The 111270-nt window shown below is 45.6% G+C and overlaps 3 protein-coding genes and 1 pseudogene across 9 annotated transcripts; 3 read left to right on the forward strand and 1 right to left on the reverse strand.

The window, feature by feature from the left end:
* Window positions 1-3438: 3438 nt before the first annotated feature.
* On the reverse strand, window positions 3439-30941 carry LOC144324870 (transmembrane 4 L6 family member 1-like). Its single transcript, XM_077927002.1, has 6 exons — window positions 30495-30941; window positions 21831-22013; window positions 13657-13722; window positions 9148-9293; window positions 7700-7880; window positions 3439-5315 (listed from the first exon to the last, which is right to left on the reverse strand). Exons 1-6 carry the CDS (start codon window positions 30495-30497, stop codon window positions 5295-5297), a joined length of 600 nt encoding a protein of 199 aa, XP_077783128.1. The 5' UTR covers window positions 30498-30941; the 3' UTR covers window positions 3439-5294.
* A 9815-nt stretch (window positions 30942-40756) lies between these two features.
* On the forward strand, window positions 40757-79882 carry HEPHL1 (hephaestin like 1). 6 transcript variants are annotated; one of them, XM_028726071.2, is made up of 20 exons: window positions 40757-40988; window positions 46211-46455; window positions 47744-47956; window positions 49934-50113; window positions 51860-52114; window positions 55403-55571; window positions 56850-56989; window positions 57215-57346; window positions 58691-58902; window positions 61249-61399; window positions 64376-64588; window positions 66421-66634; window positions 67529-67668; window positions 69490-69624; window positions 70598-70704; window positions 71145-71367; window positions 74937-75076; window positions 76096-76255; window positions 76665-76736; window positions 78056-79882. In XM_028726071.2, exons 1-20 carry the CDS (start codon window positions 40819-40821, stop codon window positions 78256-78258), a joined length of 3474 nt encoding a protein of 1157 aa, XP_028581904.2. In that variant the 5' UTR covers window positions 40757-40818; the 3' UTR covers window positions 78259-79882. The 6 variants fall into 6 exon arrangements, with proteins under 6 accessions (XP_028581904.2, XP_028581906.2, XP_028581908.2 ...); XM_028726070.2 differs by having other exon boundaries at window positions 40758-40988; window positions 78053-79882; XM_028726073.2 differs by lacking the exon at window positions 47744-47956 and having other exon boundaries at window positions 78053-79882.
* LOC144327464 (ubiquinol-cytochrome c reductase complex assembly factor 5 pseudogene) lies at window positions 58958-59908 on the forward strand (annotated as a pseudogene).
* Window positions 79883-86879: 6997 nt separating the features above from the next.
* On the forward strand, window positions 86880-106601 carry PANX1 (pannexin 1). Of its 2 annotated transcripts, XM_028726079.2 has the most exons (6): window positions 87060-87172; window positions 94169-94248; window positions 97925-98064; window positions 100420-100634; window positions 101487-102157; window positions 103656-106601. In XM_028726079.2, the coding sequence occupies exons 3-6, from the start codon at window positions 97933-97935 to the stop codon at window positions 103745-103747; spliced, it is 1110 nt and encodes a 369-aa protein (XP_028581912.2). In that variant the 5' UTR covers window positions 87060-87172; window positions 94169-94248; window positions 97925-97932; the 3' UTR covers window positions 103748-106601. The 2 variants fall into 2 exon arrangements, with proteins under 2 accessions (XP_028581911.2, XP_028581912.2); XM_028726078.2 differs by lacking the exon at window positions 94169-94248 and having other exon boundaries at window positions 86880-87172.
* Window positions 106602-111270: the final 4669 nt, after the last annotated feature.

The following is a 111270-nucleotide window of genomic DNA, read 5'->3' on the forward strand; positions in this document are numbered from 1 at the left end:
ATAACTGGAAGAAAAAACTTTGAAATATAAATAAATAACCTTGGGAAACAAGTGCTTTAAAATAAATCTGCTGCAAAAAAAACTTCTAGACCTAAGACTCAGATGCAGTAGTTCAGTGGTAGAATACTCCCTTTGCATTCCAAAGTTCTCATGTATCATCTCCAGCATCTCCCCGTTAACGCTGGGAAAGACCACGGACACAAAAGCGCACACACAAACATGAAAACTCTGACTTTCCCCTTCTGAATCTTGGCATTTTCCTGGGCCACTTAACCACCCAGCCACATTTATGGACCCTGCCTAGATAGCAGGTTAGTTCCTTTTAAAAACTGGCAATCCTGTGTCATGACAAAGCCCATCTATAACATCATGATGCCCCACACCATGAGTCATTAGAATTGTAAGTTGGAAGGGACTCCAAAGATCTTATAATCCAACTCCTTGCAATGTAGGAATCTCAGCTAAAGCATCCATGACAGAGGGCCACCCAACCTCTGCTTAGAAACCTCCAAGGAAGGAGAATCCACAACCTCCTTGGTTTTTGGGAAATGGGTACTTACCGGTAGCGGTGAACAGTCCAAGGCAAAACCCCATTTTCCTGTTTCCCACCATGGCCACTTCACTGGGCTTCCTGCTTTTCAGCTTCTTGGCTTTCCAGGAAGCCCATATTCCAGTTGCTAAAGTAACAACATAAAAGGCAACTAGGGCCACCAAGCCGCTTGTGCTCAAAGCCATCTTCTCCAGCTATCAGGAGCTGTGAGTTTCTGGCAGTAGAGCCAAGTTCAAGCAGCAAAACGCCTGTGTCTTGTCGGACGAACCTTCCACAAACTCTTCCACTGGCCAACTGTTGCTATCTGAAAGACTAAATTGGGGTGTGCGCAAAGTGGGAGCAGAGCAGTTTATGACGTTGGAGTAGGACCCCGCCTATCTCTCTCTCAACAGACTAAACAATCTCTGCTTGCGTGTCCTTAAATACCAGGAAAAAATGAGAGATTAATGGAACAAACAAAAAAGATCCAGCATTGGCATTGTGGGTCTTTGAGCAGTGGTTCTTAAAGGGCGTTGCAGATCACACTGGATGGCAAGCATGGCAGGAAGATTCAAGGACAATCGAAGAAACTTTTGAACATGTCAGTGTACAGCACAGAATACTATCAAGTTCAGAAATGAGAAATGTTTCTTTGAGTTGATGAGGAGATGTGAGTGTCTCAGAATAGACCTAACATACCGTATTTTTCCGTTTATAAGATGCCCCCATGTATAAGACACCCCTCTTTTTGGGGACTCCAAATTGAGAAAATGGAGGGAGATTGCCCAGACTTGTTGAGCTTTTTTTGGGGGGTGCTGCTGAAAACTGCTCACCTGCAGGACCGCCACAGCCAATCGCACGCACATCGATGAAGCCACCAATCTTCAGCACACAAGCAGAAAGCAAGCGCCAATTGCCCGCCCTATTGCCGCAGCAGCCAATAGCCTGCAGAACTTGCCGCACCGGCCAATCACCTGAAAATACACCGCTGGCAATCTCCTGCTCGCGGCAGCCACCAAACGCCCGTCCCACCTCTCCACTACCCGTGTATAAGACGACTCAAAATTTTTAGCATAATTTTAAAATAAAATAACCTCGTTTTGTACACAGAAAAATACGGTAAATGAGATTACCCGGCAATATCAAGCTCATTGAGTTTGTAGGCATACTTAAGGTACATTTTACGCAAGAGGCTGGTTTGCAATTATATTTTGGGAATGATCCATGTCCTTGTGCAGCTGCATTGTGCTATACTTTCTGGATGCCCCATTATAAAGTAGTTGTGTTCTGTGTTAGTTGTGGCGGCAAGGTGGCAGCACAGGGGTTACAGCGGGGGCAGGGAGGGGGCCTGAATCTGTGGGCAGTGGCGGGGAGGGGGGATGCTTTGCTTACAGTTTTGCTTATGCAGAAGGTCCCAGGTTCAGCTCCTGTCTGAAGCCCTGGAGATCCACTGCCAATGATTGTGCGAAATACTGAGATATGGTGATCTAACTTGGTGCAAGGCAGCATCCTACATTCCATTTTAGAGCTCATTTCTCCTTGCGTACACTTCGTTGCAAACCATTTCTCCAATATGATGCATTTTAATGTTACTTTCAACATTATGTTTTGATGCACGCTTTCTAATTTTTGTTGTTGTTTAGTTTAGTCGTGTCCGACTCTTCGTGACCCCCTGGACCAGAGTACGCCAGGCACTCCTGTCTTCCATTGCCTCCCGTAGTTTGGTCAAACTCATGCTGGTAGCTTTGAGAACACTGTCCAATCCAACCATCTCGTCCTCTGTCGTCCCCTTCTCCTTGTGCCTTCTATCTTTCCCAACATCAGGGTCTTTTCCAGGGAGTCTTCTCTTCTCATGAGGTGGCCAAAGTATTGGAGCCTCAGCTTCAGGATCTGTCCTTCCAGTGAGCACTCAGGGCTGATTTCCTTAAGGATGGATAGGTTAGATCTTCTTGAAGTCCATGGGACTCTCAAGAGTCTCCTCCAGCACCATTTGTTCCTTTTAATACAACTCTGTTTCTCTCTCTTTTTATTGGAGAGCTGCACTGCAGAATTCAGAGACATGTGGATTTTGTTGCATTCCTGTTTGTATCTTGTTTTGGGAAGTACAAATCAGGTAGGTTCGTGAACTGAACTGAATTTCTTCCTTGTTGCTAGGAAGAGTGGATACAAATTAATAAAGGACATTTAAACTTAGAAGGAACGTGCTTTGGAATGGGGGGGAACATACAAGAGAAAGAAAGGGAGAGGGAGAGCTCAGAGCTCAAGCATTAGGGTGGCCTTGTGCAAGTCAATGTCTTTCAGCTAGGGAACTGGAATTTGATCTAGTTCACATTGAACTATTACATAAATGTGAACTTATGTAATTCACACTTGCCTAATTCACAAAACAAGATGCAAACCAAAACATGCTCATCCTTTGCAGTTAGCACTTTTCCGAATTTTGCAATGCAGTTCTCCAACCAAGGAATGTGTATGCAAATGTATGTACTAGGGCAAAGTGTATATTAGTGAAAACAAGGTACAAAAATGCATTGCAAAAAATGTGCACGTTGGGCAAAACTGCATAAAAATGTCCCAATTCACACTAAAATGATGAATCTTACCGAAGTCTTTAAAAAGGAAGAATTTGCAAATTGATGTGGAAACATGAAGAAGTGAATTAGAGATTGGAAAAATGAAATCACCAATCTCTACTCTTAGCCTAACCTACTTTGCCACTGTTTAGGAATTTAAAATTCAAGGCGTTCATCTCCTTTGAGGAAGAATGTAGTTGTCCTGCAGCAAATGGATATGAAGCAAAATGTGGTTTTCAAGATTGGATACGTGTGCAAGCCTGCCTGAGCGGACTCTGCCATGCAGCCTCCTTTAGCCAGTCGTTCTTCCAGCTAATAAAAGAAGCATGCCTCAAATAATAATACAACAACATTTAATATTTACAGGCAAGACATGATACAGACGGAAGCCCAGATAAGAAACAAGACTGGTTTAAATGCACACGTCTCTAAAACAAGGTAAATTGTAAGGGTTCAGAATATACACCATTTGTTTGTCCATTCTAGACACCATAAACATCTATCTCTGGCTCTCTCTTTCCTGGGATTAATCTCAGGCACCTAAGAACATAAGAACCTCTACTGTCAACTGAAGCATCCTGATCTCACAGTAGCCAACCAGAAGAGGCATACTGATTCTGACTGTAATGTAAAACACATTGTGTGTGTGTGTGTGTGTGTGTGTGTGTGTGTGTGTGTGTGTGAGAGAGAGAGAGAGAGAGAGAGAGAGAGAGAGAAGGAGGAGGAGGAGGAGGAGGAGGAGAAGGAACAGGGCAAGATTTTTGTTTGCATGGTTAGTACACAAAAACTAGCTCATTTATAATAATAGCTGTAGAATCTGCATGTGGGACAGAAGATTAAATATTGCTGGGGCACTTTGGCTTCTCTTTGTATTGCACCCAGCAGTGTAAGGGGCCTTTTATTCATGTTGCTATTCCACATGGCGCAGGAGCATGTCTGGATCAAACAGCATAATTTATTTGCTAAAAGCCAATGGGTGTAACCAGGATTTATGTTGGGGGGGCAGGACACCCACCTGTCCTTTGCTTGATCGCAAAAGGGAGATGGAATAAATGAAACACAAGAACATAAGGATAGGCTAGGGTTACCAGACGTCCCCGGTTCCCGGGGACAGTCCCTGGATTTGCAAATCTGTCCCCGGACAAATTCCATCCCCGGAATGTCTCCAGATTTGCAAATCTATCCCTGGGAAATGTAGCAGCGGCAGCCTCAGTAGTCCGGAGCCAGCCTGGTAGCGCAGTTGGCTCTGGCTGGCTCCGGGCTGCTGCTGCCGCTGCTGAAGGGGAACCGGGGACGTCCAGCGGTACAGATCTCTTGCCCCCTTCCCCCTTTGTTTTGACTGATGGGGGAAGCTCGGGAGTTGCGGGTGGGCAGCCGTTGCCCAGGAGGGGTGCAAGGCGTGCAGTTTCTCTGCCGGGCAAGGTGCAAAGCCCTTCCTTCGCACCCTGTGAAACATAAATGCGCAGTTTTTTAAAAACTGGGCAATGGCGTGCCGCTCGGCCATGACTCCTGAGTCTCCCTCGAACTCCTGCCCCCTTCCTCCCTTTGTTTTGACAGATCAGGGGAGGCTTGGGAGCCGGGGGCAGGCAGCCATCGCCCAGTTTTTTAAAAACTCTACGGATTTATGTTTCACAGGGTACGAAAGAAGGGCTTTGCACCTTTATACAATATGCATGACTGCTTGGGCCCAGGGTCTTTTGCCTCACCGTCCCCACTACTGACTCCCTGTTGCTACTCAGCTTTAAAAAAAAGTGTCCCCAGATTCATTGAAAAAAATCTGGTAACCATAGGATAGGCTGCAGGATCAGGCCAGTGGTCCATCTAGTATAATCTCAGAAAAGTCCTAAATAAATTACACACAACCTTTCCCCCTACCTATGTAGTGTTTACCTTTATATATAAAAAAGAACGTTTTGGGATTCTTTCTGTGGTTATAAGAATCCGCTGTGTTTCTGGTTCCTATAAATCTGAGGTGGGGAACCTGTGACTCTCCAGATATTCCCAGGTTACATGCAACTCGCATGATTCCTGACCATTGGCCATGCTGGCTGAAGCTGATGGGAGTTGGGAGTCCAGCAATATCTGGAGGGCCCCAGGCTCCCCACCACAGCTATAAATATACAACACACACTATCCTGACTTTACACATGTTGGCTGTTGGTTGGTTGTCTTTCGTCTTCTTCGTAGGCCGGTCATATTCCTGCAATATCCGTCTGCAAGCAAGCAAAAGAAGGGAGGATGAGTTCTCTTAACAAAATAAGTCAAGATCGCAGTCAGAGAGCATAGTTCCATTTTAATTTTTCAGAATTTAATTTAAATGTCTGCTGTAATAATAACAACAAAACTCTTCACTTGGCCCCAGATAGGGAGGAGACATATCTGACCTTAACTGGAAAGGAGTTCCATGAACTTGGGCCTGCAATACAGAACACACGGTTCTGGTGGATACAGGTTGTGCACCCAAGCTATGGGGAACCACCATATTAGGGTTGCCATATGCCCGGAAATTCCTGGACATAGCTAGGATTCGGCCGTCAGAAGCAGGGTCCGGACGGAAAGCGCTGAAATGTCCTGGAAAATCTGGAAGTATGGCAACACATGTTGGAAGCTTTGGGCGAATTTCCTTTAAAAAAACTATTTCAAAATTCACTTTTTGAAATATGGCAACCCCACGTTGTGGATCGAGGGCCCGACCCCCGCTATGTGAAATAAACACACAAGCACACGTGATATAAGGTTAATGGGCAAGAAAAGGCCACAACTTTATTGATTACAGCAGTGAAAAGGTATTGGCTTAGGCATTGGATGACTATAGGAGGTGGGTTTATTCAACAGTAGGTGGAGCCTGTTGATGCCAATCCAACTATAGGCTCACCCCTGATGTCACCGAGGGTCGTGCCATGGCCTCCCGCCAAGCAGGCATCGGACGGAATACACGACCGCCAGATTCCCTTAACGGAATAACCCACAGTAGATAGCATAGGCGATGGCCACACCTAGCCCTTGACACACATGAATCCAATGCCTAACCTACCCACCAATACCACAAAAGTTGTGAAGATTGCTACGAGGTAGGCGAAAAAACCAAAAAGCCTAATGCCAAATGGAAAAATTCCTACCAGGCCCCCCAGACAACCGGGGCGACCAACCTAAGGTCCATAGCAAGGCCAAAAACCTAGACCCTGAGCTAAATGGGAGTGGAGGGTGGGTGACTCGCTGCGGGACGGCGACGACTGAGGAGGAGGTGGAGCTGGCCCTGCAGCATTAAGCTGCTAAACATGCCCCCGGAGACACCTGGTTGGCTGCCTCCGGTGGGCGTGGGCACCAGCCAGGTGAGGAGGGGCGGGGGCTAAGGCCCCCGGCCAGGAGGCGGAGCTCGGGCTCCCACCCACAACCACTCCCCTCTCTTCCAGGGAGGAGAGTCTCTATATAACAGCAGGCCAGGTCAGGCCAATGGTCCATCTAAATCTAGCATCCTGTTCTTACAGTGGTCAGGTACCAGTGGGAAGCATGCAAGCAGGATTCGAGCACAACTCCTGGCAGATAAACATCTATATATTACACTCCAGGTAGCCAAATTTGTGCCGGCAGCAAGTTTTCCTTTTATTCCCTGTCGTCCATTGTAAAGGCCTTTGGCTATATACAATAAAAGTGACTGGATTCGAGCCCAATAGCACAATCTTCTCCTGTGGTTTTCAGCAACTGGTATTCAGAAGCATTGCTGCCTCCCACCATGCCAATTTTATCATTGTACAGTAGGCCATTTTACACACACACACACACACACACACACACACACACACACACACACACACCTGTCTTCCAGCCAGTCAGCCAAGAGGGATTATCACTGTTCAAAGACACATTCCAGTCAGGAGGGCCTAGAGCACGGATGAGGAGGGGCAGGCCTGGAGAGAGGTTGGGAAGAGTCCTAAGACCTAAGAGAGAGGCCTGAGGGCCACAGTTGACCTAGAGGCCTGAGATTCCCCCAAATAGGAACACAGTCGTACCTCATGTTACGTTTGCTTCAGGTTGCGTGTTTTCAAATTGCGTCCCGTGGTGACCCGGAAGTACCGGAAAGGGTTACTTCTGGGTTTCGCCACTCGCGCATGCGCAGACGTGCAAAATGACAACATGCACATGCGCAGAAGAGGCGAATCACGACCCGCGCGTGCGCAGACACAGGTTGTGTTCTTTTCATGTTGCGAACGGGCCTCCGGAACGGATCCTGTTTGCAACCAGAGGTACCACTGTACAACCTACCTACATTGAATACAAATGGGCAACTGTAGCAGTAGCCATGCAAAGGTGGGCCAAAGGTTCCCAATATCTGATCTGAGTGGAAAGCAAACGTTTCACAGCTAAAACCCAAATACAAAATGGCCGACCAGTTTCGTTCCTTCATAAACCAGTTCATTCTCTCAAATGTAGCTCATGGTTTTCTAGACCTCATTCGCACAACTGTTTTTATAAGGAATATATTCTATGCCCCGTAATGCTTGCGTTGCCTTTTCTTCTATCTTCCCCCGTTCTGCTACACTTTATTGGAGGCGGGAAGATCTGAAGTGCGCATCCCAATTGTCTCTCGTGCACTCACCTTTCTTTCCCTCAAGCCACGTATGAACCCGATGAGACTGTTGACCACTTGGATGAGGCAGAGGATGGCTTCAGCCAGGCCGATTGCCAGCAGGAGGGAAAACAACACAATGTTCCAAAGGATGATATTTTCGGGTTTTTTGCAGATGCTCCAGGTTGTCTGGTTAAACAAATAATTGTCCCTACAAAGGGAGAGGTCAAAACTGAGTTTTGCTACAAACTTTCAGCTGAGAAATACTTCCTTCATCAGACTTAAAGGCTGCATTCAGGAATCATAGTAAACAATGGTTTATCATAACAGGAATAAGTCTAGCCTCCATCGGGTCCACAGACTCCTTCCTCTTCCCTGGTTCAGCTGGGAAGAGGAGTTCAGAAACTTTTCCTTCCCTTTTTAATTAACCACACCTTGCAACATCATCTGAACCCAAGAAACTATAGTTGATCTTAACTATGACTTGTCTGAAATGAACCAAATTCCTAGTGTAGCATTAATTTCCTAACAGTCTTAGTTCATTTTAAGGCATGGCTCATGGGGAACTCGGTATAAAGTGTTACAGGATTTTAATCTATATATAAAGCAATTGTTTATTGATGGGTTGTGACTATGATCACTTTGTGAGGCAATTGGCCTAAAAGGGACCCCTGACCGTTAGGTCCAGTCGTGGCCGACTCTGGGGTTGCGGCGCTCATCTCACTTTATTGGCCGAGGGAGCCAGTGTACAGCTTCTGGGTCATGTGGCCAGCATGACTAAGCTGCTTCTGGTGAACCAGAGCAGCGCACGTAAATGCCGTTTACCTTCCCACCTATTTATCTAATTGCACTTTGATGTGCTTTTGAACTGCTAGGTTGGCAGGAGCTGGGACCGAGCAACGGGAGCTCACCCCGTCGCGGGGATTCGAACTGCCGACCTTCTGATCGGCAAGCCCTAGGCTCTGTGGTTTAAGCCACGGCGCCACCTGCATCCCAAAGGCTTAGGCTCTCATATTCCATGGCTTAGGCTCTCATATTCCCCTTCACTCCTGAAGCACACTAGTTTTCTCTCTTCCTCTTCTGGTTTCCAAGAAACCTCCACAGTTTCTTGTTGCATCCAAAGACAGCAAACTATAGTGACCATAAGATTGCCTCCAAGTTGAAAACGCACCTCCAAAGCACGGTTTCCAGCTCTTGCTTTGAGGCCCTTTATAATCATCTGCAGCTTACATGGTTGTCCTCATATTGGGGGGAAGGGAGGGTAGGCTGTGCTTCCTGGCTCTGCCCTCTCCATCAAGCGTGTTGTGCCCCCCCCAACAGACCCCTTGCTACAGCAAATGGGAAAGTGGACAGAAGAGTGGGAGAGGGGGAAACTGGGCAACCCGGCAGCTATGTCCTTGCTGCCGCGGTATATACCATTTTTTTGAACAAACTTTGCAGTGGTGATGTTGATGGTAGAGGGGCTCCATTTTACTCACACTAAGCTGTCATTCCTGAAAGGGTAGATGTATACTTCGTCTCCAATATCACAGAGAGGACCGCTAATTAACCCCAAGGATGAGATGATCACACAGTACAGTCCACCGAGAGCTCCAAGCACAGCAAAGACGAGAGAGAGGACCATCTGCAAGGCAATAGACACGTTAGCATCAAAGCCGTTTGGAACTCCAAAAGGTGTATGTAATATCGACCTGACCTGCCTGTTCACCTGAACCTAGATAGGCCCGTGGAACCAGCAACTACAGGTACTTCCAGACAGTTGCAATTCTCAGGTGGGATTCCATCCCACATTTTCAAATTCAGTTTTGCACAATTATACTTGACTGAGAGACCTTGCTCAATGAAGCAGCTTCCCCAAAAGTTGGGCGGGCGATAAGGAAAGTTATGAGAAAACACTGTGAGGTAAAATTTGCTGTGACATAACACAGTCATTTAACCTGTCTGCAAGCGGATAACGAGAGCAAACGCTCGTCAACTAACCAACGTCGTCCCATCTCACTGCAAACAAATCAGGACAGATGCTTAATAAACAGGTTTTCTGGAGGAACCCTCCGGGCAACTTTGAGGCACACAGCAAAGAAGCCATGATGGATCAAAGATAGATTCAATATGCAACTCTGAATCATCTCTGAGTGAACTGATTGCAGTTTTGTGCTAGGCGGCAGCCTCCTACGTGAGACCTTGGCATTCTGAAGGATGAGATTAGAGGGAAGCATTGTGCTATCACCAGAACAAGACGTCTCCAACATGAAGAACAGCGAGGAAGCAAAACAAAAGCGAAACCATAACACGTTTAGAAAAACAGGCCTTGGAGAGAGTCAAATGATCAAAAGTGCCTGCACAAAGAACCACTGGTGAAGAAAGGCCCTTGCGTATGCTATCCCTCCTCCCAGACTGTGGTAAATCAGACTATGAACACAAGTAATGAAATTTATGCAAAATATAGAGAAGTCCAAACCCTGGCCCAGTTCCGGATCAATATGAAAAAGCGTACACTGATAATCTGATCTCACACCAATAGTCTTTTCTTCGACTTCATTTTAACCCACAGGCAAATGTACTCATTCTGTGTGCCCAGTTTTGTTTTTATCTTTTAATTTTTGTCTGCTGTTATAAGTGTTCTGTGTTTCATATGCGGTACAAACCGAAATTAAAAAACCATATACCGTATTTTTCGCTCTATAACACGCACCAGACCATAACACGCACATAGTTTTTAGAGGAGGAAAACAAGAAAAAAAATATTCTAAATGAAACAGTGGATGTATGATTTTTGTGGTTCATGCTGTGGCCACAGACATGTGATCTGACAGTGAGTTTGGAGTAGCCCAATGCAAAAATCCTGAGGATCCATGTGGATCCATGCTTTGTAACCACGTTTTTGCACCACTGCGACCCTAGGCAACAGTGGGTGCGTGATTTTTTTGGTGCAGGCTGTAGCCATGGACATGCTATGTTATCTGATGGTGAATTTGGGGTGACCCAATGCAAAGATCCTGTGGATCCATGCTTATAAAAGTCCCTATTAAGGATAAAACAGACAGGATATACGAAGTATGATTTCTTTTTTATTTACGGTATTTCTTTTTTGGCCACCTCTGTCACTGCAACCTTTGCTCTGTGCTTGCACACTTTTGGGCAATAGGGCATGTAACACACTTTTTTTCATCTGCCAAGATGTAGAAAATCAATTTTAATGTCCCTATATAAAATGCCTAGTGAAGCAGAAGGGTATTACATCAGCCACTGTATTAAGGCTAAACGTTTGAAGAACAGCTCTCTATGGGGGGGGGACTAAATTCCATTTTCAATCAATTGTTATTGTGGCAGCAATTATCAGTGTATAGCGCACAATGAGGAAATGAACTTTAAAAAATATATATAAAAAACATTCTCACGTTATACTTCTTCAAAGAAGAGTATTAGGCTTTTAATGAAGGGGAGAGGAGAGATGAAGAAGAAGAAGAAGAAGAGTTTGGATTTGATATCCCGCCTTTCACTCCCTTTAAGGAGTCTCAAAGCGGCTAACATTCTCCTTTCCCTTCCTCCCCCACATAATCCTCCTGGCTCAGGAGATTCTGATTTACCTGCCGCGTTAGAAAGTATAGATTAAGATATTTGATATACAGCATATAAATCCAGAGATTTCCATGTCTCACTCTGCAATCCAGCCTGCTGTTACTTACGAGCAGGGAAGCAGGGTTTCTCTTCCAAACAAGCATACTGTCTCCCTCCAGCAGTACATTGCTTGGAGAAGCTGTAATTTGGAGGGGGCCTGGGGGCAGGGCTCTCTGCTTTTGGAAAAGAAATGAGAAACCTACCATTGTAAAGCAAAAGTCCCCTCCACCCCACCCAAGCCAGCCCTCTCTCTCTCTCTCTCCCACTTGCGTGTTTTTCAGCTGCCTGCGAGTCCCTAGAGCACGAGGAGGAGGTGGTGGGCTGGAGCCTGCACGGAAGGACTCGATCATTTCCTTAACCCTCTGCTTGCCAGGAGGGCAGGGGATTCCCTGCTCTTTGTTGAGTTTGAGCAAACGCAGCAACAGAAGCGGGTGGGCAGTAAGACCCTGAGGCAGAATGCAGGAAAGCAACAGCTTCCGCCTTCCCTCCGCCCGCCCGCCACCCGATCTTATTTTTGCCTTATTTTTGCCTATTTTGCCCCTTAGCTCCGGAGAGTCAGCTCCAGGGACCACACATTCGCTCAATAACATGCACAGACATTTCACCTTACTTTTTAGGAGAAAAAATCTGCGTGTTATAGAGCGAAATTTACGGTATGTACAGTCACACCTCGGCTTGAAGTTGCTTCAGGTTGTGCGTTTTCGGGTTGCGCTCCACGGCGACCCGGAAGTAACGGAATGCGTTACTTCTGGGTTTCGCCGCTCGTGCATGCGCAGACGGTCAAAATGATGTCATGCGCATGCGCAGAAGCGGCGAATCGCGACCCACACACATGCAGACGCGGGTTGCATTCTGCTCTGGATGTGAACGGGGCTCCGGAATGGATCCCGTTCGTATCCAGAGGTACCACTGTATATGGTGTTTGTGTGTGTGTAATTTTTGTACAGATGATCCGCAGGCAACTTTTCTTGTTTTTTGTTGCCTGCTGCTTATATATCATCTTTCTGTACTCTCGCGGACCCTCCATGTGTCCCGATTTTCCAGGGACAGTCCTAGAATTACAAAAGCCATACCAGATTCTGATTGGATCCTAGAATGCCCCTATTTCCCTTGCCAGCGCTGCTGCCGTCGCCAGGCTCAAGGAGGAAAACGAGCTGGCCCTTGTCCCAAGCAACAGCAACAGCAAGGAAACATCCCATAACCTCTCCGTGGCTGCTGCTGCTGGCCTCCTGCCTTGGGCAGCTCAAAGCAGCTGCTGGAGAGCAGGCAAGGAGGAGAAGCTGCTGCTGTCATTTAGCAGCTCCGAGGGGCAGTCACAGGAAATGGGCATAGCCAAGGGGGGGCTGGGGGAGCAGCTGCCCCCCTAGATCAAGTTAAACAATAGAAATACTTAACTAACTGACCAATCACGTTGGCTGTGCCCCCCCCCATAACAGAAGTCCTGTTCCCCCCCTCCTTAACAAAAATTCTGGCTACACCCATGGGCAGAGGGCAGGGCCGCTCTGGGTGGGGGGGGGAAGGGGAGCAGAGCGCAAGGATTATTATTTTTTAATAAAAAGAATTGTGTGTCCAGGTCTAATCTTCTCCCTTTCTAAAACTTATTTATTGGTGTGCGTTTTTATTTTTGTAAATACAGTGGACGCTCGGGTTGCGAACGTGATCCATGCGGGAAGCACGTTTGCAACCCATAGCGTCCGCAACCTGCAGCGCCGCGTCTGCGCATGCACAGGTTGCGATTTGGCGCTTCTGTGCATGTGCAAAGCGCGATTTAGCGCTTCTACACATGTGCAAGTGCCGAAACCCGGAAGTAGCCTGTTCCGGTACTTCCAGGTTTGGCTCAGTGCACAACCCGAAATCTCGCAACCTGAAGCGTCTGAAACCCGATGTATGACTGTATACCAAATAATTTAAAGGGGGGGTAAGGGGTTTTCTCAGGATGGGGGGGGGGCATGTGCTGGTGGGGAGGCACTCATCCTTCTCCTGATAGGAAAATCTCTTGGCTGGCTGGAGGAAGTAAGGAGGAGACTATATTAACTGTGCCACTTACTGCAACTGATCGCTTTGTCAATATAGCTGTTAGTTTGTGCCATTATAAGTATTGCTTTGCTTTAAGTTCCTCGGTTTTCTTTAAATTTCATAGGTGATTTTTCTTTAAATTTCATTATTCTCTCTAGATTCTGTATTACTCACCCAGCGTTTGAAGAAGTAGAGAAGAATATTAAGGGGAAGGGAATTCAAAACAACCCAGCGAGGACCGACTGTTCTCATTGACCATGGAATGCTGACTAAGAGATGATGTGGAGAAACTGGGGCAAAGGGGAAACAGAAAGGGGCATTTCTCTCCCCCCAATTTACAAGGCTTTGCTTACCCCACATCTGTTAGCGCAGCATTTGGCTTCACCCGCACCCAATATCATAAACGCTGGCAAGAAAACCTGGAGGAAAAGGAAAGCACACATTAAATGGTGGTGGGAGAAAGCAGTAGTTGTTATTACCCAAACAAACAATGCCACTACCGAACTTCAGGAGGGGGGGGTTGCGGGCTCACGACCCCGCCCAAACTCCCGCGGGGCTGGCCCCAGCCTCGCGGGAGCCAGGGATTCCCTCAATTTGCATCCCCACGCACCGCCAGCCAATGGGCTGGCGGCGGGGGCGGGCCGTCTAGTGGCCACTTAAGGTCGGGGCAGCCCTTGGCTCGCCCCTTTTCTCCGCTTACCCGACGCGGTTTCCCACCCACCCGCCCTTTAGGTTCGCCCTTGACTTTGCTATGGGTTTCGGCTGGTCGCCGCAAGGGGCCTGGTAGGAGTTTTTCCATTTGGCTAATTGGCTGGAATTTGAAGCCACTTGGTTTTTTCGCCTACCTCGTAGCAAAACGTCACAACTCCTGGGTTTTGGCGGTAGGCATTGGCCGGGGTATTGTCATGCAAATGAGATCGGGGGGGAGGAACGCCATCACCTCCCCCAAGGCTTGGAGGGTAGTTCGTTAAAGGACTCCGAGGGGCGTCGCCTCGTCCGAAACCTACGGAGGCTAGGGCCTAAAGCGCGCCTCCGAGCGGTAACCCCTCGGGGAGCGCCTAGGGATATGCATCTCGGGTGGCTCCCCCTGTTGGTGCTTAACCCTCACCGGTTAGACCGGTTAGTCTGGTAGGGCCAATGCCTAAAGCCAATACCACTCTTGCCTGTAATCAATAAAGTTGTGGCCATTTTCGCCCATTAACCTAAAATTCTGGTGTCCTGTGTCTTCATTTATTCCATCTGTGGAGGGGGAGGGAATAGCCACGCAAAGGCTTTTGCCAAGACAAAATTGTATTCAGTGTTGAGGGCAGCTGACATGCTTGAGAAATGAGAAATCAAGCTGAAGGCAAGCGATAGAATTCTAAACAGGAGTGCCGGACGGGGTCTGATAGTTATTCTTCTTGTCTGCAAATAGACATTTTTGTAGTGGTAAGGATGGGACAGAAGGCTGATCGCCGAAGAATGGATGCTTTTGAATTATGGTGCTGGAGGAGACTCTTGAGAGTCCCATGGACTGCAAGAAGATCAAACCTATCCATTCTGAAGGAAATCAGCCCTGAGTGCTCACTGGAAGGACAGATCCTGAAGCTGAGGCTCCAATACTTTGGCCACCTCATGAGAAGAGAAGACTCCCTGGAAAAGACCCTGATGTTGGGAAAGATGGAAGGCACAAGGAGAAGGGGACGACAGAGAACGAGATGTATTCTAGATGTATTCAAGTCTCCAGGGCCAGATGAACTGCATCCAAGAGTATTAAAAGAACTGGCAGATGTGATTTCAGAACCACTGGCAGTCATCTTTGAGAATTCCTGGAGAACAGGCGAAGTCCCGGCAGACTGGAGGAGGGCAAATGTTGTCCCTATTTTCAAAAAGGGGAAAAGAGAGGACCCAAATAATTACCGCCCAGTCAGTCTGACATCAATACCAGGGAAGATTCTGGAGCAGATAATTAAGCAAACAGTCTGTGAGCACCTAGAAAGGAATGCTGTGATCACCAATAGTCAGCATGGATTTCTGAAAAATAAGTCATGTCAGACTAACCTGATCTCATTTTTTGACAGAATTACAAGCCTGGTAGATGAAGGGAATGCAGTGGATGTAGTCTACCTTGATTTCAGCAAGGCATTTGACAAGGTGCCCCATGATATTCTTGTAAAGAAGCTGGTAAAATGCGGTCTTGACTATGCTACCACTCAGTGGATTTGTAACTGGCTGACTGACCGAACCCAAAGGGTGCTCATCAATGGTTCCTCTTCATCCTGGAGAAGAGTGACTAGTGGGGTGCCACAGGGTTCTGTCTTGGGCCCGGTCTTATTCAACATCTTTATCAACGACTTGGATGATGGACTCAAGGGCATCCTGATCAAATTTGCAGATGACACCAAACTGGGAGGGGTGGCTAACACCCCAGAGGACAGGATCACACTTCAAAACGACCTTGACAGATTAGAGAACTGGGCCAAAACAAACAAGATGAATTTTAACAGGGAGAAATGTAAAGTATTGCACTTGGGCAAAAAAAATGAGAGGCACAAATACAAGATGGGTGACACCTGGCTTGAGAGCAGTACATGTGAAAAGGATCTAGGAGTCTTGGTTGACCACAAACTTGACATGAGCCAACAGTGTGACGCGGCAGCTAAAAAAGCCAATGCAATTCTGGGCCTCATCAATAGGAGTATAGCATCTAGATCAAGGGAAGTAATAGTGCCACTGTATTCTGCTCTGGTCAGACCTCACCTGGAGTACTGTGTCCAGTTCTGGGCACCACAGTTCAAGAAAGACACTGACAAACTGGAACGTGTCCAGAGGAGGGCAACCAAAATGGTCAAAGGCCTGGAAACGATGCCTTATGAGGAACGGCTAAGGGAGCTGGACATGTTTAGCCTGGAGAAGAGGAGGTTAAGGGGTGATATGATAGCCATGTTCAAATATATAAAAGGATGTCACATAGAGGAGGGAGAAAGGTTGTTTTCTGCTGCTCCAGAGAAGCGGACACGGAGCAATGGATCCAAACTACAAGAAAGAAGATTCCACCTAAACATTAGGAAGAACTTCCTGACAGTAAGAGCTGTTCGACAGTGGAATTTGCTGCCAAGGAGTGTGGTGGAGTCTCCTTCTTTGGAGGTCTTTAAGCAGAGGCTTGACAACCATATGTCAGGAGTGCTCTGATGGTGTTTCCTGCTTGGCAGGGGGTTGGACTCGATGGCCCTTGTGGTCTATTCCAACTCTATGATTCTATGATTCTATGATTCTATGAGATGGTTGGACAGTGTTCTCGAAGCTACCAGCATGAGTTTGACCAAACTGCGGGAGGCAGTGGAAGACAGGAGTGCCTGGCATGCTCTGGTCCATGGGGTCATGAAGAGTTGGACATGACTAAACGACTAAACAACAACAACAACAACAAAGGATGGGACAAGAACAGCCCTGAAGGATTTCAGAGTGGTTTCGCTTGAATGCGGGAAAGATCTTCTGTGGAAGGTGTCTATTGGGTAGTGCCTATAACATCATAACTACACTTCCCTGCCCCAATTTCCAGAGCGGTTTTGTAACAATTTATCACAGGACACTTCCACATATGCAGCAGTTTATTGTAGCTGTGGTGCTGTTTGTGCATGCAAGTTCACATAAAAATGGTGCCACCCCTTAATTCAGATTTACTACTGTATTTACATGAATTCTAATGTGCCATTGAATCTAACACACACCTCAGATTTTCAAAACCTTGAAACCAAAAAAGTATTCGCCGGCAGATGTAAATGCGCCATCAAATCTACTGCACATCCTAATTTTTGCGACGTCGCTTGGCCAAAAAGAGGTGTGTGTTACTTTCAAGTAAATATGGTATTTTGTTGGTTGTTTCTTTCTCCTCACCAGAAGAGCTTCTGCAGGTGTAAATCTGGATTAAATAGGGAAATGATATCATTTCGCTGAGGGTGACGTCCTGTAGACATAGCACAAAACTTGTAGGCATGAACAGCACAGAGCCCATAATAAATTGTCATTTGGGGGGTGAGGAGGGTTAACTGGAAACTGAATACATCAATGAGTAGAGTTATGTGCACCACTTTGATTTGCTAATACACACACACAAACACCACCTTTTCTTCCAAGGAGCTCGAGGTGGTCCTGATGGTTCTCTATCTCCCCATTTCATCCACACAACAATCCTGTGAGGTAAGTTAGGCTAAGAATTATTGACTGGCCCAAGGTCACCCAATGAGCTTTTATAAGGCTGAGTGAGGATTTAAACCCTGGTCTCCCAGGTCATAGCCCAACACTCTAACCATAACACCACATCAAGTCTAGGCCAGACACTCCATTTCAGAACACCTGAGACTTTAAGGATATTGCTGAAGTTTCTTATCTCGGTTGCAGAAGGGAACTGGTGGCGGAAAATGGAAGTTCAGCAACCCACTGGTGCTCCCCCTCTCATTTCTTGCGACACCCAAAGCCAACTAATTCCTGGAGGCCCTTCTGCACAATCTGCACATTTGCTTTTTATTTTATCTAGCCTCATTCCAAGGACAATTGTGTGCCATAGAGGACATGGTGTATTTGTTCTCTCACTCTCTCTATCTTTTGCAGCTAAAGTGGAACTTTGCCAGAAGGCTGGCATAATGGAGAGATGTTCTCGGTTGTTCAGTTAGCACAGCCCAGAATGGTGCCCTCTGGTTCAACTTCCTAATTGACCCAGGAATTTTAAGCACTTCTTAATATTGATTACGTGAGTCACTTTTCCTCACACAACCCTCCCCCCGTAAAAAAACCTTCCATCTGCTTAAGGGACATTTTTATAGCCTCCAACAACAACCATTTGTATGCCTTCCCATCAGATTTCAATGAGATAAAGAGCTACAGAACTTTTATAAGACATCTGAAGGCAGCGCTGTACAGTATTGGGAGGTTTTTAATGTTTGATGTTATCTTATGTTTTTATGTGTGTTGAAAGCCGCCCAGAGTGGCTGGGGTAACCCAGCCAGATGGGCAGTGTATATTATTATTATTATTATTATTATTATTATTATTATTATTATTCCCTCCAACTAACAGTTGTTGCCATTTTAAGAGTTTAAATCCACTAACCAGTTGCTTTTGAGCCATTCGTTGACGGATTTGTTTAAATCAATATGTGCTTTGCCCCAAATGATAAGTTAACCTCACATCAAATTTTCAAAAAGGCTATCGTACAATGCAAGATGGGGAAGCAATCTTCAATATTTTGGCTTTCATTACAGTAAGACACCAGCACCAAAAGAGCTATAAACACAGTGAGGGGAAAGTAGCCCTGAAAAATAAGCAATGGTGCCTTAACAGACAGATACTCTTCTGGATTTGAATCAAGCTTTTCTGGATGTAGCGTGTTCAGTGACCATTTCGTTTTCATTCTAGTGATGAATGGAGAGTAAAGCCCTTGTTTCTGGAATCATGAGGAAGGTAAACGTTTTAAAAGGCTCCCCAGGGAAGCAGCAGTAAAACACCAGCCGTTATTTAACAACCGATGGTGTCCAAAATGCAAACAGTACAACGGTGGTTGCAGGAATGAACAACCCGCCAACGGTCAGCGCATATGTCATTTCACGGGGAAACATAAACTTTAATTGCAGCAGTCTGCATTAAGGGTCAATATCTACTCTCAAAGTGCTGTTGTCGGTATTTGGAAGATCGATGGGAGCGCCTCCCCCTTCGCTGTTCTTCATGCGCATGTCTGACGCCAACCAATCTGACCTGAGGCTATTTCTATTTAAATGTTTCCCAAGAAGTTATATTCTGACTGAGAACACAAACCGCACTGCCTCTCTGCTCATGCCTTCCCTTGATGATGACATTTGGGTGCTTCTTTTAAAAAGCAACGCATCATAAATCAGCTGTTTTCCCTGAAGGGGGCTGGTTGTGGCCTCCCATATGTCTCTTATCTCATACCCTGCAACATTCCTCACATGAAAATAGGGGCATTTCTCACTCCCCACCCCAATTGCCCCTCCTCAACCCCCCATTTTTGTCACACCACCCACACCCAGAACATTTCCTATTAGAAATAGGGTGATTGGCACACAGGCCCTCCGCTGTCCTAAGATAACCTCTTATTTCCAGTTTTATTTTAATTTTTGGTAGATTTACCAAAAAAACAATAACCACAAACCGATAAATAAATTTTAGAAAGGGGCAAGATTAGATGCAAACGCACAAAGCTTCTTCTTCTTCTTTTAATGAAGATTCCTTATTGCTCCGCACCGCTCCCTCTTTCTTCCCGTCCAGGGCATAGCTGTCAACGTTTCCTGTTTTTTAAGGGAAATTCCCTTATTCCGAATAGGATTCCTCGCAAGAAAAGGGAAAAGTTGACAGCTACGGTCAGCAGGGGGCTGGTCCACTGTCCCTCAGACCTTGTGGGGGGCCGGACTATTTTTTTTGGGGGGGGGGGGAATGAACAAATTCCTATGCCCCACAAATAACCCAGAGATGCATTTTAAATAAAAGGACACATTCTACTCATGTAAAAACATGCTGATTCCCGGACCGTCCGAGGGCCGGATTTAGAAGGCGATTGGGCCGGATCCGGACACCGGGCCTTAGTTTGCCTACTCATGCCTTAGAGCCAGTTCATCACATGGGGCGGCTGGGTCTCGGCAGACTGTCCTCTTCCTCCCTGCTTCTCTCATAGCCTCAGCCTCGGTTTCATAGCCTCCTTCCTGCTTCTAACTCAGTTCACAAACCCACAACTCTGGCCTTTGTCCTTCTAACGGTCTTCTAACGGCCAGCGAGAAGTGAGGGGCAGATGGGGGCTCATCAATCTGGGAAGGTTCCCCTCTAGGAGAATGGAAATTCTGAACCTAAACCTCCGCTGCCTTGCGGGATATCTTCGGGAGATGAAAAGGCTAAGGAGTAAACCCTACACAAATTCGGAGTGGAGTCCCTAAGATGGTTGGATGGTGTCCTGTATGCCTCCTTCTGGCAACTCCTACAGCCAAGCTGGTGCCAAATGTATTGCTCTGCTTTCCTTTGGACCACATCAGTGAGGCCAAGAGGGTGGTCTTGACATCAGTCCAGACCTCCATACACACTGCCCAGGCTTGAGCCCCAGGAGCTCACTTCAGTGCTGCTAACGCAGCAGTTTGACTTCACCCCCGGAGGCGCACTCTATTGTCTCTCAAGACTGACAGAAGCCAACAAACAACCTAAGTATTTCTTCTAGAAACGAAAGGGGTGTGTGTGTATTCTTTTATTAATCATCATCATGGCTAGTAGCCATTCTTATCCTCCATTAATTTGTTTAACCCACTTTTGAAACCATTCAAGTTGGTGGTCATCGTTAAGGTAAAGGTAAAGGGACCCCTGACCATTAGGTCCAGTCGCAGATGACTTTGGGATTGTGGCACTCATCTCGCTTTATTGGCCAAGGGAGCCGGCATACAGCTTCCGGGTCATGTGGCCAGCATGACTAAGCCGCTTCTGGTGGACCAGAGCAGCGCATGGAAACGCCGTTTAACTTCCCACCGGAGCGGTACCTATTTATCTACTTGCACTTTGAGGTGCTTTTGAACTGCTAGGTTAGCAGGAGCAGGGACCGAGCAACGGGAGCTCACCCCGTCGCGGGGATTCGAACCGCCAACCTTCTAATCAGCAAGCCCTAGGCTCTGTGGTTTAACCCACAGCGCCACCCGCGTCTGGTCATCATTACATCTTGCATAAAGTATAAAATCAATATCGATTTCTGGGACAATAACATCCACGCAGCCATGGTCACATACATAAATAGACTTTTCTGCTCCCTTGGGATTTCAGCACCTAGAATTCCTAAAAGGAAGTCTTTGGGTTTGTTTGTTTGTTTTTAGAAAAGGTTATTTTAACATTTTTTTCAACTCATTATATATCATTTCCCAAAATTCTTTTACCACCTTACATTTCCATCACATATGATAAAAGGTGCCTTCTGTTTCCTTATATTTCCAACATACATTCAACTCCGTTTTATGTTATCAGCCCAGAGATGAAAAGAAGATAAAGTCCCTACCTGAGAAGAATGGCGGATCAAGTTGATGGATTATGCCAAAAAGGCTAAAATGACCGAAGGAATCAGAAATCAGGAAGACCAAAATTTTAATATAGAATGGGGAAAATTTGTAACTTATCGTAAAGACCATTGTAAACAGTTAAAACCATTAATAGGTTTGGAATATCACTTGTAGTTTAATGGTGAATTTTGGATACAATGGAGAGGTAAAAGATTCGGATTATCATAAAAGATTCAGGAGGAAATGATTAACAATAGGACCAACAAATGGGAGGAGATTCCTTGGAATCTTATTTTTATGTTGTATGTTGGATATGTGACTGCAAAAAATTAATCTGAAAAACCAAATAAATAATTGTTATCTATCATCTCTCTCTCTCTATTTCTCTCTTTATATATATAAATCAATATTGTTTTCTAGTTCAGATCTGCCCTGCGTTAGGTTCCCTTTAGGTTCGTTTCACATAAAGCTGAAAACATGAATAAGAGAAACAGTGCAAGCTTTTTCCTTACCAATATTCCAGCTCCAAGAATACCGTGGAAGAACCAGACCAGGTCCGTGATCCTGCGTGGTTCCAACACTTCTCCGTTAGGGAAGTAGAGGAGGAGATTGGAGACGATAGCGCAGACAGCCAGAGGCAGGAGGGCAATCCCAATGCATTTGGAGCATTTTCCAGCGCACATCCTGTATCTCTTCTTAGGAAGGACATGGGGAACGAAAAGAGAAGGCTGAGTAGATGCATTGCATAAAAGTGGATCCCTATAAAATGAAGAATGGGGCTTCCGCTGCCTTTGATCCAGAAGCTGCAGTTAGTGCAGAATGCTGCACCGCGGTTGCTGACAGGAGTGAGGCGCTGTCAACATATAACACCTCTGCTCAGAGATCTGCCAATTTGCTGCCAGGTCATTTTCAAGGTGTTAGTACAAACATCCCCAACCTTCGGCCCTCCAGGTGTTTTGGACTACAATTCCCATCATCCCTGACCACTGGTCCTGTTAGCTAGGGATCATGGGAGTTGTAGGCCAAAACATCTGGAGGACCACAGGTTGGGGGTGCCTGTGTTAGTATATAACAGCTTGGGAACCTATATATGCCTGCAAAGCTGCTTTGCTCTGCAGAACTGGAAGTTGCAAGTCCATCTTTTAGTGTGGCGGCACACAAACTTTGGAACTCCCTGCCTATTGACCTCAGGCAGGCAGCTTTGCTAAAAAAAACCTTCTAAGCCTACCCAGCACTGGCGGAGGAAGAGGAGTGCAGGGGAAGTGCAGTGCCCCCGGCAGCGTGATCCCCAGGGTGCCATCGTGGCTGCCCCCCACACGCTGGGAGCCCCACCCCTGCAGGCAGTGTGCCCCGTCCCCAGGACACGCTCCAGCCCCGCCTCCACCTGCTCTCTGCCTCCAGTGCCGGAGCATGAAGCTCCACTGCTGCTACTCAGACATGCAGAATGTTGACATGAATTTTAATCTGGCATTTAGCTTACTGGTGGTTTTATGTGGTTTTATGTTTTCAATGTTTTGAATGTTTTAAGTCGTTCTTAACTTTTTCTTTTACTGACAATCTTACTGTTTTATCCTTTTTTTAAACTGCTTTTTACAATCAAGCATTAGATAAATCATGTGGAAATCAGGAAATAAAACAGGGTGCCTTTTGATTGTGGGAGAGGACCATTTGTGGCATTTAAGTGAGACGCTTTCTGATAAACAGCTGTCTTATTTTGAATCAGACCACTGATCCATCTAGCTCAATAATATCTAGGCCAGTTATGGGTCCTTATGGTAAAGGTAAAAAAAGTAAAGGAGCCCTGGATGGTTAAGTCCAGTCAAAGGCGACTATGGGGTTCTGGTGCTCATTTCGCTTTCAGGCTGAGGGAGCTGGCATTTGTCCACAGACAGCTTTCCGGGTCATGTGGCCAGCATGCCTGAACTGCTTCTGGCACAACGGGACACCATGATGGAAGCCAGAGCGCACGGAAACGCCGTTTACCTTCCCACCCCAGCGGTACCTATTTATCTACTTGCACTGGCGTGCTTTCGAGCTGCTAGGTTGGCAGGAGCTAGGTTGGCAGGAGCTATTCACAGGCCAGAACAGAACTGAACTGAAGGGTTCAGCCAGCCTGCTTATATAGAGCTCCACTACAACGCAACAGTAACCAGTTTCTGTAACTATCCAATCACTGAACGTCACTTTCAATCCCTTATTTGCATATGTGGACCTGAGTGAAATCTATCTACAGAATCCCCCTGCTGGCCCAGGGTGAGAACTTCAGTACATAACACCTGCAATGTCTCTCTCTCTCATGTTTTTCCCCCCATGTAACATTTTTACAAATCAACTGCATTTGTTGAGACATTAGGAAGAAAAGGGGGAAAGAGGGGGAGGGGGAAAAGATGGGTGGGGGTGGCGATGTTTCTAATTTACTTACTATATGTAGGGTTTGGTGTCAGCGTTTCTTGTGCAGGTTCTCTGCTGTTCACTTGTGTTCCTTTGGTGGTGAGAGAGGTGGGGGTTAGCCTAGGGTGTGGTTATCCATTTGTGGTTGGCTGTGGTGGTCTTTGTTTTTGTGTGTGAGTGGGGTGGGTGGGTGTTTTGGATCAGGTTAGCCATATTGATTTCTATGCTGTTGGTGGATTTTTGTTGTTGTCTTGTTGGGCTGTGTATGTGATAAAGGGGAGCCATACCGGGATGAAGGCGTCTTCTTCTATTTGTCCCTGTGTCAGTTTCAGTTTATTGGTTAATTTTTCTAATAGGGCTGTTTCCCATGCTATTTGGTACCATTGGTCCATGCTTACTCCTGACAGGTCTCTCCAGTATGTTCTGAGCCAAAGGAAGCCAAGCCCAGTTAGTACTGTCCTGGAACTTCTTCCCATTTGGGGAGGATGGGAAACATAGCAATATGTACATAATCTAATATTTCAGAAAGAAGTTGGGGGGGGGGAACGGACCCAGTAGCAGCAAGAAAATCCTATAGCACCATCTCTTGGCATAGGCATTCCTCGCATCATTGCAATATCTTCTAACGTGCAGGAGACTTAAAAACAAGCAAGCAAGCAAGCAAGCAAACAAACAAACAAACAAACAAACAAACAGGAAAGGCTGCAGAAAATAGGCATTATGGAGTTCACATGTATACCACTAAAAGCAGCAGCCTGTGTTTTCGCCTCCCCGTCCTCATCATTTCTAAATTGGGGTGGAAGAGAAATCAGATACTGTTTGCATTTAAACCTAGCTAATTGGCTCTAGAAATGGAGGCAGTGAGAGATTTTACTTTCTTGGGCTCCATGATCACTGCAGATGGTGACAGCAGCCATGAAATTAAAAGACGCCTGCTTCTTGGGAGAAAAGCAATGACAAACCTAGACAGCATCTTAAAAAGCAGATACATCGCCTTGCCAACAAAGGTCCGTGTAGTTAAAGCTATGGTTTTCCCAGTAGTGATGTATGGAAGTGAGAGCTGGAGCATAAAGAAGGCTGGTCGCCGAAGAATTGATGCTTTTGAATTATGGTGCTGGAGGAGACTCTTGAGAGTCCCATGGACTGCAAGAAGATCAAACCTCTCCATTCTGAAGGAAATCGGCCCTGAGTGCTCACTGGAAGGACAGATCCTAAGCTGAGGCTCCAATACTTTGGCCACCTCATGAGAAGAGAAGACTCCCTGGAAAAGACCCTGATGTTGGGAAAGATGGAGGGCACAAGGAGAAGGGGACGACAGAGGACGAGATGGTTGGACAGTGTTCTCGAAGCTACCAGCATGAGTTTGACCAAACTGCGGGAGGCAGTGGAAGACAGGAGTGCCTGGCGTTCTCTGGTCCATGGGGTCACGAAGAGTTGGACACGACTAAATGACTAAACAACAACAACAAATTGGCTCTTTCTGAAACAGCATGTGAATCGAAATTCAGCTCTCCTTTGAAATTTGCACTTCTCCAAATTCTGCAATGCAGTTCTCCAACCAAGTATATATGCCTAAAAAATCACGTTATTGAAAACAGCATGCAAAAATGTATTATAGTAGGGAAAATCACCTTGCAAAAATGCGTATGTTAGGCAAACGTACACATGGGAAATGGGTATATTAGGAGAAATTTGCACCAAAAACCTTATGTATTTCCTTGAAGTTTTTTGTTTTTTAATGCAAACTGATATTCAAATGTGGAGAACTGAATTTAAGATTGGGGAAATGAGAGACTGAGAAACCAAACTTGACAGATTATCTCATTCCAACAACCATTGAATCATCAGATTGTAGATTACAATATTACTATGCTCAGCCTGCTTTTCCTAGCTTCTCTGAGCAGTGTGAAGTTCTGGGGATGCAGTATTTGCCCTGGCTTAATAACCTTCGGGAGGAAAATATGGAAGGTTAAGGTGTTATATGTAATAAAGGTAAAGGTAAAAGTACCCCTGCCCGTACGGGCCAGTCTTGACAGACTCTGGGGTTGTGCGCCCATCTCACTCAAGAGGCCGGGGGCCAGCGCTGTCCGGAGACACTTCCGGGTCATGTGGCCAGCGTGACAAAGCTGCATCTGGCTCCCCAGAGCCGCACACGGAAACGCCGTTTACCTTCCCGCCAGTAAGCGGTCCCTATTTATCTACTTGCACCCGGGGGTGCTTCCGAACTGCTAGGTTGGCAGGCGCTGGGACCGAGCAGCGGGAGCGCACCCCGCTGCGGGGATTCGAACCGCCGACCTTTCGATCGGCAAGCCCTAGGCGCTGAGGCTTTAACCCACAGCGCCACCCGCGTCCCGCTTGTTATATGTAATATCTGAGTTCATTTACAGATATACAGGAGGAGGCACAGCTTATTCAGGTTTCCTGAGCTGGCTGGGGCTGATGGCAGTAGTAATTCATCAGGGCTGGGGGACAGACTCACAATGCTGTTAGCTCAATCTCAGCTCTCTGTCTCTTGGTTCCAGCCTTTTTTCTGTGTTCCACTCCAAACAAATTAAATAAGACATTTCCACATCCTTAGCTGGGTTAGGGAAGGGAAGAGATCTGCTTTTGCTCTGATTAGAAGACATAAGGAAGGTGTCTAACAATCAGCTCCATTTATTTTTTAAAAATTGCCTGTGTCACATAGATAGATGATGGAGTTTGACCTTTGGAGCAATAAGAAACAAACCAATGTTTTCTTCAGATTGCAAGAAAAAAAGGATTCGGACTTCAAGCAAAAATGCAAAGATATTGTCCAAGCAATAACAAGTTTGAGCATCTTCTTAATATAAACCAGACTGATAACAGATGGACAAGTTGGGAACTCCACCAATCCTAGCTAGCCTCATTAGGAATCTGGCAAGCCCAAATCCTGACCCACCTGTAAGCCAAAATTGACATTAGGCAGATCTTCTCTTTAAGGAGATCTTTTGGATTCCTCCTGAAATATGAGGGCGAGGACAGCATCAAACCTTACCTTATTTATCGTACAGGAAGGCAAATGTATCCCAAACTGTAAAATCTCCAGCTGGGAATGGGGTGAGGAATCTATCTTTCTGATGGCTTCAGATTTTATACTTCCCCCTCATTCTCCATAGCAGCCTTAGGAAGGCAAATAAACCCTCTGGAGGTAGAACTTCCATTAACCAAATATGTGAAACCCACACCAAAGAACAAGGAAATACCCCAAACAGCTTCCATTTGGCAGGCACCGAGGCCATGTGTCACTCTGCATTATGGATTTTTTTCCAGGGACTGTTCCATTGGTCAATGGGCACCTTGAAGTCACATTGACTTTCTGCAGCTCTTTGAAAGCCTCCACCCGTCACCATCATTATGTCTGAAATGCTTTGCAACATAACAGTTTAGGGAAACAAAACAAGAGGAAGTCATCTGTCAAATAAAGGGGTGAGGGGGGGACCCACAATAAACACTGTGGGAGGCTCTGTCAGTATTTTGCAGGGGGCGGGAATCTAATGCACACCATAACTTTAAAGGGACCCCTGACCATTAGGTCCAGTCGTGGCCGACTCTGGGGTTGCGGCGCTAATCTCGCTTTATTGGCCGAGGGAGCCGGCGTACAGCTTCTAGGTCAAGTGGCCAGCATGACTAAGCCGCTTCTGGCGAACCACAGCAGCACACGGAAACGCCGATTACCTTCCCGCCGGAGCTGTACCTATTTATTTACTTGCACTTGGACGTGCTTTCGAACTGCTAGGTTGGCAGGAGCAGGGACTGAGGAACAGGAGCTCACCCTGTCGCGGGGATTCAAACCGCCGACCTTCTGATCGGCAAGTCCTAGGCTCTGTGGTTTAACCCACAGTGCCACCCGCGTCCCACCATAACTTTAGGTTTGTGCATTTAAAGTCGATAAAGACTCTGTTGCCCTAATCCAAGAAATCAACTCCCCCCCCCAATGGACTTTTTGTGGTTTGGGAAGTGATGGGTTAAAGGCATTGGAAAATATGGGACGAACATACGATTAATGCGAAGACACATAAACAACCAGGAAGCAAATCAGCAGAAATGCTCGATAAAGGCCAGATACAATCTAACTAACTACGTGTAAGCGTTGTGCAAGCAAATCAGAATGAATATTCAATGGATGTCTGGATGAATCTTGCACAGTAAAGTCCTTGAGTGCTTGGGAGCTATGGCCATTGGAGAAGGAACCAAAACGGTGCTGGCCACACTCCCAACGTCCGCATGCTCAGTGTTAGTATAAAAAGGACCTGTAATGCGCACACTGTTATAGCTACATGGGGCTCTACCGCATGATCAGCAATCCTGAGCTTCTGATCATGTGCAGGAGACGTTCCTTTCGTGCTTCCACTGAATTTGTGGCTGTTGGGAGGTGTGGCCATTAGGCGTGGTCCCATTTCTTTGTCCACACCTCCCCTCTGGCCCCATTTGAGGGACCTGTTGTTGTGGGTAGCCTCTTCTTCCTCTTGGGGGCAACATGCTGGTGGTGGGTGGGGCCAGAGGTGAAAGTGGGTGGAGCAATGGCTGTAAGCCTTGCAGTAGGGTAGTTTCCAATGAATGAACACAGCACATAGCTAACTCTTTACAGTGGTACCTCAGGTTACAGACACTTCAGGTTACAGACTCCACTAACCCAGAAATAGGACCTCAGGTTAAGAACTTTGCTTCAGGATGAGAACAGAAATCGTGCTCCGGCGGCACGGCGGCAGCAGGAGGCCCCATTAGCTAAAGTGGTGCTTCAGCTTAAGAACAGTTTCGGGTTAAGAACGGACCTCCAGAACAAATTAAGTTCTTAACCTGAGGTACCACTGTATTGTCAAAAACAACACTGTTGCTTCTATAGCTCTGGTTGCCTACGCACACCTGTCTAGGTTCTAAGCAGCTATTTCAAGGTTGGCACTCTATAGAGCAACTGCAGCAGCAGGAGACCTCTGCTCCCTCCACCAGTTTATATACATTTCCGTGACAGGCTGCACACACACACCCAGAGACTACGCCTGCGTGGAAGCGTCCTCTGCTCTGCCCTTTTCAACCCCCTCCTGGTTCTGGGAGGCAGTGGGGCAGGAAAGGCTGGGGAAGCACCTGGTCCTTTACTTGCCTGCCTCTTCCTCCTCTTCTTCCGACACATCCTGTGCTCCACCCTCCAGCTCTGAAGCTTCCCCTGCCTCCGACTCGTGCCTCCTGGCCAGTACGGTTCCCTACAAATCGCTGCCCCCCTTTCCCGCTTCAGACTCCATCCAGCTAAGCAAGAGTCTTTATCTCACAGTTCAAGGGCACATTCTTGCCAGGGAGAAACACTCCGTTGCAGAGGGTGAAGCAATGCCAGGAGAGGTTGTGTGGCCTGGGGAGAGTCACAAGCATGAGATGGAGAGGTCTGGAGAGCTGCGTTTGGCCCCCAAGTCTGAGCTTTCTCACTGTGCTGGGCCTGGGGGTTAACCTGAGCAACACGGTCCAGGTCTGGTCCCAAATCCAAGGATCCCACGAGGAGTCAGTCCAACAGGGCCAAGGCAGGAAACCAGGCTAGGTCAAGCACAGGGTAACAGGCAGATTCCAACAAGCAGCAATCTTGCTCCCACAACCTGAGGTGGGGTCCGACAGCCAGTTATCTTTGTCGGGGTAACGGCTGGTCCTGATCCCCCGGTGACTCACCTCCCTGTTTTGCCCAAAGGCAAGCACTCCTCCTGCGAGTACTCAGGTCTCTCCTTCTCTCAGACCTTAGTCTCTGCAGCTCGGGAGATTTCAGTGGGTTACTAGACCCAGAGGCCGCCTCAGACTCTCATGACCCAACTGGTAGTGGAGCAGCTGGACGTGATTGTCCAGCAGAAGGCAACAAGGTCATCCCCACATCTGGAGCCAAGGCAGACTCAGGCCCCTGACTCGGCTCAGCTGGTGCTTGTTGCAGGGGAACCTGTGCAGTCTGGGGCTCTTCAGAATAAGGCCCCAGACTCGGTTCAGATGCCGCCTGAGGCAGAGGATCCAGTGCGGATGGAGACTCCTCCGGTTCCGGTTCCGAGCCCAAGTCCCAGGCCATCACACCCACCCTTGCCCTATATAAACCTGACACCTCCTGCCTCGAGTCCTCCACACACTTTAAGAGGGGGGAAAGGAGGTGACTTGGATGTGTTAATAAGTGATCACAGCTCAAACTTTGGTTCAGAAAAGGTTATCACCTCAACTGCTGCGTCCTGCTATTCCGGAACCAACACATCTAGTAAAAGCCAGTTTTCCGTTTCAGAGCTGTGCAAATTTGTTCCTCTGCCATCAGCGCCAAAGTCTGGGAGCCCAGATACGCATTGATTGTCCGATTTGTGTAATCACAGCAGAAAACGCATGCGGGGCACCATCTAGTGAGATGGCCCTTTGTGCAAACTGCATTGAAAAGATCTGGATTGCTGCCGGAACCTGATGCTCATGCATTGAACCCATTCTTTTCAGTGCTGTTTTTAATGTTTGTTGTTTTACAGCATTCTGTTTTTAATCTGTTGGGAGCCACCCAGAGTGGCTGGAGAAACCCAGCCGGATTTGCAGGATATAATATATATTATTATTATTATTATTATTATTATTATTATTATTATTATTACACAGAAGGAACGTTCTGATGGCTTGTGCCTTAGGAATCTGATACGATGTGCAACTTCACTGCAGGTTCTTTGAAGTTAGTCTACCATTACACATTCATTTATATCTCTGGTGCCTAAAGGCTGCCTAAAAGATCAGCTTCAGCAGACATTCACTTACCTTAATGTGCCAATCAAACTTACCATGAACTTCGTTACGAGGCTGAACTTCGAAACAACGCACCCTTGAGAAGACCCTGTGCAAATGCTAGCCCGTTGTCAAATCTCTTCAAACTTTCTGGAGTTAGAGCGTTGTTGCTGTAGCCGAGCAAGCAAGCAAATGGTTCCTTCTATCACACTATTTGGGAACACACACAAAAAATACCCTAAAATTTGGCTGCGAGATATCCGGTACTCTGTGTTTATGTTTGCGTGTGTCACCATGCATGATTGATTTTTAAGGCAATGAAAGCATTGCTCTGTTCCACTGATCAATGGCTCCTGGTTATATTGATCAACGCTGCCTTACTTCTGTGCATTTGTCTTTTGTTAAAAAACAAACGTCGGAGCTCTCTTGTTGTTGCACAGCTCAGATCATGGGAAAGGGAATGTAAACAGGCACAACCGTGCTGCTTTTTATTGTTATGATTATTTCCATTGATTTATTAATCAGCTTCTAAACCACTGTCTCAAGGCAGTGGACACATTTGGGAATTAAAAACAATGTAGACCAGACCGTGTGTGTGTGTGTGTGTGTGTGTGTACACATACATCTAAGCTGTAAGGTCACAGACTTCTCTGTGTAATCAGGGACTCTACTGTTTGCAGTAGAGTCAAAGATCATATAAATATAAGCCTATGCACATAGCTGTTACATGCAGACAGAAAATATTTCACAAGCTCTCTTGAATACACATAGGTTGAGAGCAGATGTGCATTCCTCCCTCTCTTATTATCCCTGCCTCAGAACAGAAGAAGTACCTCTGCTTCAAAAATTGTGATATTGCCTCTGTCACTCACATTTCTCTCTGTGCCATTGGGTTTTGATTTCTGCAGACATAATCTGCCACCCCAACAGCCTTATTTTTTGTTTGATACCCAGTTGTTTAGCCCTCGCTGGTTACAGAACCTCAACAGCTGGAAGGGACTCAGGGCACCACCAGACCCTCCCAGTGCCCCTATTTTCAAGGGACATCCCTGATTTAGAGAAGCCGTCCTGGTTTCTGATTTGATCCCAGAATGTCCCGCTTTTCCTTAGGACGTCCCTATTTTCATTGGAGAAATGTTGGAGGGTGTGGAGTTATCCGACCCCCCCCCCCCGAGCCATCTGAGGCAATCCTGTACGGTGGTAACTCAGATTAAGAACTTAATTTGTTCTGGAGGTCTGTTCTTAACCTGAAACTGTTCTTAACCTGAGGTACTACTTTAGGTAATGGGGCCTCCTGCTGCTGCCGCGCCGCCAGAGCACTTTTTCTGTTCTCATCCTGAAGCAAAGTTCTTAACCCGAGGTACTATTTCTGAGTTAGTGGAGTCTGTAACCTGAAACGCCTGTAACCTGAAGCGTCTGTAACCCAAGGTACCACTGTAGAGGGAAGTTGTTTGATGTTTTATTATGTTTTTATATATGTTGGAAGCCACCCAGAGTGGCTGGGGCAACCCAGTAAGATGTGCGGGTTATAAATAGTAAAATTATCATTGTGGAATGGGACGCCCCTATTTTCATTGGATAAAAGTTGGAGGATATGTATCCAGCAGGCTGACCTCTTATACCTGCAAATAATATAATAGATTAAATTCAAAATGTACAGTAAATATGAACGATACAATAAACAAACTTAAAGGTGTGGCAGTACCTGATGGGCATATATAATTATTTTATAAAGGTAAGGGGACCCCTGACCATTAGGTCCAGTCTCGGACAACTCTGGGGTTGTGGCACTCATCTTCTTTTATTGGCTGAGGGAGCCGGCATACAGCTTCCGGGTCATGTGGCCAGCATGACTAAGCCGCTTCTGGCGAACCAGAGCAGTGCACGGAAACGCCGTTTACCTTCCCGCTGGAGCAGTACCTATTTGTCTACTTGCACTTTGATGTGCTTTCAAACTGCTAGGTTGGCAGGAGCAGGGGGGAGCTCACCCCGTCACGGGGATTCAAACCGCCGACTTCTGATCGGCAACCCCTAGGCTCTGTGGTTTAACCCACAGCGCCACCCGTCTCCCTAATTATTTTATAGATGAACTTAAATCTTGGATTGGGGTAAGTACAGAAGGCATAGTGCTTAACGAGTCTAATCACTGTCTTGTTTTCGTTAGAGGGCCAGTGGGAGCACAAAGTTCTGTTTTGACATCTGGAAGCCTATTCAGGTCTGTGCAACGCCCTCCTCCTGAGTCCCAGAGAACCAGATATCTTCTGATTGTTTTTACTGTTTACAAATTCCAAATAGCTATACCTCCCGGTCTTAATCGCTACGTTCGGCTTTTGCCAGTAACAATTAACTGTGCAATTACAGACCTTTACCAGCGTTAATGAGATCAGAGCAGGCAGCTGTCTGCTTCTCTTCCCTACCTGCAATAGACGCCGTTGCAAAATCGAACAAAGTAAAACGGATGCCTCTAAAGCCATGGATTTTGTTAGCTGTTGCAAAGTCAGTCACGGATATAGTGCAGGGGGAAAGCTAAAAAAAATTACTGATGGCAAAGTGTTTAGGAACATTAGAAGATATCTTATGCTGAGACAAACCATTGGGCATAAGGACACCCTGCGGAATCAGGCCAGTTTCCCAGCATTCTGTTTTCCCAGTGGCCAAGCAGACACTGTGTGAAACTCAAACTCTCTCTTTCTCTTGGGGAGAAAGGGACAGAACTACAGTGGTACCTCAGGTTACAGACGCTTCAGGTTACAGACGCTTCAGGTTACAGACTCCGCTAACCCATAAATAGTACCTAGGGTTAAGAACTTTGCTTCAGGATGAGAACAGAAATCGCGCGGCAGCAGCGGAAGGCCCCATTAGCTAAAGTGGTACCTCAGGTTAAGAACAGTTTCAGGTTAAGAACGGACCTCCGGAACGAATTAAGTTCTTAACCTGAGGTACCACTGTACCTAAATTGTATAGAAACCTATTCATGTATGCGACTACAGTGGCAAGAATGTTACTGGCCCCAAAATGGAAAGAAGACGAAGTCTCAGCAAGGGAAGAATGGATACAAAAACTTATGGAATATGCAGAAATGGCGAGACAATATACCATTGTCTATATTTAGAGCCTGATTTCCTTCTTTTTCAGAAAGCTTTTTTTAATTAAAGCTTGCAGAACAAAGAAAAAATATGCAAAAGTTAACATCAAGTGGCAAGCATTTTTAAAACATAAAAACCGAAGGAGATAAAATAAAGGAAAAAGAAGAAAAGGAAAAGGAAACACTTCTTATTCTTTGTCTATCAGCCACACACACACATATATGCAAAACACTTAGAGTCATAGAATTATAGAGTTGGAAAGGGCCAGAAGGGTCATCTAGTCCAACCCCCCACAATGCAGGAATCTTTTGCCCAAAGTGAGGCCTGAACTCACAACCCTGAGATTAAGAATCTCGTGTTCTACTGTCTCAGCTATTTGTATTTGTTTAAAAAGCAATAAAATTGTTTTTTGGTTTTTTTAAAGAAACTGGCTCACAGCAAAAACAAAGGGCTAGAACACCAAAACGCATATTTTTAAAAAATATAATGTTATGGCCTCAAGAGAACAATCTGAAAAGGAATCCTATTTATGTACGAATGAATGAATGAATGAATGAATGAGCATTGCTCCAGAAAAGGCATAGGCAAACTCAGCCCTCCAGATGTTTTTGGGACTACAATTCCCATCATCCCTGACCACTGGTCCTGTTAGCTAGGGATCATGGGAGTTGTAGTCCCAAAAACATCTGGAGGGCCGAGTTTGCCTATGCCTGTTCCAGAATAACATCCAACTCTTCTACTATTCATAAACCAACCTTTTTTTCTGTCTTCAAACACAGATAATTTCCAAAATGAGTCTTTAAGTTGGTTGCGTTAATATTTGACATGGAGGCCGAGATCACTCTTAGTCCCACTAAAACCTGTAAATTCCACATTGCCAATTAGTGCTCAAATTCCACCCTTCCTTTCTGTGCATCCTTAGCAAAGTTAAGGGTAATAACCTGTTACTGCCCCATCTTTAGGGAGAGCCGATTGACTGGTTTGTGTTTGTTAAATCAACTCTCAAGAATGATATAATTACTAGAGGTACGAAGTGTCTCAGAATCCTTTAATGAAAGGGCTTGATAATATTGGAGAGAGAGACTATTAACCATTATGTCAGTCTTGTTGAGGTTGCCGGGCACTTAAAAAGAACAGGTTCGTGCACTTCCAATATTAACAGCCATTAATGTGCTGTTATTATTAAAAAGTTGCATCACATCAAACTCCCATAAATTGCTTCTCCCAAACCCACCAATGCATGGCGTACTGGCTATAAACCAGTTCAGAGTTAGATGTGCATGGGTACATTGGCGTTAATTAGGTTTAAATATCCTTAAGTCTGAGCTGTATTTATTTATTGCAGATTAGTAGTTGTTTCCTTCATCGAATAAGCCTTGGGCTGCACTCATGGCTCTTCCCCATGCTTGTATCCTCACCAGAACCCTTTGAGGTAGGTTAAGGAGACAGAAAGTGAGTAGCCCAACACAATCCAATGAACTTCATGGCTGAATTAGAGTTTGAACCTGATGCTTGCTGCTCCAACACTCTTTGGGGTCAGAGACCAGGCTGAGGAGTACTGCTCTGATGAGGAATGGTGGGAGCCTCATGTGGCGATCACACGGGGTCCCCAGACGTTTCACCATCTATTGATCCCTTTTAAGAGCAAGCGTTAGAATGCTCTCTTTGCTCAAGCACAGTTTGGAAACCACTAGCAAGTGACAACTGAGGCCATTTCTGTCCATCAGAGGGAGCCTTAACTCTAGCAGAGTCAGCAAAACGTAATAGGATTAGAAAATGGGTTTGTACGTGCAGGTTAGCTCATTCCCGTTTTTATATGTAGTTTTCTGATGCCTTATTTGTTCAGAATGGGACGCGGGTGGCGCTGTGGGTAAAAGCCTCAGTGCCTAGGGCTTGCTGATTGAAAGGTCGGCGGTTCGAATCCCCGCGGCGGGGTGCGCTCCCGTTGCTCGGTCCCAGCGCCTGCCAACCTAGCAGTTCGAAAGCACCCCCAGGTGCAAGTAGATAAATAGGGACCGCTTACTAGCGGGAAGGTAAACGGTGTTTCCGTGTGCGGCTCTGGCTCGCCAGATGCAGCTTTGTCACGCTGGCCACGTGACCCGGAAGTGTCTCCGGACAGCGCTGGCCCCCGGCCTCTTGAGTGAGATGGTCGCACAACCCTAGAGTCTGTCAAGACTGGCCTGTACGGGCAGGGGTACCTTTACCTTTTTATTTGTTCAGAAAGCAATGACAAGCACAGTTCAGCTGTGGGGTATGAGCGTGTGGAAGAACAGGGAAGAGTAAGACTGAATACAACCCTTTGCTCCCACTTCTGAACAGCTGATTGGAAGGTGTGTCCCTCCCCCACAAAAAAGCGAGTACAGTGGTACCTCTGGTTACATACGCTTCAGGTTACATATGCTTCAGGTTACAGACTCTGCTAACCCAGAAATAGTACCTCAGTACCTCAAGAAATTTGCTTCAGGATGAGAACAGAAATCGTGGTCCGGCGGCGCAGCGGCAGCTGTATACATTGTAGTCCCACCAGCCAAGGAATCACACACTTTATTTTTTTAATGTGATTTCATGACCAGCTAGGGATACACACATGGCGTTGTGGTCTAAACCACTGAGCCTCTTGTGTTTGCCGATCAGAAGGTCGGCGGTTTGAATCTCTGTGACGGGGTGAGCTCCCATTACTCTGTCCCAGCTCCCGCCAACCTAGCAGTTCGAAAGCACGTTAGTGCAAGTAGATACTGCTGTGGCTTGAAGGTAAATGACATTTCCATGCACTCTTGTTTCTGTCACGGTGTTCCGTTGTTCCAGAAGCTGTTTAGTCATGCTGGCCACATGACCCAGAAAGCTGTCTGTGGACAAACACTGGCTCCCTTGGCCTGAAAGTGAGATGAGCACCACAACTCCATAGTCGCCTTTGACTGGACATAACCGTCCAGGAGTCCTTTACTTTTATCTTTTACCCCTGTGGAAGCCTGCTCCCTCATGCTATCCGGATCAATATATATAACAAAATCTGTGGTTCTATGATTCAATAAAGACGGGATATAATCTAACCACCACATAAGCAAATCAGGACGAATGCTCAATGACCGGGTCATCTGCTGGGCTCGATTGTGTTAGGCGGATAAAAGCTGACTTGCATCCGCTCAGCCTAAGAAGCCTGATTTCATTTTATTTTTTGATGTTCATTTTCATTTGTATGCCTTTTGATCAGATACGTCACTTGGAGACCATTTTGGAGTCAAGGGACTCACAAATGAAATAAACAAAAAAACACAATGTGTTCGTTTTTAATGAGAGAATTGCTCCTGTTTTCTCACTCCCAACTTCCACAGGATGGTAGCTCTGCAGAGCTTTTAATTTAGCATTCCCAGTTCTTCCACTTCACACTGCTGCTCCAGACAGTGTACATTGTGACTTCAGAGTCATTTGTTTAGCCCTGACTGAACAAGCTACGAGTGGGAAAAAGTTGTAGTCATTCAGTGGAACAAGGTAAGCCAAAACACTGGAACTTATGAAGATGACTTTCAGGAAGTCAAACTTGTGTGGTGTTTTTTCTCCCCTTGGTGGAAAATTACTTAGTCTGGCACTTGCCTATAAATAAACATGGCTAAAGGAATTGGTGTCGCTATTTGACAACTGGAATTCATTTAATTTGAAGATCTTATTTACAGTTATGGTTACTATTTTACTTACTCTATTTGAATTTTTGGTTTTTTATTTACATTTGCTTTCTATATCCTATGGTATTATGAAAAACTTTAATAAAAACCTTACCAGAAATTACAGTTACTAATTGTTAATTATTGTCACTGCACCACCAGGGGCGTCCAGAGCCGTGGTTGCCATGCCTTGTGCATGGCCCTGGCGCTGAAATATGTGGGTGCCTGGCCCCTTCATGGGGAATTTTGTTGGTGCTTGAGCACCCAGGGCCCTAGTGAGCCGGCACCCATGTAAGCAAGCAAGCAAAACAAAACAAAATGGAAACCACAAGCAAGAGAAACAAAATGACTCCAAGCTAAGTGCGTCTCTGCCTGCAAGCCGCTTATAAGGTTCATCTTCACAATAATAGAGTCAATAAAAGGGGGGGAGGAGGAGACAGCAACATTTGAATATCAGCAAATGCTGTCACATATTTATTTCAGTTACGAGAGGAGGCCTGAGGGATGAAGTCAAAGGCTTAACGAACGGGAGTAGTCGTAGATATGCAGAAGGTTGCGGGTTCAATCCTCAGCGTGCACAGGTAGGATTGGGAATGGTCTGCATCTGGAACCCTGGAGAGTTGTTGCCGATCAGAGTAGGCTGTACTGAGCTGTAAAGGTAAAGGGACCCCTGACCATTAGGTCCAGTCGTGGCCGACTCTGGGGTTGCGGCGCTCATCTCGCTTTATCGGCCGAGGGAGCCGGCATACAGCTCCCTCGGCCAACATATTTGGAGTTCCCCCAAATGTGCTGATACCTGCCTGGAGTGCTGCAATAAGCATTATTTGAGTTTTGCCTCTGGATAATTGACGTTAATGAATATATGCAAAGGCCTTGTGAGACAACAAGTACCAATTAGGTTAAGTAAAGGGAAAAGAAAATGTAAGACTGGGGAAATGGGCTGAATTAGCTGGAGGTTTTTTGCTAGAGTAGCACTGATGCCACTCACGAAGAGTATAGTGTGAGGTAGGAGATCGTATTAGCATTCATTTTCACCACCAGCAAATTATTTGATAGGGGACCTTCGCTGGAGTCAGAGGAAAATTTTTATACATACATCATGTTGTATAATTTATATTAGAGTAGATTGTTGCATATGGGACGCAGGTGGTGCTGTGGGTTAAACCACTGTGCCGCTTGGGCTTGCCGATCGAAAGGTCAGCGGTTCGAATCCCTGCGGCGGGGTGAGCTCCGGTTGCTCGGTCCCTGCTCCTGCCAACCTAGCAGTTCAAAAGCACGTCAAAGTGCAAGTAGATAAATAGGTAGCGCTCTGGCGGGAAGGTAAACGGCGTTTCCGTGCACTGCTCTGGTTCACCAGAAACGGTTTTGTCATGCTGGCCACATGACCCGGAAAAGCTGTCTGCGGACAAACGCCGGCTCCTCGGCCTGTAGACCGAGATGAGCGCCGCAACCCCAGAGTCGTCCGTGACTGGACCTAACGGTCAGGGGTTCCTTTACCTTTACTAGATTGTTGCATACAAGCCCACACACCCCTCTAGTAATGCATGCTGCCTTGAGGTTCTTTTTTGAAGGGTGGGATAAAAATGGAATGAATAGGTAAAATGACTTGAAATGTACGTACAGACTCATGTATGAAGGCTATCATAGAATCCTAGAGTTGGAAGGGACACTGAAGATCATCTAGTCCAGGCATGTCCAACAGGTTGATTGCATTCTACCAGTCGATCGTGGGGCAACCCTGGTTGATCCTGGTTGATTGTGTGTTCCTGATTGATCGCCCCCCCCCAAAAAAGCTGAACAACTTTTGTTATGTACTGAAGTTCTCACCCTGGCCACCAGGGGTATTGTGTACAGTGGTACTTCAGGTTAAGAACTTAATTCGTTCTGCAGGTCCGTTCTTAACCTGAAACTGTTCTTAACCTCAGGTACCACTTTAGCTAATGGGGCCTCCCGCTGCCATGCAATTTCTGTTCTTATCCTGAAGCAAAGTTCTTAACCCTTTCTGGGTTAGTTAGTGGAGTCTGTAATCTGAATCGTCTGTAACACGAGTTACCACTGTATATAGTTTTCACTCAGGTCCAAGGAAGTTAATTTAGGCAGGAAACCCTGGGTTGTTGTTGTTAATAACTTTGGTCAATCCAATGGGCAGATCACTGCCAGTTTTTTTTTTTTTTATAGTGGGAGTAGATCACAGTCTCTTGGGAGTTGGACATGCCTGACTAGTCCAACCCTCTGCAATGCAGGAATATGCAGCTAGCTGAAGCTGCAACCTTGGTGTTATCAGCACCACGCTCTAACCAACCAAGCTATCCAACCGACTGATTAACAGCACAAGAAGAAGGGGACGACAGAGGACGAGATGGTTGGACAATGTTCTCAAAGCTACAAACATGAGTCTGACCAAACTGCGGGAGGCAGTGGAAGACAGGAGTGCCTGGCGTGCTCTGGTCCATGGGGTCACGAAGAGTCGGACATGACTAAACGACTAAACAACAACAACAGTCGCAATGACTATGTTCTGCAGATGTTGCTAGACTACAACTCCCATCAGCCCCAGGCAGCGCATGTTGTCCAACAACCTCTGGAAGACGCATGGTCCATGAAGTCTGGCTTACTACAACTGGGTCAGACTGCCTAGTTCAGGAGTAGCCAACTGATTCTGTTGGACTACAACTCCCATCAACCCCGACCATTGGCCATGCTGGCTAGGGCTGATGGGAAGCAGAGTCCCACAATGCCTGGAAAGCACATGACTGGTTACCCATGGCTTACGTCACAATAAACCTGTTCGTCTTTATAAAGTGCCGTGATATTATTTGCTGCTTTTGCTGCAAGAGATTTGCATTGGTACCCCTCTGGAAGATATACTGATGCGTGCATCGAGGAGCAGTTATGTGTGAATGAACTTCCATGTTTGCTTCCATGTATGAAATCACAATAAAAACATAAGGACGTACCGGTAATATGAGCCTGCAGGATCAGGCTAATGGCCCATTGAGGACGTCAATTTATATGCAGTCTGTCACAGCACAATATTGCTATGAGTTTGGGAGAGGGGAAGATTTGCCATAAACTCACAAATTCATGAAATAAGCTAAGTTTCGCCAATTAACACTAAGCCAAGCACTGTTGTGTTCAGTTTAGGATCACAGCTTAGTGGAAAACAGAGCAAGGAGAGGCTTGTCAGAGCATGTCAGTGTACCATCCTGCAGACAGACATAGGAGTCGAAGAAGACAAAAAGTCCCCATTATAACACTTTTGCACCGTCCTTTTCACACAGTACGAACGCCTGGAGGGAGGGGGGGAAATCGCCCAAATTTACAAATAAAGCGCTCTCTTCATTTAGCTCGAGGGACAAACAACACTAAGTCACAGTTTCACACACGCGGGCCTTCAAAGCCTGGCAAGAGGCTCGTCGCCATGGCAACCCCACACCACAGGCCCTTTTTCGGCCAGCTGGCTCAGGTTTTCTGGCCTGTGCCCTCATCAGCCCCAAATTGCTGCCTGGGAGGGGCATGGCTTTGTCCATTGCCTCCTGTCTGACTAGTTGGAATGTGAGTGGGCAGGGCTGAGGTGAGCGCACTTTGGCTGCCTCTCGCTTGAGTTGCACACACACACACACACAAACACGCAAATGTCTTTCGTGAAGCGAGCTGCCTGCCTTCTAACCAGCCTAATCTTCTGGCATTTGTTTTTAGCAGAAGCGGCTACCAGGACGTACTATCTTGGAATTGTGGAGGAGAACTGGGACTATGCGCCGAGCGGCGAGAATCTGATCACAGGACAAAATCTGACAGAGGATGAGTAAGTCAAAGCAGGAGTCCCTGTAGGGTCTTCTGAGTTTCTGCTGTCGCTTTTAAAGTAGTTAATTCACACTTGCCCACATGATGCATATTGGGCTCAGTGCTTTCCAAGTTGTTTGTTTCCTCCAAAGAAGCATATTGGGGCAATGAAACAAGTTTTTGAAGCGACCTGAAAATGCATCGGAAAGCAGCATAGGCTGGTTAAAACGGCAATGCGAGGAGTTTTTTTAGGCTGCCTCTCGTTTCACTTTTGCAATGTGCATTTAAGGCGCACTGCTACAGGTCTGCACACTTAGCAATTAAATTAAATTAAATTCCAAGGGATTTGGAGGGGAGTCAAGACCTGTGCTGCGGTCCTTTTGTAATAACGCGAAGTTTCCTAAGCTTCAGTACCACAGTGCAACTGCCATTCAACTGCATTTGACTTAAACGCCCCTAGATGATTATGCATTTATGGTTGAGCTATCGTACTTGTATTGGGAGGAGTAAAGATTGCAATCTAAACACGCTTACTAAGAAGTAAGTCCCAATGAACTCAGGGTGGTGTTTTTCAGACTATTTTCGGGCGGGAGCTTCGGTCCTTACAACGGCTGCGCTTTTCTTCAAACCAGCTTCCATTTGATTTGAAGACAGAAGCCAAAATCAAAATATGGCGCGGAAATTTTAGGCAGTGGCTGCGCATGTGCACATGATAGCACATGCGCAGACAACATCAGTGAGTTGGAGTTTGACGTGGGGAAAGAAATCAGGTAATGTGAAGACATCTCTCCCCCCTCTCTGGTCTGACTTGAAACATAGTGGAAGTGGGGGTTGACTTTGCTGCGTTGAAGTGGGCCTTGAACTGTGGCCCTGCTGATCCCCACACACATCCACACCCCAAATATAGATTTCTGAGAAGGGTCTTAGGTGTAAGCCAGGCATGTCCAAAGTCCGTTTCGGGGGCCTAATCCGGCAGGTTTAATCCGGCCCGTGTGGCAGTTTATTAGTTTATTGCCTGGGGTAAATTCCTAAAAAAAAACTCAACAACTTCAATCCTAAAAAAACCCCAACAACTTCAATCCTTAAAAAAACTTTGGTCAGCCCTTTGGTCGGCCCTCACAGCCCTTCACTTCATCAAATCTGGCCCTCTTTGAAAAAAGTTTGGACACCACTGGTGTAAGCAGAGAGAAGGGGGCACTTGCATGGCGACTCACATGTGACAATTCTTCGGAATTCTTCGGAATGCAGGCATAAATCTCTGGGGCAGAAAGAGAACCATTTTTGAGAGATTAAGGTCACTACCAGACAACCTATGTATCGATCATTTATCCTAATCTGTTTGCAGAATGTTAGGGAGCTTAGATGATACGAGCTTTTAAAGCATTTATTTTGACAAGCAAGCATCACCCCACTCTCCCCAGTGCCTTTCCGCCATCACTTTCCTTATCACAGAAAGTCAGGTTTGGGCTTGGGGGCGGTTGTTGTGCAAGAGCACCAAGTCAACTTTAGTTGTGCAACGTGAATTAAAGTCTAGAAGCACCCAATGCTGGCATTCTACAGACGCTCTTCTGGTTTGCTACATTAAAGTAAATGGGACTTGTTTGTGAGTCAGTAAGCGTGTATATGCTTGCACAGGAAAAAAAGAAAAGCTCCTATTATCAATGCATAAAGGAGATGGACGCTTTATGAAACGTTTATTGATGGCCAAGCATCTGATGTTTTTGATGTTTTCAGAGCCTGCTGTGGCCTTCAGACTTCGTGGAGAAATAATGACTTCTACATAGGCTTGTGTGTTTGCAAGTAACCTTTAGACAAAAGCATTGGAAGGCGCAGGTTTTATAACACTGATGAAATGTGGCTTCATCTGAGTGGTTTGAGATGGATAAACAGAACCATTTGTATACGTGATGGTAGAAGCTTTTCTGCAATAATAATATATGGATCTGCACTAAGTTTTCCGTGCTTTTTTTTTTCTTCAAAAGGCTTCAAAAGTTGAATTTATAAGTTTATTTTAACTCTTTGTTGCATGTTAAAATGTTGTTGCATAGTGTTTGCTTCTGGTTTTTCATGATCAATAGGGTTTTGCAGTGCTGGATGTAACAAATTCTTAGAATTCCAAAGCACTGACCAGTCCTTTGCAGACATTCCCCAGATCAAATGTAGACCTGACAAGTCCACTCGCGGTCCCTTCCAGATTAGTGTTTTATTGTGGGTGGATTCTGCAACATGTTTAGGGTTGCCATACGTCCGGAATTTCCCGGACATAGCCAGGATTCGGCCGTCGGAAACAGTGTCCGGGCAGAAATCACTGGAATGTGCATGAAAATCCACACGTATGGCTGCCCATGTTGGAAGTGTAGATTTTGGCGAATTTCCTTTAAAATAGCTCAGAAACTTAATGTGTTGCAAAAATAGCTAAACAACTTTGCCCCCCCCCCCCCAAAAAAGCTGAACAACTTTTGTGTCCAGATTTTCACTTTTTGAAATACAGTGGTACCTCGGGTTACATATGCTTCAGGTTACATATGCTTCAGGTTACAGACTCCGCTAATCCAGAAATAGTACCTCAGGTTAAGAACTTTGCTTCAGGATGAGAACAGAAATTATGCTCTAGTGGTGCGGCGGCAGCAGGAGACCCCATTAGCTAAGTGGTACCTCAGGTTAAGAACAGTTTCAGGTTAAGAACGGACCTCAGAATGAATTAAGTACTTAACCCAAGGTACCACTTGTTATGTGCTGAAGTTCTCACCCTGGGCCAGCAGGGGGATACTGTAGATAGTTTTCACTCAGGTCCACATATGCAAACAAGGAATTGAAAGTGACGTTCAGTGATTGGATAGTTACAGAAAGTTGTTACAGTTGCGTTGTAGTGGAGCTCTATATAAGCAGGCTGGCTGAACCCTTCAGTTCTGTTCTGTTCTGGCCTGTGAATAAACAAGAGCTGTTTGAAGAATCACTGTGTCTTCTGATATCTTCACCCACAACTTAACACCACTGTATGGCTACCCTAATTGTTGGCACAAAGACAGTTTATTAGAGGTGGGGGGTTTTCTACTTTATTAGCTGTTGTATGACGCTTCCCCCATTCTACAACATAATTGCTGTCCAGAGGGCAATTTGCGGAATGAAAAGTTACAAGATTACAGCAGGACGTTAAAGGAAATGATGCAGTATGGCTGCCCCGAAACCTTTTCAGGCACAGTGTTGAAAGTCGGATTGTGTCTTGGCTGAATCCTGAGCACAAATCATTGTGAATGTGCAATAAAAAGGATGTATCGAAGGGCCCTTAATTAAGCAAGCTAAGCTACTGAAGTCAAAATTCCCAGCAAAGTCGCCTCTGCAATTGAATTGTGAACTAATTCATAATGGCCTCTTTTTCCGCTCCATTAGCCAGTGTTTGTTTCCTACACCCTATGTATGGTTACAGCCCTGTAGGGCCGGGAGTTGCAAAAGAAAGGCATGTGCCATGCAAAGGGCAAGGTACATATTGATGCTTGCCAGGTGTGTGGGGGCTGAGAAGACAAACAAGAGATGGCTGCTGCTTCCCAAGATCTAGTTTACATTATGGGACAATGAAGGAAAAGTCATCACGAAATGGGGGAAACGGCTCCGAATATTCGCTCTCAAGACCTAACTCAATGTTGCCAGCATTTCACATCTCTTCTCTGTGCTGCTTATTAATGCTTAGTTGAAGTAGATGTGTAAAATTGTATTAATTTCATTGTTACAGTGGTACCTCTGGTTGGGACGCGGGTGGCGCTGTGGGTTAAACCACAGAGCCTAGGACTTGCTGATCAGAAGGTCGGCGGTTCGAATCCCTGCGATGGGGTGAGCTCCCGTTGCTCGGTCCCTGCTCCTGTCAACCTAGCAGTTCAAAAGCACATCAGGGGGAAGGTAACCGGCGTTTCCGTGCGCTGCTCTGCTTCGCCAGAAGTGGCTTAGTCATGCTGGCCACATGACCTGGAAGCTGTACGCCGGCTCCCTCGGCCAGTAAAGCGAGATGAGAACCGCAACCCCAGAGTCGGTCACGACTGGACCTAATGGTCAGGGATCCCTTTACCTTTACCTCTGGTTGTGAACGGGATCCGTTCCGGAGGCCTGCTCGCAACATGAAAAGAACGCAACCCGCAGCGATGCGTCTACACACACGCGGGTTGTGATTTGCCGCTTCTGCGCATGCACGTGACATCATTTTGCGCATCTGCGCATGTGCGAGCAGCGAAACCCGGAAGTAGCCCTTTCCAGGACTTCCGGGTCACTGCGGGACGTAACATGAAAGAACGTAACATGAAGCGGACGTATCATGAGGTATGACTGTATTATTATTAGTGAAATGGTATCATGATGTCAGGAACTGGGCAGAGGAGGAATGGTGGAGACTGCCTCCCCAGCTTGACTCTTCCAGGGAGGAGGAAGAAGAAGACAGTTTAGATTTACAACAGGGAGGTCACAGCTCAGAGGCAGATGAAGGGGAAAGTTGGGAAATAATGGGAGGGGAGGAGGAGGAAGCACCAGGGGGATGACAGTTGACGGACACAGTGTCTTTAGGAAGCATTCCAGACACACACACACCCTCTCCCAGAACCTGGTGAGCCTTGAAAGTAGGAGAGCAAAGAGCTCAAAGACAGAGGGCACATAGCAGCACCCATAGGAGAGACAACGAGGTTGACGAATGAGGAAGTGGGAGAGACGAGGGGTGGAGAGTCACTCGGGACAACACCATTATCCAAGAGATATAGCCTCTCTGTAAATACTGAATAAAAAGCAGACAATAAGAAACATTCCCTTGTCTTTGTACAGTTGTACCTCGGGCTGAAGTAGCTTCAGGATGAATATTTTCGGGTTGCGCTCCGCGGTGACCTGGAAGTAACAGAGCACGTTACTTCTGGGTTTCACCGCTCGTACATGCACAGACACTCAAAATAACGTCACGCACATGTGCAGAAGCGGCAAATCGCGACCCACGCAGACGCACAGGCGCAGGTTGCGTTCACTTCAGGATGTGAACGGGGCTCTGGAACGGATCCCGTTCGCATCCAGAGGTACCACTGTACGTTCCTGGGCAACCAGCCTGACACATGATGACATTCAGTGTTTACCTGTCCCCTACATAAGTTGATTGGTTCCCACACATGGAGTGCTTGTGTTAGTGTTTCAAATCTCATCGTCCTCATCTGTTCCATATGATTCATGGATTGAAAATTAACTTAAACTCACTCCCCCCCCCCCCCTTTTCTACTGCAGAGAAGCAATTGTGTATGTGAGAAGAGGCCCCAACAGGATAGGTCGGGTTTACAAGAAAGCAATTTTCAAACAATTCACAGATGACACGTACTCCCAGGAGATCCCCAAACCATCTTGGCTGGGTTTTCTAGGTCCAGTTCTGAGAGCCGAAGAAAGAGATACTTTTATTATTCATTTGAAGAACTTTGCTTCCCGGCCTTATTCTGTACATCCACACGGAGTCTTCTACGAGAAAGATTCTGAAGGTAAAACAAAGATTTGCTTTTCCTCTTCTGCTGTTTCAGATTCTCTCTCTTTCCTCTGTTACTCCTGAGAGCCAGTATAGTGGTTCGGGTAGCATGTTGGAAATTTGACAGAGGAGACCTCAGTTCAGATCTGGGCTCACATCAATTTGTCTGCAGAGGAATGTAATAGAGGCCTGCTGGGTCAGACTAAGAGTTCATTTACTCCAGCAGTGTGGAAACTTCATTAGCTTGAGGACCACATTCCCTCACAGGGAATCTTCGAGAGGGTGGGGTGTCACATGTCTGTGGTGGGCAGGGCCAGAAGTAAAAGTGGGCAGAGTAATAAATGTGACTCTTGCCTTCGTACAGTAGGCTATGCAAAAGCATAGCTGTCAACTTACAGATTTGAAAATAAGGGACCAGCAGCCTTGAAAATAAGGGACCAGCAGCCAAAATAAGGGACCTGCAGCCTCACCTGTTCCAGGCACTCCATTCTTTCTGTCCTCCTTCAGTCTGGTCAAACTCATGTAGGTAGCTTCGAGAACACTGTCCAACCAACTTTGTAACCAGGGGTTCAACTGAATAGAATCTGAATCACATGCACCACAAGGCCTATGCAGCCTCAACTTAAGATGGCTCCCCTGCCTGGCTTTGCACTGCAAAGTTTGCAGCAGCACATGCAACAAAATGGCGTCCAGCATTCAAAAAACCCCTCAGCTTGCATTAACTAGCCACACACAAGGCATGCAAGCTCCACCCCCAGTCGTTCTTAGACTTCTTATTGGGTGAGCAACACAGCCAAGCAACACAGTTGGAGCCTCCCTCCTCTCTGGCCGGCAGGGAGGGAGGGAGGGAGAGGAGCTGCTTCCTTTGAAATTTAAGGGACATCATTTAAGGGACATTTAAGAGACATCTATCAATAAGGGACAGCAGCGGGACATGGCGCTGGAATAAGGGACTGTCCCTTCAAATAAGGGACACTTGACAGCTATGTGCAAAAGCCAAATATTTTTATACTAGTATCAGGTGGTGGGACAGGGCAATGGCGACTAACCTCACATCACTGCCACGTTCATTAATTTCAGTGGGTTTATTCTGAATAAAACCTACTTGAGTGCTGCCCTATATTTAATTAGCCGCTTTTCCATCTTTTCTCTTTTTGCAAAAGTGATCAAAGCAACTTTAACTGAGAGAGAGAGAGAGAGAGAGAGAGAGAGAGAGAGAGAGAACAAATTAAATGCTCATGTGTAAGATGTCTAAAAGGGCACACAAAGAACTTCAATCTTTTTTTTTTTCCGTTCCACCTCAGGAGCCCTCTACCGAGATGGAACAGGTGGCAAAAGCAAGGCTGATGATTTTGTTCTCCCTGGTTCCAATTATACATATACATGGCTGGTTACAGATGAGTTTTCACCTACACCAGCAGATCCACGGTGCCTGACTTGGATTTACCATTCGCATATCGACACGCCAAAAGATATCAGCAGTGGGTTAATTGGGCCGCTGGTGGTTTGTCGGAAAGGTACGGAACATATCATGCCATGTGCCTCTGTGGTAGCAAGGTTTGGCTAAAAAATTCAGGTCTGGATCCACAAATTCTGATACGTTCAGCAGTTGTACCTTTGCATGATGTCTGAGTAGCCTAGCCCATTTCTGGTGTCCAATTCACACTGCTGGTTATTATGTTGAAAGCCCTAAACAATTTTGGGCCAAGAGATTTAAAAGAACCATCTCCTCCCATCAAGTCCCATTGATAGCTGGGGAGTGAGGGAAAGGAGAGAGGCTTGTGGAGAGCCGTGCGAAGCCCGAAGCCTGGGGCGTGCTGAGCTCAGCGCGCCCCAGGCTTCTGGGTGCAGGCAGCTCTTCGCAAGCGCTGGGAGAGCTGCGCGACTTCACACAGCTCTCCCACGGCTTGCGGATACCTTCCTGAAGCCTGGAGAGCGAGAGGGGTCGGTGCGCACCGACCCCTCTCGCTCTCCAGGCTTCAGCGAAAGCCTGCATTCGCCCCATAGGACGCACACACATTTCCCCTTCATTTTTGGAGGGGAAAAAGTGTGTCCTATAGGGTGAAAAATACGGTAGAATGGATTCAATTACAAGAAAAAGGAGATTCTGACTAAACATCAGGGAGAACTTTCTGGCAGTAAGAGCTGTTCAACAGGGGAATGGACAGCTTTGAAAGATGGTGGACTCTTTTAAACAGAGGTTGGATGACCACCTGTCAGGGATTCTATAATAGTAACAACAACAACAACAATTTTATTATTTATACCCTGCCCATCTTGCCGGGTTTCCCTAGCCACTCTGGGTGGCTTACAGCACATAAAAAATGGCAAAACATTAGACATTAAAAAATTTCCCGATACCGGGCTGCCTTCAGGTGTCTTCTAAAAGTCAGATAGTTGTTTATTTCCTTGACATCTGCTGGAAGGGCATTCCACAGGGCAGGCGCCACTACCGAAAAGGCCCTCTGCCTGGTTTCCTGTAACCTCACTTCTCACAGTGAGGGAACCGTCAGAAGGCCCTCGGTGCTGGACCTCAGTGTCTGGGCTGAACAATGGGGGTGGAGATGCTCCTTCAGGTATACTGGGCCGAGGCAATTTAGGGCTTTAAAGGTCAGCTCCAACACTTTGAATTGTGTTTGGAAATGTACTGGGAGCCAATGTATGTCTTTCAGGACCAGTGTTATGTGGTCTCAGTGGCCACTCACAGTCACCAGTCTAGCTGCCGCATTCTGGATTAGTTGTAGTTCTTTAGCTGTGATGCCAGCACTGCAGGATGACTGGGTGACCTTTGCGGGATCCCTTCCAACTGTACAATTCTATGAATCTATAAATGCTGAAAGCAGTATAGAGCTTTCCCAAAAAGAAATCTGGAGTATAAATACAGCAGCAGGTGATTCATTCCTTGGAGGTGGGTTTGGTGCCCCTGTAGATTCTGCTACCTGAGGCATCACCTCACCTTACTTCATGGTGAGGGCCCTGGCCCTTCCCCATGTACTGTTGTGCTTCTCATGAATAAGGCCTATCCCATGTTCTTGGTCTGTAATTTTAAAGAATCCCCCTGTGCAATTGCTAACGACATCATTATGAGAGCCAGTGTGGTGTAGTGGTTAAGAGTAGTAGACTCGTAATCTGGTGAACCGGGTTCGCGTCTCCGCTCCTCCACATGCAGCTGCTGGGTGACCTTGGGCTAGTCACACTTCTCTGAAGTCTCTCAGCCCCACTCACCTCACAGAGTGTTTGTTGTGGGGGAGGAAGGGAAAGGGGAAAGGAGAATGTTAGCTGCTTTGAGACTCCTTAGGGTAGTGATAAAGCGGGATATCAAATCCAAACTCTTCTTCATCATTCATGTACATAATATGTACCTAGGCCTTGAGTCTGCACACTGATTCCCTACTCGGGATTGATTTCAAGGCAAGAATTTTTAGAACATGTGAAGTGGCTCCAAATAAATTAACTTAAAGGGTTTACAAACTTTTACATGTTTGCTTTCTTAGGAACATTAGATGATGCTTCAGCGCCAGCGGCCAGTGCCACAAAGAGCTTCGCTCTGATGTTCAGCATCGTAGATGAAAATCTCAGCTGGTACCTGGATGAAAATATAAATACCTTCTGCTTGGAACCCAGCACTGTGGATAAAGAGGATGAAGATTTCCAACTGAGCAATAAGATGCACGGTGAGCAGTTGCTGCAGGACAGGAAGAACAACGCTTGTTTTACAATTGCCGCCAGATTTGGTTGCAACTTCTAATTGCGGCGGCTCCTCTTCCTTTCCTGGTGAGAGGAAATAGTCTGGGGTTGTGCCAGGAAATTAATGCCGCCTCTTTCGTCTACTACCCGCAGCTTGAAACACAGGCCAAGCCGGACTAGGTGCCTTCAGTTCGACCCTAAAGCAGGTTCCCCAGCTTTGAGTCACCTCAGCAGCTCCTACGGGGAAAAAGCAGAGGTTAGGCAAGCAACCCATTGTGAAATGCCTTTCATCATGGGTAGGCAAACTAAGGCCCGGGGCCCGGATCTGGCCCAATCGTCTTCTAAATCCTGCCCAAGGACGGTCCGGGAATCAGCGTGTTTTTACATGAGTAGAATGTGTCCTTTTATTTAAAATGCATCTCTGGGTTATTTGTGGGGCATAGGAATTTGTTCATTTTTTTTCCTTCCAAAATATAGTCCGGCCCCCCACAAGGTCTGAGGGACAGTGGACAGGCCCCCTGCTGAAAAAGTTTGCTGACCCCTGCCTTTTGCCATGAGGTCCCTAGGACTTGAATGGATGGCCTCTGGGTTTGTGTGCAGCTTCTCCTTGTGGTGAAACCCTGAACTGCAAGTTGCAATATCAATCTGAGCATTTTAGCATCCTCAGCCCCTGGACTGACCCCTTCAGGCAGGCTGTCCATAGGATCCCCCTGGGCAGGATGGAGTTTGAAGGTCTTCCTGTTCCAGTTGCGCCTTGCTTAAGCAGCAAGGTTGTCCCTGAGCTCTGGTGTCTTCCTGTATTTTTGGGTTCTGACAGCTGGCTTGTTCCTAAATGCTGCCTCCTGCCTTTCACCATGTCCTGTCTTTAGAATCGTAGGGTGGGATGCAACTAAGTTGTTGAACGCATGGATTGAGGTGGTCCACTTGTACAAGAGGACTTTCTGCTGCACAAGAAAAGGTGCAGCAGAGGGAGAAAAGGTGGGAAAGTCTTGTTGCATGAGCAGATCTCCTTCTCCACCTGATGTTGAATTCCATTCATAGAATTGGAAGGGACCTCAAAGATCATCTAGTACAACCCCTTGGCAATGCAGGAAACTCACTACTACAGCAACCCCACAAGAGTGGCCATCCAGCTTCTGCTTTTAAAACCTTTAATGAAGGGGAGTCCACCACTTCTGAGGCAATCTTGCTCTTTGGGGCTTCTGGACTCATAACTCTGTGCTCACCTCAGACATCTAATCCTGGCCCACAGCTGTCAGTGTCTAGACCCCAGAATCCATCTCTAACCCCATCTTGAAGCATGGGGACCTCTTCCAACTGCCCAACTTTTCCCTTCTCTGTTTTTCTTCCTTTTATCTCACATTCCCTTGGTTTTCTTTTTTTCTTTTTCTTATTCTCTTTTTCTGTCCCTTTAACCTTTAAATTTCATATCTTTCTTGTAATAATAATAATAATAATAATAATAATAATTTATTTATTTATTTATTTATTTATTTATACCCTGCCCATCTGGCTGGGTTTCCCCAGACACTCTTTATCTTTAAACAAAGGAGAAAAGGGTGATGATGACTTTGTTTGAAGCCATTTTGCTTCCATTACGTTAGTGAAATAGAGAACAAAAAGGAAAATCTTAAATGTGGCACACATTAGCTGTTTTAAAATGAATGTCCCTGTCATTCATATCCCTGTAACTCATGGATTATCTTTTCTTATATTGTGTTATATGTTTCCAGCAATTAACGGGTATGTTTTTGGAAACCTCCCTGGCCTGGAGATGTGCGCTGGTGAATTGGTGTCCTGGCATTTGTTTGGGATGGGGACCGAGATCGACGTTCACTCTGCACAGTTCTTCGGCCATACTTTGCTTAGCAGAGGCCACAGGATGGATGTCATCAGCCTCTTTCCGGCCACTTTTGTGACAGCAGAAATGATGGCAGAGAATGCTGGGAAGTGGCTTTTGACCTGCCAAGTCGATCATCACATACAAGGTATCTATGCACCATTCGAGAAAGGTCAATAGACATTGCAGTTGGGCCAGAACAACTACTACTGCTAGTAATATTTTATATACAGTGGTACCTCGGGTTAAGTACTTAATTCATTCCGTAGGTCTGTTCTTAACCTGAAACTGTTCTTAACCTGAAGCACCACTTTAGCTAATGGGGCCTCCTCCTGCTGCTGCTGCCGCACCGCCGGTGCACGATTTCTGTTCTCATCCTGAAGCAAATGATTCCAGGAATGTATTGTGTAAGCTGTAAAAAAAAGCCATATAGCAATAACAGGCTCTGTTCTACTGATAATAATTGCTGCTTCTGGCGGCTGCCAGTTGGGATTAATGTTTTCCTTTTGTTTGCCTGTTTGTTGCAGGACTGTATAGGCTGCATCTAAATTAAAAAGTGCTCAAAATGACAAGCAATAATAACCAGGCAGCCACAGCAGGTCCTTCAAACAGCACAACATTTTTTAATAAAGTATTATGAACAGCCATAAATCCCCATATGAACCAACCCAGAGCCTGCAATCATCAGTCTGAAGCCTTTTGTGTTCCCATCCTTCACAAGACGTCCAGAGGGTGGCAATATGAGAATGGACCTTTTCTGCAGTCGCTCCCCGTTTGTGGAATGTTCTCCCCAGGGAGGCTAGCCTAGTGCCTTTGTTACATATCTTAAGGCACCAAGCAAAAACATTCCTATTCCCCCAGGCCTTTGGCTAAATAAATGATCCATGGCTTTTTAAACTGGGGAGTATCTGGTTGGTTGGTTTGTTACTATGTTATGTATGTATGTATTTATTATTTATTTATTTATTTATTTATATACAGCAAACTCCACTGTGAGCCTCAGATGGAGGGTGGTATAGAAATTTAATAAAATTTAATAAAAACAAGCAAACAAATAAGTAAAAGCACAAGTTAAACAGTAGAGGGAAAGAACCAATAAAACCAGCATTTAACCAACCTGACTTGGCACTCATACCGTGTTCTGGTTCCTAGGAGGAGCCCATGGGGCAAGGCATGCCAGACAGGTCCATTGTTGCAGCACCACGGAGAGCTCCCAGTGAGCCACTTGTCCAGACAAAAGATGGCAGTGAACTGATACTTTCTGAGCCTCTGTCTCCAGCCCATCTCTCCTAGACTTCATCCCGTTTTAGATAATCAGGTCGCATTCACACCATTTAAAGCACTCTTATGCCTTCTTGTTTCTTGCAAGAAGTTTTGTGAGGAGTATTATTAGAAGTATTGTAAAAATGGACAAGGGGGAGGATGATTTGTTAAGAGATGTAAAGGCAATATAAAGTTAAGGAATGCATAAGAAGTGGTTAAAACAGTGGATCATCAGAGGTGCTGATGGAAGTCTAAAAAGACTGTATAAGTGATAGGTTTTGTGGTACATTTTATAATTTATATGTTAAAAGTAATAAAAAATATTATTTAAAAAAAGCACTCTTATGCCATTTTAACAGCCCTGGGTTGCCCCAAAGATTTACTGAAGCCTGTTAAGGGTGCTGAGAGTTTTTATAAGACCTCGCACAGGGCTACTATTCCTACCTCCAGTGTCTTTTAAAGCCATCCAAGTTGACAGCCATCAGTATTTCCTGTGGCAGCAAATTCCATAGTTTAGCTATGTGCCTTGTAAAGGACCTTCTTTTCTGGGTCCTGAATCTTCCAACATTCAACTCCATTGGATGCCCCCATCTCCAGCATTATGAGAGAAGGAGAAAAATGTTCCCTATCCACTTTCTTCACACCACGCATCATTTTAGACTCCTCCAACACATCCTTCTCTTACTCATATTTTCTCTAAACGAAAGGGGCCCAAATACTTTGACCTTTCATCAATAGGGGCATTGCTCCATTGCAGCCTTGATCATTCTAGTTGACCCCTTTCTGAACCTTTTTGAGGTTAGGCCACCAGAGCTGTGCACAGTGTTCCAAATGCAGTCACACCGCAGATTTCTATACAGTGGTACCTCGCAAGACAAATTCCTCGCAAGACAAAAAACTCGCTAGACGAAAGGATTTTTTGTTTTTTGAGCTGCTTCGCAAGATGATTTTCCCTATGGGCTTGCTTCGCAAGACGGAAACGTCTTGCAAGTTTGTTTCCTTTTTCTCAACACCGTTAATACAGTTGCGACTTGACTTCGAGGAGCAACTCATAGCACGCGGTGTGGTAGCCTTTTTTGAGGTTTTTAAAGACTTTGGTGGGACGCGGGTGGCGCTGTGGGTAAAAGCCTCAGCGCCTAGGGCTTGCCGATCGAAAGGTTGGCAGTTTGAATCCCCGCGGCGGGGTGCGCTCCCGTTGCTCGGTCCCAGCGCCTGCCAACCTAGCAGTTCGAAAGCACCCCCGGGTGCAAGTAGATAAATAGGGACCGCTTACTAGCGGGAAGGTAAACGGCGTTTCCGTGTGCGGCTCTGGCTCGCCAGAGCAGCGATGTCACGCTGGCCACGTGACCTGGAAGTGTCTCCGGACAGCGCTGGCCCCCGGCCTCTTGAGTGAGATGTGCGCACAACCCTAGAGTCTGTCAAGACTAGCCCGTACGGGCAGGGGTACCTTTACCTTTACCTTTAAAGACTTTGGTGATTTTTGAAGCTTTTCCAAAACTTTCCCGACACCGTGCTTCGCAAGACGAAAAAAATCGCAAGACGACAAAACTCGCGGAACAAATTAATTTCGTCTTGCGAGGCACCACTGTAACTGTTATGTACTGAAGTTCTCACCCTGGGCCAGCAGGGGGATACTGTAGATAGTTTTCACTCAGGTCCACATATGCAAACAAGGAATTGAAAGTGACGTTCAGTGATTGGATAGTTACAGAAAGTTGTTACTGTTGCATTGTAGTGGAGCTCTATATAAGCAGGCTGGCTGAACCGTTCAGTTCTGTTCTGGGTCTGTGAATAAACAAGAGCTGTTTGAAGAATCGCTGAGTCGTCTGATATGTTCACCCACAACTTAACAATAACAGCATTATGATATTGGCAGTTCTCAGGTCCTTTTCTAATAATCCCTAGCATGCAATCTCCCCTTTTCACAATATTGTAACCTTGGCTCATAAGGGAAATTGTTCCATCCCCTTGACAATTTTGGCTCCATTTGTTTGTTTGTTGTTTTTCTACCTCACCTTTGTCCCAACTTGTGATTCATGATGTTGGTACTCTTTTGGCACGCTACTGTGCCCCTTGACAACCCAGTTTGGAAATTACAGCATTAGCATAATTGATTGCATGGTGAAACCAGATCAAATTAAAGACTTCTTGTGTGTCCTTTCCTACACTGTAGCTGGTATGATGGGATTCTACAACATCAAGGCTTGCGGTCAAAACATTACCGGGCCTTCACAGAGTGGTCAGGAAAGAAGATACTTCATTGCCGCTGAAAGAATTTTGTGGGATTATGGACCTGGTGGTTTTAATAAACTCACAGGCCAGCCTTTAAATGCTACTGGCAGGTATTTGTTGTGATATTATTTATTTCTTCTTTTCCCCTTTTAGCTGAAAGATGACATTTTTACTGATGTTTTAGTTACTGTTATGTACTGAAGTTCTCACCTTGGGCCAGCAGGGGGATACTGTAGATAGTTTTCACTCAGGTCCACATATGCAAATAAGGGATTGAAAGTGGCGTTCAGTGATTGGATAGTTACAGAAAGTGGTTACTGTTGTGTTGTAGTGGAGCTCTATATAAGCAGGCTGGCTGAACCCTTCAGTTCAGTTCTGTTCTGGCCTGTGAATAAACAAGATGTTTGATACATGTTTGATGTATTACAGTATTTTAATATTTTTTTGGAAGCCACCCAGAGTGATTAGGGAAGCCCAGCCAGATGGGAGGGGTATAAATAATAAATTATTATTATTATTATTATTATTATTATTATTATTATTATTATTATATAAGAGCTGTTTGAAGAATCACTGTGTCGTCTGATATGTTCACCCACAACTTAACAGTTATGTTGTTGTCATTTTGTATGCTGTATGCCACCTTTTTCTAAATGAAATTGTAGTCTATTGCAGTTAACTTATGCAGATATATGCACCAGGTTTTTGCTGTTGTTTTTAAAGCCCATGTGGAATAGCAGATTGAGTGTTTGACTTAAATATTAGAAACCTAAGTTTGAAATCAGTGGGGTAGAATTCGATATTATTATTATTATTATTAAAAAATTTGTATACTGCCCTATATCTGTAGATCTCAAGGCGGTTCACAACACAATTTATTACAATCTGAAAAACCAAAATACATAATAAAAATAAGAACGAAAACAAACCAATAAATGGGTGCAGTTGAAAGAAGAAGCCTTGAGACTCCTCCTTGTCTCTTCCCTGATAACTTGTAGAGAAATAAAATGATGTTGTTATATTCTGAACTGGAACTTGGCATTGTCACATGGTGCATTTAATTTCTCTGCACGTTACCTTAGGAGAGAAAAGAAAGTGATCCAGAACTTCTGCTTTAGGCAGGAGTCCCATGTCTCTCATATCATCTTTATATTTCCCCCTTGGGCTAATTAGCCTTGGGATAATGGCTACCTGTCAGTCTAACCTTCCTCACAGGGTTGCTGTGAGACTAAAACGGCAGCTGTGAGCTCCCAGGAAGAAAGGTGGTTCTCCAAAAAAACAAATTGATAAATCTGTTTTGTGCATAATCTTACCTGTTTGCTTTAAACTGAGCATTTCAAATCTGTGGTCAGCTGTACAACCGGTATTAATACTTTGTTCTCTCACAGCGACTCAGCCCCTTTCTTCATACAAGGGGATGACCGAATCGGAGGACAGTACTGGAAAGTTCATTATGTGTCCTACACCGATGGAAAATTTACTCGCAAAAAGAAGCAAACAGAAGGCGCCACTCACCTTGGCATACTTGGTACGCCTTGTGGTTTTGAGTCTTTTTTTTTTTCTTTTTTTTTGGCACTGGTTTCAGTCCCGCTACAGTCTCTCACATTGGAAGTTGCAGCCAGGCACCCTGAGAACATTTCACCCATCTGAGCAATGCCCCTAACCAAGGGGATGGGGGCAAGCAGGGAGACGTTTTGAAGCTCAGCGCCCCCTTCCCCAAACCAGCTCATTTCTCTTCCCTGCTCTCCCCCAGGCCCAGTTATCAAAGCTGAAGTTGGAGACACAATTTTGGTTACTTTTGCCAACAAAGCTGACAAGAACTACAGCATGATGCCTCATGGCGTAGCTTTCAGCAAAGCGTCAGAAGGAGCCCCTTATGAAGATGGTAACTTTATTTATTTATTTATATTGTTATGATTTGGGGGGGGGGGGTCATTCTGGATGATGCCCCGAGTTCCTTCCATTTCTTGGGATCCTGTATCTGTAAGGGGTAGAATGTATAAGAGCAAGCTTGCCCAACCTGTCCCTTTGCCTAGGAAATGGCTTGGGGCTGACTAGCTAAGCACCACAATTGGCATAACCAACAAAGTTGCTCTGTGCCATAGAACAGAGCCTTCCCCAGCCCTCAACTAGCTGCTAGGTCAGAGAACAATTGCCAGAGTAGTGTGTGAAGAAGAAGAAGAAGAGGAGGAGGAGGAGGAGTTTGGATTTGATATCCCGCTTTATCACTAGCCTAAGGAGTCTCAAAGCGGCTAACAATCTCCTTTCCCTTCCTCCCCCACAACAAACACTCTGTAAGGTGAGTGAGGCTGAGAGACTTCAAAGAAGTGTGACTGGCCCAAGGTCACCCAGCAGCTGCATGTGGAGGAGCGGGGAAGCGAACCCGGTTCACCAGATTACGAGTCTACCGCACTTAACCACTACACCGCACTGGCTGGCTGAAAGCTGCAGAGAGGAAAGGGTTCTGCTCTGTGCTGGGTCCAAAGCTGTGACGAATGGAGGAGCAAGATCTTTTGGGGGTGTCCATGCTCTGAGCCTCCCCCATCCTTTGCTCAGGCTGTGCATATCTTAATATAAAATATTATATCCCAAAGACACCGCAGTCTCCATCCACCTTCTTTCCAAGGAAACCAGATGAGAGCAGGAAGCCCTAGAGTCTCTCATGACTTGGAGATTAGAGTGGCATGAAACAATACAGTGGTACCTCAGGTTAAGTACTTAATTCGTTCCGGAAGTCCGTTCTTAACCTGAAGCACCACTTTAGCTAATGGGGCCTCCTGCTGCCGCCGTAGCCCGATTTCTGTTCTTATCCTGAAGCAAAGTTCTTAACCTGAATCACTATTTCTGGGTTAGCAGAGCGTGTAACCTGAAGCGTATGTAACCCGAGATACCACTGTACTTATTTATACATTTTTACACTGCTTTTTCATGAAAAAAAAAAGCATGCCTAAAGCAGTGTACAGATTTCTTAGGTAACACAGCTGCGTGAAGAACAGCCTAAACAATCTAACAGTCAAAATAGAGGAAGAGAAAGATACTGGCTTGTCATCCTAAAAGGGGGAGGGGAGTCACATGGAAAAATTAGTCTGATCCAACTACAGTTACTCAGTTAAATCCCATTTCTTTCTATGAAGATATTTACTTGAATTATCTTCTTTTATTATTATTCTGTGTGTGTTACCACGAGTTTCTTCCGGGAGGGTGCTTTTTCACCTCCTTTTATTTTTAGGGCACCAGAAGCCGGGGGCTTATGTAAAACCCGGCGAGACCTTTAAATACAAATGGAGAGTTCCTGAAAGTGTCGGCCCAACGGGCGATGATCCACCGTGTCTCACCTACCTGTATTATTCAGCAAACGATCCTGTCATGGACACCCAGTCAGGTCTTGTGGGGCCTCTAATAATCTGCAAGAAGAATGCTTTGGAACCAGACGGAACACAGGTACTAATTCTGATTGATCCATGCATTATGAATGGCTGAGCGAGTTTGCTGAGCCCAAAGGGTAGCATGTTAAGCAAATCCAGATCTGAACTGAATTATATTGATTAGGTCTACTTACAACATAAGAACGCATGATCAGAAAAATCATTTTCTAGTTCCGTTTTGGGCCTCCAAGAGTCTCTAATCAAATGCCCCTTCGAAGCTCACCACAAGAAAAAGAGATAACAAGGGAGTCTGCTGCCCCTATGGATCCTTCCACCTGAGGCAGTCGCCTCGCCTTGTCTCATGCATGGGTTGGCCCTGGGTTTAGACAAAATTCATGGAGGATGCTGAAGATTCTGTTTATACACTGAATGTTGCAGAAATGATTTGATATTGCAGTGGAGTCTTTATTTCTCACTTGTTGATGTGAACCTGACTAGGTTGCATTCCAGGCATAGAAACACAAATAGAAAGTTGCAAGGATCAACCACTCCCTTGCAAGGATTAAGTTCCTATGTAAAATGCTTGTCGAACATAAAATAAAACCACTCTTGAACATGGTCCCTGGAAAGCAACGCTTTGGAGTATATAGATTTCTCCCTTTCTTTTTTATCCTTGGAGGTGCTATGGAATGGTTTATGATCAGAGTCCGAATTGGGAAAGAGACTTTTTATGACAGCTTGAGCAAAATTTGGAAGGAAGATGACTTTGACGCTGAATAATTTAGATGAAGTGAAATCTGAACTTCTAAATCCTACTTGCCTTTCACATCTAAATTAAGAAAATTACAAGTGTCCAGACTGAACGATGACTGTTTCGAGTCCCATGAAGTTTTTGCTACCCAGGTTGCTGGAAGAAGATGCTGTAGTTGTCTTATTGTAGTCACAGCTACCCAGGAACTGAACAGTTAATACCGGTTACAATACTTATATTTATTTCAGAAGCTGTAATTAATTGTACATCTGAAACATTTCATCATTGGTTTATTGATTAATCATCTGTTTTTATAAACCCTTCCACAAATGATCTCTTTGTAGGGGTGGGGAACTGTGCTCCTCCAGATGTTGTTGACTCACATCCTCCCTGAGCATTGGCCCTGTAGACTGGGACTGGAGGAAGGTTGAGTCCAACAACACCTTGGAGGGGGTCACAGAAATCCCTACCCTGCCGCATGGCCAATGGTCAGAGCTAGTGCAGGTTTTGCCAACCAACATCTGGAGGGCTATGTGTTCTGCACCCGTAATAGGTGCTTTAGGAAACACTGCAGCTTAGAGGGACTGCACAAAGCTTCCAGGTTCAGTCTTTAGGATCTTCAGTTAGGCTGGGAAAGTCACCTCCCTGAAACCTTGGGAAAATGCTGCCAATCAATGTAGACACGTTTATTTCTAACCAAAACCTCTTGGACTAGTTTTATAATCCTGTCAAAGAGATTTTTTCTCCTTCAATTTGGTTAATCCTTTTAATTCAGGATGCACAATTAGGAGCTGTTTTAAGAACGTCATTTTCTAGGTGGTTAAACCTGTGAAACAGCAGTTAGTCCGGGGACATGTTCTAGTTTTGTTTTTAATGAGGCAGTTCCCTCATTTCGAGAAGTGAGGTTACAGGGAACCAGGCAGAGGGCCTTCTTGGTAGTTGCACCCACCCTGTGGAACACCCACCCACCAAATGTCAAGGAAATAAACAACTATTTGACTTTTAGAAGACATCTGAAAGGCAGCCCTGTTAAGGGAAGCTTTTAATATTTAATACTGTATTGGGGAAACTCAGCCAGATGGGTGGGGTATAAATAATAAATTATTATTATTATTATTATTATTATTATTATTATTATTATTATTAACTTTTAAAACAGTTAGTCACCAAAGAAAGCAGCAAAACTCGCCGCAGAAATTCCCGGATGTTTTCTGCCTTCAGACGCCCCCATGTATAAGACATCCCCTATTTTGGGGGACTCCAATTTAAGAAAATGGGGGGGGGGGAGAGAGATATATCCATGTATAAGATGCCTCTAAAATTTTGACATTATATTTTCGGGGGGAAACCTAGTCTTATATACGGGAAAATACGGTAAATATTAAATTGTTGTTGTTGTTGTAAACCAAAAGATCCAGATCTTAGAATCATGAGTGCATTCCAGGCTGAAAGGGCTATGCAAACTTTCTTTAATGTTGAGTGGAGAGATTCCTGAAGCTATTGTAGAGTATTTTATAGCTCTGTATTTAATACTAGAGAAAGTTCAAAATTTAGCACTGGAATGTTATTTCATTGATGAAAGATTCTAGCGTAATGATTCTGATCTCCTGCTTAAAGAAAAAAGTGGAAATGTTTTTTCCCCCCTAACGCATATTTGTTTTTTGACTGCAGAAAGGAATAGACAAAGAATTCTACCTACTGTTTACAGTATTCGATGAGAACTTGAGTTTCTATCTTGACACAAACATCAATTCCTTCACTGGTGATCCATCCAAAGTTAATAAGGAAGATGAGGATTTCCAGGAATCCAACAGAATGCACGGTATGGTAAAAAAAAAAAAAAATCACCATTGGGTATTGGTTTGTAGCAGAGGTATCCATTATGAAAGAGAAATGAGGGCAGAATTAGGTCCTAGGGGAAGAGCATAGGGCTTCTCCAAACAACCTGTTTATTGAGCTTCCGCCCTGATTTGCTTGCACAAAGCTTACACAGTACTTAGACTACGTCTGGCCTTTATTGAGCATTCATTATGATTTCTTTGTGGGAGATTAAACGACAATGAGCATCCAGCCTGATTTGCTTTTTTTTATATGCCTTTTCATAAGTCATTTGTTCATTCCACACTATTTGTTCATTCCAACGCACTTCCCCATCACTTTTCTAATTGGAGTCAGATTCTTTTTTAAGTGGATTTGTTGCATGAGAGTGACAGAGCACTTTAAGCAATTCTCCCAATATTCACTTGAACCCCTCCCACAAAATACTGACCATGGAGGTGCCATGGAAGTACCATGTCTGTGGCTGAAATTTGCAGAATGAGCTGCAGTGTCTGACTGCCAACTTTCTTCAGACGTATTGCGTCTTTATGAAATGCATACAAACTTTGTTGTTGTTGTTGTTTAGTCATGTCCGACTTTTTGTGACCCCATGGACCAGAGCACGCCAGGTACTCCTGTCTTCCACTGCCTCCCGCAGTTTGGTCAAACTCATGCTGGTAGCTTCGAGAACACTGTCCAGCCATCTCGTCCTCTGCCGTCCCCTTCTCCTTGTGCCCTCCATCTTTCCCAACATCAGGGTCTTTTCCAGGGAGTCTTCTCTTCTCATGAGGTGGCCAAAGTATTGGAGCCTCAGCTTCACGATCTGTCCTTCCAGTGAGCGCTCAGGGCTGATTTCCTTAAAAATGGATAGGTTTGATCTTCTTGCAGTCCATAGGACTCTCAAGAGTCTCCTCCAGCACCATAATTCAAAAGCATCCATTCTTCGGCGATCAGCCTTCTTTATGGTCCAGCTCTCATTTCCATACATCACTACTGGGGAAACCATAGCTTTAACTATATGAACCTTTGCTGGCAAGGTGATATCTCTGCTTTTTAAGATGCTGTCTAGGTTTGTTATTGCTTTTCTCCCAAGAAGCAGGCGTCTTTGAATTTTGTGACTGCTGTCACCATCTGCAGTGATCATGAAGCCCACAAAAGTAAAATCTCTCACTGCCTCCATTTCTTCCCCTTCTGTTTGCCAGGAGGTGATGGGACCAGTGGCCATGGTCTTAGTTTTTTTGATGTTAAGCTTCAGACCATATTTTGCGCTCTCTACTTTTACCCTCATTAAGAGGTTCTTTACCATCAAAGTTGTGTCATCTGCATATCTGTGGTTGTTGATATTTCTTCTGGCAATCTTAATTCCAGTTTGGGATTAATCCAGTCCAGCCTTTTGCATGATGAATTCTGCATATAAGTTAAATAAGCAGGGAGACAATATACAGCCTTGTCGTGGCGAAGGGGCTTGAATAACTCAGAGAAGCTATGAGCTATGCCGTGCAGGGCCACCCAAGACAGACAGGTCATAGTGGAGAGTTTTGACTAAACGTGATCCACCTGGAGCAGGAATCGGCAAGCCACTCCAGTATCCCTGCCAAGAAATCTCCATGAACATACGAACTTAGGCACAGCTTGCAGTCAAAGAAGTGTTAAATCCGGCTTACTTGTCTAGTACCAGCAAAAGGCACTTCTAGGGAAACTGCAAAAGTTTGGTATTTTTTTCAAGGAGGCCGCAAAGGACTGACCTGCATGTGAGGACAGGCAGTCCAGGAAGAAATGTAAACCATTATCTTCTGCAAACTTAATTGTAGGGTTGTGTTAAATGCTACATCGCAGTCTGGATGAAGACTCAAGCCGCTGCTACCTAGTAGTATCCTATCTGCAAGATCTGAATTATTTGGAGGACAAGTTCAGAGATGACTTGGTCCTGTTAATAATCAAGCAGGCAAGCATTAATGAAGTTCTCTAGACAGCTTCTTTGCCTCCGGCAGATAGGTGCCGAGTTCACAGGACATGAACTAAACTGAATGAGTTCATTATACATTGAGTTTGTGAGCATTCCTGTGAACCGAAATGGCACATAAATGATTGTTCATTACCCTAATGATGCACCCAGAGTTACTTACACACGTAAGTTAACTCATGTTTATTGTGCCCAGAGGATGTGGTGTCATCTTGAAAATGACAGCTGTATCTTTGATGTCAATCAAAGGTGGATTGAATCCACCTAGTAGCCTCACCGAGGCAACCAAAACCTAGAGCCCAATCACTGCTCTCCTCACAGAACCTCTCAAGATATGATCAGTTCTGCAGAGGCAAGTGTTCATCCCTTGTTAGCTGGGTCAACTATTCCTTAAGGCAGGGGAAGCCTTTCTGGCCACTGGAACAGATCTTAATCTCCCTTTTCCCTGGTGGGCCAAATTTGACAGGTAGGCAGGGTACATTTCTTGCACATTTGTGTATAATGTGTAAGGTAAAGGTAAAAGGACCCCTGACCATTAGGTCCAGTCGTGGCCGACTCTGGGGTTGCAGCGCTCATCTCGCTTTATTGGCCAAGGGAGCTGGCATACAGTTTCCGGGTCATGTGGCCAGTAGGACTAAGCCACTTCTAGCGAACCAGAGCAGCACACAGAAACACCATTTACCTTCCCGCTGGAGCAGTACCTATTTATCTACTTGCACTTTGACATGCTTTCGAACTGCTAAGTTGGCAGAAGCAGGGACCGAGCAACGGGAGCTCACCCCGTTGTGGGGATTCGAACCACTGACCTTCTGATCGGCAAGTCCTAGGCTCTGTGGTTTAACCCACAGCGCCACCCATGTCCCAGTATAATGTGTAGTTGAGCCCTAAAATCTGCTGGTAGGTGAGAACAGAGGAGCAGAGAGGCAAGGGTAACAAGCTGGTGAATATGAGCAATTTCAGTTGTGGGTTTGCAAAAGCACAGTAATCTGAGATCTTGTGCATTTTTTCTTCCTTCAGCTGTCAACGGCTATCTGTTTGGGAACCTGCCCGGACTTGCCATGTGCAAGGATGACAAGGTTTCTTGGCATAGTATTGGACTAGGCACGGAAACAGACATGCATGGTGTTCATTTCCAAGGGAACACCATTCACTTGGGTGGCACCACCAGGGATACCCTTGCCTTGTTCCCTCACACGTCGGCAACAGCCCTGATGCAGCCAGACCGAGTAGGTAGGTTTTTGGGAGTGGGACCTCAGCATCCTTTCTCCATGTGACTACAAAGCTGTCACCATGTGCATTGATAAATCATTGGGATGCTCACTGGGTTATGAATGTTTAGAACACTGTAAATGTTGCTGTAGCATCCATACGCTCATTGAGCCTCTACTTTGAAGTATCAGTGTATCAACTGATTTATAAACTGCTTGAGCCAGAGGACATAGCATTGATGCAATGCAAGACACTGCTGTGTTATAATCAACATGGCAATAATACTATTGTCAGTGCTATGTTGTAAGGGAGTGCCTTCCTCATGTGTGCATCTCCATCCATCAAGTTACAAGGGCAAAACACAGCTGAAAGAGGCTGCTGCAGAATCTGCAGCAAAGTCTTCCTTCTATATCCATATGTATAGGGAAAGGTAAAAAGGTAAAGGACCCCTGGACGATTAAGTCCAGTCAAAGACAACTATGGGGTTGCGGCGCTCATCTTGATTTTCAGGCCGAGGGAGCTGGCATTTGTCCACAGACAGCTTTCCAGGTCATGTGGCCAGCATGACTAAAACCACTACTGGTGCACGGAAGACCGTGATGAGTGCCAGAGTGCATGGAAATGTCGTTTATCTGTTTATCTACTTGCACTGGCGTGCTTTCAAACCGCTAGGTTGGCAGAAGCTGGGACAGAGCAACGGGAGCTCACTACCGTCGAGCAGATTCAAACCGCTGACCTTCCAATCCGCAAGCCCAGGAGGTTCAGTGGTTTAGACCACAGCGCCATCCATATGTATATATGTGTGTAAAACATTTTTATACCCACCTTTGATCACATTCCGTGGGCAATTCACAACGGGAGTAAAACATTTAAAATGTAAACGTACCACCACAGTCTGTTAGAGCATGGTGCTGATAACGTCATGGTCACAGGTTTGATCCGCCTGCATATTCCTGCATTGCGGGGGGGTTGGGATAGATGACCCTCGGGTCCCGTCCAGCTTTACAATTCTGTGATTCTGTGTGAAATAATCCAATCTTCCGCTACAAACTCCTCCCTGGATCCTTCACTCTACTGGTTCAAAGGAGGGCAACCAAAATGGTCAAAGGCCTGGAAACGATGCCTTATGAGGAACGGCTAAGGGAGCTGGGCATGTTTAGCCTGGAGAAGAGGAGGTTAAGGGGTGATATGATAGCCATGTTCAAATATATAAAAGGATGTCATATAGAGGAGGGAGAAAGGTTGTTTTCTGCTGCTCCAGAGAAGCGGACACGGAGCAATGGATCCAAACTACAAGAAAGAAGATTCCACCTAAACATTAGGAAGAACTTCCTGACAGTAAGAGCTGTTCGACAGTGGAATTTGCTGCCAAGGAGTGTGGTGGAGTCTCCTTCTTTGGAGGTCTTTAAGCAGAGGCTTGACAACCATATGTCAGGAGTGCTCTGATGGTGTTTCCTGCTTGGCAGGGGGTTGGACTCGATGGCCCTTGTGGTCTATTCCAACTCTATGATTCTATGATTCTATTCTATGATTCTATGAAATCTTCTTGTCAAATCTTTCCTCGCCTTCTCTCTTCCCCACCTGCACCCTTTTGCTTTTCTAGCTTTCTACAGTCGCATGCCTCCTGACAGCTGATGCTCTCTGTTCACCTTGGCTTCGCCTCCAGCTGAACAGCCTTCCCTTTTATTTCATTCCCCACACTAATATATATTGTCTCTTCGCTTTAGATTGTAGCCAGCAGGCAGAGGGGTGCTGTATTTCTGCTTTTGTTACAGTGATTTGGAGTGCAATAACACCAACAACCATCTCCTCGAGCAGCTAGCATGGTGATAAATGTCACAATTTCCTTTCAGGGACTTTCCAGTTGGTTTGCAGGACGTTCGATCACTTTACAGGAGGGATGAAGGAGCTTTATGAAGTTAAGCCCTGTGGCAAAGCACCTCATGATGGAAGGCACTATGGAACCATAAGAACATATTATATTGCTGCCGAAGAAATGGAGTGGGACTATGCCCCCGATAAGGACAGAGCAGAGCAGAGGGTGGAGGCAACGAGCAAAGAGGAAAGGTACAGATAAGGGACAAATTTGATTTTGATAGGATAAACTGCCAAATTCTCACTTCTGGATCTAATTTGTGAACCAAAGCCCAGCTGTCCTTTGAGATTCACAGTCCTGTGAATTTTGTGATACAGTTCTTCAACTCAACAATGTGTTTTGAAAAAATATATAAATGCATTATGTTAGGGGAAAGCACAGAAAAACGCATATGTTAGTGAAGATAGCATGCAGAAATGTGTTGCACCGGGGTAAATTGCTTGCAGAAATGTGCATCCTGGTCAAAACTGCATATTTATTAAAATAAACTCACACTAAAATGCTAACAAGTATTCATAAGGATTTATTTTTCTAAAATAAAAAGAAAATAGCAAACTGATGTTGAAAGGTGGAGGTGGATTAAAATGTGGAAAAAAGACAACCCAATAGAACCAAAATTCACAGCATCATCCTTTGTTTCCGGGTCACAGGTCATGGCTTCCTGACAGATTTGAGCTTCTGTCTTTAGAAATTAGGCACTTGCAGCCTGAGCTTATGTATATTTACTAAGAAGTATGCTCTGCTATTCAGTGGAGTTTAATTCCAAGTAGGTTTTGCAGAGAATTGCAACCCAAGTTACCTTTATCTTGAAGTAAACCCTACTGAACACAGTGGGACTTGCAGCTGAGGTAAATGTACATAGGATTCCACTGTGCATTGCTTCAGCTATTTCTGTTTCGGCCCTCTCACATCCTGGGGTAAACAAGGCCAACAAATTTAACTGTCCAGCTATTCAGAACACAGTTTGTCTCTTCAAGTGTCGCCATCTTTCTATCACTGCCTCACTTTTTATTATTCTGCTTAAGAATGGTAAATATTTTGGGGGACTTTTAAACTGTTTTCTCGCTTTGTACAATGTTTTCAAGTTACGGGCATGTCTTTGTGAGCCAAGATGAAGGCCTCATTGGTTCAAAGTACAAGAAGGCGGTTTATAGAGAATACAAAAGTGGAGATTTCGTGGAGCACAAAAAGAGGGGCGCAAAGGAGCAACACCTACAAATTCTAGGTGAGAAATTTGGGGCTACATAGTTCATTTGAAACTCTTGAAAGCACCTTGCAAATATTAAGCATTGGTGTTTGGTTCAGCTTGTGAGGAAAAGGCAAGGACGCAACATGGGATGAAAGCTAGCCCCTTTCAAAGCTGCCATCTGAATGCATCCACTCTGCAAGGGTTTGGGTTTTTTTAACCGCAGTCAAAGAGAGGCTAATCAAGCTTCTCACCAGGAGATGGAGCTACATCATTAGAGTTCCCCTGAACTGTCCCAATTATTGGCCCGAGTTAAGTTTGGAAGAAATGTGTGTGCAGGCTTCTTCTTCAATTATTTATTTTAAAATATTTCATTAGTAATAAGTTGAGTGGCTTCACTTCAGCAACGCATGCAGAGTAAACAAGATGCTTTGTGCAGCCTTTGTTTAAAGCAGGGATGGGAAACTTGTGGCCCTTCTGGTGTTGATTACAGGGCTGGCCCAACCGTGAGGCAGACTGAGGCAGCTGTCTCAGGCGGCAGAAGCCCTTGGGGCAGCACCCCCATGCAGGGCCATCTTACCCATAGGCACTAGGGGTACGGGGCACTCGGGTGCCGGGCTCTCAGGGGCGCCAGGCCCAAGAGTTGAGTCCGAGGAAGAGCCCGCCCATTGGCCGGAGCACTGCGGCAGGCTCTTCTGCTTCGGGCGGCTCTGCGCCATGAGTTTGGGGGTGACCAAGCAAGCAAGACTCTGAGGTGGCCAGCCGGCTCTGCCCTCCTGCGTGCCTGGGACTGGGCAACAGGGGGGGGGCGCCAGGCAGATCTTTGCATCCCGGCGCCACATATGCTTAAGACAGCCCTGCCACCATGGGTACCGCACCCGCCCCTTCTATTGCCACAGGAGAAGCAAGGAGAAGCAGCAGTGGTGGATTCCGGGGAAATCTTGTGAGACCTCATGGAATTCACCAGAAACTGCTGCTGCCACACAACTCCAGCCAGCAAGGCTGTAGTGGCAGTGGTTGGGAGACGACACCTTCCTGTTTTACCTCAGGTGCAAAATGGGACAGGCCACCATCCTTTCTCTCTCCATTTGGCCATACTGGCTGGGACTAGGGGGAGCTGGAAGTTCAACAGCATCTGGACGGCCACAGGTTCCTTTAATGGCTGCTAGAGAAAATATGAACAACCTTCTAGCACATTCTTTGTTGAAAACTAAATGGCACAGTGGGATTTACTTCCAAGTTGGCATGCCTACGGTTGCATTGCTACTCAATTAATTTTTTTTTCTCTCCAATCAAGTAGCAGGCCTGGTTATTATCCATTTCCAATCTTGTCTAGTGTTAGAATGAGAAGGTGTTTTAATGTTCTTATAAACTGCTTTTCATCACAAGCGACCTCAAAGTATTTACATAACACATAAACAAACCATATAATTACAAATAGCAGAATGAAAATAAAATAAGAACCAGCAACAGTGCTGATAACATTAATAATAAAACCGTAAAATCAGTGCTATAAAAAGCAAGACAGATTCAAAAATTGTCTAACCATAGTCATCGAAAGCTAGAGAGAAAAAACAAATACATTTCCACTGAGCGGTGAACGCCCAACAATAAGATGGAACAGGATTTCCCAAACTTGGGTCTCCAGCTGTGTTTGGACTACAATTCCCATTATCCCCCAGCTCACAGGACCAGTCCAAAAACAGCTGAAGGCCCAAGTCTGGGAAACCCTGATATGGAAGGTTATGGTGCTCAGCATTTTGTGTGAGTGTTTTGTGTTTTCATTTCGTATATTTTAACTTTGCATGCCTCTCTGTTACTTTTTGGCTTTTTCAAAAAAAAAAAAAAAAACCACCTTAGGGCCCTTGATCCATGCAGAAGTCGGCGACTCAATACTAATTGTGTTTAAGAACAAAGCTAGTCGTCCATATTCAGTATCGGCACACGGCGTGGAAGCAACAGCGGCTGGGAATAAAGCACGCACCACGATGCCAGGTGAATTACGCCGCATGTTTCCAAGTCTTTAGGTTCTGTTAACAATGTGTTCCATTTAGTATTTTAATGCACACTAAACTAGAATTAATCGCAGTAGGGAAATATGGAGATGTCTTGATGTTGGCAAACCTATAGGTGTGGCCATATTTTTTAAAAATATCAAGTTAAGATGGTTGTATAATTAGTACAATCAACAGATTTTGGCCAGGGATTGCTTGCATTGCCCAACACCATCACATTGCTGCTATGGTGTTTTAGTGTGTTTAATTTTATTGTGAGTCTGAACTGTTCGTTGTAAGCTGCCTTAAGTAGCAGAAAGGTGGGAAATAAATATTTCATTTTTTAAAAAAATGATGTTTTCATTAAGGACTGGAAATCCTTAATTTTGGTAGGGGATGGTGTTAACACCCTTTGAGTTTTGTACCATACCAGCTTGAGAACCATAAGTCCCTACTAAGGAAGACTGGCAACTTAAATTAATGGAATATGCTGAAATGGTTAATTAACTGGAAGATTAAGAAATCAAAAAGACAACAAATATAAAAAAGAATGGAAAATGTTTATTGCATATTTACAAAAGCATTGTAAGAAAGTTTATACAATAGCAGGTTTTTAAAAAACACTTGTAATATTAAGAAGAATGTTAAATTTGGAAATAATTAAGAATAAGGAAATTACAGACATGTATAATATAAGATGATACAAAAGAACCAGGGGTGGGAATGGAGGGAAGTCAGGGATCTGAGTAATCCCAAAATGTGGATTTAATATGATGTGAAAATGTTTGTTTGTTTTTTTGTGGTATATATTTACTGTTTTAAATTTATAATGTTTAGTTATAAAAATGAATAAATATTATTATTTTTAAAAGCTACTGTTTTTAATGTTTTGGTTTTAAACCAAAGTACTGAGTTTCATGAGATATTTGGATTTTGACAAACTGTTCTTTATTCCTTTTTATATATGTGGACAGGAGAAATAAACACTTACCGATGGAACGTCCCAGAAAGGTCAGGACCTGGAGTCTCTGATCCCAACTGTATCACTTGGGTTTACTACTCATCAGTGCATTTTGTAAAGGTAAATGTAGCGAAGGTGTGCCCCGCCCCCCGCCCTGTGTTTTTTATGGGAGCACCCTTGGAAAATCTTTATTTGCCTAAAATGTTAAATGAATACTATATTATCGAGCTCCATCTGTACAAAGCCAAATGTAAATCAAGGATGGGGAAGGGGATTCTGTTCTGTTCTAACACTTTGCTACATTATTATAGTTGTTATTCTGGCATGGCTCTTTGTTATCACAGTTGCTTTAGCAGCCTTTCATTTAAAAAGTTGGTTTTTGAACAAAATAACTGCATGCATCTATAAATTAATGATGATAATAATGATGATGATGATGAATAATTTATTGTTTATACCCCGCCCATCTGGCTGGGCGGCTCCCAATTGAATATTAAAAACACAATATAGTGTTTTTAACATAATGTTATTCCCTGTTTTCCATTTCTCTTTAATTCCAGGATATGTACAGCGGCTTGATCGGGCCACTTATAATTTGCAGAAAAGGAGTCTTAAATGAAAAGGGTTTAAGAACAGACATTGACCGAGAATTTGCCCTTCTGTTCCTGGTCTTTGATGAAAACAGGTCCTGGTATTTGAATGAAAACATTGAGAAATATCTACAGGAGGATCTGAAGGCATTCAACCACACCGATGACTTTGTGGAAGGGAACAATATGCATGGTATGTTGCTGTTGTTGTTTAGTCGTTTAGTCGTGTCTGACTCTTTGTGACCCCATGGACCAGAGCATGCCAGGCCCTCCTGTCTTCCACTGCCACCCATAGTTTGGTCAAACTCATGCTGGTAGCTTCGAGAACACTGTCCAACCATCTCGTCCTCTGTCGTCCCCTTCTCCTTGTGCCCTCCATCTATCCCAACATCAGGGTCTTTTCCAGGGAGTCTTCTCTTCTCGTGAGGTGGCCAAAGTACTGGAGCCTCAGCTTCACGATCTGTCCTTCCAGTGAGCACTCAGGGCTGATTTCCTTCAGAATGGAGAGGTTTTATCTTCTTGCAGTCCATGGGACTCTCAAGAGTCTCCTCCAGCACCATAATTCAAAAGCATCAATTGTTCGGTGACCAGCCTTCTTTATGGTCCAGCTTTCACTTCCATACATCACTACTGGGAAAACCATGGCTTTAACTATACAGACCTTTGTTGGCAAGGTAATGTCTCTGCTTTTTAAGATGCTGTCTAGGTTTGTCATCGCCCTTCTCCCAAGAAGCAGGCGTCTTTTAATTTTGTGAATGCTGTCATCATCTGCAGTGATCATGGAGCCCAAGAAAGTAAAATCTCTCACTGCCTCTACTTCTTCCCCTTCTATTTGCCAGGAGGTGATGGGCCCGATATGTTGTTGAGCATAGGATTATTATTTTAAAATGTTACTTCATGAAACATTCAGGTTTGCTACTGAACAGTTGCACAAGGCAACATGCACTAAGCGGGAATAAATGCAGACATTCAAAGTGCTTCTCTGTTATAGTTCTGTTAGGACTGATGGGGCTGGAGGATAGGCAACACAAATGCTCCCTGCACTTAAGAAAGCATTGTGTCAAGAAGAGGGCACCTCCTGAGGTACTTGCTTTCTGAGTGTGAAAAGTTTTTCAAGCTGGAGAAACATTCAAACAAGGACCGGCGGGTGAAGAGGTAAATAAGAGAGGGGGTTTTCCTTGCAGGGCTTAGAAATGAAAACCTTAATACAAAGAAATGCTTGGAAATAAAAAGCTTTAATCTAAAGCAGGGATGTCCAACTGGTTGATCATGATCTACTGGTTGATCAACATCTGTGGCTGTGGCTCCCTAAAAAAAGCTCAACAATTTTGGTCAATCCAATGGCCAGGTTGAATCCTGACAAGACAGAAGTACTGTTTTTGGGGGACAGGAGGCGGGCAGGTGTGGAGGATTCCCTGCTCCTGAATGGGGTAACTGTGCCCCTGAAGGACCAGGTGCGCAGCCTGGGAGTCATTTTGGACTCACAGCTGTCCATGGAGGCACAGGTCAAATCTGTATCCAGGGCAGCTGTTTACCAGCTCCATCTGGTACATAGGCTGAGACCCTATCTGCCTGCGGACTGCCTCGCCAAAGTGGTGCATGCTCTGGTTATCTCCCGCTTGGACTACTGCAATGCGCTCTACGTGGGACTACCTTTGAAGGTGACCCGGAAACTACAACTAATCCAGAATGCGGCGGCTAGACTGGTGACTGGGAGCAGCCGCCGAGACCATATAACACCGGTCTTGAAAGACCTACATTGGCTCCCAGTATGTTTCCGAGCACAATTCAAAGTGTTGGTGCTGACCTTTAAAGCCCTAAACGGCCTCGGTCCAGTATATCTGAAGGAGCGTCTCCATCCCCATCGTTCTGCGTGGACACTGAGGTCCAGCTCCGAGGGCCTTCTGGTGGTTCCCTCACTGCGAGAGGCCAAGTTACAGGGAACCAGGCAGAGGGCCTTCTCGGTAGTGGCGCCCGCCCTGTGGAACGCCCTCCCATCAGATGTCAAAGCGATAAACAACTACCTGACATTCAGAAGACATCTGAAGGCAGCCCTGATCAGGGAAGTTTTTAATATGTGACATTTTTGTGTATTTTTCATCTTTGTTGGAAGCCGCCCAGAGTGGCTGGGGAAACCCAGCCAGATGGGCGGGGTACAAATAATAAATTATTATTGTTGTTGTTGTTGTTATTATTATTATTATTATTATTATTATTATTATTATTATTATTATTATTATTGGAGTAGATCACAGTCTCTTGAAAGTTGGACATGCCTGATCTAAAGAAATACTTCTTCAACAGGAGTTCCCTGTTGCCTCCTTCCTGCTCTAGCGAAAGCTGATCTGGCAGGTTTGGAAATCCCCTGAAATGGCAAAGCATGTGGTTCAGAGAGTTGCCAGTAGGAGGGAGGAGACCAGAGGAAATCCACAAAGGCAAGGTGTTATCTGGATCCAAGCCAATCATTCTAGCAAGGAGCAGAGGTTTTGAATAATGTACCATATTTTTCCGTGTATAAGACGACCCCTGTTTTTTTAAACCCAAAATTAAGAAATTAAGTTGTTTAGCTTTGGGGGGGGGAGGTCATTTCCACCAATTGCTCACCCACCTGCCCGCCACTGCCGATCGCTTGCCACAGCCACTGCTCATTGCACACCTCACCACAGCCGCCAATTGTCTGCCCGCTCGCCGCCACCAACAGCCCACCTGCCCACTTGCTGCAGCCACCAATCGCCTGCCCAATTGCCGCAGCCAATTGCCAGCAGGCCTTGCTGCAGCCATTAAACACACGCCCCCTCTGCATTCACTATCCATGTACAGTGGTACCTTGGGTTAAGTACTTAATTCATTCCGGAGGTCCGTACTTAACCTGAAACTGTTCTTAACGTGAAGCACCTCTTTAGCTAATGGGGCATCCTGCTGCTGCCGCGCCGCTGGAGCACGATTTCTGTTCTCACCCTGAAGCAAAGTTCTTAACCTGAAGCACACTTTCTGGGTTAGCGGAGTCTGTAACCTGAAGCGTATGAGGAGATTTCACCCCTCCCATATCCAAGAATCTCCTGATGAGTCTGCTGATTCTCCAGAGAGGAGGGACAGTGTTCTGCTCTCTATGTATTCTGCTCCAGCACCACATCAAAGAGTCAGTCAGTCAGTCAGTGTGTCGGAGAGAGAGAGACTGAATGTCAGAGAGAGAGAGTGTGTGATCTCTGTATAGATAAGGTTGCTGCTAAGAGCAGCTGCAGGCACTCAGTGCAGTTCAGCATTTTTCATTGAGACCTCATTTAGCTCTGTATATAGTTGTATAGTATAGTTGTAGATAGAATAAAGAAGATATTCCACAGAGCTGCTCTCCGAGTCGTTTATATGCTCTGCTATACTCTGCTGTGCGACGACTGTCTTCTTGTGGAAGTGAATTCGGTGCTCACAACTCTAAGCTGTGAGTCCACAGCACTTTGACCTGTTCCTGTGCAGAAGGTGGTCTCTGGAAGTGCTACCCAGCTCGCCTAGCCCAGTCGGGGCTGAAGTGGATGAGTCCAGTTGGTGGCACTGGCTCAGGGGCGATGCTGACAGCGTATGTAACCTGAAGCGTATGTAACCCGAGGTACCACTGTATAAGACAACACCCAATTTTTGCCTTTTTTTTTTAGCAAAAAGCATTGTCTTATACACAGAAAAATACAGTATATATCTGATTTTAATTTGCAGTGGAGCACACTGATAAACCTGCATGCCTCTGCAAACTTTGCAAATCTCTCCCTTCAGCAATCAATGGAAAGATCTATGACAATCTCCATGGGCTAACGATGAACAAAGGGGAAAACACCAACTGGTACCTGATTGGAATGGGAAATGAAATTGACCTTCATACTGTCCATTTCCATGGAGAGAGCTTTCTGTTCAAGGTTGGTATAAGCAAAATAGAACCATTTGCATTGTGACAAATAACTTAAATAGAAAACATTAGCTTTCGGGGGGGGGGGGAATTATTGCAAACAAACCACATGTGCATGCACATCCTATACCAGCAGGAAATTAGTAGGTCACAATTAGTAAAAAGAGGTAAAGCATTTTGGTCATGCTGCTACAATTAGCTCCTTTTCCATAAGCACAAGGCACTTGGATTATATCCTATTAATGCCTGAAGAGTGATACATAGGTGGAGGGTGCTTCTGTAAGTAAATCCCTTTGGTGGATTAGAATATATATATTCTAATCTGTGGGTGTATATCTTCCACATAGATGAGAATTCATATCTCCAACCATTTACTTTGTGCTGCTGGCAAAACTGCAGACAAAAATATGCTAAAATGCAGCTGAATTTTCATGAGAACTTTAAAAATAAATAAATTGCAGACTGATATGGAGATGTGGAAAATTGAATTAAAAAAAAATAAGATAAACAAAAATGGACATATTTGCCCATACTCAAATGAGGGGGAGGGGGAACTTCTTCTTCTTCTTTATCTTCTCAGAGTTTCAAAAAGCAAACAAAACAGAGGGTATGATTCTGCCAAGCTAAGCACTTCAATGTCCCCCCTTTTTTTAAGGAAGGGGAGGTGGGGAGAGAAAGAGTGTTAAGCATGTGGTTCTCTTCCCCCACTGAAATAAGAGATTTCATAGCCACATACCCCCAAAAATTGTTTGCAATAATCACAGAGGATCCCCATATGGCTGTTTCTGCATGGTGACTGGGTGGCCAGAACATACCATTTGGGCCACACTGCCCAAAGAGCTTCATAAGAATGCCCTCTGATCATCTGATCAGCACAGTCACCTTTCAGACCGGAATGTTTCTAGTAATTTGGAATTTCTACAGCAGGAAATCCCAAAAGCTCCTAAAAGCAGAGGGTGAGCTACCGGTACTTTTACCACCTAGGGATAAGCTTTGAATTTACTCAATGCTCTCCTGTCTTTGCTACAGAAGGATCACAATCACAGAGGAGATGTCTATGACCTCTTCCCTGGGACGTTTCAGACTGTTGAACTTGTAGCGTTCAATCCTGGGACATGGCTTCTGCACTGCCATGTTCACGATCACATCCATGCTGGGATGGAGACAACTTACACTATTGTTGAATCAGGTAAGGTTGCTTTGTAACATGGGTTTGGGTAGCTTATGCACCCAAGTAGTCACAGAACATGAGAACATGAGAAAAGCCTCGTTGGAAAGCCCACTTAGTCCCGCACCCTGATCTCACAGTGGCCAACCAGCTGTTCTTATTGTTGTTAACCCACACACGTGGGTCTCTAGAGTATTAAACCTAATTAATATATCCTCTTACCAATTCCCGTCAGTAATCACAGGCTCCTGGTTTGGATAAAGGAGCAAACTGTGGTTAATTGAGGACTCCAACATTGCTTTTATTTCCTTCGCTCAGATTAATATATCCTCTTACCAATTCCCGTCAGTAATCATAGGCTCCTGGTTAGGAATAAGGAAGAAACTGGTTAATTGAGGACTCCAACGTTGCTTTTATTTCCTTTGCTCAGATGGTGTGGGACATGGAGTCACAACCACGAAATATGATACATTTACAGTCAATGGCAAGAAGACTGGAGAAGGTATGACTTTGGGCTGCTTCACATTTCATGGAGCAAACCCAGGTTTGCCGCAAAAAGGACATTCAAGAGGCCAGACCGGGTTCCATAATGAGTGCGTGTGTACGAGGCTCATGTTTAGAAGCATGCATTTGCCCCCACTTCTTGTTCATGCTTTCCATATTCAATTTATACATTTAGGATGGGAGCACAGGACCCTGCTTTATACTGAGAGCTCATCTACACTTTGGTTTGCTCCACTGCTTTCCCACGGGAAAGCATGTGGTTGAGAGCTGAATTGGAATAAGGCAACTGGGATTTTCGCGGATTGCTGTTCATTCTGATTTAGCAATGAAGAGTGGGTTTTCCATGGGAAAGCAGTGGGTCAAAGGCAAAACTGCTCAGACCCATGCTCTCTAGGCACAGGACAAGCAGAAGTGTGGGCTATCCCCAGGTCCAACCACTGCTCTGTGTAGCTCAGTATTGGCTACACCAGGGTTTCCCAAACTTGGGTCGCCAACAGGTTTTTTGGACTACAACTCCCATCATCCCTGGCCACTAGTTCTGGTAGCTAGGGATGATGGGAATCGTAGTCCAACAACAGAAGAAGAAGAAGAAGAAGAAGAAGAAGAAGAAGAAGAAGAAGGGGAGGAGGAGGAGGAGTTTGGATTTGATATCCCGCCTTTCACTCCCTTTAAGGAGTCTCAAAGCGGCTAACATTTTCCTTTCCCTTCCTCCCCCACAACAAACACTCTGTGGGGTGAGTGGGGCTGAGAGACTTCAAAGAAGTGTGACTAGCCCAAGGTCACCCAGCAGCTGCATGTGGAGGAGCGGGGAATCGAACCCAGTTCACCAGATTACGAGTCCACCGCTCTTAACCACTACACCACACTGGCTCTCAACAGCTGGAGATCCAAGTTTGAGATACCCTGTTCTACACTAAGGTTGCCCATTCACGCTTTTAATTGTCCCATAATTTCGAGTCATGGGTCCAGGCGGTAAACAGTGGGTTTTCCCAGGGAAACCAAAGGGGCCGGAAAAAACCTTCTTGGACCCATGACTTAAAATCACAGGACAAACAAACGTATGGATGGGCCCAGACTGACAGCAACCTTTCAGGGTTTCAGGAAGGACCTACCTGCTGAGCTTTGAACCTGGGACCTTCTACATGCAAGATCTACCCCTGAGCTACAGCCCTTCCCCAACTAAAAGGGGAAGATGTACAACTAAAAGCAAAATGTGTCAATCAGCCCACAGTGGGGTTTGTTTGTTTTTTATTTAGTTGACGTTTCCCTTCCAGGGGAAGGAATACATGTCTCACAAATGCCTTTCTCTTTCAGCAGGTAAAGGCAGAGCAGGAATAGAATTCTTGGGGAAAACTCTGGACCCAGAAGAAGCCAACTCGGTGCTCAAAGCTCTTTTTATCACTGGACTTGTTCTGTTGGTAGCTCTCTTGGTCCTTATTCTCGTCGTTGCTTGCCAGAAGAAAAAGGCCCGTTATAGAGCCATAGGTCACAAATGCGATCTTCCAATGGAGTCCTTCTGATCTGACTGAACATGGCTTCCTTGTCAGGAATGTTGATGGTGCCTTTTGAGGTGAGAGGAAACGCTGACACACATGGCCGCTTCCAGACGACCAGTTTATTTATCATTCTTCCCGATGTGTTCCCACAAAGTTCACGGGGAGGTTAGCCCGTGTTAGCTAACCCTCCCATGTCCCTGGTTTCCAGGGAGGTTGTGCACACTTGCATGAAGCAAGTGTTATCCCACATTTTACAGTGCGTTTCCTCACCACTTTCCTAACTGCAAAAAGTCCAGTTTGGGTGGGTATGGGGGAGAAGGTTTGTTGTTCAGGAACTCCAAGTCCGTTTTAATCGCACAACCCTAATATGCCGATATGTGACTGAATCCCACCCCGAAATAGCGACAGTCCGGAAGCATCCATGTATGTTACACAGAGCGAAACTACAGCAGCTACTACTACGGTGCAATAATTCTGAGCGGACTTGTAATTGGAATAAAACTAGGAATGATTTGGGGCACTCCCTTCTTGCCACATAGAACTTATTTCAAAGCAGGCGCCAGAACATCTCGGATTTGAGTTAGGTCTGAAAGGGATATGAATTGGACCCTGTGAAGATACACACCTGAGCCAGAATCTAAATGAATTCTTCAAGCAACTAAAGGACACATATGAGAAATGAATCGGCTTGGCTGTTCTGTTTTTATTTTATTGTTTAATATTAGCTTCATTTGTCTGGCCGCCCAGTAACTCATGTTCTCTAGAAAGCCCACAAAGATGAAAAGGACAAAATACAATCTTAACAATATACCGTATTTTTCGCTCTATAAGACTCACTTTTTCCCTCCTAAAAAGTAAGGGGAAATGTGTGTGCATCTTATGGAGCGAATGCAGGCTGCGCAGCTATCCCAGAAGCCAGAACAGCAAGAGGGATTGCTACTTTCACTGCGCAGCGATCCCTCTTGCTGTTCTGGCTTCTGAGATTCAGAATATTTTTTTTTCTTGTTTTCCTCCTCCAAAAACTAGGTGCTTCTTGTGGTCTGGTGCGTCTTATAGAGCGAAAAATATGGTAATGTAAAATAACAATCCATGCAAGTGCTGCTATCAGCCCACTTTGTTGTTGTTGATGTTGTTGTTTAGTCATTTAGTCGTGTCCGACTCTTCGTGACCCCATGGACCAGAGCACGCCAGGCACTCCTGTCTTCCACTGCCTCCCACAGTTTGGTCAAACTCATGCTGGTAGCTTTGAGAACACTGTCCAACCATCTCATCCTCTGTCGTCCCCTTCTCCTTGTGCCCTCCATCTTTCCCAACATCAGGGTCTTTTCCAGGGAGTCGGCTCTTCTCATGAGGTAGCCAAAGTATTGGAACCTCAGCTTCAGGATCTGTCCTTCCAGTGAGAACTCAGGGCTGATTTCCTTAAGAATCTGCCCACTACCTATGTGCAAATTCACTTATGCGAATGTAAAGAATTGTGCCCAAACTCTTTGGCTAATTAAACCATCTTTGGCCTTTTAAACGTGGAGGAGGCAGGGATGTTGCTTTTGTTTGTTACTGTGTGCTATGTATTTTTGTGTTTTTATATTGTAAACTGCCCTGTGACCCTCAGATGGCAGGCCGTATATAAAAATAAAATAAATCGAGACATTCTGAGCAAATAAAAAGGCGTTCCTCTGGTGCCAAAAAGACTGCAAGAATTGTGCCAGATGGTCTCCTCCCACAACCAGGGTGCCACCACTGGGAAGGACCTCTCTCTAACTGCCAACAGCCTCACTTGGCAGCAGCCCTAGGATCAGGGCCCCTGATGAGGATTGTAAGGTTCAAGCAGGTAGGTATGGGAGAAGGCAGTTGGTTCCAAGGAATTCGGGGCTTTATTGTTTTAAACCAGAACCTTAAGTTAGAAACTGACTGGGAGCAGCTGGTAAAGCAATTGCATAATATGACCAAAATGCCCACTTCTAGTTAATAGTCTTGCCACCCTGTTCTGGACCAGGTACAGTTTCCAGACCATTTTTAAAGGGAACTCCATGTTCAGTGCATTGCAGTGGTCTAAGCAGCAGGCTACCAAAGATGCATAGAATAACTATGGCCAAGCTTTTGTTGTTGTTTGTTGTTTAGTCGTTTAGTTGTGTCCGACTCTTCGTGACCCCATGGACCAGAGCACGCCAGGCACCTCTGTCCTCCACTACCTCCTGCAGTTTGGTCAAACTCATGCTGGTCACTTCGAGAACACTGTCCAACCATCTCGTCCTCTGTCGTCCCCTTCTCCTTGTGCCCTCCATCTTTCCCAGCATCAGTGTCTTCTCCAGGGAGTCTTCTCTTCTCATGAGGTGGCCAAAGTACTGGAGCCTCAGCTTCACGATCTGTCCTTCCAGTGAGCACTCAGGGCTGATTTCCTTCAGAATGGATGCATTTGATCTTCTTGCAGTCCATGGGACTCTCAAGAGTCTTCTCCAGCACCATAATTCAAAAGCATCAATTCTTCGGCGATCAGCCTTCTTTATGGTCCAGCTCTCACTTCCATACATCACTACTGGGAAGACTATGGCTTTAAAGCCATGGCAAGCTTACCTCCATCCAAGTATAGTCTCAGCTGGTGCATCAGCAGATGCTGATGAAATCTGCTTTGAGCCACAGAGGGCACTTGAACCACTAAGGATGGTGCTCGATAAAGAGGCAGACCCAGACACGATCCTTTAGGGGGAATGCGCCCTCATCCAGAACTGGTGAGTGGGCAGTCCATCTACCCAGTGCGGCGACATGCTGCTTGGATTGTCTCAGTTTGTTCACCTTCATTCAGTCCATTGGTGCACCTAAGCACTAAGTATACCTACAGCCTTACCTAACTCTGGCGAAATAAATGTCATCTGCATTCTAGTTGTGTCTCAGATCAAATATATGGATGGTGTCTCCTAGCGGTTTCATGTTGGTGTCAAAGCAAAACTATCAAGGGGGCAAGCACAAGTTCACCAGCACCGCTTTGGGGAATTTACCATCCAAATAGGAGCAGCACCATTGCAAAGCAGTGGCTCTAAACATCCAACTTGGACAGCCTGTGCAGAGGGGTGTCATGGTCAATGGGGGTAAAAGACCCAGGAGAATTAAGAGGGTCACTGAGCTCCATATTTACTTTAGACTAGCCTAGAGAGCTCAGTTGACTAGAGCTTGGCGCTGATAATGCCAAGGTTGCAAGTTCCATCCCTGTATGTGACGGCTGCATAGTCCTTCATTGCAGGGGGTTTGATCCTTAGGGTCCCTTCCAACCTACAATTCTATGATTCTACTCAAGAATGGGTGTTTTTCCAAGCTTATTTATTGTATTAAGCAAAGTGGGGGATGAGAGTCAGTGTCTAGTAGACAATACGGTGTTGGACTTGGCCCAGAAAGTTGTCCCTCTCATGCCAAAAAATGTAACATTTTTATATGTAACTGTATTTTTGTAATACATATTGTTTAAGTTGTCTATCGTTGCTTCAGTTTTTTTTGTGCATCGCTTAGAGATAATATTAAGCGGTACAGAAATTAAAGAATCAATAAAGTTCACTGGGTAGCCTCTAGGGAAAACTGTTTGCTGTCTTTTACTTCACCAAACTATTGTGAGTATAAAATAGGATATCCCCATATAGGCTATCCTGAGTTCCTCAGAGGAAGGGCAAACATACAAATGTGGCAAATGGTGTGCTCGCTTACTAAAGAAATTAACTAATTTTATGAATGCAGCTACTGCTTATTATAATTTCTTACTTTTGCCGTGCTTTTAATCTAAAGTGGTCAGTTAAAACAATGGGCCAGCTCAGACCCAAGAGAACTGTGCTTAGTTCTGAAACCACAGATTGATCTAAACTGCAGTTAGTGCAAACCACAGTTCCCCGTATTTGGGTGTAACAAAGAACTGTGCTTTGTTCAAAAGCAGAATATAGAAGCACAGGTATGAAGGAGGCTAATACGGACTGATCCTTGAAATGGCAAACTAAGGTCTGCTGTTGCAACACTGAACTAACCCAATAATATCTTTTTGGCTTCTTAATAGTAGTGAAATGGTTCCATATAGAGACATTGTGATGGGCAACTAACAATAGCATTTTCAGGTTGCTAAAGGCCGTGTAAGAGCAGCAGCATGATCTTTGATGTGAACCCTCATCCTAATATTAGTAAACAAATTCCAAAATTCTGTTTCACCAGAAATGGCAGCTGGGCAAACAAAATTAGTTTGTACACCTAGGGCAATAATACTTTTCATCTCTCTTGAAAGCTGTTGTCTGTTGCCAGTTTGTTCAAAGTATCAGGAAGTGGCTTTAATTACTGGTTTTGCTGCTTCTTCTTTGGTGATCACACATAGCTGAGTAAGATTGTCTTCCATGAACACGGTCTTAACAGTGAGTCCATAAGTGACTGTGGAGGCCAATTCTGGATCCACATGTCCTTCCACAGTGGGGACATTGGTTTCCGGGAGGGAGCTGGTCATGGTATGGATTTGCCATACTTATCATGACAAGTAGAATCATTCAGTTCTGTCTCACTCCTCATGAGAACCTGTTGCAAAAGCCTTTTTCAAGGGGGTCAGTCTTAAACAGGGGTCAGCAAGGTTTATCTTGCCTGGGTCGGATTGGTCCCACAGAGGGATCCCCAGATTGCGGGCATGTGTGATTGCGTGTGTCCACAATTTCTGGCGTCTGTGCATGCACAGATGCGATTTTCAACATCTGCCTCTGCGCAGATGCGATTTTCAGCGCTGCAGAAGCGAGTCCCTGTGCTGTGCTGCGCTGCGTGAGCGGGAAGCTCAATTCGTTCGTGGCTTGTGGGCCGGTTAAACAACCTCTGCCAGCCGCTTCCGGTCCATGGGCCTTAGGTTGCTGACCTGGTCTTAGACCTAAATGGCCCTTCTATTTTTCTATTCTGTAAAGCATTTTATCAGAATGTGTAAAGGTAAAGGGACCCCTGACCATTAGGTCCATTCGTGGCCGACTCTGGTGTTACAGCACTCATCTCGCTTTATTGGCCGAGGGAGCCGGCGTACAGCTTCCGGGTCATGTGGCCAGCATGACTAAGCTGCTTCTGGTGAACCAGAGCAGCACACAGAAAGGCCGTTTACCTTTCCACCAGAGCGGTACCTATTTATCTACTTGCACTTTGACGTGCTTTTGAACTGCTAGGTTGGTAGGAGCAGGGACCGAGCAACGGAAGTTCACCCCGTCACGGGGATTCAAACCGCTGACCTTCTGATCAGCAAGTCCTAGGCTCTGCGGTTTAATCCACAGCGCCACCCGTGTCCCCTTAATGGCCCTTCTATTTTTCTATTCTGTGAAGCATTTTATTGGAGTGTGTACCTTTCTCCATTTATCCCAGTTTGTTGTAAATCAATAAAGTTAGTTCACTTTATTTGTGCTAGTTTTTTTGTGCTAGCTTTTTTACGACAAGCCACTGAATTAATCAACAGGCCACTCAAAGCATTATCAAAACTCTGGAGAGATGTGGATTGCTTTGGCTACTTCAAACCCATTTTCACAGATACACCCCAGCCACAGTTAAGTACCAGACTTTCCACTGGCATATAGTTATGCTATTTAGATATTATTATTTCTTTAACCAATCATTTCCTTGTATAGAGTGCTCTGCAAAAAGCTGAAAATTAGTTTGCTCTTCCATTCCATCCAATTTAAGACACCAGTGCAACTGAAAAACTTTGTTCAAGCTTCCATTTTTCTCTAACGAGGGCAATTCAGTACAGAGTTTCAGATTGCCAGTTTGCATCTGGTATGGCTTCGGCACTGAAATGAAAGTAAGCAATAAACAAAGACGGAGTACATTTAAATCACAAATCACTAGTAAGTGGTCTTGAGATGGGTAAAATTCAAAGCAATGTTTTGTTCCATTACTGCTAGGACAGCATCAGATGGTGTGTGTGCTTTTACAAAACGGTTAAGTGCTTCTACAGATTTTAAAGCGCTAAACAGCATAAATAAAGCTGAATATGTTAAGCACTTTGGGGGGGTGGGGTTGTGTAATTTATGTCAGAATGGAACTGTAAACGTAGCAGTAGTTCTAACAACAATCAGTGGTAGTGGTCAGTGGATTTAAATTTTATGAATTCTCCCATGTTTTTCAAAAAATTATTCTTGCAATCATTAAAAAGGGGTAAAAAAGCAGTAGGTCAGAGCCAAAGGTTTTCTTCCACCAAATAAATTAGTTTTCCTCCTATTATTATTATTACTATTTTATAGAAAAAGAGGTGCCGGAATTCACCATAAATGCCTCCCTGGTTCTCTTATAATGGCAATGGTGCCCAACTGTTCCAAGCGCCCTTCCTTACTGAAAGTGTGTTGTTGTTTACTAAATATATATTCCATCCTTCAGCCCAAAGGTTCCTGGGAAATATGCAAAACAACAGGGGGGTGATCTGCAACTACAAAGGAGGTCTATGTCCAGTGCTGGCACCCAGTTTCACAGTGCCCTAAAGAGGCACACCTGCAACCGACTTCAGAAGTTTTTAGACGCCATGCTCACATTTGAAAGGCAGCAAGGGGAATCCCTCCCCATCGCATTGCCATGCAGACCAAAGAAGGAGCAGGGATGTCATTTTTTATAATACAGTGGTACCTTGGGTTACAGACGCTTCAGGTTACAGACTCCGCTAACCCAGAAATAGTACCTCGGGTTAAGAACTTTGCTTCAGGATGAGAACAAAAATTGCATGGCGGCAGTGGGAGGCCCCATTAGCTAAAGTGTTACCTCAGGTTAAGAACAGTTTCAGGTTAGGAACGGACCTCCAGAACGAATTAAGTTCTTAACCCGAGGTACCACTGTAATATTTTATTCTTTTTTCCATATAGAAAATTGCATTTGTTACATTGTCTTCACCTGGTGCCCTTTACCTGATTTGTTTCCCAGGCCAAATTCCAAATCACTTCGGCCCATCCTCTGCACGTGGCACGGTGATTATCAGAATTGTACACACCTCAGCTTGACCATGGCTTCTGTTTTCAGATGTGGCGGGAGCTGGTTTGAGGGAAAGCTCATCAAAACATCTCTCAAACAGCTGCAGAATACCTGTGGGTTGCGGCTAACACCACATTTCATTATACACCTTTGGGCGCCAGGCAAAAATGTTCCTTTTTAACCAGGCCTTTGGTTGACCTGATTGACATCCTAAACTCTTTTAAAATGTGGCTCTTTTGGGGGGGGGGGCTGTTATTGGGTTAAGGTTATTATTTTGATTTTGTGATCTTTAACAGATTGCGGATGGATCTGAGCTAATTCCTTATCCCGGTTACAGTGGTACCTCGGGTTAAGAACTTAATTTGTTCCGGAGGTCCGTTCTTAAACTGAAACTGTTCTTAACCTGAAGCACCACTTTAGCTAATGGGGCCTCCCGTTGCCGCCGCACCACCGCTGCTGCACGATTTCTGTTCACATCCTGAAGCAAAGTTCTTAACCTGAAGCACTATTTCTGGGTTAGCGGAGTCTGTAACCTGAAGCGTCTGTAACCCGAGGTACCACTGCAGTTGCTTTGGAAGACGATCATCAGTCGAAACAAGATTTGGGCTCCACTTTTAAGTATGGAGGTCTGGCTGGAAGAAACATGGACCCCATCGGGCTAGAGCTTCTCTGAGATCCGGTGCTTAGTACTAAGGACTATCAAAAAAAACCGGCAGAGAGGAATTGAGAGAGAATTAAGAGCCTCGGACGTGAGATCTCCAGGCTGATAGTAGACTAAGACTGATGGACATTTGTTGGGGATTGAAACCGGGAAAGGGGAAGGGGTGGGGTTTGGGAATCCAAAGGGTGCATAATTATAATCTGTCTTTCTTTTCTTATTTTGTTTTGTTATTAGTATGAAAATTGGGGAATTCGTGGAAGGGAATTTGGGTCGACTTTAGAAAAAAGTTTTAAGAATGAGCACTGATGTACAAATATTGATGTTTATAAGGCAAAATTGGTTTTTTAAAATGAACTAAATATAAAAAGGTTAAAAATTAAATTGGGGATAAGAACTTGTTGAACTAACAATTTGAATTGGAATATAAGAAGGGGAGGTGTGGGGAAGTCAGGGAAATATGTTATAGAAAAATAAGGATTGTAAACTGTATGTGTTTTTAATTTTTTCTTTTTTGTTTTCTTTTTTGACTTTTTAATGTATTAAAGTGGAAAATTTCAATAAATATCTTTTTTAAAAAAAAAAAAGGAAGACGATCATCAGTCATCCGCACAACATGACCAGTCCAACCAAGTTGATGTTGAAGAATCATTGCTTCGACACTGCTGATCTTTGGTTGGCATCAGTTCGCCTGTCTTCCCAAGTGATGCGTAAAAATTTCCGGAGACACCTTTGTTGGAATCTTCCGAGGAGCTGGAGATGGCGTTAATAAGCGCACAAAGAGCCCGCTTTTGAAAGAGCCTCCTCCGCCTCGTCTTCTGGGAAAGCCGGCGGGGGCGGCGGCGGCGGCAGCAGCAGCAGCCCGTTCCCGCCCGGCGACGGGGGCGTGGAGGGGGCCGGGCGGAGGCGGAGGCCTGAGCAGCGCCCTCCCTTCTTCTCTCTCTCGCTCCTTCGCCTCGCCGCCTTGCGAGGGGGGCGCGCGCGCCAAACAAAGGCAGGCAGGGCGCGCAGGCACCCGGGGGGGGGGGGAACCCGGCGGAGACCCCCACCAGGACGAACCCGCGGACGAAGCCAGCCCGGAGGGGAGCGCGGCGGGTCCGGCGGGTGGGCGAGCGGCGCTCTGGGTGGTGAGCCGGCAGCCGCCTGGCCCTCGGCGCGCCACCATGGCCATCGCCCACATCGCCACCGAGTACGTCTTCTCGGACTTCTTGCTGAAGGAGCCGTCGGAGAGCAAGTACAAGGGGCTGCGGCTGGAGCTGGCCGTCGACAAGCTGGTCACCTGCATCGCCGTCGGGCTGCCCCTGCTGCTCATCTCGCTGGCCTTCGCGCAGGAGATATCCATAGGTAAGGGGGCTGCTGCCCCACCTCGGGGCTGGCACCGCCCGCAGGCGATGGAGGAGCCGGGCCTGGGGCGAGATAGGCACGCATGCTTAGGCACGCACCTTGCGACGGGGGGGGGGGGGGGACGACGGCTGTACCACTCCGGGCTGCAGGGGCGGTAGGGATGTGACTGTACCGCAGCAGCCAATTCCGAGCATCTTTCCTCTCCCCCCCACCCAATAAAATATTTGACGCACAAGCACAGCCGCATAGTTGATGGGCATTGCCATTCAAGGGATGTGCGTGTCACATGATCGATTATTTGGGGCGGGGCTTACCTGACCACCACCTGCCTCACTATTTTATTCAAGTTGGCACCCCTGGACTGTACCACTCCACTTCAGGTTATGGCTTTTAAAATTACTATGGATTCTGAAGGTTGCAAAAGCAAATAATCAGAGCTGTTCTCAATGTAAGGACGCTTGCAGTTGCAATCCTAATCATAACTCCATGACCCTAGTCAGTTAATCCAATGGGTTTTAATGGATTAAATCTGCGCAAAGGTGTATAGAACTGAAACAAGCTTTATTGGAGTGGGGAAGCAGAGGCATTCTCCTGTGTAGACTGAGGAAATCATTATTAATACTTTTACAGTGGTACCTCGGGTTACAGACGCTTCAGGTTACAGACGCTTCAGGTTACAGACTCCGCTAACCCAGAAATAGTGCTTCAGGTTAAGAACTTTGCTTCAGGATGAGAACAGAAATTGTGCAGCAGCAGGAGGCCCCATTAGCTAAAGTGGTACCTCAGGTTAAGAACAGTTTCAGGTTAAGAACGGACCTCTGGAACAAATTAAGTACTTAACCCGAGGTACCACTGTATATCACAACTTTAAACTATTGGTATTCCTCCTACCCATTTTATTCCCGCAACAACCCTGTGAGGTCGGTCAGGCTGAGAGATAGTGACTGCCCAGCATTTCCCAGTGAGTTTCCGGCCGAGTGAGGATTTGAACCCTGGTTGCCGAGATCCTAGTCCAGCACTTTAACCACTACACCACACTGCCTCATCTAATACCATAAGGAAAAGGTATTAGAACAGGTCAGGAAATACGTTTATTAGAATGAATGAATGCATTGCATTGCATCAACCACTTAGAGGTTTTGACTTTTCAGCGGTATATAAAAACTGCTAAATAAATCTTAAGTCCCAAAGTGCTTTGAGAAGAAGTAAATGGACAGACAGACAAGGCATTTTATTTTATCACATTTATTTAAAGTTTTCAGCCTTTTGTCCTCCCAAAGTTGTGTTCGGAGCATTCTAAGGCACATTATTTAAAAGCAGCAAGTTAAAACTTCTGCAACCTCCCTAAAAATGGGCAGCGTTTTGTGAAAAGCTCTTAAATCAGTTTTTGTTTTAATTCTTTGTCTGTCTGTCTCTCTCATCTTTACACTTCCACTGACAGTTCAAAGTCCTGCTTTATATATATCTGGGTGTGGATACGGGCTGTGCTGCACTTTGATGCATGACTCAACAAAAAGCCACTTACGCTGCATTTTAATAGCCCTGGAGCATTGCTTTGCAGGTTTTTTAAATCAGAGAATTATGCTACAGAGCATAATTGGCCTAATACCACAGAGGCCAGGGTTCAAATCCTCACGCCGTCATGAAGATGACTTGGGCCAGTGAGTCACAGTCCCTCAGCCTGACCTACATGGCAGGGAGATGGGAAGAACACCACTGTATGCCACTTTGAGAAAAGATGGGATGAAGGGTAAAGGTAAAGGGACCCCTGACCATTAGGTCCAGTCGCTGATGACTCTGGGGCTGTGGCGTTCATCTCGTTCTATAGGCCGAGGGAGCCGGCGTACAGCTTCCGGGTCATGTTGCCAGCATGACTAAGCCGCTTCTGGTGAACCAGAGCAGCGCACAGAAACGCCGTTTACCTTCCCATCAGAGTGGTACCTATTTATCTATTTGCACTTTGACGTGCTTTCAAACTGCTAGGTTGGCAGGAGCAGGGACCGAGCAACGGGAGCTCACCCCATCGCAGGGATTTGAACTGCCGACCTTCTGAACAGCAAGCCCTAGGCTGTGTGGTTTAGACGGAATAAATACACAAATAATAATCACAACATTTTCATTTTGAAAAGGGGATTTTTCTTTTATGCAGGCCAACATTTTGACGAAGCCCAAATCAGCTTCATTGCTTGAGCACTTCTCAAATTCCAGGGCATGCCTGTACCAATATCCTTTGTTGCGTGCCTCTTACTTTCAGTTCCAGAACAGCTGTTGCTCCTCCTTGTCTCAATGCTGATATCGTCACATGATTTCTTTATAAGCCACGCTTCATCCTCTAGGGCTTCTACATGGATTGTTATTTGTTGGTAGCTATGGCTGTTTTCCTTTATTGTAAAGCTGCTTTGAGGAAAGGAGAAACAGATGCCAATGTTTTAAGTACTGGAACCGTTGGATTTTTGAGACAGAAGACAAAACTTGCATCATCTCCTGGAACAAAAACAGGGAGAAAAATTGCAGGGCTTCAAGATTTCTGGTGGTTGTCTAGTCCAGTGTTATCCAAACTCACTTGCCAACAAAAGGATTCCTTGTTTGGAACCCAGCTGCCAAGTCCCTCCCTGTGACCTGGAATCTATTGAACATGTTATTCCCATTGTCTGCAGATCCCGCCAGTAACCCACCCACCCCCAAAGACTCCCGTGACCTATTTATTCCCAACCAATCACTCGCGAATCACAAATCCAATCCAGACAACATAACAATCTTGGCCCTCGTATTTTTTAGCGCATATGGAGAAGAGATCAGTTTTAGTGCTTCTGTCTTTTTAAGAGCTCTGTATGTAGAATATGGGACGTGGGTGGTGCTGTGGGTTAAACCACAGAGCCTAGGACTTGCTGATCAGAAGGTTGGTGGTTCGAATCCCCGCAGCGGGGTGAGTTCCCGTTGCTCGGTCCCAGCTCCTGCCCACTAGCCGTTCGAAAACACATCAACGTGCAAGTAGATAAATAGGTACCACTATGGCTGGAAGGTAAACGGCGTTTCCATGCACTCTGGTTTCCATCACAGTGTCCCGCTGTGCCAGAAGCGGCTTAGTCATGCTGGCCACATGACTTGGAAAAACTCTGCGGGCAAACGCCGGCTCTCTCGGCCTGTAAAGCAAGATGAGTGCCACAACCCCAGAGTTTCTGCGGCTGGACTTAACTGTCAGGGGTCCTTTACCTTTACCTATTCAAAGTGCTGGTTTTGACCTATAAAGCCTTAAACGGTTCAGGGCTGCAATACTTCAAGGACCGTGTCTCTCCATATGAACCAACCCAGACCCTGCAATACTCACCTAAGGCCCTTATTCCTGTTCCTCCTCCGTGTGAGCTCTGGAGGATGACAACACGAGAACAGGCCTTTTCTGCAGTGGCCCCCTGTTTGTGGGATGCTCTCTCTGGGGAGGTTCGGCTGGCACCTTCATTACGCACCTTTAGGCACCAGGCGAAAAATGTTCCTCTTCAACCACTAGCTCAGAGCATGGTCCTGGTAACACCAGGGTTGCAGGTCTGATCCCTGTAAGGGACAGCTGTGTATTCCTGCATTGCAAGGAATTGAACTAGAAGACCCTCAGGGTCCCTTTCAAGTATGACTCTTTGACTCTTAACCAAACCTTGGGCTGATTGACATCTGATGCCCTTTTAAATGTGTTATGGAAGTGGAGGGAGTTATGGGTTGTTCCTGTTTTTGTTTTTATTGTGTTTTTGGTTTTGTTTACATTGTATTTTTATGTTGTGAATTGACTGAGATCTACGGATGAAGGGCAGTATACATATCAAACTGATGATAATAACACAGTGGTACCTCGGGTTAAGAACTTAATTCGTTCTGGAGGTCCATTCTTAACCTGAAACTGTTCTTAACCTGAAGCACCACTTTAGCTAATGGGGGCTCCCGCTGCCGCTGCGCCACTGCTGCATGATTTCTGCTCTCATCCTGAAGCAAAGTTCTTAACCTGAGGTACTATTCCTGGGTTAGCGGAGTCTGTAACCTGAAGCGTATGTAACCTGAAGCATCTGTAACCTGAAGCGTCTGTAACCTGAAGCATCTGTAACCCGAGGTACCACTGTACCTTGATTGCTGGGGAACAACAGCGGCAGAGGGCAATTGCAGTCACGTCCTGCTTTTGGGCTTCCCGGGGCATCTAATTGGCCACTGTGGAAAACAGGATGCTGAACTAAATAGTCTGACCCAGAAGGATTGTTATTTTCTCAGTGCTCTAAACCAGTGTTTCCCAACCTTTTTTGGGCAAAGGCACACTTGTTTCATGAAAAAAATCTCGAGGCACACCACCATTACAGCCCCGTGACGTCAGCGTGCAGCGTCACGCCGGGAGGGATGCACGAAAGTGTAAGATTCAATTTTTTTCCCTCCCCCTTGCCTTCCTTCTGTGCCAACCGCCAAAAAGCCAAGAATCGCGGGACCGCCGGCGGAGGGGGGGAGGGCGAGCGGAGGCAGCGGCGAGCCCTGTTCCTCCCCATCCGCCCCATTCCGTGCAAGGAGCGCGAACAGGTGTGAGAAGGGGGTCAAACCTGCGGGTCGGCGCCGGGGAACCTCCAAGCTTTGGGGGTGGGGGGGAGGAGGCAGCAAAGCGAGGCAGGAAGGAGAGCGCGGCTTGGCGAAGTACTCGGCGGCGAAGGCCAGCAGGTCCGGCGGCCGGTGCCGCAGCACCTCCACCGTGTAGCCCTGCAGCAGCTCAGTCAGACCCGGCGGGATCTCGATGCTCATCTTGTAGCCGAGGCGCGCGGGAGACTCAACGGACGGGCCCGGGGGAGAGAGAGAGAGAGAGACACGACGGAGAGAGAGCGGGAGTCCCTGCTCGCCGTCGCCACTGTTACAACTACTGTGGCGGTTGGTCGTGGTCGTCGCCGCCGCCGCCCACCTCTATCTATCTCTCCCCCTCAGCTTTCTACGCGGGCCTCGAGCCGGAGGTGGGGGGTGGCCGCCGCCGCTTTCTCCGCCTCCACGTCCTGCCTCCTCCTCCTCGAGCCCTCCGTCAGCCCTGAGGGAACCGCCGCGCTCGCGCCGCCGCTCTCTGACACGCGAGAAAGAGAAAGGAACGGAGCGGCGGGGTAGTCGGGGGAAGGAGGGGTCGGAATGGAAGCGCGAGGCGAGCTGCCCATGCCCAGCAGGAAGCGGCGGAGAACGCCACAGAGAGAGAGAGAGAGAAGCAAGGGAGGGCGGGGAGTGGGCGGGAACACGCTTCATGCGTCACAATAACGGACAAGAGGCGCTCGAGGGATAGATTAGGACCTAATTTGACTTTTACAAAAAAAAAAAAATCTTTCGAATTTTCCCCACGGCACACCAGGCAACATCTCGCGGCACACTAGTGTGCCGCGGAACAGTGGTTGGGAAACACTGCTCTAAACCAGGAGAGGACAATGTGGTCTACTTCCAATTGCATTGGAAGTTTCAGTGCATATTATAATTTTGTTGCATACAAAGTTGTCTTTATTTTGATTCAATTCAATTCAATTCTCAGTATTCCTTCGTTGTTGGATACTAAACCAGGAGAGGACATTGTGGTCCCCTCTCAATAGTGCTGCACTGCAACTCCCATCATCCTTGACCATTGGGCCATGCTGCCCGGGGCAGATGGGAGTTGCCATTCAACAACATGTGAAAGGCGGCTTGCTAGCTACGCCTGTTCTACATAATAAGCCAACAATAGTAAACACTATTGTTCCTGCTGTAGCTAAACGATGGTTAGAACCTCAGTTCATAGGTTGTCTCCTCTAGGCAATCTCTGAGCAGTAAGCCAGGAACAAACTTCAGCTATAGCTGTTGCTTTGACTGCAGCAAGAAAAACCCATGAGCCCAGGTTCAAACGGGAAACCAAACCATGGCTTAGCCCTGGGTCACATGGTGGCAACACACCTGCCCATTCGCAGCAAACCACGGTGTGCTTTAGCAGTATTAGCTTAGTGTTACATGCAAACTGGGTCTCCGGGTCTCCACAGCAGAGACGCCAAGATTAAGTTTGCTGATTAATTTCTAATTTGAAGCAGTAATGGAAACGATATAAATCTGGAAAATAGCTATTGCATTTTTGCCTCTTCCCAAAGCTGACTTGTCAGTTGAGGAGCATATAAACGAGCAAAACGGGCATTCCGAACTACTTTATACAGTGCTAAGAATAAGCAGCGGGACTTTCCACGATTTAGGAATGACAAAGCCTCACAGCTGCCAGAGGTCATGTTTCATGGGGGGGGGGGTGTGAATTTTCATTTGGCTCAAGAACTACAGCTGCTCTGCACGTCCCCCGGCCCACACCCATTGTAACGTTGGATACAGCCATTTCTTTGGAAGACAGCTCAGTCAGTGGAGCATGAGACTCTTAATTTCAGGGTTGTGGCAAAAGATTCCTGCATTGCAGGGGGTTGGACTAGATGACCCTCGGGGCCCCTTCCAAATCTATGACCCTATGAGCACCCCAGCTCAGAAAAGCTGCTTTTCCCTACCACCCCAACCCATGCTTGTCCTGATTTTTCTCATCCTCCTTTTCACAGCATCTGGGGTTTGGGTGTTGTTGTTTTTGGAGATTCCTATTTAACAGCTAATGATGGGTGTCTGAAGGGTTCAACAGGAACCTCTGCTGTTAAGAGAAACCCAGGGTTCAACTGTCGAGCTTATGTGTTTACCCGGCTGCTAGTGCAAGAGTATTTAATGTTAATTGGCAGCCCTGATCATCCAGCTTTTCATGGCAGTGCCTAGAATGACAACAGCTTTTGTAGCCATAGAGCCGCCATCTCCCTGCTGCCTGGCATTTTGGAAGAAAAGGACCATTGGGACCCATGCCAAGTTGGCTGAGGTTTAAAATAGACCCGGCTAGCTCACATAAACACACTGCTGTACTCATAAGGGAGCCCTGTGACTACTATGGCATTGATAGGACAACAGCCTTTGAAATTAATGTCAGCTGTGACTCACACTAAATCTTTTCATCCGCACTGTAAACAGGACCCCTAAACTTTCATTGCTGCACATTGTCGATGTGAATGTGGAGATTTATCAGATGCTGGATGCTTACTGACTGCAGCGTACGTTACAAGCATTTGTGACTTCAGCCTTTGTTGTAAAAGGGGATCGTCTTTTGCATAAGTGAATCTGATCTATGCTGGCGCAAACAGCAATAATTATTTTCAGGGCTGCTGGGAACTGCAGATATGAGAGGTTTGCACATAAGACATTAGGAAGCCCTGCTGGCCATACCATGTGCAGAGGGAGCTTCCTTCACCTTGTGTTCCACTTGATATTGGAGGTTCCAGACGAAGCCTTCAGAATCTCATGCCTTTTCATTGGACACATTGGCTATCATGCGTCTCTGTTTACTTGGTTTATGGCCCACTGCAGGTGTAATTCGCACTAGGGATCCTCCTTGTCCTTTGTTTATTCCCTGTCACTGAGGAAGCACAGGCCAGTTCAACCTGCGCTGTAGAAAACTGTCTCCCTTCCTTGCATATCTTCACGCACTCAAGAACACATTTGGTTTATCTCTCTCCCTCCCTGCTCCACTGCTCTTAACCAGTGTCGCGGGGGGGGGGGGACCCCCCAATCATTCAGTTTATACAAACTCCACACACACACACACACACACACACACACACACACACACGACATACGCTACGCTTCTGTTATAAATTCATAGAAAATCAACCATACATCGGATCTGCACCGTTCCACTTTTATTTTACTCCATGAAGGAAGGACTACAAAATGGGGAAGGTTTGATACAGGGCAGCCATAATCCCTTGAGCATACCAGCGCATACACAGGAGCCCTGCCCAGTTGCTATGCCAACCCTGATGGTCCTAGACTGAAGACCATCAAGATCACAAAGAACTTGCATATGGGAGTGGATTCAGCACAGACTGGAACAAAGGACAATGATCAGCTCTTCCCTCTGTCTCCCCTTTGTCACCTGGAAAGTACTCATGGGGAGGGGGAAAGGGGGAACCAGCCAGGTGACAGGACACTCAGGTTACCACCACAACTCCTCCCTCAACCCCTCCTTTTTGTGATGTATCAATGATGTAGTTGTGATGTAGTTTTAGGGGTATATTTTGGGGGATTAGTAACTAATAATAAAACTAATAAAAGTTGGGGTCTTCTTTTGTTCTGGACTTCCATTTTGCTTCATCTTGTTGTGGGTGGGAGTCCTGTCGTGACAGTTTCCATTAATGCCAAGCCTACAAGCTGCTGTTTTGCTCCAAATTGTCCTGGTTGGTGTCTTTGTTTTTCGTCCAAGGGAGCCCTCGGATTCCTCCGTTAACACCAGGCACCCCCAAACTCGGCCCTCCAGATGTTTTGGGACTACAGTTCCCATCATCCCTGACCACTGGTCCTGTTAGCTAGGGATGATGGGAGTTGTAGTCCCAAAACATCTGGAGGGCCGAGTTTGGGGATGCCTGCTCTTAACCTTTCAATTTCACACCCCTACTCCTTATCTTGCTCTGCCTCTAGCTTTTTCTCTACACCCCACACTTAGAAGCTGTCTCACTGCTGCTACTTCCAGCAACCTCACCCTGTTCACATGCTTCTTCTTTTGACATGCTTCTTTTGGGACACTGATGGCGCTGTGGTCTAAACCACTGAGCCTTTTGGGCTTGCCAATCAGAAGGTTGGCGGTTCGAATCCCTGTGACGGGGTGAGCTCCCGTTGTTCAGTCCCAGCTCCTGCCAACCTAGCAGTTCGAAAGCACGCCAGCGCAAGTAGATAAGTAGGTACCACTGTGGCGGGAAGATAAACTTTAGTCATGCTGCCCACATGACCCGGAAAGCTGTCTGTGGACAAACGCCGGCTCCCTCAGCCTGAAGCAAGATGAGCTCTGCAACCCCATAGTCGCCTTTGACTGGACTTAACCATCCAGGGGTCCTCTACCTCTACCTCTCTTCATTTCTCTCTGTTCCCTGAAGCACACACCTCTACTATCTCCGCTGCTTTCCCCTCTCTTCCCTCTGCTTCCCTCCATCTCCTTTCTCTGTTGCTTAGCCTGTACACACACCTACGCTGCCCCACCCATGGGTCTTTTATCCTTGCATGGGTGGGGCATGGCAGTGTTCCCGAAGTGCTCCCCTTGGTGCCCAGCTTCCTAGCTGTGCCCTTCCCTTTCCTGGGCAGATTGACAGCACAGAAAGACAGCTTCTCTGCTGCAGCCACTCTCTCTCTGCACAGAGCTCTTTGCATGTCTGTTTTATAGACTACTTCTCAGGTAGGAAACCTGTGACCCTCCTGATATTGTTGGAATACAGTTCCTATCAGCCCCAGCCGGCGGGGCCAATGGTCAGGCATGATGGGAGTTGCCATTTAGCAGCCGAACCCAAAGAGTACAGTGGTACCTCAGGTTACAGATGCTTCAGGTTACAGACTCCGCTAACCCAGAAATAGTACCTCGGGTTAAGAACTTTGCTTCAGGATGAGAACAGAAATCGCATGGCGGCGGCGTGGCAGCAGCAGGCGGCCCCATTAGCTAAAGTGGTGCTTCAGGTTAAGAACAGTTTCAGGTTAAGAACAGACCTCCGGAACAAATTAAATACTTAACCTGAGGTACCACTGTACTCATTAATGGTTCCTCGTCATCCTGGGGGGGGGGAAGCGACAAGTGGGGTGTTTCAGGGTTCTGCCCTGGGCCCATTGTTGTTCAGCACCTTTATAAATGACTTGGAAGAAGGAATTGAGGGGGTGCTCATCAAATTTGCAGATGACACCTGTGGCGATCACACAGGGTCCCCGGACATTAAATGGTCTATTGATCCCTGTGCCACCACTGTGATTGCTTCTCCGCTGCCCCAACCAGTTACTCTCTGGTAAAACACTGAGTCTAGTCAGTTGTTAAAAGTGAACCAAAAAAACAAGTTTATTTTACAACATTAACAAGGTTATGGTTTCTCAGATAATATTCCTGTCAGTACCTTAACTTCAGTTTCTTTACCGGCCTATACCTTCCTAATACCTTCTGACTGATTATCTCAACTGTTTGACTGACTCCTCTTAACAAATTCTCTCACTCTCTTACACTAGACTAGCCCAACCCACAGACTTCTCTTCTCTGTCTCTGCTAACTCCAGACTGTCTTCTCAACCACCCTAACTCTAACTCCCTTCTCCTCCAAAAACCCTCTGTGCTTAAACCTTATACACAATTAACTCCACCCCTTGGGTTCACATTGGTTAGTCATATTACAATTAGTTAACCCTTTCCCTATGAACCCAGTATGATGTCACACACCTAGGAGGGCAAACGCCACAACACCAAAGTGATAAGGGTAGCTAATGTTGCAAAAGACAGAATCAGAATTCAAAATGACCTTAACGGATTGGAGAACTGGGCCCAAGCTAACAAAATGAAGAAATGACATTCATGTGAACCAAGCTGTGTTTTGTAATGGGTTTCAATGGTGAACCTTTCCCCTGGGTTCACTGTTTCAAACTCCACCTTGCATGTAGAAAAATCGCATGTCAGGAAGAAGGCTAGGCTTCCTGGTTTTCTGTGTCCTCCCCACCCACTTAAGCATCCAGACATGAACCCGTGTTTGCTCAGTGCATGTCTGCTCACATGCCATGCCTGCAGCGTGAAATGGTGCAACCTGGGCAAAACTTCCTTTACTTGACCCAGCTGCCTATCCAAATGGGTTCCAAACCCTCCGTTTTTGTATTGTACCCCCTGTATGTTTCATGCTGTTCCCCCTTTTACAGTGCATCCTTCTTTACTTGCTAGGTACCCAGATGAGCTGCTTTTCTCCAAGTACATTTTCCTGGCGCCAGGCTGCTTACGTGGACTCCTACTGTTGGGCGGCTGTGCAGCAAAAACAGCTTTCACAGAGCGACTCGGGGCACCTTCCACTCTGGCTTCATAAAGTTTGTATAATTGGCCTTCGTCACCTTCTTTATTCTGGGTAATAAAAACCCAGCTCAGACACCTGAAGCTGTAGCATTCCATTCCCACTAGCATTCATGGTTTTTCTCATGTTAATGTACAAGCTATATTTTCTTTGTGGTTTGTTATTGTTCATTAGTTGCCTTTTGCCCTAATGCCCCAGAGCTTTTAAACGTGTCGTTGTTAGAAGTAGTAGTTTATTTTTTTGAAAAAAAATATCAATCATAATCCCCTTGACCCAATTATGTCTGTTTCCATTTGAAAGCAGCAAATTATAGGGTAAAAGCTTTCCTAATCTGTGCCGTTTCAAGTGGAATCATTTCATAATTCAATATTCTCTCTCCTTCTCTCACACAACACATATTGAAAGCAGCCTTCCTTGAAACGGGGGCGGGGGGGGGGAGAAATGCCAGGAAGAAGAGCTAGCAATCACATCCATACTGTAGATTTGAACCGCATTTAAGATGAATAGCCTCCCCCAAAGAATTCTGGGAACTGTACCTTATCCCTCACCTGCATTGACAGTGCGAGGAAAGCAGTATGAGCAGGAGGTCAATTAGAAAACAGGGGATTGTGTGTAGGTTAACAAAGCAAGCAAGGACGCAGTCCCTAGAGGAAATAAATGAGTTGGGACTGTTGTTTATACTTAACAAAAGCTGCTGCGGGCCATGGAAACTTATGTCGCCACGCATTCGTGATTGGGGTCATAGGGCTCTTCGCTTGGTTTTGCAGGCAGTCTTTTTGAAGCGCATTCACTTTGCTGTCGTTCTTGCAAGTTTACAGCAGTGCTAATTCAGAATGCTAAAGCGAGAGAGAAGCAGCTGCTTCTTACCTAAAGGAAGCGAGGAATGGGCAGATGAGCTGGCAGGGGAAGAAAACAAGGTCAAGGGGAAAGTTTGAGAGCCAGAAAGCAGTTGAATGCAAATAGGCTTCTCATCTAGTCTTAATTCTCTAGCTGTTACCCAAAAAAAACAAAAGGTCCTCTTGGTTGGAGTAAGAGCTCTTCAAGACTGATTTGATTCCCCGATGGTTCCAAAGATTGGACCATTTCCCAGATACAGACTCAATCTGTAGAGGAATGAAGAATGTGTGAGCCAGGCAGCCGACACGGTTTCAGCCTGACCTCAGCTCCGCTTCCATGTGTTCCCATACTCCCGCAGCTCCTCTTGTCTAATTTCCCCCCGCTACATCACAATGGAGTCTGAATTCTCAAGGCACAGCTTAAGATTCCAATTTGCTCTTACAGCCCACGTTCGTGTTCTTCCTATCAACCTGTTGCTTTTAGTTGTCCTTTGTCCCAAGGCCATTCACAGCCGCGTGTGATGCGACAACATCAGTAGTGAGCTGTACTTAAGTGCCTCAGTCTGCCACTGTTCTTACACCCTCTCTGGCTTTGGGTGGCCAACTTTTTTCCATTGGTCCTGCTCCTATCCCTTTTACAGCCTCTGGCATCCCCCAAAAAAGAGGACACTTCGGCAGTCATGTTAGCGCGATAAGATGCTCTGCATCTGGTTTTTCAGTCTGCTGTTAAAATCACAGCAGCAGTGTCAGCTAAAATGTTGGCACGCTTACTCTTATTTATTCATTTATTTTAAAGACGCTATATTCTGCTCTTTGGTGGTGCTTCCAAGGCAATCAGCCTCAGTCTCTTGCACAATCCTAGGCAAGTCTACTGAGAAGTATGTCCCTTTAAGTTAGTGGGACCTATTCCCAGATAAGTGTGTACAGTGGTGCCCCGCAAGACGAATGCCTCGCAAGACAAAAAACTCGCTAGACGAAAGGGTTTTCCGTTTTTTGAGTCGTTCCGCAAGACGAATAAGTTTTATACAAATACAACACATACTATAAAATCAATGAAACAAAAATAAAATAAAAAATAAAAATAAAACAAATATAGCAAATGATAACCAAAAATACAACCACAAACACATAAACAATAAAAAAATAATTAATTAATTAAACTTCCAACTTCTTAAACGTATTACTTGGCTTCCTCTAATCTCTTCCATCTGAATTTCCTTGTACCTGGATGTAGCAGTTTTCCAATATCGTTATTCAAAAATACAATATTCCAATTATAATCAAACTTCTTAACTTTTCTTAATCTCTATGTTTCATTTATTTATTGAGTCCTAATTTAATGCTAGGCCTATTTAGTACCTTCAAGTAACTACTAATCTTTAATATTCGACCTTCTGCCTACAAAGCAAATGCTCTATCACGGAGCCACAAATTCAGTTTGCAAAGCGTCTCAGCAGTCCTGCTTGCGTCTTACTATTTAACAGATTGCGGATGGATCTGAGCTAATTCCTTATCCCGGTTATTTTCTTCCGCAGTTTTTCCCATACATCCTCCTGCTGGTTGCAATCCTACTGTACCTGCCATGTCTCTTCTGGCGCTTCACCTCAGCCCCCCACCTTTGCTCAGACCTGAAATTTATTATGGAAGAACTCGACAAATCCTATAACAGGGCAATCAAAGCCGCAAACAGCTGCCGCAATGGGGATGTGAGGGGCTCATCTCCGGCCATTAATGAGAATATGGCTCAGAGGTAACATCCCACTCCTTTCCATTTTCTAAAATTAAAATGAACTTGAGTTGGAATAATAGGTAAGCTACTCACATCCAGAGTCTGACAACTTTTGGAGGGCCACAGGGCCCCCATTCTTGACTTAGGTAATACGAGGCTTTTCTTCAGCTGCACCTGCCATCAGAAGTTAGGCAGGTGGCAATCAGAAAAGAGCCTTCTCTGTGGTGGCCCCTCAGTGTTGAAACAATGCCCTCAGAGCTGCTCACCTGGCCCACCATTTTAATTGAATTTCAAGCAGTTCTCCATTCTGCCATCCCATTGCAAACCCCTCCCCCCCACACACCATCATCAACCTCATGAGAGCCAGTGTGGTATGGTGGTTAAGAGCAGTGGACTCGTAATCTGGTGAACCGGGTTCGCTTCCCCGCTCCTCCACATGCAGCTGCTGGGTGACCTTGGGCTAGTCACACTTCTCTGAAGTCTCTCAGCCCCACTCACCTCACAGAGTGTTTGTTGTGGGGGAGGAAGGGAAAAGGAGATTGTTAGCCGCTTTGAGACTCCTTCGGGTAGTGATAAAGCAAGCTATCAATCCAAACTCCTCTACTTCTTCTTCATGTTGGAGGAAGTAGACTCTGTCCTGCAAAAGCATGCGCTGAACACAGTAGTCTTTGGGGTGCCATGATGCACTCTGTTGTTTTTGCAGTTGCTCTTCCAGGACGCATATGAAAAAAATATGACACTGGTGCTTTGGAATCTGAGCCCTCCAGTTTTGTGTGTGTGTGTGTGTGTGTTGTGCAGCATCTGGGCAAATGAAATCATGGTGTAATGGCTCTGAATATTGTCTCTTTGGTGTGTCCCCCCCCCCCCCCCCAGTTTCTGGGAAATATCCGAAAGCCACTTCAAATACCCCATTGTGGAACAGTACCTGAAGACGAAGAAGGGCTCCAAGAACTTAATAATCAAGTACATTATTTGCCGTTTGCTGACCCTGATGATCATTCTGCTCTCCTGCCTCTACTTGGGATATTACATCAGCCTCTCCTCAATGACCGATGAGTTTATCTGCAACATCAAAACCGGGATATTGAAGAACGACACCACTGTTCCCGAACGCTTCCAGTGCAAACTGATTGCCGTCGGTGTCTTCCAGCTCCTCAGCTATATCAACATCATAGTGTACCTCTTGCTCATGCCCATTGTGGTCTATGCGCTGCTGGTCCCTTTCAGGCAGCGCTCAGACATTCTGCAAGTGTACGAGCTCCTGCCGACGTTTGACGTCCTCAAAGTCAAAACCAAACACTACAACGACTTGAGCCTCTACCTCCTCTTCCTCGAGGAGAACGTCAGCGAGCTTAAATCTTACAAGTGCCTCAAAGTTCTGGAGAACCTGAAAGGCAGCGGCGAGAAGTTCGACCCCATGCAACTCCTGATGAATCTCGGCTCGATTAAAACGGACGTTGCAGACGGCAGGTCAGCCACCATCAAAGAGGACTCTGGAAAGAAAGCAGAGCCGGAAAAGGCAAACAGTGCGCTAGAACTGAAGGGTAAAGTCGTTTCGCTTCGGTTTGCTTCCTTTTATGTTATGCATATATCACTGCTCCTAATATATTGATCAAAGTGGTTTGCAAGTTTTTAAATACCGTATTTTTTGCTCTGTAAGACTCACTTTTTCCCTCCTAAAAAGTAAGGGGAAATGTGTGTGCATCTTATGGAGCGAATGCAGGCTGCGCAGCTATCCCAGAAGCCAGAACAGCAAGAGGGATCGCTGCGCAGCAATCCCTCTTGTTGTTCTGGCTTCTGAGATTCAGAATATTTTTTTTCTTGTTTTCCTCCTCCAAAAACTATGGTCTTATGGTCTGGAGCATCTTATAGAGCGAAAAATACGGTACTACACGAAAAGCTATAAAACACTTCATTTTGTTAAGGATAAAAAAAACGCCACAGCTAAAACAAGCAAACAGACCTGTGCATTTTGAGTAGGAGGTGTATTAATTGCTTCATGCTAATGCCTCCAGATAATTTACAAAAGCATATCATGTGTAAAGTTATGAAATGCAGCAGCTTAAAACAGCGTAAAGCAATGCCATTCTGTCAAACCTTTCTACATGTAGACTTAAAGTAGTGTTTGGGATGTGAAGTCATGGATCACACATCCAATGTGTTTTCATCTTGAAGTAAGCCTGCTGAATTCAAAGGGATTTATTCCCCACCCCTCAAATGTGTACAAGATGGTCACCCCAATGTCTTTAAATTTTAAATACCAGTTAGAAAAGAAATGCTGTGGACTACTACCCTACAAGCCTTATTTCACACTTGCTCCATTCCTGGAGTTATACCCCAGATATCCTAGAATCTGTGGGTATTTCTCAAATGCCTCTGATATTATTATTATTATTATTATTATTATTATTATTATTATTATTATTATTATTATACCACCCTATACCCAGAGGTCTCAGGGTGGCTCACAGAAAAAAATCAAAATATAAAACCAAAAAATGTATAATCAAAATAAAAACAACAATTCAATAACCCCCCTAATGTAAGGATCAGGCTACAAACCTGCAGACAGGCGTACAGCTTCCGGGTCATGTGGCCAGCATGACTAAGCCGCTTCTGGCGAACCAGAGCAGCGCACGGAAACGCCGTTTACCTTCCCGCCGGAGCGGTACCTATTTATCTACTTGCACTTTGATGTGCTTTCGAACTGCTAGGTTGGCAGGAGCAGGGACTGAGCAACGGGAGCTCACCCCGTCGTGGGGATTCGAACCACCGACCTTCTGATGGGCAAGTCCTAGGCTCTGTGGTTTAACCCACAGTGCCACCCGCATCCCAGATAGACACATAGCTACAGTCTTAAACTATGTGAAGGACTGGAAGCTCCTCTTCTCTCTCTCTCTCTCTCTCTCTCTCTCTCACACACACACACACACACACACACACACACGGACATTGTGTTTGAGGGCAACAAGACTACTTGTTTGTGATTTCTATGGAAAAGGATAACTGAGCTTCCATTTGCCGCGACTTGTTGTCTTTCAGATGCAACAGAACAGACGTCACCTGGCAACGGAGCAGAAGCAAGTAAAGAAGACGCCAAACTTCGCCAGAGGCTTCTTGATTCTTCGTGCTGATGGGCCCACGTAGCAATTTGTGGATTGGGACTGTTCTTTCCAGTTACTCCAGCGTAAGCCATACTGAACACTGGGTGCTCGCCTCATTGTTGAGTGTGTAAGGGGGCTGGGCCTAAGGGCAAACCATAGTTTACAAGCTTTTTATATGCCTATGTTTACATGCCTGCCCAGCCCCTATGTCTTATGGCCTACTGTTGAGGTTATTTATGCCAATTCTGTGGGATAGAAATGATGGAAGAAAGTCCACATTGTAAGTAGGACACAGAGAGAAATATCCTGGATGACCTGAAGGAAAAAGGAGTTAGCTTTTCTCACCAATGGAACACTTGGGGCCTAGTTATACACAGGTGTGGATATCACAGCATAAGCCTAACTATGTCTACTCTGAAGTAAATCCTATTGAATTTATTGCAACTTACTCCTAGGTAAGGATTGCAGCCTTAATCACTCTACACTTGAGCCTGGTTCGCATGTGTGCATGTACGCACTTGTTTCCCGTTCGATTAATGACCATGCACTTAAAACCAAGGTAACCAACAACTTGAGCTCTGAAATTAGGAATATTTCATGGACTTGGATCAACGCACACGGCACGAAGAGGTGGACTGAACTGTAGGGATAAGACTGCAGAGGGGGAAACGCTGTTTTTTTTTTCATGATCTTTCCAAACATGGAGAAATCATGTCCTCTTTCAGTTGTTTGTCGAAACAAATACGCACCTGCTAAATATATACATATTAATCTGCTGTGGTGTCAGAAGCGCCACTGTGATTGCACAGAGGGATGCTATGAGAATATACATAATAATTCAGGTAACGTGGATAAACGGTGCTCCTTGTGTTCTTGTTATTTCAGTCGTGATGCACATGCAAGAGATCCTTGTGCCCCTTAGGATTTTCCTGCAATCTTCTGTGTGGAAAATGCTTAGGACTTTACGTGGTCAGCTGCTACTGTGCTTCCGGGGAAGGTGTCCTACGGTCACCCCTCCCCCTTAGAAAAAACGGTGAGGACAGCCCTAAAAACTGAATTAGGCCTGTTGCTTTTGGAAGCTGACTGACTGCGAAACTGGGCTTTCTTTGCAGCCGGGGTTCCTCCTTGCACAGAGGAACTCCTCATGCGCACAAGTGTAGATCTCTTTCCCATTATATCCAAAGGCGTGGATGTAGCAGGCAGCAGCAGCCAGGGTGCAGTCGTGGCATGACAGAAGCAACAGCAGTGGGTGGCTTTTAGGGACCGCAGTCCTCTCAGGTGCTCTTCAAACTGCAAGCAGGAAAACCTCTTTTAAGAACGAGGGTGCTTGTTTTGAAAAACACCATTTCAGCGCTGTCCACATTGATGCAGTGTTTTCTTCTATTGCTACTTGTGTTACGCCGGCATCTGTGGAGAACCTTTGTGCCCCCGGATGTCCCTGAGCTACAAGTCCCCTCTTCATGGGCCATGCTGCTGGGGCAGATGGGAGTTGTAGTTTAACAAAGGGCCAGAGGTACCTGTATTAAGGGAGATTTGACAAAGATCTACGATAGGGCTAAAACCAGCCTTAACCTTACCAACCGTTGCCTTCAGCATTCAGTGTCAATGGTCTTTTTAACAGTGACAAAATGCAGCTAACTGTGTGATTGATTATTCACGGCTTAAAGGGAGGTTTTGTCATGTGCAGCCCGGACACTGAGGTCCAGCTCTTAGGGCCTTCTGGCAGGAAGTGAGGTTACAGGGAACCAGGCAGAGGGCCTTGATCAGATGTCAAGGAAATGAACAACTATCGACCTGACTTTTAGAAGACATCTGAAAGCAACCCTGTATCGGGAATATTTTTTAAAATGTCTAATGTTTTACCATTTTTTTATGTGCTGTAAGCTGCCTAGAGTGGCTGGGGAAACCCAGCCAGATGGGCAGGGTATAAATAATAAAGTTATTGTTATTATTATTTACTCGTGGTATGATGTGGGGGAAGATTGTAGATCTGTAATCCCTGTCCAACCCCCAGGATAAAGGACAGCTGTGGCGTTCGTACGGAGCCCCTGGTCGTCTCACAGACTATTAACCCGTACACCATTAATCCACTGCCACCAACCAGGTCCTCCCCGGTAAATCACTTAGTCTCCGTCAGGTTCTTAAGTTAACAAAGAAGAGTGTAGTTTATTGCAGACACAAACAAACTTTAACTGCATTCCAAACGTTGTTTCTCTTTACCTTCTTAGTCTTATTTTATCATGTCTCTATCTCTTCTACCTCCCCTCACACAAGAACCAATTGCACTGTCTCTCTGTTTCCAACTGCCTGCCAACTGCTTTTCCAACTGCCTTTCCCAACCAACCAACTGACTAAAACCAACCAACTATCCACAACCCAAACCTCGGGCTAAGCCCTTTTATAAACAGGTAGGCTCCGCCTCCAGCTTTCCTATTGGTCCACATACTAACCCTTTCTCTCCCCCTGTACAGACATTTTCAAACGAACGGGCAAACACCACATCTGCCAATTGCAGTATAGCCTTTGAGACTTTGAAAGCTGCTGCCACTTGTAGTAGCCAGACCACTTTTACATTGTATATGTATATGTATATGTATATGTATATGTATATGTATATGTATATGTATATGTATATGTATATGTATATATATGTGTGTGTATGTGATCATGTTCACTTTGTATAGGAGTATTGCATGGAGTAGACTTGGGGGGGATTTGCATAAGACGTTGACAGCTTGAAACATTTCAAGGACTACTGCAATTATGTTTGAACAAAACGCCTAACTGCAGTGTGACAACAGTATGATTTGTCGCATTTGTTAGTGGCTGAACCAAAAGCCATTTATAAAAAATTTGTGTATGAATAAATGTTGCCTCCTTGTGACACGTTTTCTGGAGTCTTTTCTTCGCTGAATGGGAAATGATTTGGAAACAAATAATAAATCTACCAGCAGCACATGACATTCACCCCCTGCTCAGGCGTTTCTTTTCAGCAATTAAAGCTCTTTATTTAAAGCTAGCTTGAAATCTAGCTTTTTGTCTGTTAAAAGTGCGCGAAGGATTCAGGAGTCTTCCCACTTGGTTTGATGCGACAAGTGAAATGGTAGCTATCCCGCTTTCTTCCATAATTATCACTACAACTAAAGGCCCAACTAGCTTAAAAATAATCTAAAAATTGAGCAACAAAGTAAGTTGGTACTGAAACAGACCTGCAAATAGTGTGTATGTATTTTATATATATATATATATATATATATATATATATATATATATATATATATGATTTTTAAAATAAAATTTTCTGTTTTACAATTTAAAATACTCATTTTACATCCTTAAGATATCAGTGACTTCCCTTCTTCTCTTTCCATGGTTCATTTTGCATATCACAAATCCCTGCACATTTTACAAAAACTATACCATTCATTATTCCATTATTGCATCCATCAAAACTTGTTTACACTGTTGAATTTATCTTAATGCTGCCCGCGTTTTCCGCTGTACATGGTTGCCGTATTTCTCGCTCCATAAGACGCACTTTTTTCCTCCTAAAAGGTAAGGGGGAAAGTCTGTGTGTCTTATGGAACGAAGCCAGCAAGAGCCGCTGCCGCTGCCACGCTCTGCGCAGCTCTCCCTTTAAAGCAAGAGGCTCTTGCTGGCTTTACAGCGAGGCGGGAGGAGGGACAGACAGCAGCCCCTTCTGTCCCTCCTCCCAGCTGACTGTAATTCAAGCAAAGGGGGAGCCATTTACAGCTGCCTGCCACAGGCACGCACAAATGTGAGCTCTCCCTCCCTCTCTCTCTCTCTCTCTCTCTCTCTCTCTCTCTCTCTCTCTCTCTCTTCCTTCCTTCATTCCCTCCCTCCCTCTTCCAACTTGAATAAAATATTGGGGGGGGCAGGTAAGCCCCACCTCACATACCGTAATTCAACCTTTCTCAACCTGTGGGTCCCCAGGTGTTGTTGAACTACAACTCCCATCACCCCTAGGTAGCAAGGCCAGAGCTCAGGGAAGATGGGAGTTGAGGTGATGGGAGAATATATTTTTTCTTGTTTTCCTCCTCTAAAAACTAGGTGTGTCTTATGGTCGGGTGCAGAGCGAAAAATGTGGTATTTTCTATATATTCAGTAAAGGTTTTCCAATCTTTTTAAAACGTATGTTCTTCTTGTTCTCTTATTCTATATGTTAAGTCTTCGAGTTGTGCATATTCTGTCAACTTAAGTTGCCATGCTGCTTTAGTTGGGACCTCGCTCGTTTTCCATTTTGGGGCCAGAGCTGCACATTGTTTAGGCAGTTCACAGCAGCTCTTCTTGCATTAAATGTGCCAAAACCACAGGAAAATAATGCAGCTCTTTGTAGATTTTAAAGTATAAAAGGAATAGGCTATATTAAGCCACTGATCTTCAAATTGTGTCTTTTTGTAGTCGTTGCAATTTCTGCTTCTGCTGCCAGGATATTAATTATGCAGCATTAACTAAATTGTTCTTTTCCTTTCCTATGATGCCAGAGGTGGGGGGAAACTGTCTGACATCCTGCAGGCACAGAGAAGGTGTGCGGTGGGTGGGGTGGAATCGTGCATACTGAGCACAGGAAGGAAAATAATGAAAATGAGGGTGATTACAGCCCTGAGAATGCTGTGTATTCACATAAAACATGGCAATTTCTGGCTCTCAACACAAGCAATCTGCCAAAGACAACTAAGGATCAAATGACCATCCACAGGAGACTCCTGCAAAGCCAGGTGCTAATCCTTGGCACGTGTAATCAAGATTCAGAGCTGGTCTACACAGGCTGATAAATCATAGCAGTGTGGAGTAGAAAAGTACCCCAGTGGTTATCTAGTCCAACCCCTTGCAATTCAGGAATCTCAGCGCAAGCATCCATGACAGATGGCCATCCAATCTCAGCTTGAAAACCTCCAAGGAAGTAAAGTCCACCAGCTTCTGAGGGTGTCCATTCCACTGTCTAACAGTTCTTCCTGGTGTTTATCTGAATTCTCCTTTCTTGTCATTCGAATCTGTTTATTCGGGTCCTGCCCTCTGGGACAGCAGAGAACAAGCTTGGGAGCTGGACCATAAAGAAGGCTGATTGCCGAAGAATTGATGCTTTTGAATTCTGGTGCTGGAGGAGACTCTTGAGAGTCCCATGGACTGCAAGAAGATCAAACCTATCCATTCTGAAGGAAATCAGCCCTGAGTGCTCACTGGAAGGACAGATCCTGAAGCTGAGGCTCCAATACTTTGGCCACCTCATGAGAAGAGAAGACTCCCTGGAAAAGACCCTGATGTTGGGAAAGAATGAGGGCACAAGGAGAAGGGGACGACAGAGGACGAGATGGTTGGACAGTGTTCTCCAAGCTACCAGCATGAGTTTGACCAAACTGCGGGAGGCAGTGGAAGACAGGAGTGCCTGGCGTGCTCTGGTCCATGGGGTCATGAAGAGTCGGACACAACTAAACGACTAAACAACAACAACAATGAATGGTGGGGTTAATTTGGGGGGGGCAGGGTTCTTGCTTTCTTTTCCAAAGGTGGACATGTACCGTAAATTTCGCTCCATAACACACAGATTTTTCCTCCTAGAAAGTAAGGGAAAATGTCTGTGCGTGTTATGGAGCGAATGCCTTCAGATGGCGGGGGAATCTGCTGCAGTCGTGAGCAGTCCGTGGCTCACTTTGAAACACCAAAGCGGGTGTAAGCAGCTCCTGTCAGCTAGCGGAGCCGGGGAGGAGGGAGAGAAGCAGAGCGGGGTCGGCTGCTTTAAAACAACCCCGTCCTCTATGTCCCTCTCTCCTCCCCACTGAGCTCGCTAAGTAGCAGCAAAGCTTTTCAGCCAGCCTAGCCGGAGGAGGGAGAGAAGCAGAGCGGTGCTCTCTGTCCCTGCCTGCAGTTTTTTGCTGTCCGATTTTGGATTAGCCACTGTGTGTGTGTGTGCTTGAGCTATCGTTCTCCTCCTCCTGCTTCCCGTTCACTCTCCCTGCGCCCCTGCGCTCTCCTGCGACTTTAGGATTGACACTGTGTGTCTGTGTGTGTGTGAGGGCTCCTTCTCATCCTCCTGCTTCCCGTTCACTCTCCCAGCGCCCCTGCGACTTCCAGCGCCCTGTGACTTTAGGGCCAGTTCTCTCTCTGCCTGTGTGTGTGTTTTGACCTCACTGCGCTTGTTGGGGGAGAGTGTTGGTCGCAATTTTTCTTGATTTGTCTCAGAGTGGTTACTATCATGGTTTCCTTGCCAGGGAGGAGGGAGAGACACAGAACCTGCTTGTTCTAAAGGAGCAAAGCCAGAGAGGAGCCTCTCCTGCATTATTAGCAGCATCCTTCTCCACACACCCCACGCGTGCTCCTTGTCCCTTGAGTGCTTTTCCTTCCCTCCCCACTTAAAACGTGGTTACAAAGCACGGATCCACATAGATCCTCAGGATTTTTGCACTGGGTCACCCCAAATTCACCATCAGATCACATAGCATAACCATGGCTACAGCCTGCACCAAAAATCACATGCACCCACTGTTTCATGGGGCCGCAATGGCGCAAAAACGTGGTTACAAAGCATGGATCCACATGGATCCTCAGGATTTTTGCATTGGGCTACCCCAAACTCACCGTCAGATCACATGTCTGTGGCCACAGCATGAACCACAAAAATCATACATCCACTGTTTCGTTTAGAATATTTTTTTCTTGTTTTCCTCCTCTAAAAACTACGTGCGTGTTATGGTCAGGTGCGTGTTATAGAGCGAAAAATATGGTAAATGTGCCTAATACCAGTGTTCCCCTTCCACACGGGTTATCAGGAGTCTTGGCTAGATGAGGATAACTCCCATGCAATTTGAAAAGAAACTTTTCAGCTTCTGCCTCTGTTCACTTAGAACGCTTTCACTCAAGAGCAATTATAGGGTGTATGATTGCAACTGTGGGACTTGTGAAGAGGATGTGGTTTGGAAGTAATTCTATGACTGTCACATTTACTTAGGTCCCTGCGTGGGAAGGAATTGAGTGGTTTTGGTTTTTGTTTATATTTTAATACCACGGCAGAATATTTGGGAAGAACCTTTTCCTTTTGCATCTTCTTCCCACTGACCGAATCAAACATCCATATGAATCTTTTCTCCGTCATTTTGTTTAGTTATTTTTAAGTTGAAAACCACAACTGACAGGCTGACAGTTTCAGAGGCAGGAGAAAGGTTGCATCCTCCTTCCCCTTCCTGTCACCTGCCTGCCCAAAATCGCAACACACGCCAACTTTTTGTTTTTCTTCTTGTGGGGGAAAAGATGCAGTTTCCCAAGAAAACAGTTGTTGTGGCCTGAGTTTGCACATTTCTTTATGTCTACAAAGTGTCTTTCGTCTGATGATTCCAGCCTGGCGTAAGATGGGTATAAACACATACTACAGCTCCACCCACATGCAAATCAGCTCGTTGGCCTTTATTACAGAAATAGTATACTATCACATTCTACCATATGGCATGCCCATTCTCTCTCTCCTACAGGTTAACTACCAAACTAAGGCTTGGAACTATACTATAAAGCCCTAAACGGCCTTGGTCCTGTATACCTGA

The sequence above is a fragment of the Podarcis muralis genome, chromosome 4 (assembly GCF_964188315.1).
Source record: "Podarcis muralis chromosome 4, rPodMur119.hap1.1, whole genome shotgun sequence".
NCBI lineage: Eukaryota > Metazoa > Chordata > Lepidosauria > Squamata > Lacertidae > Podarcis > Podarcis muralis.

Coding starts and splice junctions, on each gene's coding strand:
- LOC144324870 (XM_077927002.1), bottom strand. Junction 13,723..21,830: donor TTCTTGGAGCTGGAATATTG/GTAAGGAAAAAG, acceptor CTTTTCCTCCAG/GTTTTCTTGCCAGCGTTTAT. Junction 9,294..13,656: donor GCTGCGCTAACAGATGTGGG/GTAAGCAAAGCC, acceptor ATTGCCTTGCAG/ATGGTCCTCTCTCTCGTCTT.
- HEPHL1 (XM_028726070.2), top strand. CDS start 40,819: ATGTCTTTCGTGAAGCGAGCTGCCTGCCTTCTAACCAGCCTAATCTTC. Junction 47,957..49,933: donor GCTGGTGGTTTGTCGGAAAG/GTACGGAACATA, acceptor TTGCTTTCTTAG/GAACATTAGATGATGCTTCA. Junction 64,589..66,420: donor GATGCAGCCAGACCGAGTAG/GTAGGTTTTTGG, acceptor ATTTCCTTTCAG/GGACTTTCCAGTTGGTTTGC.
- PANX1 (XM_028726078.2), top strand. CDS start 86,992: ATGGCCATCGCCCACATCGCCACCGAGTACGTCTTCTCGGACTTCTTG. Junction 100,635..101,486: donor AATGAGAATATGGCTCAGAG/GTAACATCCCAC, acceptor CCCCCCCCCCAG/TTTCTGGGAAATATCCGAAA. Junction 102,158..103,655: donor CAGTGCGCTAGAACTGAAGG/GTAAAGTCGTTT, acceptor GTTGTCTTTCAG/ATGCAACAGAACAGACGTCA.